The sequence below is a fragment of the Dermatophagoides pteronyssinus genome, unplaced genomic scaffold, assembly GCF_027571235.1.
Source record: "Dermatophagoides pteronyssinus isolate colony J.1.1.1.1 unplaced genomic scaffold, Derpt_VIB-CSIC_2022.12 sq0005, whole genome shotgun sequence".
Taxonomy (NCBI): domain Eukaryota; kingdom Metazoa; phylum Arthropoda; class Arachnida; order Sarcoptiformes; family Pyroglyphidae; genus Dermatophagoides; species Dermatophagoides pteronyssinus.
The window spans coordinates 2,882,784-3,026,962 of record NW_027461529.1 but is presented as its reverse complement, the minus strand read 5'-3'; the positions used below and the strand labels follow the sequence as shown (position 1 = coordinate 3,026,962).

Sequence of the window (144,179 nt, the reverse complement as noted above, 5' to 3'; positions counted from 1 at the left end):
ACAATGCACAAACACAACTAACTAACTTGCAACAAACAAACCAAATCAAACAAGCAAAAAACATGAAATAAAATCCAAAATAATAAAAAAGAAATTATTATTTGTTATATGTGGACAATGGAAAAAAACAACAACAACAACGAAAATCTAACAATAGAATTCAAATTCATTTCATTTCATTTAAACATGCTTGGTTTCATCAATGAATAAAATGAAAAAGAGGGCCTGAAAATTGAAATGAAAACTTGCGGAATGAAATAATAAGAGGAAATAAGTGTTAAAATTTCTAGGTTTTTTTTCCACTTCTTCTTCTTTCCATTTCATTTTTCTCTCACTTACTTTGATTTGATTTTCACATTCAAACTCTATCATCATCATCATCAACATCGATGATGTGTGCTGTGTTTTTTTTTGTTCGATCCATTTATTTTTCTATTTTTCATTCTCGGTGTTACACACTCATTTCATAGTCATGTTCCAGTAGGATCACTTACGCAACAATGATTATGATGAACTCTATTGATGATGATGATGATGATTGTTGATGATGATAAAATCCATGTAATAATGTTCAACAAATCTGTAGATCTGTAGATATTGGAAATGATTTTTTTTTCGTCAAACAATGAAATCTTTGTAGCGTATAATTTTCTTTTTTTTATTTCAAGCATTCAATAGTGGTGGTGGGCAAATGCAAAAAGCAAATAACCTGAAAATTTGAGAAAATGGAAAATGTTATTTTCATGTTTTCCATTCACAACCATCATCATCATCATCACATAATCAACCCAAATGAATATATTTAAATTTAATGATGTTTGAAAATTTGAATTTTTTCTTGTTGTTTTTGTTTTTGTTTTTGTTAACTGATTATCATTTAATGAAAATATCAATGTTTTTTTTTGATCAATAAAGATACAATTTTGCAACATTATCGAACTAATTTGTCAAATTAAATAATTACCAGAACCAAACAGGAGTTTGGTGTTTTTTTTCTACTTTCCTGGTAGCTAAAATTTCCAAATATACTGGATTCGAAACGAAACAAAACAAAACAAAACAACAAAAAAACCGTAAATAACCGTAAAAATTTGTCTTGTTTGACACATTTTATTCATAGTAGAGAAACAATGGATACAATTGTTTCGACTTACTCTGACTTATCCATAGAGTTTTGAAAATAGATTTCATTTCATTTCAAAGTTTTTTCATTCTATTCTTTTTTCCCTCTCCACAAAATTTCACTTCATCATTCACACAAAACACACAAACAAAAAAACGGCTACATTTGTCAAAACGACCTTAGATCGATCGATGACATTTTGTTTTCAACACCACCACCACCACCACCAAATCATCATTGTCACAATCTATTTGTGCAGTTTTTTTTCCTGTTGGATCAAATCTAGAAAAAAAAGATTTTTCTTTTATAAACACCAAACAATGAAAATTTCGAATTGAATTGAATGATTCGGTCGACCTTTTCTATTTTTGTCACCTTTTTATTTTGTCCAAAGTTACCCTGTTTCTTTTTTTTTGTACCCTGTAACAATTGTTGTTGTTGTTTTGGATGTTTATTTGTAAATTTTTATTAGTTATTTAGTTTCAGGAAAACAATGATGATTTTCTATTTCTCTATTTTCAAAAAAAAAAAAAAAAAATTATTTACAATTTGAACTTGGTAGCGCCATCTTTTTGTAATATGATTACATTATTCTCATTTTTTTTCAAACTTATCAAATTACCGATAGATGGCATTCAAGTTGATAATTTAAAATTTGGTTAACCATAATAATAATGATGATAACGGTAACAAAAAGGATAATGATTTTTTTTATTTCAACATTTATTTATTAAATCTTTTAAAATTTTCTGAAAAGAAAAAAAAACATTTGTTTATAATTCATAAGAATTCATAAAATTGACAAAAAAATTAACATTTGTAGCGTTAGACATTGCTGTTTTTGGCTATTGTAATTTGTAATTTGTGTAAATGCGAATGTGAATGGAAAAAAAATTAAATTTTCAAAATTAATAAATCACCAAGGATTTTGAATCAATCAATCAATTAATCATCCAATGATGGATCAGATGGACCACATTGTTTCAATTGTTCATTTGTTTTAGCCAATTTAGTTTTCAACGATTGATTTTCAGCTTCCAAAGCATTAATTCGTGCAACCAGAGTGTCTTCTTTAGCTTTATACATTTTATGCACACGATATCGTGTATAAGTTTGTGTATATTTATCACGTGCTCGTAAATTCATTCGTTGTTGTTGTTGTGGTTGTGATTCCGAAACATTTTGAGTAATTGTTGTTTCAATAGATTTACTAGCTGTAAGAACTGATGTGCTAGTTGGTTGTTGTCGTTGTTGTTCCAAATTTGTAGCATTTTCCAACGATGAAGATGTAGCAGTCGACATTGAAATTGAACGATTAATCGGTTGTTCACTGGTGGCCATTGTTGAATTTTCTTCATCATCAACACCAACAACATCAATATCAACATCATCATCATCATCATTGTGTTCAGATGATTCAGATTCCAAATTATCTTGTTGTTCATTCAACAATGGTTGATTTGGTACAATTAAATTTGAAGCCATCGATGTATTACCTGATGTAGCCGAAGTATTGAATAATGGATAATCAATGGAAGAAAATGTTGATGTCATTTGACCAGTTGAAGTATTACCAATTGATGTAGCCAAATTTGAATTTGTGTTTACAGTTGGATTAGTTTGTCCAGTTAACCATTGATTAGGATTAATATATGACATTGTTTGATAACCACCAATACCACCATTAATGATCAACGGTGTCGAATAAACTGTTGATTGAAATTGTTGTTGTTGTTGTTGTTGTTGAGGAGTAATGTAAAGCAAATTTTGATTTTGTTGTGGATAACCAATAAATGTATTTTGTGGCAATGTCAATGCTGAAGCCAATGTTGAAGAATAAGCCAAAGAATTTGTTGTTGTTTGAGGAGCGATTAAATAATACAATGGTCGATTTACTGTTTGCAAATTTGTATTTGGCTGATTTGTTTGAGCATTAGGATTCAACAAAATATTCTGATTTTTGTTTTTGTTGTTGTTCATATAAAGATCGATCAAATGTCTGCTTGATACATTATAAAAAAATTTGATACTTACCGATGCTAATGATGATGAAGATGATCCAGATGGAATTGCTACCATCGAAATGGAATTTGATCCCAATGAAAATTGATTGTTGGACATTTTTTTTCAGAAAAATTGGCTACTTTTAAACTAAATCAAGACAAATATTTGAGAGGAAAATTTTAAATTTTTATTATCATTATTATTTATGATTGTTAAAATTGATTACAATTTAAAAAAAATCAATAATAAAATTAATAAAAAGATAGATAGCCATAAATTTATCAAAAATGATGGCCATATCGGGAATAGCATCCGAAATCGATTGATGATCAAAAAGATAGAAAATTTTCAATACAATATCGGCTAAAAATTTTGCAAAATAATTAAATATTCGTAAACATATTGTTATAATCAATAACAATATTATGATGGCTAATATACGTAATAGCCAGGAAAATTTTGGAAAATTTCGGCCAAAAAATTTAATAAATTCATTCAAATAACGTATTGTTATTGCTAATTGATAACGTGGATCTAATTCATCAAAATTGGCTGGAATTATAAATCGAAATAATGGTCGATTTCTATTTGGTCGTTGCATCTTTGTGGATCGATTCAAAACTTTTGAAAATCGAAAAATAGATCAACAAAATCGATACCAAAACAAAACGAGGCTCAACAGACTGAACAATAACAAGTGAATGAATGAAACAATGCTCACTTGTGAATCTCTATATTGCATCAAATTTTGCTACTCTATACAATGATTGTGTGTGTATGCTTGGTTAATGCTCGTTGCGACATATACCACACACACAACGAATTATCAGTGAATTTCGATAAAAAAACAAACTTACCCGTATAGGAAGATATGGTTGATGATAATAATATCGTAAGATGTTACCCAATCGAGATGAGAAAAGCAATTGAATGAACCGATTAAGCCAAACCAAAACTGATCTTCGTCTTTTGGACAAAATTTCGAAAATTCGAATTGTCGAATTTTCATAGCTCAACAGATACAATTGATACATTTGAGCAGCAGAAGCAGCAGCAGCAACAGTTTTGTAGCCATTTGCTCATCATTTTTTTTGAACTAATAAAGGATACAATTCCAGACATGCGTGTAAATATTTCTGCTCTTATTCAACAGTAGGAATTGGATCTTTATGGATTTTGTATCGGTTTTTTTTTCAAAATAAATTTCCTTTTTCCACTATCCGTAAGCAACAAATTCTTAAGTTCTATCATCTTAATATTGATAGAACAAAGTTTATCTCTCAAGTTAATCAATTCCAAAAATATGCCAGAATCTGATCATCCAATTTCGATTTTACAAACACAAACCAGACGTGTAACCAAACGACGTCATCAACGTTTACATACACGAAATTATCAACATCCATTCAATCTATATGACCGAGATTTTAATCCCAAACGATTAATTTGTAATTCTTGTTGTTTAATCGGTATATTTATTCTTGTTTTCATATTGTTTCTGTTCATTTATTTTGCATTGAAAAATGCTGTATACTAAATGTAATCAAATTTTTCCAACAAAATCAAAAATAAATATGAATTAATGTAAAAAAAATATAAGTGTCCATTTTGTCTATAATTTATTCGTTTTATAATTATTTTGGCATATTGATCCCAGAAATTGTATCAATCAATCAATATTTTTGAAAAATATATTATTCAAATAATTCCTTGAATGTATATACAGATGGCGTTCATGTTTAGGATTTGAATTTTTTATTTCCAAACCAAACCAAACCAAAAAAAATTGATCATTTTAGTAAAATTTTCTTTGTCATTTCTTTGTCTTCACAATTTACTTATTTTGTCCGATGTTATCTTTGAATTTCAAGTTATCAATCGGATAATTTTTTTGTTGTTGATTACATCGCTAAATAATTCATTGGTAATAATAATTTACACAATTAGAGGGCGATACTTGTATCAAAAAAAAAAAAAAAAACAAATTTGAGCCACATTTTTATTGAATGTAAACACACTTGTGGTATATATTCGAAGAAAAAATAGTAGTAGCATTGATAAGTGAAGAAAAATTCAAGCAAAATCTACCAAGTTCTTTTTCTTCTATCCCTCTCCTCCCAAAAATGTATCGAATATTAATGCTGCTACCTCGATCAACAACAACAAAAAAAAAGTAGCAACTCATTTTATCCAATTTTTATTCGGTTTATACAATGTGAACTTTTTTTTTCTGTTTGTAGGGATGCACTCATCAAATTGAATAACAAAAAAAAAATTGTATCCGTGGATATTCTAATGGTAGTGGTTAACGATGATGGAGTTTGGTACCAAAATTGAAAAAAAAATAAAGATTTCTTCACATCATTTTCTTTGGTTATATGGTGTTTATGTGTGAGCCAGGCATAATAACAACAACAACAAATTAACGAGAAAAAAAGACATCTTTTTTTTTCTTTTGGTTCGGCATTTTGCTACACATACTAGTCATTTTAGTTTGTTTTTATCTTTTTTGGTTCCTATTGACTCGAAAGTTTTTTACCTGTTTCGTTTTTTTTAATTTGAATTTTCACCTGCTGTTGTTGTTGTTTTGTTCAATAAATTTTCTTTTTTTGTATCAAAATCTTTGTATCAAACTCTTTTCTTCTTTTTTTCGCTTCCCGATAATTGTCGATTTGAAAAATTATCAGCAAATTTTTTTCATTTTTTGGAAAATAAATTTATTCAAAATATTAATATGATGATGTTGATGATGATGGTGATATTATCATCATCACCATCATCATCATCATCACTGTTGACATTAACATCATCGGCATCATTAGCATCATTATTTTCATTATAAAAAAAAGAATTCCAAATGTCAATCAAATAGATTTTTTTTTGGTAACATTTTTCAAAAAAAAAAGAATGACATTTTAAAATTCTGATACTCATTCTATGATATTTTTCGTCTATTTTTTTCTGGTTCAATTACAAAGTAAGTCATATTTTTGCTGTCCTTTATTGATTCCCGATACAAATCAATCATTCATTTTCATGACTAATTTTCATCGATCGATCGATCGATCAATGAACAAACAAACAAGCAAAAATCAACAACATTGGTCATCATAATCAATTAAAATTAATTGATTGTGCAATCCATTTTTTTCTTGATTCTTATTTTAGAAATAAAATTCATTTCCTTTTTGCATTTCTTTCTCTCTGTGTGTGGTTAGTGTGTGCATATGCTAAATTGATTAGAATCAATCTTTTGTTGTTGTTGTTGTTGTTAGGATTAATTTCCGTTTTGCTAATTCTTTATTTAAATCAATTGAAGAACAAAATATACATTACATTACAGTACTTTCACCCTATTGAATATTTCACAATTTCATCATGATGATTTCCATATGGATCATTTTGGTTTGTCCCCCCTCCTCCCCTCTCTTTCATTCTGATACTTAAAACGCCTACAAATGTATCAAGAAATATCGATTATCGTTGATAATCAATAATGAATTGATTGATTAGTGTGTGTGTGTGTGTGTTTCATTTCATTTCTTTCGTGTTTGATGAGAAAAACACACACACATAATGTTAATGGTCCTGCAAAAAAAAATAATTTCGTTTTGTTTTTTTTCTTCGTCCTGGTTTTGTCAGCTGTCAAATTATTATTATTATTGTTGTTGTTGGATGAATTAGTAGCGATTAAAACAAAACAAAAAATATTCTATTTAAATCGCTCAAATTTAATGACAAAAATCATTTGCTTGGTTGCAGTTGTAGATTAGTTTCAACAACAACAGCAAATAATTTTCATGTTTTTTTTCTGGTATTTTTTGATTTGTCATTTTTTTTTGTTTCGGGTTTGATTCAATCATCATCATCATCATGGCCATTAGATTAATTTATATTCAAATTAGGATAGATAAAATATAGAGAGAATGATTATGATTGCCAGTTTTTCTCTCTCTCTCTCAGTTTCGTAATCATTTTACAATTTTTTTTCTGTTTGTTTGGCTTTTCAATTCAACGGAAAAACAAATATAATCCATATTGTTTCATGTTTTTTTTGCTGTTTTACTTTTTGTTTTGATTTCGAAATTGAATGAATTCAAAAAAAATGAATAATGACAAAAAAATGTATCATTATCTTGATCCAAAACGGATACATTTTTTTCGACATTATGCAATAGTATCAAATTAAAAAGTCATGAAACGATATTGGGCAACATTGTATCCAAAAAAAAAAAAAAAAAAAATTATTTGAATAAACATCTCAAACGATGATGATGATGATGATAATGTTTATAATCAAAATGAAAATTGTAAATGTAATAAATTATAATTAATTTTACAAGAAACAAAAATTTATTATTATTAATCTTGATCAAATCAGTTTAACATTTTTCAATTTCTCCCTCCATGTGTGTGTGTGTGTGTTAATGAAAAATAATTAAGTGAATAAAATTTTATAATCGAAAAAAAACAAAATTTGATAATTGTTAATGGCAACCTGACAATACTGATTTTTTTGATTTTTGATTTTTTTTCTGATTTTGGTTGTTATGTTTGTTATAATGGATTATTATTGTTGTGGTTGTTAACGTTGCCGTTGTATATCCAACGTGATTCATGGATTTTTTTTTTGGTAACGGATTTTATTTTTTTTGAAAATGTCATACACGTTACCTGTATTTAAAATGTTAAGCAAAAATTAGAGTGTTAGAAGTGACAACAAAACATTTTTTATTTTTTAAAAATGTTTTTTCTGATGAAAATTTGTTCCCGTGTTAAATTTTTTTGTTGTTGCTGTTGTTGATTAATTGATTTTTTTAAAAATATAAATTAAATTGTAAGTTTTTCTTGAAAACATTTTGTTTTTGATTGTTTTCTCTTCGTTTTGTTCACCTATATAGACTCAGGTGTACTTTTTTTTATTCTTATTTTCTTTTCGTCCTCACTATTCTCTTTTTCTTTCTTTTTTGAATTTATATCATTGATTGATTGATTGATTGTGAGAAAAAACATGCTGTGATAACCGGATGGATGATTTTTTTCAATATTCCAATAAAACCTGACAATAATGATATTTTTTCTTTTTCTTTGCAATAAATGAATTTAGATTTTTGTTTCTTGTTTGGTTCGAATGTGAAAAAAAATAATAATCGATTGGCAAAGTGAACAAAGTTTCATGTTCGGGGAAAATCCAATTATTAATCGATTGATAATCGATTATTAAATAAACAGCAAATAAAAAAAAGATTATGCCATGCGAAAAAAGAAAATTTTGCTTATGGGCACATTGCTGTTCATGGGCTGGTGTACAATACAGCTCTATTTATTTGTTCATAAACCACAATCACAACGATTAAAATCGGTTTGTTTACAAATCAATTTTTGAATAACTTTATTTTTTTTGTTTTTAAATAATTGATTAATTACATAACTTAGGCATTACCATGGTTTATACGTGGTAATAGTGATAATACTGAAATCGATAATTCCATTTCAAATACTGATCATTTATCCTCATCCTCCTCCTCATCATCATCATCTTCATCATCATCATCAACATTAAGTCATAAGAAATCCGGTGGTGAAATTGATAAAATAATTGATAATAATAATAATAAAAATAGTGCCAATAATAATAATAATAATAATAATGTTAAAAATGATAATAATTTTAAAGATAATAATGGCCGAATTGTAAAAAATACTAATAATAATAATAATAATAATACTGAAGAAAACGAAAAAATGAAAATGAAAACAATTGATTTTGATGATTTATCATTAAAAATTGAACATCTTGAATATGATCTCAGTCAACAAACCAAATCAACTGAAGTGATGTTACGTTTGCTCAAAAATATTGGTAAATTGGCCAATATGATGAACAAAACTGTTTATGAAGTGATTCATGATAAAAAATTAATAGAAAAAATTATTAATCCACCAGTGAATAAGGTAATATTTGTGTTTGGTTTTTTATAATGAACTTTTAATGATGTTTTTTTTTAAAAATTTAAAATAGAAACCCGTAATTTGTGTATTATTATTTGCGTGCAATAGAATAACAGTGAAAAGAAATTTAGAACAATTATTTAAATATCGTAATGATTCGGAAATATTTCCAATTGTTGTTAGTCAAGATTGTAATCATGAAGCAACCAGGCAAATAATTGAATCATATGGTGATAGATTGACATTCATTCAACAACCAGATCAATCCGATATACAATTGAAAGGAAAAAATCAGAAAAAATTTAAAGGTTATTATAAAATTAGTCGTCATTATGGTTGGGCATTAAATTATACATTCAATATATTGAATTATGAAACTGTATTGATTGTTGAAGATGATCTTGATATTGCACCAGATTTTTTTGAATATTTTCTTGCATTATATCCATTATTACGTTCTGATTCTAGTTTATATTGTATATCAGCTTGGAATGATAATGGTAAACAATCATTAATTGAAAAAGATCCAAGTATGTTTATAATTCAATTTCAATCACTTTATAATCAATTTAATGTAACTTTTGCTTTGTGTTCATTAAATTAGCCAAATTATTTCGTTCAGATTTTTTCCCAGGTCTTGGTTGGATGTTGACTAAAGATCTTTGGCTTGAATTTCAACATAAATGGCCTAAAGCGTAAGTTATTTTTTTCTTTTCGAATGAATTCTGAAATGAAATATATTTTACAAAATAGTTTTTGGGATGATTGGATACGTGAACCAGAACAGCGAAAAAATCGAGCCTGTATACGTCCGGAAATATCACGAACACGTACATTTGGTAAAAAAGGTGTTTCAAAGTAAGTTTTGATTCAGGTTTTTTAAATGCAAAACTAATCATCATTCTGTTTCATTGACAGCGGTTTATTTTTTGAAAAACATTTAAAATTTATTCATTTGAATGATGAATTTGTGCCTTTTACTAAAATGAATCTATCTTATCTTTTAAAGGTAAATTTTTTTTTCTTGTTTCTATCGATTTGACTTTAATCAATTTTTTTTACATAAATTTCTATATAGGAAAATTATGATGTTGAATTTATAAAACAAGTTTATAATAGTCGATTAATATCATTGTATGATTTAAGAAGTTTGCCTATTATTTCAAAAAATGATTTAAAACAACAACAACAACAACAATTATTGAATGACAATCAAACATCATCAATGTCAAAATTATCACCAATTGCATCAAAATATTCAGTTCGTATACAATATGAAACAAGGGATCAATTTAAAAAGGCTGCCAAAATGTTCGGCTTAATGGATGATTTTAAGGTTAGAATCTGAAATGATTGATTGATTGATTGAACTTTTTTTTCATTTAATTTTTCAAATTTCTCTTTTTTTTCTCTTTCAAAAAGTCGGGCGTACCACGTACCGGTTATCAGGGAACTGTAGGTTTTATCTATCATGGTTATCGTGTTTATTTAGCACCTAGTCCAATGTGGAATGGCTATAATGTTACATGGAAATAATGAATGAGACAACAACGATTTTTCATTTCATTTCATAAACTTTTTTTTCATCATCATCCATTTTTTTTCCTTTTTTTCTACCACTTTTTTCTTTCTGCTACTTTGTGACTATAGTGTTTTTATTTAATTTATTTTAACGTTTTTTTTTTCGTTTCAATGTTTCATTGATTTTGTTTTTTTGCTACTTTGTTTTTTTTTTTGGTTTTTTTTTTGAAAATCCAATCATTTTATCGGGATTTGCAAAAGTCAAGTTACTACCTACCAACCGCAACACCCTCTCTCTCTCTCTCTCCCCAATTCCATTTAAATTCACATCCAAATTAACCCACCTACCACATACACACATCAAATGACTGAATTTCACTCAAACAAAACAAAAAATCGTTTACCGGTAAAAAGAAATTTATATAGATAGATTGATTTATCGCATTCCATTTCTCCTTTCATTTTCATTTTCACTTTTACTCACTCAAACGTTCTCCTACTTTTTTTTTGGAATACCAAAATACTACACATACATCCAACCAATTATATTTATTCACCAAAATACAAATGAGACTGAAAAAAAATCCAAACTTTTCTCATTAAATAATATTTTATTATTAATAATAATTTGAAAGGATTAAATTTTATTATAAACCATCCACACACACACAAAAAAAAAATATTTATATTTCCAATTAAATAATAATGATAATAAAAAAAATATTAAATTTTTAATGTGATTTTCAAAAAAAAGAAAAGGAATATATAAATTTTGTTATTATAATGATGGCAATGATTATAATTGGATGATTGTGGTAGTTGGTTTGTTTTGGTCGGTTGGAGTATATGATATGATTGTATTTTCCCGTTTGATTTATTCATAAAATGATTATGGTAACCATTTTTCAAATTGATCACCAGTTATAATTCTTTTTTCATTCATATAGATTTGGCTATTTTCTTGATGACGTTCTAGAAAATATCTATAATTAACCATCATACCGCATGAATTTGAAAGGCCACGTGTTGATATATCAGCTAGCCAATTTAATCGCCACATAATGGCACCATTTTTCATATGAAAATTTGCTAATTTAAAAAAAAGGAAATTTGTGAAACAAAAAAAATTTGTTTGCAAACAAAAAATAAAAACTTACCAACTGGATTTAAAGCATAACCACGACGTTTTTCATGATATAAATAATGTGCACAAATACGCATTAATGGTTCACGAAATGATTCAACTAATGTTTGATCAGTTATCCAATTACCTGAACGTAATAATTGTATTAAACGATTCCAAAATGTTTGTTCATCTTTAACAGCTAATATACCACAAAGACGTTCATAATCTGAATAACGCATCCATATTTTACGAAAACCTTTTGAATCATCTTGTCGTTGTATTGCCTGTATTGCTGTTAATAAATATTCAGTAAAATTTGGTATCGGTGATAATGAACTAAATCTTGTCATTAATGGAAATTCGGCTTTCAATCCGCCAGCAACTTGTTTAATCAATTGATTACCCAAATCAATACCATTTAGACCTTTTTGTGTTGATGATATTGAATAAAATACAGCAGCATCGACAAGATTAGGATCTTCAAATTGTTGATGTAATTTTGGTGAACGTGAAAATGATTGTAATTTAAATGTTTTTCCATTAATCATTGTTGTTATTGTTGGTGATGTTGGATCATCTTTTGGTGAACTTAATGCATCATGTTTATTATCATCAGCGAATCCATTCAATAAATTTGATGTTTTTGATTGAATATCATTATCATTACCCTGTTGTATATTTGTTCGCCGAATTATTTCCTTTTGTTTTAATGAAAAGTAAACAAAAAAAAATGAATAAATAAAATCAAAAAAAAATTTCTTCATCAACAAACCTGAATAGATGATGAAATCGATGGCACTAATGCTACATGTAAAATAACCAATGGTTCACCTTGAAGACATGAATGTGAAAACATATAACAACGTCTATACAGTCCAAGACGATGTTTTAGATCTAACCAATTACGTATTGGATGTACGGCTTCATATTCAGTTATCTAATAAGAAGAATAAAAATTTTTAAAAAACAATGAATCGATCAAAACATTAATAACATACTTTTTGTAGAATCGATGTAGGTGAATCCCATGTAACACGTTCAAGACGAAGAAAACCGGCATTAAACCATAGCGAAAGTAAATCGGATAATTGTGATGATAATAATCTTAAATAAACTTTACTTGATGGTCCCATTTCCGATACTAATTGTGGATGTGATAGTACTGTAATAAGATCACTACGTAAATCGACTAAAAATTTAACACCAATCGGTAAACGTGATATTTGTCGAAATAGATCTAAATATTGTGGCCGTATTTGTTTCTGTAAACGATCAACCAATAATGCAGCATCATATGGTTCTTGTCGAGTTTGTGTTTGTAAAAAACTTGAACTTGCTTGTGATGCGACATCAATTGTTGTTGATAATTCATCCGATAAAAAACAAAGATAACGAAAACGTTCCAATGGATTTGAATCATAATAAACATTACATAATTCTAATGCTAATTCTGATTGTTTCTGTTTATGATAAAATGATAAAAAATTACAATTACAAACAACAAATAATTTTAATAAATATAATACCTGTGTAATATCACGAACAGTTGATAATTGTACAATTAATGTTGAAATATGTTGTAATTTTTCCAGATTACTATTCAAACCATTTATTGTTATTGAATTTGGATCATAAACATTTTGTCTAGCAAATTTTAAATCCCATGATGATGATGTTGTTGTTGTTGTTGTCGATGATGATGATGATCGAATAGATAATAATGATGATATAGGATTTTGTATTTTTCGATAAATATTTTCATTATTATTATAATGATGTTTGAAATGAATTAATCGTAAACATTTAAATAAAGAATTTATTATCGAATAATGATTGGCTATTATTGATTTACTAGCCATTATATGATGATTGAATAACATTTTTCTTTTTTGGTTTTCTCTCTGATGATGATGATAAAATTCAAAAATATCTTGGAGTTTTTATAATGTCCAGAAACAGACAAGCAGAAACAAAAACAAAAACAAAAAACAAAAATGGTTAATGATCGGCGTTATGTACAAACACACAAATGTATCTGTTTCATGAAATTTTTTTTTCCTATTTCATTTCATTTTTCTAATCAAACACAAAATTATTATTCAATAAATAAATAAAATTCAGCATTAAATTTATAACATTTACTTACTTACTTTACAACTTGGTATGCTACTAGAACCATATGTAATTAAAATAATAATAATTATCATGATTAATATTGAAACAACCGTCTTGATCAAGGCTATTTATCCATCATTTATCAACATTTTCAACCATAGTTATCGTTGTCGTCATTGATAAATTTCATTCGTTCGTTCGAACGAGAAAAGAAATGATCCGAAACCAATATGAACAATGTAATCAAATCAAATAAAATATTGTCAATGAAATTTGAAATGAGAAAAATAATGATAAAATCTTTTTCTTTGAAAATTTGTTTTCTTTTTTCTAAAATGCGTTTTGCTACATTTGATTCGGATAATTTCTTCTTTTTGTGTGTACTGTGATGATTTCGTCGCCGAGAGGTGATTAATTTTGGTCTGGTTCCAATGATTTCAACATTGAAATTTTGTTCATTTTTTTCTCTCTCTCTCTCTCTCTCTCTCTCTCTCTCTCTCTCTCTCTCTCTCTCTCTCTCTCTCTCTCTCTCTCTCTTTGATTGATTCAATGGAAAAGAAAAAATTTCACTTGAAAATTTTCAGTTTGGTTTTAGAAAGGCAAAATGTACCTTTTTCTCTCTCTCTCTCTCTCTCTCTCTCTCATTCGAATTCAATTATAATGATTTGATAAGCTAAGCATGCAGTTGATCAAATGTTTTCACACCAATTGTTGATTAGATAAATGAAATTATTTTCAAAAAAGCACTTTCAGCTCATCAAAAAAAAAAAAGAAAAAAGAAGTTCAATACAAACACACATAGCATCTATTCAGCTGAGTTTTTTCATTTTCATTATCATTGTCATCATTTTTACCATCGACCACTAGATGGCCGTACATTTTGTTTATGTCATCATTTTTTTTTGAAACACACATGTTTTTTGTTTTTCTCAATTTCATGATTTTGTCTGTAAATTTTTTTTTGGATTTTTCATCGTTCAACAAAAAACTAATTAATTGATTAGTGAAATGTCATATGGCTATTTTTATAATCATGGATTACCATCGATTATTAGACAAATTCGTCGAATTAAACGATTTCGTGAACCAAAATTTTATGCTGTAGCTGTTGGTCGTCGTATTGGTATTTATCGTTCATGGCCATCATGTAAAGTACAAATTGAAAATATTTCTAATGCAAAATTTCGTCGTTTCGATACACATCATGAAGCTATTTCTTATTTGGAACAAACACCAAATGAACTGCCATTACCATTACAAGATCAAATGAAACAAATAGATTCGATTAACAGTAATGATAATGATTTGGTTGATGATTCATCCATTGTTTATATTGATGGTGCTTGTTGGCGTAATGGATTACCAGATGCATGTGCTGGTATAGGTATTTATTGGCCTGGTGCACCTGAACGAAATCAAAGTCTTATAATTGATGGTCGACAAACAAGTATTCGTGCCGAAATTTGGGCAGCAATATTTGCCATACGACAAGCTAAACAAATTGGTTTAGATAAAATTACTATTTATACTGATTCACATTTTGTTATACAAACAGCAACTGTTTGGTTATATAAATGGAAACGTAATTGTTGGTTAACATCATCCGGTGTTGAAGTTAAAAATCGTTATGATATGATGGCATTAGATGAATCAATTAGACAAATGAAAAAAATTATATGGCGTCCTGTACGTGGTCATTCAGGTATCCCGGGTAATGAAGAAGCTGATCGTTTAGCTAATGCTGCTATTGCTAATTATGAACAACAACAATCCAAATCAATCAATAATAATAATAATAATGAAAATCTGTCTAAAGATTAAATAATTTCCAAAAAACAAAAAAAAATTCTCTAAATTCATTTTTTTTCATTATTTTCAAGTTTGCTTGCTTTTCAAATGTCAAATATCAAAAATCAATGAAATTGATTTTTTCGTTCTTTCCATCAATTCAGCGCATCGCCGTTGATTCTCCTTGACGATAGATAGATAACGAGAGAGAGAGAGAGAGAGAGAGAGAGAGAGAGAGAGAGAAATAGAAAACTTGCCATTCTACTTACTATTCTGTATACTCATGATGCTGATGATGACCTTGGATTTCTTTTTATATATGAATATTTGTAATGGAAATTGATGCCACAATAACAATCGAATGATACTGCGGAAAAAAAAATTTCCTTGGTATTTTATTATCATTCCATTCTTTTCTGGAACGATTACACATCATTTCACAATTTACAAACAACAAAAATTTTTAATGATCCATTCAAAAATTATATAGAACTTTTTACGTCATAATTCTGATTGGGTGATATTATTTCACTATATATTGAAGCAATTTTTCAAGAATTTCTGGCATTTTTCAAAATCAAAGAAAAAAAAGTCAAAAGTCAAAATGTTTATCAATGAAATTCTCAATAATAATAATAAACAATCGAATAATGATAATGATTATTATCGATTATTGGGCTGTGATCCAAGTTCAACGGTAATTGTTTTTTAAAAAAATCTTATTTCACTTACTTAATTAATTTTTCAATTAAACAAAGTTTAGACTGAACAAATAATTGCTGAATATCGTAATCGTGCATTACAATTACATCCGGATAAAGCAACCAATGAACAAGATCGTTTAGAACGTGAACAAAAATTTTGTCAATTATTACATGCAAAAGATATATTGATTGATGCGAATAAACGTAAACAATATGATCGTTGGTTAAATTCTGGTCTAGCAATTTCATTTGAAAAATTTTCATCATTATCAAATCATTGTCATACATCTATACATTGGCTTAATAATAATTATCATAATCAACAAACAAAAGCAATAACCAATAGCACCACTATAGCAGATAACAATAATGAATCCAAATCGAATATGATTTATAATCCTGATCCAATTGAATCATTTCGATTCAATCATTCATCATCATCATTCAATGATAATGATAAAATTCTTAAAATGTTTCGTAATTATCAAATTTAACTCTTTTTTTATTATTTAATAATAATTATTTAAAAACAAAAGAAAAAATAAAATCCTTAATGAACAATAAAATAATAATAATAATAAATAAGCTCTGTAGCAAATTAATGTTGTTGTTGTTGTTGTTGTTTTTGGAGAGAATAAAAATAAAATAAAATCATTCAAAGTTACAAAAAAAAATAATAATAATAATTATAAATCACAACATCCATATATCAATACGAAAACACACAGAATTCAAAATTACAAAATAGCTGCTATTTTATCTCTTCGCGTGTGTGTCAATCGATAATCATGCTGATGATTTTGATGATGATGATGATGATGATTATTGATGATGATGAGATCTTTTTTTTCAAAAAATAATATTGATTATGAAAATCACAAATATAAATAATCGAATAAAATGATTATGAATCAAAGACGATTTGTTGATGATAATGTATCATTATTATGATTATTACCAACACCAGATGAATAACCATTTCTAATAATCATTGTTTGTTTATGATCGGATTCTTTTTTCATTATTGATTTTGATTCATCATTCAATTGTTGTTGATCATCATCATCATCTTGATCTTCATCATTTTGTATTACTGTAATTGGTAATTTATTAATTTGTTCAGCAGCAAATATTGTTTCTTGTTGTTGTTTTGATTGAGGTACATCATAATCAATATTATTTGATTGATTAATCATCATCGATATTGATTCTGGTTCAAAATTGTTATTTGGTATTATTACTGCTGTAGGTGAATTCGGTGGTAATGATGTTGCCTCTAAATATGGTGGTGGACTTTGATCACTATCATTTGAAATAATTATCGATTGTATACGTGAATTTTCATCATCATTTGATTCATTATTTGCATTTGCACCAAATATTTTCTGATATAATGGATCATGAATTTGTTGTGATGGTTGTTGTTGTTGTCGTTGTGCTGGTTGATTATAATCATCAGATGATTGTTGTTGTTGCTGGTGTTGTTGATCATTATTATTAATAATAGATATTTGTTGTTGTTGTGATAATTGATGTTGACGTTTTTTATTTGATTGTAATGAATTTCTTGCACCATGATCATATTGTAGATTACGATTATCAAAACACATACGATAAAGATCATCATCAGTCAATTGTGGTCGTGATTGATATTCATTACGTAATGTTTCATATAATTTTGTCAAACGATTTGATGTTAAATGATCTTTAAAATTTAATGAAAATTTATTATTATCAAATGATGATGATGTTGTTGATGAATGACGATTAAAAATTTGTGATGATGGTGATGATAATGAATTATGATTATTATTATTCATTGATATTATTGGATTATTTGTTGAGATTGTTTCATTCAATAATGATGATGATGATAATGTATTATTCCAAGTTTTATTCATATTGGCAAGTTTTTTAATAAATAATTGTTTAATTTCATCTAATTTATGGACAATACCCTTGAATGTTGGACGTTCATCTGGATCCGGTAACCAACACCAACAATTAACAATAAATAATATATCCGGTATCATATGTGGTTTTGGCAATCTATAACCCATATTAAGAAATCTAATTAATGAATCAGAATGTACTTCTTCATATGGTATACGGCAACGTGTATATAATTCCCAAACCAATACACCATATGACCAAACATCAGATTTGGTTGTAAAACAGTGTTCAGTTAATGATTCTATTGCCATCCAACGTATTGGTAATTCTGTTGTTTGATTCTTTACTCTATAATAAAGTTTATTATCTTGATAAAAACGTGATAAACCAAAATCACTTATTTTAACAACACCATTTTTATCTAATAAACAATTTCTTGCTGCTAAATCACGATGTACAAAATTCTGTTGCGATAGATAATCCATTCCTAGATAGATAGATTGGATAATTAAAAAATTGTTAAATTTAAAAACAAACACCAACCTGATGCAATTTGTCTTGAATAATTAATTAGATCACATAATCTTGGTGAATTATTATTATCACGTACATAGCTACGCAAATCACCATAATGCATAAATGGTGTTACTAATGCTAATGATGGTTGTGGATTTGCTGGCGGTAATGGGCAAACAATTGTTATAAATTTTAATGACATAACATTTTCATGTGAAAAATTTTTCATTATAATCATTTCTTCTAATAGAAAACTATTCTGTGATTGATCTTTGATTGTTTTGACTGCAACCAAATTATTTTCATCATTATCTAATTGTCCACGAAATACATAACCATAATTTCCTTGACCACATAATTCAATTAATTTCAAACGATTTGAATCTTTTAATATTAAATTTTGATTTTTCATTTGTTTACGTATTTCTAATCCATTTTCAATTGCTTCAAATGTTTCATCTAGGAAAAATTTATTAAATTAAAATGATTTCCAAAAACAAAAACAAACAAAAAACATACCAAGTAAATGTTCAGTTTCACTGCTAGCAAGTTCAGTCATTGTAAATTGTCTATCAATCAGATTATATTGATTATTATTATTTGTTTTTTCATTTGATGGTATATGTCTTCGAATATATAACCATAATGCACCCAAACCAATTAATATTAATGTTAATAAAAATATAAAACCAAGCCAAATATAAGCAAGTTCAGATTTTTGTCTATATTTTGTTGGTTCGGAATGTTCAAATATCATTTCACCCAAACTAAAGTAAAAAAATAAAAAATAATTTTTATTTCAAAAATTTTTTTGCGAAATAAAACATACCGTGTTTTATTCGTTCCAATTTGAATCGTTACATTTTGCGTAATACCAATCAATTCTTTTAATTCCAAATCATTAATATCAACAATACAATCAATACGATTTAATGAACGAAATTTTTCCGTACAATTATAATTATTATCAATTTTTATATCGATTGGTATATTATCATAAAAATTTTCACCATATAATGATAATAAACGATTTGATTCGGAAACATTTATACGTTCGATTGGTGAAAATTTTGGATCCGGATAAAATATTATTCGACCTTCATGTCCAATTATACCATCTAAATGTAATTTATAATTAACATTCAATAATCTATTTAAATAATAATGATTATTATTATCATTATTAATATTTTTAGTCATTTCAGATGGCGGTATATAACAGGTTAAATATGATGATGTTGTTAATGTTGGATGTATATAATCACATTCAGTTAATAAGGATAAATTATTATTTGATTGTGATATTAATTCCAATTCAGGATATAATATTGAACGAAGATGATCACCAAAAAAATTTATGGTTGAATTGGATGAATAAAAACCAACAAAAATATTTTGTTTTGTTTTCATAGATGGATTTCTTCTATATTCAAATTGTCCAAGAAATTCAATTGGTTGATTTTTTCCAATTAATTTTTCAAAACGAAATATAAATTTTTTCTCTAATGAAAATGGTTTTTCAATAAATTTTTCCATTGATTGTTGATTATGTCGTCGTCGTCGTCGTTGTCGATGATGATTATTTGCTGAAAATTGTTGCAAATCATCACAAGATTCGAAATTAAATTCAAATTTATTATTAAAAATCATATCCGATGTTATTAATTGATAAGAATTTTGATGATTTAAATTTGCTGAATAATAATCAATTTCAAAACGAATGGTTTTATTTTTTGAATGTATTTGATTTGTACTATTCAGTTTCATTGTTTTACATATGACATAACGATGACCTTTAGTTAGCTATTTGAAACAAACAATTAGATTATATTTTTTAAATAAATAATTTTCAAAAAGTAAAGTAAACTTACAATTTGACAATTTTGTTCACCTAAATATAATGATGCATTTGTACCGATATTAAGATATTTACCAAATAATAAAATTTCAGTACCACCTGCAAATGGACCATATGTTGGATGTATACCACAAATCAATGGTGATAAATATTGAAATGTTTCATCCAATTCAATACTACCATCAATCATAAAACCACGTTCAGCAACATTCAATTTATCTGTTGCATTGAAATATATGATTGCATTATGTTCATAATTATTCAATGATTTTTCAATCTGACAACGAACAAATGTATCTTTACGTTCAATAATTATACATGGTATATGACCAATATTAATTTTCAGATCACTATTTGATGTGGAAGATTTTGATTCACCAAAATTATAACCATAAAACTTTAATTCACTACCACCTTGAATTGGTCCTTGTTTTGGTTCAAATTGTTGAACAACTGGTGGACATTTTGGTTGTAAATTTTCTAATGATATTGATTTTTTTATTACACATTGATTATTATGCCAAAAACAAGATTTATGTTTCAATTCTGAATGATGTTCACGTAATTGTATACATGATGAACATGTTGAATAAACTGAACAAGATATTATTGGATAACGTATTAAATGATTCGATGATAATAGATAAAATGTTGCTGTTTCAACATCGAATGGTATATTTTGTAATGATAATAATGGTTCTTGTAATTTTAAACGATAAATTGAATTTATTGATGAATATTGTGATTTTTTATAAAATTTATATAGATAACCATTGACAGTACCAACAAAAATATATTGATGATTATTAATAAATATTGATCCTAATGATGTTATGCGATCTATTTTGTTTCAAGAAAAAGATAAAATCAGTTTATAAAAAAACAAAATCAATATTAAACACAAACCATTTTTAATATTAATTATTGGTTGTACAATTAATGGTTCACCATATTCAATAAAACGATTATCAATCGAATAAGGACATTCATTTTCATTCATACTTGAACTGGTTTTTTTACATTGTCGTATCGTGGTTGTTAATTTTGGTATTAATTTTTCATTACCAGTCACTATACAACGATTAAAACCTTTTTGAAAATGTTGTGAAATTTGTTCCATTGAAAATTGACAAACGTTTGATTGATTTAGATCATCATCATCGTTGAAACCAATTAAAAGTTGACCATCTTGTAAAGTTGAATTCAAATGAAATCCATCATAATCATTACCATTTAATGTTTTTGATAAATATGCTGAATTTGCTTGATAAAATTGATTACATTTTAATTTTATTTCCATATATGTTAATAATGAATTTGAACGATTTTCACATAAACGACCTAAACGTAATTCAGTATTATTATTATTATCATATGATTGATGATGATGTTCCATGAATAAAAAATATGCAAAATTATTATAACTAAAACCGGTAATGAATTTAAATTGATAATTATCATTTGATTTTAATTTAATTCTTGAACAATCATTTATTTTATGTATAGCATAACGAAAACCATGTTCACCAATTTTACGTGCAGAAATGAATGGTAATTGTAAATTTTTATCACGATTATTATCATTCGAAAATGCCGTATAGAGGATGTCATTTGAACCGAAAAACATTAATGATGATTGATGACCATTTGAATGGGCAAGAAAATTTATCGGTTTTAGATATTCATCATAATCGGTTTGATTATCAATATTTTTTGACATTTCATTCAGTAATTTCTGTTTGAAGTGCAAAAACAAAAAATTATAAATATTTATTTATTAATTAAAACATTAATAATTAATACAAACTTACATTATCAACATGACAATCACCATAAAAATTTTTCAAACTAGTAGCAAAAATTTTTTCCTGAGAAAAATTTGTTGAAATTTTATTACACAAACCACAACGATTTGTACCACAAACAAACATTGATGAATGATGTTGAAATATTTGTACAATATTATTGTCGGTGGTGGTGGTGGTGTTTGAACATCGTCCATTCAGTTCATATGGTCCATTTGTAAAATTTTTTTCATATAAAATAAATTTCCAATCATTATCATTAGTAGTGTTTTTTATCAGATCAATACGATAAACAGTATTATTACTACCGATAAAAAATTCATTCGAATCGGTACGATAAACAGTGAAAAATTTATTATTCTGATTATTCAATGTAAAATTCACCAATCTTAAATGTTCATTTCGAATTAGTTTATTATCATTCCAATTAGAATCGATTGATAATATTTCATTCAATTTTGATTGTTGTTGTTGTTGTTGTTGTTTATCTGATGATGTTGTTGATGATGTTTCTTGAAATTTTAATAAATTTAAAAATGTTGATCGTCCTAATGATAAACAATCATTCGAATCGATCATCATAAACAAAAGAAAAAGAATGATGATAAAATTCATTTTTCTTAATCGATAATTATAATTTTCGATGGCCATTTTATAACGAATAATAATGATGATAATAATGATGATTAATATTGATTAATTATTGATCATTATAATTGATTGATTGATTGATTGCATTTTTTTTTTGTTACCGATGAACTTTTTTTTTTATCATATCTTGATATTTGATTGCAATCAAAAAAAAAAAAGAATTGATGATTAATTAATTTAATTTTTTATCATTGAATTCAAATTGGAAGCAATGAAAAAAACAAATAAACAAACTTTTGTAGGGTAAAATCGGGACGAAAAAAGAAAAGAAAAGAAAATTTCGATTAATAATCAAAATAAACAAAACGATTAATTATTGGGTTGATTATTGTCATGGAATTTTTCCTGCAAAATATTTACCTTAACCAGAAAAAACAAAAATTGCTCAGATTTTTCACTCAGATCATTTACATTGAAAGATATACATCATTATCCACATCACTATGGACAACAAATTTTACTAACTAACTAACGATTGGTTAACTAGGCAACCGGTTATTATTATTATTATTACAATTTTCCCTCACTTCTTTCACTTAAACATCCTCAAAGTTATTTTTTGCTGGTGATGATGATGAAAAAACACAGTGACAAATTGAGAAAAGAGAGAGAAAAAAAACGGAAATAAATTACGAAAATCCGGAATCAATTTTCTCTCTCCTCACTCATTCATTGATCATCATAAAGTACATAATTAATTTTAATGAATATCATAAACAAACAAACAAACAAGGGTGTTTTGTATTTTGATTGAGGTCAACTATTTGAATTTGAATGAATCATCGTCACCAACACAAAATAACTGATTGAAATATGATTGATTGATTGAAGAGAAGAAACCGGATGAATTTTATCTGATTTGGAACCAAAAAAATTGGAAAAGGAAATGGAATTTTCTTAGATTTTCAGAGAGCAAGAGAGAGGGTATCATATTTCACATTGATTGATTGAAATTTTTTCAATTTAAATAAACAAAAATGACACTGGAAAAAACAACAAAAAACAAAACATTGAACTTCAATAAATGATCAAATGATGATGATCATATGAAAAAGAATGAATGCTGAAAAGCAGAAGAAGAAAAAAAAATTCGTACAAAAAAATCAATGATAAGAATTGTCATAAGGTTTTTTTTATGAAATGATTTTTGTTTTTTGTTGAACTGAACTTTGCTCTAGTGTTTATTAACCATGAAAACCAAAACAAAAAAATTGATCGATATCAAAAGACGACAACAACAACTAAAATGGACAATCAAAAAAAAAACTTTCAAAATTCAAATAGATAATGATCAAACATTTGAAATGAAACGAAACGAAACGAAAAATTATTTGATCAAAATGAAATGATTATTCAAACCAAAAATCAAACAATTTTAACATTATAATAGCAAGTAACAGTAGAAATAGATTTGGATTTTTTTGCTTGCTTATCTGTGGTGTATAGAGTGACAACCATCAACCATCATCAACACCATTATCAAGCAAAATCCTGTACACATTGATAATGACATACCAGCCGAATATGAATATTTTCAATAACAACAACAAAAGGATTAACCACAACAACAACAACAACAAGGCAAACATGATCATTAATGAAAGATTGTAAATGGCGCCAAAAAAAAATCTCATTTTTCTTTCTTTCTATAGGAAGGAATAATGAAAGGATTGTTTTGTTTCACAATCACCACCACCAAACACACCCTTTTGTTTTTGCTTTTTGTTTGTTTGTAAAAAAGCATCTCATTATAATTATAATAATTATCATTATCATTGAAGATTCAACAGAATTCAACAAAAAAAAAAACAATCCGCATCATTATTTGCATTCAAAAAATTTGAGAATCCGATGATATTCAATCGATTGATTGATTGATTAAATTGATCGATTTTTGGTTGTCATTAAAACAAATATAAAGTGAAGATGACTATTACTTTAGTATTATGTCATTCAATAGGAATTAAATTTCTAAATTTATCCTTGAGATTTTTATGATTTGATTTCTCTTATTTTCTACTTTGATTTTGATGATTCATCCATCAATCATGGAAGGTAATCCACCACCATCAGTTGAAAAAACCATTAAACCAACGATGTTCTCGAATCTAGAAGATGGCAATGTTCGATAATCTTTGGATGCTCGTTTTTTTTTGGCTTTAAAACAAAAATTGTTTTCTATTTTAAAAAGCAAAACATGAGGGTCAAAGAATTTGTTGTTGAATACGTTGAATGGAATGGAAATGAATGAAATAAGGCGCACAATCAAGAACATTCATTCATACACACACCCTGTTTGTTTGAAGATATTTTTTAAATCTTGCATTTCTCGTTGTGTACGTGTATGTGTGATGTAATAAGATGTGATAAGATTTAAGAGAGGTGAAAAGAATCATCATTGAGATGCATTGAATATTTGTGAAAAATACCGGTTTTTTTCTTTTTTCATTTGAAATTGATTGGTCATCGACCAACTAAAGATAAGATTGTTTTTTTTTAATTTACAAATACAGATATATTCTCTATCTATGTAAGTGTAGGTGGATGGATGGTTGAAAATCTGGTTCAATTCAAATGGAAAAAAAATTTGATAATGATGACTAATTGTTTAAAGAGAAAAACTTCTTTAGTAAAGAAATCTGAATTTAAGCCAGGCAGAAAAAATGCAAAACTTTTCACGCTTTTTATTTATTTCCTTCCCCCTCTATCTTTCTTTGTTTTGATGAAAGAAAATGAAATCATAGCGATGAATCAATCAATCACAAAAAGAAATTAAAGAATTTTATAGAAAAGGATTATAATCCAATGAAAGTTTATAAATAGCTAAGAATAACATTCAAAATTGAAAGAAAGAAATTAAACAAATTTAAAACAAATAATCAAATTCAAATTCAAAATGTTTCGAATTGAAAACATTAAAAATCTTTTCAATTTGAATATAAACAAATGTAAATCTGTTGAATGCATATTGATTGTATAAACAAAATTACTTACCGAATTTAAAAAAAAAGGATTGAGAAATTGGACGATAAAATGATCACAAAATTTTTGTTGTTGTTGTTTCGGATTGATTTATTGATTTTTTTTTTGGTTTTGGCCACAATTTTTCTTTAATTATTAATTTTTTTGCTAAGAAATTTACCGGGAATTGATTTAAAAATGGTTGAAAAAATTGCACTTGAAAAAAATGAAAATTCTCTACATTTTTTTGAATTTTTTTTTTAAATGTCTCACTTTATCAATCAATCAATGAATGAATGAAAAAAAAGTGACAACGTGGAATCTTTTTCTGTTGTTGTTGTTGTTGTTGATAATCTTTTTTGTTGTTGACAATTGTTGTTGACTTTTTTTTCTTCTTCTTCTTCTTCTTTCAATCATTACACACATTCTTATATCAACAACAACAACAAAAACATAAAATTAATCAAATTAACAGGAATCCAAAAAAAAAAAATTAATCTCAACGTTGATTAAACATTAATCGAGTTTGATGAAATGAAAGAAGAGAGAAAGTCAAACAAACACAAAACAAGCATGGATTCTTTATTATTATGATTATGATTCTTTGTTGTTCAGAATCAGTTATGTGGAGAATTCATTTCACAAACATCATCCATACAAAAATGATGACCTAACCCAAACAAATTGAAGAAGAAGAAGAAAAAAACTATATACATCCACATTTCATACATAAAGAATGTTTATAAATATTGTTGATGGAAATTTAGCAGTGGTAGTGGTTTGTCAATGTGTTCGCTTGATATGTTCGTACATTATCCTATGTGTAATGTGACGTTGTAGATTTAAAAAACTCACACGCAAAACATCAGCAATGCATATTTGGAAAATACATTTTCCAAGAATGTTAAAAAAAGTGGATACTATTTTGAAAAAAACAGGCAATATTCATCAAACAACAATTTACACATGCCACAAACACGCCTTGAAAGTAGTGGTAAAATTCCAGAAAAAAAAATCAATAAAAATGCATGCTGTCGATCGATCTATCGATTTATCTCATTAATCGATCGATAATTGGCTACAATTTTTGAAAAAACAAAAAAAACGATACAAATATATCAATTGACATCATCAAACCAGACCAAAACCAAAACCAAAAAAAAAAAACATTGAGAAAAACCAAATTCAATCGAATCCAAGATTGTTATTACAGTTAAGTTTTGGGTTGGTTATTATCATTTCCGAAAAATCAATTAAAATTATCATTGCAATCGTAATATGAACATAGCAACAACAACAACAAACAAACAAACAAACAGTAGAAAGAAAAAATGAAAAGAGAAAGGAAAAAATATCACCACCAATATCTTATAATGTTCTCATGAAAAAAAGAAGTCTTTTCTTTCTTTTCACAGAAATAAAGAAAAATCCAAGGTTTCACCTTATAACCATGGTCGTATACATGTGTGGACATTTCATTTAATCGTGGATTGTTGTTTACAAACATTGATTATGCTGAGGGGTGGAAAGAAAGAGAGAGAGGAGGTGGATTTAATGTTTTTTTTTTCATTTGATATCAAACAATATCAGATCAGGAAAATTTTGAATTTTAAAAAACAAAAAAAAAATTATGGAAATAGTGGCGTTATCTAGTGGCAAAGAATCGAAAAAGCAATAACTTAAACAAAACAAAAGGAAAAAATGAAAATTGTTTTTCTTTTTTTTCAAAGACGAAAAACAAAAACAAAAAACAATTTTCATACATCAAACAAGTTAACGCGTTCGCTACCAGCGACGCATATATGCGTCGTTTATTTGCTGTAGTTCTATGTGTTTTTCTAAATCTCCGGTAGCGAACGTGTTAACAAAATTTCCGGCATAACAATTCATTTATCAAATAATATTAATTTTTCCCATTTAAATTTGACCAAAATACAACAACGAAAATGATGATCATCATCAAATAAACAATTAATCATTTGGGTCAAGTTAGTTGGTCAAAAAAAAAAAAAAAAAATATTTTCATAATTTTCGTTCGTTCGTTATTTACTTGATTAATGTAAATTATTGTAATAATTTTCTACAAACTGAAAATTAATGATGTTCAAAATAATAATAAAAATGATTTTTAATTATATTAAAAATGCCGTTCATCATCATCATCATTATAATCTCGGTGGTGGTTGTTGTCATGATGATCTATTTATTTATCTTTTAATTTTATCGTTTACCATATGATATTCTCAAAATGATTTTATAATAATCTTTTTTTATAATTTACATCTTTTTTTTTGTTGGTTGATTAAAATAATTTACAATTTTTCTGTTTACCGGTGCTATCCGGTGATAGGCGATCATGATAATGATGTGGTGGTGGATGATGATAATCAAGAAGCAAACTTGATTTGAGGAACGGGAAAAAAATACAAAAATATTTGCATATTTTTTGGGAAAAAGAAAATTATAGCAAAACAAAAACCAATTTAAATTTTTGAAAATTTTGAATAAAAATTAAAAATTTAATTCCGATTAAAATCGAAAGATGGCTCTGAACTAATTTTCTCTTCTTTTTTCTTCAATGGATGTTACGAGAAGTAACGAAAATTTTCACAAAAACACAAAAAAAAACAGACAAGTTAAGAGTCGATTCAAAGCAATGCAACAATGATGAGAGTAAGACAGGTAAAAAAGAGAGAAAGCGAAAGAGAGAAAGAAAGAAAAATCTTGAAAAAATCTTTGGCGCCATTAAAAAAATTGTTCATTCAATGTTTGCAAAGTGTTTATTTCATTTCATATCACATTCAAATGTCCTGTGTCCAATTATTATTATTGTTCGATCAGTGGTGAGATTGAAATATCAAACTAAAACTAAATGATTTTCCAATTACGTTCAATTTTGATTTGTTTTGAATTCATTTCCTATATATTTTGATATCGATTTTTCATCGATAACTTTTTTTCTCATTTACAAAACAAAACAACAAAAATGTACAACAGTAATTTTATTGAATATTTTACCTGAAATATTTTCATTCGTTTGAAACAAAAAAAAAAAAAAACAAAAAACAAACAAAACAAAAATGTTACAAATAAATTCTCAAATAATGACATTATCAAAATCATCATCTTTAAAACGGCCATCATCATATTCATCATCATCGATGATGGCCATAATCAATCAAACATTTCAAATTCGATTATTATCATCATTTATTTTTGTTGTTGTTGTTGTTGTTGGCAGTTTTTGTTTTGTGCCAATTGTATCATCGTCTGAATCATCTGAATCATCATCATCATTTATATTCAATAATGCACATCATTATCCTGATCATCGTTTACATCGTATACAACGACAATTACAACAACAACAATCATCCGATATTACAGAATCATCAATAAATCGATTAAATAATGATCAATCATCATCATCATCATTGTTGATGACAACACCATTAACATCAACAACAACAATTTCCAAATCATCAACATTATCATTACCAATTTTACAGGAAATGTTAACAGAAAAATTACAGAATACAAATGTAACAACAACAATTTCACCACCACCAGCAACAAATCATCAGGATTCCGGTAAGTTTTCATGTTTAAAAAACTTTTCGGAAAAATTTCTGCCGAAAAAAAATGGAAAATTATTATTATTATTTTCGATCAAAAATCGATCAACATTTTTTCTTTCTTTTCACACCTCATCAATAAGTGAAGTTTTCCATACGATGATGATAATTATGGCGTGAAAAAAAACGGAAATTTTCTATTTCCCCTTTTTTTTCAAAAACCAAGTTGTTGATGATCATTTTGCTTTAACTGTGTTGATTTGATTTGATTTGATCAATCAATTTTCGATTTATCAAATCAATATATAGAAAATTTTCACCCAATACTCGTGCAATCATCATCATCATCATTATTTTTCTGATTTGATTTTTGATTTTTGTTTTGGAGAAAATAGGAAAACACAGAAAAAGTTCAAACATGATTTACCTATCAATTCGATTGATATTTTACCTTTTTTTTCAAAGAAATTTTTGTTTTGTTTTGTTTTCCTTTCCATATTGGAATTGTTTGAAATTTTTTGTTTTTTTTTGTTTCTTTGGTAGAAAATTCAATTTGAAATAATAATAATAATAATCAAAAAAAAACTGTCATCACATCAAATGAAATTGAAAAAGTTTCAATTGTTTTCATTTTTTCCATTTTTTTCCATTTTCAATCAATTTTCTTTTCCAAAAATTCAATTTTATTGTTTGAATTTTCTGTTTGTTTGAACGGAAAATGAAAAATTCAGATGATCCGATCAATCGATTGATTGATTGATTGATTCATACAAAATAATAATAGAAAAAAATTTCATTCTTTTCCTATCGATAATAATCGCGTGAACATAATCAATTAATATCAAAATTGAAAAATATAAAAAAAAATTCACAAATTCTGTTCATCCATATAAAATCAATAATGTTTTTGTTTTCAAATTTGCAATTCAATTACACAAACAAAACATTAAAACATGGAAAGAAATTATTTAGCACATTAGCTCTCATCATCATCATCATCTTTCATTTTCATGGACAACCCATTGATAAATGAAGAGAAATTCAAGTACAGTGTCATCATCCAAATTATTGATTCAAATAAACAAACATCATCTTCAATCTATTTTCGTTTGAAAAAAAAGTTTGAATCCAAATTCAATTCAGTTTTTGTTTCACCCCTTTTTTTCTCCAACAAAATCAATCGATTTAATGATTGATACGCCAACGTCGTAATATGTGTGAACTTTGTGAATTTTTTTCAAAAATCCCACCCAAAATTTTGTCTGTAATTTTTGACTTTGAATTATCGATTATAAGTGTGTTTTGTCTTGTAATTATTTTGTTATTTAAACTTAAACTAAAATAAATTAAATCACCTTGATTTTTAAATGTTGCCAATAAACAAAACTCCCACACACACACACACGGGCGCCCACACTTGCCAGAAAAAAAATGGAAATTTTCTCAAATCACGATGCTACTGAAATTTTTAATTTAAAAAATTTGAAAATTTTTAAAAACGGACATTTAAATATCTTTTTTCTCACACACCAAATGACTTTTTTTTTGTTTCCAAATTCAAAAACTAATTTCAAACAATTTAATAATGAAAAGTTTTTGGAAAATTTCTTCTATCGACTAAATCAAGAAGAAAATTTTCCTGAAAATAAAGATGAGAAAAACTTTTTCTGTAATCATTAAGGCGTTATATATTTTTAGAATCATGCTAATCATCATCATAACTGATGTTATGTTATGTCATGTCATGTCATGTAATATTGTCCGATCATCATTATTTTAAATGATCGGTAGTAAGTTTTGTTTGTAAAATGGTGTATTTTTAAATACCTGTTTTTAAAAAGAAGAAATTTAATTTAATTTTACAAAAAAAAAAAAAAAAAAAAAATTTCTTCTCAATCACAACAAAGAAAGCAAGCAAAATTTCATGACTATATCATCATCAGCAAACAGCAAATTGGTTGGTTGTTATTAAATATTTAATAATGATAATAATAATACCAAATCAGTGCCATACAAAATATATATCGTGTGTCACGCGTTGTCTATCGACATATAAAAAAAAGTTTCTGGAGCTACCTGATTTCATTTTTCTTTGTAAAGGTGATCGACGTTTTTCAATAATAATAATGATTAATTAATTAGTTATCCTTGTTGTTGTTGTTGTTGTTTTGGTTGATTCATATTCAAATATTCAAAGAAAGTTTCTTTCTCTTATCTCTTTCTTTCTCCGGTTGATTGTCAGTTTTTTTTCTGGGGAAAAATGATGATAATGATCATTCATCGTTGTCATAATGGATCCGCGTTTGATGATGATGATGAAAAATTTAAATTTTTTTTTCTTAAAAATCCGTCATTAGGAAAAAAATGAAATTTTTTTTTCACTTAACGGTAGCTTAACAGTTAATCGGTTAACCCGAAGAAAAAAAAATCTTTTCAAAAATCTTTGAGAAATGAATAAAATGAATGAAAAAAAAACTTTGACTGACCAGTGGGATGATGATGATGATGATAATGGTGGGAAAATTACATATATGACAACATTGATATGATGTGATGTGAATGATGATGATCAGGACATGATAATTTTTGAAAAGATTTTTTTTTTTTTTTTGAAAATTCAATTTTCATTCAATTTTGGTCAAAAAAATCATGTATACCGGATAGATGTTTGTTTGATGATAAAGATGATAATTTTTTTTTTCGTTAAAAAAAATAATAATAATAGTCATCAACCTAACCTCACTCAACCATGAATTATAGTCATAGTCATAGTCATCAACCTAACCTCACTCAACCATGAATTATAGTCATAGTCATAGTCATCAACCTAACCTCACTCAACCATGAATCATAGTCATAGTCATAGTCATCAACCTAACCTCACTCAACCATGAATCATAGTCATAGTCATAGTCATCAACCTAACCTCACTCAACTATGAATCATAGTCATAGTTATCAACCTAACCTCACTCAACTATGAATCATAGTCATAGTCATCAACCTAACCTCACTCAACTATGAAAAAATGAATAATACCAGGATTTGGCCAAAACATAATAAATGTTAATAATCATCATCATTTAATTATATACCGATAATAATAATAATAATGATGATCAATTAAGATTTATCTAATTTTGATTTTTGATTAGCCAAAAAACAAAACAAAACAACAAAAATGAACAAAATTTCATATCATAATGATAATCATTTTCATTTTCATCCATGGTTTTTTGTTTGTTTGTTTCTATACATCAAGATTTATTTTAGTTTATGATCGGATTTTCATTTTTCAAAATCAAAAAACAACCAAAATCAAAAATCAAAAAGTAAAAATATGGGCAGAAAATCGATAATCATAATAATGATCAACGAATGATTTTTCCAAAACTAAAAAAGATCGATCGATCGATTGATCATCATCAGTCACAGTAGCAACATTGAATTGAATTTGAAAAAAAACTGAATTGACTGAGGACGGCAACAGTCGATGAAAAAAAAATATATATTTTTTTCTGCCCTAAAGGATTATTATCATTTTTTTTCCTGAACGTTTTCGATGATGATTGTTGTTGTTGTGGTGGTGGCTATATGGTGGGCTAAAATGATGTTTTTTTTTCTGCAACAAAAAAATCGATTGTATCGAATTCAAATTCAAATAATCGGCCATTTCCATTCGTTTTCATTTTTTTAATTAGGATTTTTTGTTCAACACCTCTATAGGTCAACAACAACAACAACAAATCACGAAATGAATTTTTTGATGCAAAATAAAATAGGTGTTCTCATTAAAGAAAATGATGTTAATGAAAAATGGTTGAATTCAATCTATAGAAATCTTTTGTTTTTTTCGTCTGTTTTGTGCGCATGTCTGTTTTGGATTTTGATATATTTGATTATCCAATAATTTTCTAAATAATTTAATTTAAATTTTAAAAGTTTTTTTAAACATTTTTTTAAAATTCAAATTTTCTTTTCAGCATCGAAAATCAACTTTTTCTTTGCTCAACGATTCAAACATGCAATCTTGAAGAAGAAGAAAAAAAATAAAGACTTTCACAATGTCAAATTGAATTGATGAATTTGAAAACTTTTTGAATCAATTTATTATACGCGATGAAAGATCGCGGAAAATGAAATGAATGAAAACGAAACGAATTACACACGAATGATGCTAATAATATTTACATTTTATTTTGTTTATTAACTTTGTTTAGATGTAAACTTACTTAGATTCAAGTTACAAATATAATCATTTAGCAAGTTCGTTGTTGTTTTCTTTATTTGTAATTCGTGATTAGAAAGTTTTTGTTTTTCGTTGTTTTGTGTTGTTGCGTGTAAATGTAAACGCGTGTAAATGTGTTTGTGTGTATGTGTGGCCATTGGCCAATGATCTTTGCACGTGCATTTTCGTTTTTTATAAAAATGTTAAAAAATTGAATGATAATTCTTCTTCTCCTGATTACAAGATGATCCTGATGAAAATGTTGTTTTTTTTTGTTGAAAAAAAAGTTTTTTTTTGCTTGAAATAAACTTGAAATCCTGAATAATGAATTTTTTTTTTTTTTTTGGCAATTCAATTCAAATTCTCTTTTGTTTTCTCTATGTTTATGTTTCTTTCGTGCGCATTACATCAAATCAATTTGTCATGTCAAATTTGATGATAATGATAATGAAGAAAAAGAAAAACACAATGACTGAACGAAAATGTTATCTAAAAAAACTAACTACAACAAACAAAATAAAAAAATTGATTCCATCACATCAGTAAATAAATAAAGAGAGATGGACAGCCAAAAATGAATTATGTCATAATGTTTTTTTTTGCTGTTGTTTTTTTCGTTGTTGTGATCAAATTTCATAGAAATTTCAACACTTTATTGAATGTATCCAAAACAACATTATTAATCGGATTTTAACATTTTCATTTTAGCATTTTGCTTTGCTTTGCTTTGTTGTTGACGGGAAATATCCTTTTATAAACAAAAAAAAAATTTCTGTGAAAAAACAACAAACTGAGATCAAAGGATTAAAGGAAGAAAAATTATTTTTATTTTGTTTTGCACACATTTTGTGTGAAAAAAAACATCAATTGAACAAAAACAAAACTGAAAAGAACCCAAAGGATTTATGCAGTATTTCAAATTCGTAGGCGTCATTCATTAATGTAATAATGTAATAATGTTTTTCTGGTACGGTAGGTGTGTTTGTAATTAAAAATTCAAACACCCACCCTAGTAATTATAATGATGCTTATGCTTTCTCCCTCTTAATTTTATTGATGTTTTTTTTGTTTTCATTTTAAATGCAACCGATATTAATCATAATGATAATAATAATAATAAGGTTTTTTTTGGCAAACCAACCAACCAACCAAACAAAAGTAAGAAAAGATTAATTGAGATAAGTAATAATTTTGTTTTTTGGCGTTTGGCGTTTTGTTGTTGTTGTTGTTGTTTTGATATATGATATAAATCAAATTAACTTTGAAAAAAAAACGATTATGCGATTATGCGATTAAGATGAAATTATGGTAGAAATTAGATCAAATTACACAAGTGTCCAATGTTTTTTCTTCATCTCTCTTTCGCTCTCTCTCTCTCTCTATTTTCACACCACCTTCACTATATCAAAAAGGTAGAGAGAGAAATTAAATTTTGACCATTTTTTTTCCGGTGTGTGTGTAATTTTCCAATGAAAATGATATTTAATTTAATTTAAAGAAAATTAAAAATGAAAATTAAAGTTTTCTAATGGTGGTGGTGTTGTTATTTATTTGACACCTTACTCCTAAACTCTTTTTTTTCACTAAAAAAATCCACAAGTAATCCTCGTTGTCGTCTTGAAAACTTGAAAACTTTTCAAATAAAATTTTAAAATATTTATGCAAAATGTTAAATTTTTTTCGAAAAAAAATTGAAAAAAATTGAAATTCAAATCATACAAATAATGATGATGATTATGGTGATCATCATCATCATCATCATGATGGATGAATGGATTGAAAAATAAAAAATAAAACCTGAAAATAACTTTTTTTTTTCTACCTTTGAAATCCAAATAACCAAAAAAAAAAAAACAACCACCATAAAAACCGTCACAGTGTTGAAAAAAAACCTTATCATAAATAAACAACATTTTGACATGATTGTTGATTGAAAAGCATTTTTCTTTTCTTTTCTTTGGTGTTGGTTTGGTTTGGTTGAATAAAAAATGAAAATAAAAATTATATAATCTCTGCGTTCGAGAGAACCTGATAATCATAATATCATAATATATTATCCAGATTGACATATTTTTTTTTGCTTCAAAATAAATAAACAAACAAACAAAATAACCAGGTAAACACATTGAAAGAATTTCTTCATTTTTTTACAAAAATTTAAATTTTTATTGGATTTTTTTTTTTTGAGCCAAAAAAAATGCCAAATTTTTTTTGTTTGTTTGTTTTGACTTGAAACTTGTCATTTTTTAAAATCATCAATCATCATCATCAGATGATTCAGATGTTTGGCCGGATTGTCGTTGTTCATTTGGTTCATGGTTTTGATTATCTGATCATATGACAGACTGAAAGATAAACAAACAAACAGAGAAAAATGTTTATTTAGTATTTCATCATCATCACTCCCACACACACACAAAAAACATACCACTATTTATATCCACATCAATCATTTTTTTGTTGTTGAAGACTTTTATGGTTGATTTGCGAAGAAAGCCGGGGGAGGAGGAAATTGTCATCGATTCCAACATTCAGAACTGATGAACTTTTGTTTTTTGTCCTTTTCATAGATAACGTATGAGAAAAAAAAGAGATTGCAGTAACTGATTGATTATCATCAGAAAAAAAACTGGGAAAATTTTGTTGTTTTCATTGCTGTTGCTTATGTTTTATTCATTTGATCTAAATCTATTTTGTTGTTGTTGTTGTGTTTGTGATTACTTATTTTGGATCGTGCGAATTGAACAACAACAACAACAGAACAAGATAAAGACATCATCATCTGATTAGAGTGATTTGAAAGTTTTGAAATTTTGTTTTTCTATAGAATTGATATTATCGGCTTGTTTTGGGGTTAAAAAAAACAAAATCTGTTTTTGGCTACATGTTTTTTTTTTTTGTTCAAACTGAAAATCATCATCATTTTTGTATCAATTTCATTTTGCTTATTGTCAGTTTGTCTAATGGATTTTGTTGTCAGCTTGAATATCCTGGTCTGGTATTGTCTCGTTTTTGTGTTTGTGTTTGTTGTGAATGTTTGATGTTTCCAGCAAATAATGTTTTTTTCAAGAAACAAAACAAAGCAAACAAACAATGTAAATAATAATCAGTTTTTTTTCGGGAATGGAAAAATTGATGGAATGAAAAGGAAATGTATGTGTGTTTGAAATGGCGAAGAAAATGTCGACCATTTTTGTCCATTTTTCATATCAAGGATTGTTTGTCTTTCGTTCGTTTGTATTTGTCATTTTCGTTTTTTCATTTTCATTTCATTTCGTTTCGGTTTCAAATGAAAAAAAAACAAAATTACAAATCATCATGGACAATGAAAACAAAAAAAAAAATGAAAGCAGAAAAAAAACTGTTGAAACAAAAACGAAAAATAAAAAAGATTTTATCAAGTTCAATTGAAGAAACTGAAGAAATACTGCGAAAAAAAAAAATTGTAGGCTGATTCATCTTGATATAATTACATTACATTTCCTTCAAGTTTTGATTTCCTTTTCGAAAAAAAACACCTTTTCATATGATTGATACCAAAAAAAAAGTTGATTTTCTCAATCAAAATCGTCAATTTTGATTCGTTTTCATTTTTCATTTTTTTCGATTGTTTTAGAAAGATTTTATCTTCGTCATCCGGCATTGTAATCAAATTTTGGAAGAAAAAAAAAATGAAAATCATGAAATGGATAATGATGATACTTGATGTGAATATATAGAGAGATCATATCAAACTCAGAAGAAAAAATCAAAAGGATTATAAGTAGTAATTGTGTTATATGGAGATGTTAAAATGATGATGATCGAGTATGAAGAAGAAATCATTTTATGAAATGATATATGTGTGTGTTTGAAAAAAAAATTTGATCCAATTATGATTATCAAGTGAAAAAATCTGAAAAAAAAATTTCGCTTTTTTCTTGGTGAAAGATAATCTCTTTCATTGAATCCTGGTTCTTTAACTGAATTCAACGAAACTCAACGAGAAAAACGACAAAGATTTTATCATCATCATCGTGATCAGAGAAATGAAAAAAATGATAAGGGCATATGTATAATTTTCGTTTGGTTTTTTTCTTGTTCTGGAAATTCGTGAATCATTTTCGAAATTTTTTTAAGGGTTTTTTTTCAGGAGAAAAAAAAATCAAACTGAATGCTCGAAACAACCATTTTTTTCTTGCATCCCGAATAAAATCCCACAAGCTGTGATCATGATGATGATGATGATGATCATATTTAAAGTAAGGCAAGAAAATTATATAGTAAAAAACCTTAATAATAATAATATAAAAAACAATAGTAAAATTTTTTTTTTTTTTGGTCACATGATGTAATCAATGGATTTAGATTATGATGATGATGACCGATGATGGTCATCGGTCATCATCATCAACACAGTCGGATATTTGAAATGAAATTGGATCCATTCAGATAAAAAAAAATCTATCCGGTTGATGATCATCATGATCATCATCATTCGCACGCACATTCAACACCAAAGAGAGAGAGAGAGAAGAGATGAATTTGAAATGAATCAGTGAGCAACAACAACGAAACGAATAATGATTTTAAAGTTGAATGAGATTTTTTCTATTTTTTCTGGTTTAAACTTTGAAAAAAAATCTGAATAGATCTTTTTTTCTCAATGATTTTTTTTTTGAGTTTTCATTTCTTCGATATTCAATTTGACTTGACCTTAAACCAGAAGAAAAGAAAAAAATTCAAATTACCTTGATGATGATGATGGTTAAGTTCACTAGTAGTGAAAAGTGAATCAAGAACAAATTGGTTTTTTATTGGATTCAACAAAAAAAAAAAGAATTACAATAATTTTTTTTGGGACATTTCATGTTGTTGTTGTTGTTACTATTTTTAACAACAACAACAACAACATATCAAATAACAACAACAACAAATGATTTTCAATCATTATGATGGTGATATTCAATTCAACAACAACAACAACAAAGAAAAACCCGAAAAGAAGAAAACATTTTTTACATTTTTCATTGTAAAAAAAGAGATAAATGTCAAAAACATTTTTGGATAATTTTTTTTTATTTTCGGTTAATTTTCTCACAATCGTCATCATTATCAAAAATCCGTTTTTTATTAATCTCGAAATTTTTACTTTTTCTGTTTGGGGCAATCTGTTTATAGCAGGAATTTTTAAATATTTTTTTACTAAAAAAAAATTTAAAATTTAAATTTTTTTAAAAATTTTAAAAATTATCATTTTAAAAATGAAAATTTCCAACATATAATTAACACCTTTATCTCTCTGTGTTTTGTTTCACGCATAAATTTTTTTAAATTTTATTTTTCGCTAAAAAAAACATTTATCTCAGCTGAATGAATGAATGATGATCAAATAGATCAGGAGGAGAAAACAAAAATGAAAAATTGAAATTCAATTTGAAATTGAACTTAATAAAACAAAACAAAACAAAACAAAAATCAAATCATTCTTGCAAACAAACGAATGAAAGAAATCCAAGAGAAAGTATTGTTGTTGTTGTTGTTGTTGTATAAATAAAAACAACAACAACAACAAAACAAACAACCTTGACCACAATGATGATGATGATGATGATGATCAGGAGGAGGATACACGAGACCAAAACGAAACGACATTTCATTTCATCATCATCATCAATAATGGTCATTCTGCTCTAGAAACATTGAAAAAAATGAAATGGTAAAATGAAATTATGAAAATAGAAACAAACAAACAAACAAACACAGACAACCGACAGTTATTCAATCAATGAATGATAATAATAATTCAATGATAATCGGTTTTTCTTTCGAGATTTCTTTCTTTTCTGTAAACAAACAGAAAAAATTTCGAAAACAAAACAAAAAAATTTCGAAAACAAAAAACAAAATAGACAAAATAGACTTGAAGATATTATAATCCATAATTCACGAATGAATGAAATGAATGAATGTCAAAAATGAAAATGTGAATTTTTTTGATTTTGTTCGTTGATTGCGTTACCAAAAAATTGCAACTGGTTTTACAAATTCAGCAAAAATCCTATAGATCATCATTATCATGGTCATTTTGTTTTTCGTTTGATAAACTTGAAAATTCCAATTGCTAATTAAACAATGTAACATCATTTTTATTTTGATTGATAATGATAATGATTATGATTATGATGGATGCAACACGTGCAACACGTACAACAGGAATTTTACTGGTTTTTAAAACGATGATGATGAATAATAATGAAAAAAAAAGAAAATTACAAGTTATTATTATTTTCGTTTTATTGTGATTCAAATTAAATTGATGTACAATACTAATAATTATCATTCATTCATCATCATTATTCATAAATGATGTGATGATTTTCTTTTTTGCAGGATTCTCGTTTAAAATTCAATTTTTTTTGTCCATTTTTTTAAAGAATTTTTTCTTTTTCTTACAAATTACTTTTCAGAAAAACAAAACACGTGCAAAAAACAACAAAATCAAATACACAAAACACGTGCATAATGAAAAATTGAACAGAAATAAAAAACCAGAATAGAATTGAACAAAAAAAAACAATTGAATTTTCAACTGACAGCTGAATTTGAATCAAAATTTATCATCATTATCATAATGATGATGATGATGATAAAAAGTTGATGTCAAGAATAATAAAAAACAATACTGGGCGTCTGTATAAGTTACATTTTTTTAAAAAAGCTTTTTTAACAAGATAATCTGGTTTTTTTCCTGGTAAACAAAGGCAATGACAAAAAAAAACTATTACAAACTTCAAGGTTAACTTTATATTATATATATGGGTTATAAACAACAACAACAAAATCAGATTATAACATTTTGATAATTCTTCTTTGTAAACAAACAAACTGTAGAAGAAAAAAACAAAAGGAAATAACTTTTTATGTAAATTTGTAATTTGTAATCAAACAAAAAACAAAACAATGTAATAATTTGCCATTGAAAATCTTTAATGATGATAATGATTATGATTTATTTCGGTTGTCGTTTGGCTGATGATTATAATGATAATGATATTTAATAAAGACAAAACAAAAAAATTAATAAAATTCTCATTCTTAATCACCATCATTATTTATTAAAAGATTTTCCAATGATAATCATCATTTTGTTGTTGTTTTAAGCAGACTTGATTCGTAAAAAAAAACAAAAACAAAAATCAAAAGAGTTTCAAGGTTTTCTCTCATTATCACTGTTGTTGTTGTTGTTGTTGTAAATGATGAAAGACATTGAATTAATCTTAGCTTCTTGTTTTTGTTTTTTTTTCGTTACAAATGTCTGTCAAGCGAAAAATGTCATCATTTTCATTGAATATTCAATTAAAAATTTGAATAAACATTTTTTTTTGTGATAAAGGTGTGTTTGTAAATCCAAAAAAAAACAACAACAAAAACATGAAAAATTTCCAATAAGTTTATTGGAAAACTTTATTGGAAATTTCATTGAATTCACTGAAAGGACTATAAGAAATATAACCCGATCCAATAGAAAATTTGCGAAATTTTTTGTCGAAACATTCCATTTCGACTCAATCAGTCAAACAGTGGCCAAACAAAACTAACTAACTGAATAAAAACTGCTGAAAATGATGATGATGATGATGATGGAATCATCTTGAAATATTTTATTTTTTCTCCACTCACTATTATCCATCATAAACATTGTATAATAATAAAAAAAATTATCACTTCTTAATGGGTTTTTTTTCTTCATTCACTTGCAACAATTATTCTTAACAACAACAACAATGATAATTCAGAACTAAAGAAAGAAAATATGTATTTTTTTTTCTTAATGTGAATTAAGAAATTTCTTTTGAAAAATGGTGATGAAAAAGAAAAAATGTCGCCATCAACACACGTGGTATGCGCGCGTGTGTGTGTTCAAGGGTTCACAACATTGTCACAATTTTTTTTTGTGTGATGGGAAAAAAATCACTTTTTTTTGCATCATCAATTTGATGCAAGAAAAAAAAATGGGGAGCAAAATGAAATAAAATGCGAAAATTCTCAAAACTGAAATCATTTGAATATAACATTTGAGCCAAACAAAAAATATATTGAGCAAACTTCAAGAGACAAACAAATGAATTAAAAATAAATAAACAAACAGGCTATTTTAACATCATCAGATGCTAATAAAAATGTATTTAGATGAGATTCAGAAAGCGAAAAAACAACAAATTCTAGAAACAAAATTAATTGGTGTCATCATCATCATCAACGTTATGAATATTTTCATTTATTAAAATATTTGATAAAATCTATGATAATAAATAAATAAATTGAACAAAAAAGTTACATAATTTTTTTTGCATATAATTAATAGAAAATTCATCATCATCATCATGATGGTTTTTTCCTGTGTGATTGATCAATCATCATTATTATTATTATTATAAGGATTTTTTTATAATTATTTTGTCCACATGATTATGATTATTATGTCATTTGTGAATTGTGAATTAACATTTTTAATATTTAGTAATGGATATTATCATTTTGTTGTTAAAGCAGCACATCTAATTATCTGGATTTTTGTTGTTGTTGTTGTATTTTTCCAGAAAAATAATTATAAATAATGATGATGATTTGTATTCATACATTACATTTTCTCCCCTCTCCTTACGTTAAACATAAATAATTTTTTTTATGAATTAAAATTGCGTAAAATGTGTAGGTGGTGGTCGAATAATTGAAACAGAAACTTCAAACAACAAAAAGGATTCAGGCAAAAAAAAGTAGCAAAAAAAAGTTTACGGAAATCTTTAAGAAAGAAAAAAATTTCCAAAATACTTACCAAATAATATCATCATCCATTATATATATAGTGTAATTGAACATCCTTGTTGTTGTTGTTCACAAGTTTTCACTTTTGTTTTTTTTTTCAATTTTTCAAAAAATTTCAATTTACATTTAGTTCACATATTTTTTTATTATCATTTTTTTCAAGAAAAAAAAATATTGTGCACTTAATGAAGCCTTGAGCATTTGTCTGTCTGTTCTGTTGGCTACACTTGTTTGAAAGTTTCACAGCAGTGGATGATGATTTTTAAAATTGAAAATTATGTTTAAATTTAAATATATATTTTTTTTGTTAACTGGAAAAAAATTGTTCCATTTTATCATCATCATCGTTATAAATCAATAAAATCATCATCAAAAGGTGTTTGGTCATACTTGAATTTTTTTCGTTTGTTTGACTTCCTTACAATCTCATCACGTGTGTTTATTGAACCGAAAATTCAATTTTATTATCATCATCAACAAGTCAAGTCAAGTCATTCTCGTAGGTTTCAAGAGAATGTTGTTGATTGAATTTGATGATGATGATGATGAGTCGAATAATAAAAATATTTTTGAACTTGTTTAAATAAATTTCAAGTTTATGGAAAAATTTTTTTTATTGAAAAACAAACTTTTCAATAAAGTTTCTCTCCCCTGTCAGTTTTTTTCCCTCACCTTAATGATTGAGATCAATCAAAAATTTGTTTAATTTGAATTTTGATCTCGATTTTTTTTGTTGCTTCGATAAACTCCTTTAAAATGGATTGAATGAATGTCATTTGATGAAAGCAAACAGGAATAATTTCGAATTGAAATTCTCAAGCAAGAAAGTAAAAATGAAAAACCATGTAGACCTTTTTTTTCAGTTGAGAAAATCATTAATGTTATGTGTGAAAAAATGCAAATCAAAAACATTATATAGATAACAAAATTTTGATGTGAAATAATACAAATGAATCGATAATTGAAAAAACAAAACAAACAAAAAAAATCCAATGAAAAAATTAATTAGAAAGAATGGCGCGCCATAAACAGCAAGAAAATAAGGGAAAATTTCGAAACACAGATAATCAACAACAAGTAGTTTTTTTTTGCTCAACAAAAATAACATCCATAAAAAAACAATAAAAAGAAAGTTTTTGCTGCTTTTTTATTATTATCGAAAAAAAATAATTAATTATCGATCAATAAATCGAAAAAAAACAGATCATTTTATTTATTTACAAACAAAGAGTTTTTCAATATTGAACTAGAATTATTCGTTTCATTTGAAAAAAAAGAAATGATCTGAAATGAACTCCAATTAATTAACACTTTTTTTTAAACATCTTGATTTATAATGTTTGATTTATTTTCAGTTCAGGTTAGTTTAGTTAAGTTTTATTTATCTTTTAACGTCGTAAATTTAACGATAATTAATATGCAATAACAAATAAAGATAAACAAACAAGTGAACAGGATTATTGCTGAGAAATTAAAAATGATAATGATAATGATGAGAAAAATCATTAAAAACAAAATGAAATTATCAAGGAGATTAATGAAATTAAAATTTTTGAAAAAAATTTACAATGATAGACACACAGCGACATCTATCGAGGGAAAAATTTTTTCGAATGAAATATTGAACAGGTAAAAAATCATTTTTTCTCGTACTTGACCTTTACACGCCATGCATAACCAAAAAATTATCATTAGTCACCTGATGATTTTTTTTCTTTACTAATGATGATGATGATCATAACCTGTAAACTAATAAAAAAAAACACCAATAAAATTCCAATAATCAAAAATTTTTTTCTCATTTATGGATTGACTCAATTTGAAATTCTTCAGAATGTCCTAGATTTGATGAAAATCAAACAAAATGATCGAGAAATCCAACGATAAAAATCTCATCAATTTTTGTTGCTGAAAATCATCGCCAATCATTGACCATTATCATCATCAAATATCAATGAATGACTGATTGCCTTTTTGTTCGTCTAAAAAAATTAAAATGATACTTTCAACTTGTAAATTGATCATTATAGATAAAAATATCATTACATTTTTTTTTCTTTTTGAATTATTCGGGCGTTTTCTACATTGTATTTATCTTTTTTGTTGTTGTTTGTTGTTGGTCATCATCTTGATCATCATCATTATTTGAACTAATTTTTTCTTTTTCATTTTCTTTCTGATTAAAATGGGTGCTGGCTGAATTTCTTTTGTTTTCTTTTGGCGCGAAAAAATAAAGTTATCATTACAAACATAAATCATGAATATCCGATTGTTTTGCTTTGTTTTCTGCTTCAGCTTTAAATCGATGAACTGATGATGATAATTTTCATGTTATTTTTCGAGAAAATTTCCAGCATTTTTCCCTTACTTTTCCTTTCGATATTTCTTTGGAAAATGACCAAAAAAAGAAAAACTAAATAATAATTTCATGGTCAAAATCATGTGACAAACAACATGTTCAAAATTCTTATTATGTAACATGATAATATGATGGTCATATGATTCAAACCCTCCATTGCAACATTCTTGGAATTTTTTGTTTGTTTTGCTAAGTTTTACTTTCTCTTGCTCGATCAAGGTCTAGGTTTGTTTGTTTGTTACCAATTTTGACTGTTAATGATGCAAAGATAGTTTTCTGTTTTTTTTTCTGGTTTTGGGTAATTTTTTTTTATTCGGTTGGTTTGTTTTTTATTGGTTAGATCATTTTTTGTTTGGTTGTTGTCAAGAAATGGTCAAGAATTTTCTTAAAATTTTTGTTAAATAAAATAAAATGGAAAATCATCCATTTCCAAATCGTCATCATGCTGAAATTCGTCGTCATCGTTTTGATCAATCAAATCATTATTGTTGTGAATGTCATAGTTATGATTGTCAATGTGATGAACGTAATAAAGTAAGCGATAAATTAAAAATGATAAAATAAAATCAAAATGAATGAATTTTTCTTTGTTTTTTTAAAGAAATATTTATTATCAAGAAGATTTAGTGCCGGTTCAGTATATTTGTGGACAAATAATAATAATAAAACTGATAATAATCACATTACAAGACGAAAAAATTCCGTTAAAAAAGAATTTGAGAAAAAAATATCAAATTCAAATGAAAATTTTGATAATAAACAAAATGATAATTATCTTCAACAACAACAAAATCATCATAAACTTTCGATAACATCATCGTCTGGATCATCAACAACATCAGCGACAATGAAAATTGTTGAAACCGAATCTGATAAGCAACCAAATTCGGAACAACAACAGAATAATAATTCAGGAGAATTTCCCGAAAATTCTATTAACACTACAGCAACCACCAAGGCCAACATTATTTTGGATAATCATAAAAAAATGATAAAAAAATCAAGAAAAAATGTTTCTTTTTTTTCTGACAAAAAAAAGAATTTATTGATTTTTTTTTTCCAAATCAAATCAACATAATAAAACCTATAATGATCAATCGATTGATCAAATTGAAAAATCAATGAAGAAACAATCAGACAAAAATTATTATTATTATTTCCAATGTCATTTCGTTTCAATAATAATAATTGGGCGAAAAAAAGTGACCATTCTGAACGAAAAAATTTGAAAATGAAATGAAAGGCGTTGATTAGCGTTTTCAATACGATTTTCACCATCATCGATATATAATCAAACGATTATAATTTCATCATTTTTTTAAAAAAATTCTCAACATTGTTACAATCGATTGTTATAATCGATTGTTTGTTTTCAAAAAAACATTTATGATTTTTACAACAATATATTAATTACCTGACATAAACACACAAATATCAATTAGCAAACGAAAAATTTTCTTCACTTTTCTTCACTAAATTGATCATTGTTTGACTTTACATTCAACTAATCAACTAATTTAGTGTTGTTGTTTTTTTTTCTATTTCGATCCAAAATGGATTAAATTTCGTATGATGTAGAATATCGCACACACACAAACAAAAACACAAATTCACATCCCAATCATTATCAATGTGAAGAAAAATGTGTAAAAAATAACACAATGGACATTGTCCAAAAAAAAATGTAATGTTTTTTCTCAATGATAAAATATATATTTTGATTTCGATTTTTCGATTTCGATTCAGTTTGTTTTTTTCACATTTTCAACACTAAATAAATCAAATAAAAGGATTGATAATTGTTATCCTTTTTCAAATATTTTATTGAATAATAATAATAATGAAGAAAAAAACTACGAAAAAAATGCAAATCTAAATAATGATGATTATTACAGCAGATTTTTGTTTTCTGTTGCTGGAAAACAATATTGAATTTTCAAATTTCTTTAAAAAAAAAATAGAAAATTCAATGCAAGGTTTTATTTCTGTTCACAATGCCAATTTGGCAACAACAACAGAAAAAAAATTGTTGAAAATTGCAATTGGTAATTGATGATTATGATTTAATCATGCTTTTCCATTTTTTCCTGTTTTGTTTTCATTTTCTTCATGTTTTTCTTGTTGGTTTCATTAACATTAATTTCAATGTTAATCAAAAAAAATCTAAATACAATGAATGAATTGAATTGAATTCAATGACCAATTATCATTATGAATTGATCATCATCATAATCATAATCACAATTTTTTTGGGTAACTGAAATGAAAAAATTCCAAGGTCAAAGGTATTCCGTTAATCGGTGTGTGTGTGTGTGTGTCATGCTAACGATTGATTGATTGATTGATTGATTGATTGATTGATCTGATTCTGATTGATCTTCTTCGATTTTTTATGGGGGAAAAAAAGAAATGAAAACGAAAATTTCCAGAAAACTAACACACACGCACCTACTCTTACTGCTATTAGTTTCAATTGTCTAAATTCAAATTGATCTATTTTTTTGATCAATCAGCAAATAAGGGGGATTAAGATTTCATTTTAAGATTTTGGATTACATTCCTATACAACAACGCCTTGATTTTCGTTGTTCGTCAGTTTCATTTCTAATGTTGGTGATAAAATATTCATAGATTTTTTTTTTGGCCAAAAAAAAATCCAATCAGCTTGCTTTATATCAATCAGGAATTGTCCAATTGGATTTTTTATACAAATGTCGAAATGATTCGAATAAAAAGATCAAATGTGGGAAAATCAGGGAAGAGAGAAAAAAAATGTCAATTCTGTGTGTTTGTGTGTAATTAATTTGTTTATTTATAATTTTTTTTTCGATTATAACATTTTTTTTTATTTCATGATTTAATCATGAATGTAGGACGAAAACATCAGACAATTTTTTTGCTTCTGTTTCAATTTCTATTGAAGGTCACACACAAATGTCGTGAATGTTGTTGATAAATTTGGATCAATTATTCATTTATATAGCCATTTTAACTTACAACGAAGAAAAAATAAGGAAAAAAAACTTTAGACATTTAAAAATCAAATAAACACTAATCAATCAAATGAATAATCATGAATTTCTAACTAACTATAGTGGTGATGATGGTAGTTTTTTTGTGGAATCAAACGATATTCGATTGACATTTTGATTTGTGTAATTAGAACACAAGACAGACAGAAAGAAAACAATTTTCAAATAAGAAAAAATTCAGTAAAAAAAATCAGTTAAAGCTGTCATTCTATCAAAAAAAATTTTTTGCTTTTGTTGTTGAGAATTGATGGATTGTAATTGGATTGATTTTTGTTTTTTTTGCTGTTGTTTTTTGTTTTTTATTTGCATTTTTCTGTGAAATTGATTTGGCAATGTTGAAAGTTGTAAAAGCAAAAAGATTGATTTATTGAAAGAGTTTTCTTTCGATATCGATGATGTTATGATGTAATTCTTGTTTTGTGTTTTAATTGAAAAAAAATGATGAAGAATTTTCACACGATATAATCTCCCAATATAGATTTCTTTGATTGATTTGGAAACCAAAAATTTTTGATATTTTTGCAAAGAAAAACAACAGAAGAACAAGAGATTAATGTCGTTTAAGTGCGACAATTTTTTGATAAAAAAAAATGTCAATGAACGAATAATTATTGAATGCAGTTAAAAGATTTTATCATATCGTATGTGCAACGAGGAAAAAAAATAAACAACAACAAAAACAAAAACTACAAGTTTGTTTACTTTATAATTGATAATTTTGAGGTCAAAAAAGATTTTCATCAAGTCAAATCAAACAAACCGTTAGATTCATCATAATCAGAGTAAATTATGATATTTTTTACTAATTGCAAATCAGAAACAAAACACCTGTCTATATATATCGAACGAGCGTACCACATTATCACAAAAAAAATTATCGATAATTAATCAATCGATTGATTTTCGTTTTCTTCTCAAATTCTCAATTTTCAATCCATTTGATAATTGGTTTTTGTTGAAAATTTTGAAAATCGATCGATTGATTTCGTTTCCAAAACAACAATAATATCACGAACACGTGCTACGTGTTGTTTTTTATGATTAATGATTTTCATTTTCATAAACAATCAACAACAACAATCATTACCATTATCATTATCAATCGACAATTTTGTTAACAACAACAACAACAAAGTTTCATTGGAAAAAGGTAACATTTCAATAATTCTTGACCATAATAATCCATGAAAGTAATCCATTTATAAATGATCATCCAAAATAATCATCCAAAACATAATGATGAAACAGTGTGAAAACAAGGTGAAAAGAAAGGATTTACAAACGAAAATAACACTAAACTGAAAATATTATTTCTGAAACTAATTATTCATCACCAAACACACACACACTTGATACTTGTTAATCAAGTAAAATTTATAATCACTGGAAAAATATATTATTAAGTGAGAAAATTTTATTGGAGAAGTGAATTAATTTTGTTGTTTTATTGAAATCGTCGAAATTGAAGGATTTATTTTCAATTTGATTTTTTTTTGATTTTTTGAATTTTTTTGAATTTGCAAAAACTGAAACAGAAAAAAAAGTAAGATGTTACAATGACTGATGACGACGACGACGATAAAAATCTTGATGGTAATTTACAAAGATAATCTATTAATGCTAATGATGATGATGATGATAATAGACATGGGTCAAAAACAATGTTTCCGTTGAAAACAAAGAAGCCAATTTGTCTTTTTCAATCAATCAAAATTCAAAGAAATTTTGATTTAATTTGATTTCTAATCAAATCAAATCGAATTCAAATCAATCAAATCAAATCAATCAATCAATCAATCAATGTTTTATTGATTGGATTTCCTTTTCGATTTGTTTTTTGTTTGTTGCTTTAAGCTTGATTTTTGATCTTTATAATTATAATTATAATCATCATCATTATTATTATCGTAAAACAAACTAACATTTCGATGATAATAATTATCGATTTGATTTGATTTGATTGAAAAAACAAAACAAATTGCCTGCAAATAATTGATTAAATAACCATCAAGAAAAAGTAAAACTTGAAAAGGAAATTCTCTTTTGTCTCAAACTTGTGCGAAAATGTCTTTTCGTTGAAATTTGATATCATCATTTCAAGTGGGAATTTTTCACTGTCAATAAATTACAGTGTCCATGTTTGACCACACACAAAAATGTCAAATGATGAGAATTTATGTTTGTTTTTTTTTTTTTTTTTTTTTTGGTAAACCATCCATGAAATTCAAAAACATTTTCAAAATGAATAATTTTGTTTTTCGTTGTTTTTTTTCATGAATTTAGCAAAACAATCAATTATTTCGAATGATAATGGCGATAATAAAAGTACAACACCTATGATAATTGAGGAAAATTCTAACCAACAACAACAAGGTATGCTTATTGATGTTTTCATTGATGATTAATATTGATTTTTGCTTTCAAAATAGATTCTGGTGATTTACCACCGCAACAACAACGTGCACGTATTATACGACGACAACATCGTATGACAAAAGTACGAAGATCAAATGAATTTGATGTACTAACATCAACCGATTTAGCAATGTTACGTTTAAATAATAAACGAAAATTATTGAAAAAAGTAATAAAATTACGTAAAAAACAATCATTATTCATGAATAATGAAAATTTCGATAATAATAATAACCATAATTCATCAATGGATGATATAATAACGATTGGAACATTTCCATCACAATCGCAACAACAACTTTTAGATTCATATCAAACGCAATCATTTTTACCATCATCAACAACGGATACAGCAGCAGCAACAGCTGCTGCCGTTGATCAAATATTACAGCCAGCAACACAAACAATGATGATGACTACACAGTTACCAAAACGTGAAAAAATTATCTGTTTATCAATAATACGTTCGATTAATAAAACTGATAACGAAGATAATAATAATAATGATGATTCTATAATATCGCCCAAATGTTTTTATACAATCGATGATAATGATAATACATCTGGCCACAATTTAAATAATAATAATAATAATAATAATAATGGATTATTTAATGAACAAAATGATAATAATAGTATTCAACAACAACAACAACAACAACAATTAACAACAACAACAACAAGTGAAACTGGATTATCACCACCATCATCATCATCATCAAATGAATTATTACATACAGAAGAATCAACAAGTAGTCAATCATATCGTCATTATATTCCGCCATTATTTTTACCAACAACAACAGCAACAAAAACAACAAAATCATTTTTTAAACGTATCGGTTTGTTTACAAATCCAGATAATAAAAAACAAGAATCAATGACAACACCAATGATAACTACGACAACAGAACCGCCACAATTGATTAATATCGATGATCAAAATGATAATTCAATTGATTCATCAAACAATAATACAGCGAATATCGATAATAATGATCGATCATATTCAATGGAAATGTTGACAAATGATAATAATCATTCAATGGATGAACCATTTGTTAATGTTTATGAATATCCACAACAACCAATTACAATTGTAAATCCAGATGATGATATAATTATCGATAATAATAATCAAACAATCGATAATAATAATGTTGATATAAAATCATCACCTGAATATTATCAACTTGTTGATAGTGATGTTGATGTTGTTTCATTGATTACACCTGATAAAGAATCTAAAGAATCCAATCAACAATTGAATCAACCAAATGATTCTTCATCCATATCATCAGCTAATGTTGAACAAATTGATTCATTTATATTACTTGATGGTAGTAATAATAAATCAGATAATATGGATAAAAATGAATATCGATCATCATCATTACAATCAACAACAACAACAATATCACCAACAACAACAACAACAACAATGGATGATTTGGATGAAATTAAAATCAAAAATCCAGAAGAATCAATGTTGATTAAAGGTTTTGGTTTTTGTAAATTGAAAAAATTGTTTTTGTAAAATTTAAATAATTTTCTTTTCTTTGTTTCGCAATGAAATATAGATTTATGGCAGGTAAATCGACGAAATCGTAATAAACCAAAATCGAATGGATCGTTATCGATATCATCATCAGTATCGGATGATAATAATTCAACAACAACAACAACAACAACAATACCAACAACATTATTATTATTTGAACGTTATGCAAATCAACAACAACAACAAACAATTAATAAACGACCATTACGTATACCGAAATTATTATTACCAAAAGTAAATCGTCCGGCAATGTATAGCCTAAATGGTTATGTACCAAAACCTTCGATTCAACGAACACAGATGGCGCCATCAGAATCATTAACTAATTTACGTAAAGTAAGTTTCACATTGATTTTTGATTTTCAATTTTCAAAAAAAAAAAAGACGTTTTGCCATTTCGTTTGGTTGAATGATTTTCTTTTTTCTTTGTCGTACAAAAAAAATTCTGTTAGTCTGAAATTTTTCCAAAATATAGATCGATGGTGTATCGATATAAAAAACGATCAAAAATCATCATCGGATTGTCCAAGTAACGAAGTGAAAAAATTAAAATTCAAAATGCGTTCATCACTCGATCATCGTTCGATCATTATTTTGTTTCATCCAACGAACGAATTGCACTTGATTTCATTTTTTTATTGTTAAATTCGGGTGCAAAGTTTCAAAAATATTGATTTAATTTAGTTTGAAAAATTTCCCATTTTTTTATTTCTTTCACACATTATATCCATCCATTCGTTCGGTTGTTGTTGCGTTTCGTTCCGTACAATTTTAGCCTTTAGGCATTGAAAGAAAATTTTTCCATTTAATTTTCAATTTATCATTCGACGACAACATCATCATCGATGAAAACAAAAAACAAAAAACAAAACGAAAAAACACACCGTTTTTCGATCCGTAGAACACACATATTGTATAGGAGAATCCATTGACAGACTGCCCTATGGCATTGTCGATCATCATCATCATCATTATTTTTTTTCTTCAGATGTTTTTTTTCTGTTGGCCAAACATTACCACACAATTGTAATCAATTCACACAAATGAAATTCTTCTTTTTTTCTGGTCTATGGTTTTTCTGGTTATTCCGGTTTGATGAATATTCTTGATGATGATGATGATGATGAAAATGTTCTATATGGTAGAACAAAAATACATAACCAGAAGGCTTGTTGGTTTGTTGTTGTTTCACTTAATATCTTTATTTTAGTGAATAAAGTGTGTGTTTTTTGTTGGTTGTAATCGATATCTGAATGAATATATCGGTTGATTGAATAAGTGGTAAATAAAATGTAACCATCATCAACAACATTATCGATTCAAGCGAATAAAAATAATAATAATAATCTTTGTTTTTCTTCTGAAACAATGTTTCTCAAATGATGATGATGATGTTTTCGTTTTTTGTTGAAAGGTTTGTGCGATCAAAAGGATTAAGGAAGGCCAGAAAAGTAAAAAAAAGATGTTTTTTGATGAAGTCCAACAGAATGACCCAAAGCAAATGACAAATTTTTTCTGCTTTTCATCATCATCATCATCATTATTATTATTAATTGCATTTGTTTGATGGATCCAATTTTGTTTTTTCTTGTTTTTCGTTGTTGTCGCCCAACACAAACTTATTTGTTTGATTAGTTTAATTTTCTATTGTTGTTGTTCGTTCGTTCGTTCAAACAACAAATTAAAATGAACCAGAAAAAAAATCAGTTTAAATTGAGTTTTTTTGCAGCCAGAAAAATAATGATGATGGTCAGTTTATGGCGCCATATTTTCAACAAAAAAAAAATTTTTCTTGCTTGTGTTCATTTCATCCCTATAGGCTAGATCAAGATTTTATCAAACAAAACAAAACGAACGGAAAAATTCTTTGTTTGATATAAACAGAGAATTTGTATGTTTCTTTCGTCTGTCGGAAAGGCAAGACAAGACAAGACAAGACAAAAAGCAAAAAAGAAACCGATGATAATAATGATGACGCCGAGGTTGTTGATGATGATGAAAAATCTATAAATCTTTGTTGTTTTTGAAACAAAAAAAACAAAAAAAATTTGACAATGTCGAAAACAAGAAAATATGGACCAAATCTTTTTCCTTCTTCTTCTTCATCATGTTCAATTTCAATTTCATCGATAAGACAGACAGACAGACAGAGAAAAAGCAAAAAAAAAAAAGTAGAAATTCCATTAATTTCAAATTGCCCGGTTGAACAAAAAAAAAAAGTTTTGTTCTTTTCGATTCTTTTGATTCAGTTGTTTCAATTCGATAAAGACAAAAGAAAAAAACTGAAACAAACCAGTCAAATATTGTGATGATGATGTGAATGTTTATTATCATTGTTATTCTAGCTGAATCATCAATTCTTTAAGTTTTTTTGTTTTCGTTTTCGTTACCCCATTCAATTCTTTTTTTTTAGTTCGACGAAAAACAGAAAACAGAAGAAAATTTGTTTACGAAATGAAAAAAAAACGATTGAAAATTCAGTTCAATCGAATTTACACTAAGCTTGAATATATTAATCCTCTGTTATCGAACTTTTTTGTTTCCCTTCCCCCCATCACCACCACCACCATCATCATCACTTTTTATTATCTTGACCAAAACAATAACGAGAGGGGAGGGGGAGAGAAAATTGAAGAAAAAAATCCAGTTGAGTGATATTTGGTGATTTGGAAATTTTCTAATTTTTTTCTCTGTTTCTGACACTTTTTCTACATTTTACTCACTACATTAAAGTTATTCTATTCGGATAATAAACCAGGAAAATATATATTTTTTCTGTTTCCATACGATTTTCTGGCCAAACAAAAAAATGAAAAGATGATTATTACTTGGGTGACCATCAAATAAAGCAAACGGCATTTGTTTTTTCATGTTGGGCTGATCTTATGATTCTGGCTTTTTTGTTTCACCAGAAAAAAGCAGGGAGTTTCAGAAACAAATTCCAGAATGATCCAAAAAAACGAGAAAAGAGAAAAATGAGAGAAAATCAATTGAGAATAATCCAGCAACAGCGGAGAACAAAAAAGAAAGGACAATCAAAAATATGGCTATATATCATTATTATTATCATCATCATTGGAAATTATTATTATTACTATTATTATGAAGGGGACAGCTTAGACGAAACAAAAAAATTGATGCTAAATTGATCATCATCATGATGAAAGGAAAAAAAATCATCATTTTTATTGTTATTTCTTTTTTAAAAAAATTAACTAACTAACTTGAGTAGTTAATTATATGGAACATTTAAAAAAAATTCGCATTTTTCAAATGATAAATTGAAGACAAATACGGAAACAATGCAAGATTTTTTGGGACTTTTCTTGGGGTTAACAAAGAATTCTTTTTGAAGAAAGAATTAGCTTCAATAAAAAAATGAAACTAATTTGAAAACTTTTATTGTATGAAAATGTCAAAAGAATAGAAAAGAAACTAGGCACTACAGAATCATGAATGAATGAATTTTTTAGGCAAAATGACAAATTGGATGAACAAAAAGAATAATGTTTCCAAAAAAAGGAAAATGATATGGAGATTGGAAAATCACCATCATCATCATCAACCAACACCCAAAAGAAAAGAAAGGAAAAAGAATGACGCCCAAAAATGAATATTCAATTAGCTTTTTTGGCTGATCATCATCTTTGATCATAGTCATTGATTTTTCTATTGGAACCAGAAAAAAAATTTTCTGGTTTTCTTTCTGGTTCGATTTTTTCACGTAGAAAAGAGAAAGTGAGAGGAATAGAGATCCATTATCAATCGAGAAAATCCAATGGCGAAAAAAAATTTTCAATGTTTATAATGATGATGATGAAAATGGAAAAAAATCGACTTATTCTTAGCCAAAAAAAGAAAAGAATATTCTTTCTTCTTTTTTTTTGAATCACTTTCAGTGTATGATGATGACGGTGGTGGTGGTGGTGTTTGCCGCCACCAATCGATGATTGATTGTGGTGAAAAGCCAACCAAAAAAACGAAAAAAACGAAAAAAAAGAAACATTTTTTTTGTTCACATAGTGAAAATTATTAGTGAAACATTATTGGAAAGCACGAACCAACCAAACACTGAATCTACAGAATCCATAGAATCCATGGAGTATGTATTAACATCTTTGTTTTTCAAATATCTGGCCAGGCTGGCTGGTTGGCTGGCAGTGTGAATTATGATGGATCACACAATATGATGAAAATGAAAATCTTCGAAATAGAAGAAAAAAGAAGAATGGGAAAATCTTTCTTTCATTTTCTTTTTTTTTGAATTTTTGTTTTTGTTTTTTCGGTTCTTATATTGTTTATAATGTCCATGCTTATGATGATGATGATGATAATGGTCAAAACATTAATTCAATGATGATAAGATGGATGTCATATGTCCTTGTTTCTCATTCTCATTCTTCTTCTTCTTCTGTTATTCTCAATATATTTGTCATCCGGCTCGAATCAAAAAAAAAAAAAAACAAACAAAGATAACAACAACAAAACGGAAATTAAACTTTCGTTGATATCAAACCAAACAAACAAACAAGCAAAAAATACATAAATAACATTACCAGATAAAAAAAATGAAAGTTTCAACAACAAGCAAACATTGATCTCTTTAGAAAAAGACAGGAAAGAAAGAAAGAAAAATCAAAAAGAATTAAAGATTGGCAAATAAGGTTTTCTGTTGTTCGTTTATCTTGACAACTAGCCAAGAAAAAAAACCAAAAAACAAATGGCATTTTCGTTTATCATCATCATCATCATCGTTAAAGTCAAGATTTTTTCCTTTTCCTTTCCTTTTCCTCAGTTTACACAATGATGATGATCGTTTGGCGTCTTTTTTTTAAAAAAAACGTATCCAGAGAAGAAATTTCAAATCAAAAATTTTTTTTTTTTTGAAACTTTCTTTTTGGATTCTTTAAGACATAGGAAACCTACCAATTAACGATGATAACATTTAAAAAAAATTGTAACAACCGAAAAAAAGGAAAAAAGAAAAATTACCATCTTTAAAATAATAATGATGATTCATTTCGATAATTGTAAGAAAGTTTTACGAAAAAAAGAAAAGAAAAGATTGTCTTTAAGGTTCTTGGATTCTTTCACTGTCTTTTTGCCAATTTCAATTCATTCATTTTCATTCAGCGTTTGATGTGATAACAGAAAGATAATAAGATTGTTTGGCTGGTTTGTTTGAGTGGGTGTAATGAATGAATCGTTTTTGTTCCACCATCATCATCATCATCATTGCCTTTGTATGTCGTTTATGAATGGAATGTGTGTATGTGTATGTTTGTTATTAATCGATTTGATTTGATAATTGATGGTTTTTTTTTCTCTGCTGCTGTTGTCCTTATTATCATTCTTGGTTGCAATTTTTATTTGATTCAAGTTTTGCACTAATTTCTTTGGTTGCTGTTAAGATTCTTATTGTCTGTCTGAGTGTGTTCAAGAATCATTCATTTATTTCTTCGACCAATTTTTTTATGTTATAATAGTGGAAATAGTTTTTTTTTGTTGGCACACTATTTCCACCCACCCATCCTTTTTTTTCCTCAATCCAGAACCAAAGAAAAAAAAATCTTAAGCCTAGAATCTTAGACAATTATTATTATTATTATTACAAACAACGACTGTCATCATCATCATCATCATTATAATCATCATTATTATTATTATCATCATAATCATTGTCGTTGGTGATGATGATGATTATTATCATTTACTAATAATAATTTAAGTTTTTTTTTTTACACAGTCAAAAAAAAAATAAAAATAAAATCATTTTTACAAAAAGATATTGTCATTTGGGATTTTGTTGTTGTTGTTGTTATCAGAACATCATCAATATTAGTAGGAAACAGAAAAAAAGAAATGGGGTCCATTCTTGTTGTTGTTCATCATCATCATCCACTACTAAGCTAGAGAATTTTAAACTCTTTTTTGTTCTTTTCATTCGTTTTTTTTTCGAAATTCGTTCAAGTTTTGATTTTTTCTGGATTTTTTCATTTTGTTTGGTCGAAACAAACAACAACAAAAGAAGAATGAACGAAACAATTAATCAGCGAAAATCATGATCATCATCAGTTTAATGAAAAGCTGAAAAAATTTTCTTTTCTTTTCTTTGTATTATTATTGTTATAGGTTCTTTTTGTTATATTTTTTTTCTTTTTAAAAAAATTTTCCGGAAAATTTCCCAAAATTTTATTTTACTAATCATTTTATTTTTTTCTTTCTATTTTCCCACTCCCACAAACTCCCACAAACTACCACTACTACTTTTTTTTGCAAAGAATAAAACAAAACGACAAAGAAATCGTCATCGTTATAATTCGAATCAAAATTATTCAATGAGAAAAAGAAAAACAAAAAAATCAAGACGTCGCCATTATCAATCGAATGGTCATTCAGAACCATCATCACTAAATCAACAAAAATTACGTAATAAAAAATTAACCGATAAAAATCATTCAAATAATGATAATGATAATGGCAGTAATAACGATGATTATGAGGATGATGATGATTATTATGCGGATGAAAATGATAATGGTCAACAACATCGACATTATGATGATATGATTGAAACATCCGAAACAATTAGCCATCATAATCATAATCATAATTCATTGATACCATCTAATCATCATCAATCAGATAATAACGGTAATAGCAAGAAGAAAAAATCATCATCATCATCATTGAAACAACGTAAACCAATTGCTGGTATTGGTAGTGGTTCACCAAAAGCATCATTAAATACAATACCAAAAACATCATTCGAATGTAATGATAAAAAATCTGATGGTGTTTATCCAGATGAAGAAACTGGCTGTCAGGTATGGCATATTTGTCAAAATGGTCAAATGCATTCATTTCTTTGTCCAATCGGTACGGTTTTTAATTCAAAGAATGGTGTTTGTGATTGGTGGTATAATGTTGCTTGTTAAACGAATAACAAACCGGCGAAAATCATCAGCAATTCATCAAACAAACAAACAGAAAAAACCATCAATTTTCATCGGTTTTAAGGCCATTTCATTTCATTTTGTTTAGCATCTTGTTTTTTTTCTCCATCATAATTAATATAAAGAAAAATATTCAAAAAAAAAAAAAATCAATCATTAACGTTATTTTGTGAAATTCAATCAATCGATTCGTCCATCACTTTTTTTTTGTTAACATACATTTTTTCATATCAAATAATTACATTATCATCATCAGCATTTTTAATAAAATTAATTTTTTTTACAAATCTTCTCCCCATGATCAATAATTAATAAAGAAATAATTTTTTATTTTATTTACTTATTTTATTCTTCACATTTAATAATAATAATAATAATTTTTACTTAAAATATTACAAATTACAATTTTTTTTTCAAAGAATAAATTTTCTGGCTGTAGCGAGAGTGAGAGAAAGAAGAAGAAAAAAATTGTTATCAGAATTACAGAATTTTTATAATATAAAGGTAAGTGTAATAAAATAATTACAAAGATGACAAGTAATGATGATGATAAAATACAGAAATTACAAAAAAAAGGCCAATATATAAAATTGATGAGAAAAATTGATCATCAATACATGGTGTGTGTGTAGAAAATGAAAATTCATATTTACAAAATAAAACAAAACAAAAACAGATAGAAAAAAATTATAATGGCGCCCTTGTACGTTGTTGTTGTTGTGTTAAATAATAAGATGATTGTTGTGGACGTCTACCATGTAAATTTAACATTGTTTGTTGTTGATTTGTACAATCTGGATTTGATTCAATAATCATTTGTTGTTGTTGATTTGTATATTCTACATATGGAGGTGGTGCCTGTTGTTGTTGTTGTTGTTGATGATGATTTGAATGAAGTAATGGACTTTGTATAACAGAATTATTATTATTATTAATCAATGATGATGGCAATGGCGGTAATGGTTGATTTGGTGGCGGTGGTAATGGTTTTGTTTGAAATGTATTATTATTATTATTATTTTTACCTAATTTATGTAATGACATTGTTGATTGATTAATTGTTGATCGATCTGATTGATTTGTTGTTGTTGTTGATGGTAATTGTGCATAATGATAATGATGTTGATAGATTTGTTGTTGTTGTTGTTGATGATGATTGTTCAATGTTGTTGTATCATAAAGAATTGAACTTCTTGCCAATGATGATGATGAACTTAATGATGATGGTTGTAATGTTGGATAACCACAATTATTTGTTGTAACAACAACTGTCGATGTACGTCCTTTTAAATTATCAACAACAACTGGTCCATGATGTTGATGATGATGATGATGATTTCTACCAATATTACTGATCATGGTATTATTATTATTACCAAATGTTAATGATCCAAGTGCACCACTCATTGATCCAATAACACCTAATGATGATGATAATCCACCACTAGTAGTATTGTTAACATTACCAGTATGATTAATACCAACTGTAGAATTAGCTGGCATTGCAAAACGTAATTTTTCCCAAAAACGACGTTCTTGCCATGTTAATATTGTTACACCACGTATACAAGTTTTTGTTTCCGTATCTAAACGTTGTAATAATGATTCGGCTTGTTTAGCTGGTGTATTATTATTGTTATTGTTATTCATTTGAATTTGTGTTGATAATGTAGGAGATGTCATTGGCGAACTAACTAATGGTTGTTGTTGTTGTTGTTGTTGCTGTGTCGGTACAACAACAACAATTAATCGATGTGTTTTACAACTGGTCAATGTTTCTTGATGTGCTGCTTTTAATTCAAATTTACACCATTCTGATTGTAAAAATTGTTCCGATATAACAACTAATGTACGACGTGAACATTCAATTGCTTGTGTAACAGCATCAAATGCATAACCATGATCTTTTGTTGACATTATACCATTGGATATTGGTGATGATGATGATGTTGTTGTTAATGAATCTAAATTTGTTGCTGTTGTCGTTGGTGGTGGTGGTGCAGGTAAATCACGATAACGTAAACATAAACGATATGGTGGATAACCACATTCTAATTCAGCTGCTAATTGTTGAGCAACAAATGATTCATCTTGCCGAGCATAAATAACAAATGCATCAAATAATTTTTCACTATCTCGAACATAATTATCATTAAAACCACTACCATTATTACCATTACGACCATTACGTTTACGTGATCTTGATGTAGATCCAATTGATCCGGATCCAGAACCAGAATTTGATGATGAATTATCATTGGAACCAAAACAAAATCCCGATTCAAATAAACGTATACCATAATGACCATAAAACCATAATTGTATATCTTGTTTAAAACGTATTGTTAAAAATAATGTCATTGATAATATCAGAAGAATGGATGGTATGAATATCATCCAAAACCATGATGATGAATTAAATGTCATCGATGTCGTCGTTGATGATGATGATGGTATTGAAAAATGTGAACCTGATGGCCAATATGATTGATTTTGTATCGATGGTGGTAATTGTGGGGGTGATGGTGGTAATAATTTTGGTCTTAAACCACCTAATAGATCAATTGGTTGATAAGTAAGATCAGGATCATTATCATCATCATCATCATTATTATTATTTTGATTGTTATTGTTTATTGGTCTTGATTGATGATGATAAATTGAATCAAAATTATTTGCATTCTGTGGATATGATGATGATGATGTTGATTGATGTAATGATGGTGATGGTGCTGGTGTTGGTGGTCTTACTGTTGCTGGATAATAATCTTGATGTTGTATCGGCGATGATGATGATGATGATTGTTCGATCAATGGATTCAATAACCCACCGTTTGTTGTCGTCGATGTTGGTGTATTTAACATTAGATAATATTGTCGGGTCAGATTACATTTATCAATTAAATGATTTGCCGAACTACCACCAACAAATAATGTTGAACCATTTGGTTGACAACGTATTTGTTGATAATCAATAACCGATATATGTTGCCGTAATTGCCATAATATTTCATACATTATTGATAATGATTGACATTGACATGACCATGGATTATCACCTAAACGTAATGATAATATATTTTGATGATGAGGATGATTATGATGATGAATATGATGATTTTGATTGACAGATGATTGAATTGTCAATGATGTCGGTTCAATAGCAAACCATTGACCAAATGTTTGTAAATGATTATGATCAATACGTAATGATTGTAATGAACGTAATTGATAAAATGTTTTATCATTTATAAATGATAGACGATTATTTTGCAAATTCAATATGGTCAGATAATGTAAACTTTCAAATTCATAACCATATAATGCTGTTAATAAATTATTTTCTAAATATAATTCTTCTAAATAAACTAAACCATTAAAACTACGATTCGATATTTGTTCAATTGATGAATGATTTAAATGTAATATGCGTAGATTTTTCCTGCCAATAAATGTATGTGGATTTAATATTTGTAAATGATTACCATCCAAATATAATGATGTAACATCCATCGGTATACGTAATGGTACTTGTTGATAATGACCACCACTACAATCAACAATATTTGTATTCCATGTTTGATCATAATAACAGGTACAATTTTCCGGACACATCATTTCACAATCACAAGCATCAAATTCACAACAATGACATAAAGCAAAACAATGTGAACGATAACGACATAGAAAATTGGATGAATTTGCTAATAATAATGGTATTCGATGGTTATTTGGTGATTTAGATTTTGCAGTCGCTGTTGTTGATTCATTCGAAATAGTCGCAACAGAAGTAGAAATAGATCGATTATTAGCTAATGATTGACGAGAAAATGCTAATTCACATTCAACATGATCAAGATCACCAATTTTTGGATATGTTGATATTTGACCAGAACCGGTTACACCACCAACTAATTGATTAACACGTTGCAGCCATTCCATTGTACAATCACAAAAATATGGATTTCCAGATATTAAAAATATTGGTGCGGGCAGATTTTTTCCATTATCATTATCTTCTATCTGTTCCAAATCAATGGATGATATTGATAATGCTGATCGATAATCTGCTGATTGATGATAACCAGTTGTTGGTCGTTGGACACCCAAACGAAATGCATTATTATCAATACGACGTAATGAATTATTACGTAAATCAACAAACGTTATATTATGTTTGGCAACAAATGCAAATTGATCAATTTTTTCCAAACGATTTTGTCGTATATTCAATATTCGTATTGAATTCGGTATCGATATTGCTGTAATTTCTTTCAATTGATTTTCATTAACATTCAATTGTTCTAAACGTAATTGTTGTTGTTCATAATCTTGATTGGATAATTTATCCAAACGATTACCCGATATATCCAATATAATCAAATTGTTCGGTATGATTGAATAATCAAAATGTTTGATTTTATTATAACTAATATTAAATATTTGTAATCGATCTAATTGTTTGATTGTTGGAAATGTTGTTGATGTCGATGTCGATGTTGATGATATTATATCAGTAAATTCATTACGTTCTAATCGTAATAAACGTAATGTTTTTTGTAGATCAATAAATATATCTTTATCTAATGAACGTAAACGATTACCACCCAAATATAATTGTTGTAATGTTTTTGATAATGGTCGTAATGCATTACGTGATATATTCACTAAATAATTATCACTTAGATCGAATTTTTTAATCTTTGTATTGATCAATGCTGTTGAATCGGTCCATGTTGTAAATTTATTTCCACCTAAATTTAATTGATACAATTTGTTCAATGAACGTATAGCCATGGGAATTGTTGTCAAACGATTTGATGATAAATCCAGATTCTATATATATGTATCGAATGAGGAGAAAAAACGAAGAAAAACGAAGAAGAAAATTAATAAAATGCACATATTGTGAATATATAAATGAAAAAGAAAAGCGAAAGATTTTATCAAATTATTCTCTCTGTGTATAAGACATGCAAGTTTCTATTTTGCTTTCGACACATTTTTTTTCTGGTGCCATTTGGTTGGTGATAGGAAAAATGACAGTGAAAAAAAACTAATTAATTATAATTGAGATTAATTAATTAATTAGAAGCAAAAAAAAGAAAAACGAAAAAAATCATCAATTAAGATTCACTGTTGAGAATTTTTTTTCTATGATCATATTACACCACCAGTGCGTTTCATTATTGGAAAATTATTATTTTTTATATAAAGGAAGAAAACAGAATAAAGAAAAAAAAATTGCTACAAACCTGTAAATTGCTACAATTTTTAAATGCATCTTCATGTATATGTTCTAATTGATTATTTGATAATGAAAGATGTTGTAAAACAAATAATCCGGATAAAATTGATTCCGGTAGATGACGAAAACGATTACCCGATAAAATTAATTGTTGTAAATTATATAATGTTGAAAATGAACCTTCATCAATAATTTCCAATTGATTATTTTCCAATGATAATATTTGTAATGAATATTGATTTTGAAATATTGATGCTGGTAAACGATGTAAATTATTACCAGATAAATTTAATTTTATAACACGTATTAGATCGGCAAATGTTTCCGGTGTTAATGTATCGGATGTTATTTGATTATCGGCAATATTTAATATTTGTAATTTAGATAAACCTTGAAATAGGCCAACAGGTAATTCAATAAGACCATTATTAGCCAAATGTAATTCACGTAGTTCATCGGAATCACGAAACATACGACCAGGTAATGTACGTAAACGATTACCAGATAAATCAAGTACATGCAAACGTCGTAATGCTGAAAATGCTAATTCAGTAATTTCGGTTATATGATTGGATGAAAGATTTAAATATTGTAAATTTTTCAATGCAGCAACACCACTTGTTTCAGGTACAAATTCTAAATGATTATTTGATAAATCTAAATGATATAATTCTTGTAAACAAAGACGACCAGTTGCCGGATCGATTAGACCAAAACTAACCAAATTATTTAGAAAATTATTTGATAAATTTAATGTATGTAATGTTAAAAATGGACAAAATAAATCATTTGGTAATGATTTAATACCATTTTTACTTAAATCTAAATGTTCAACAGTTGATTCAATATGACGAAATGAATATTGTTCAATAATAAGATCATCATCAATGTTCAATGTTGATTGATCACCATTATTATCATTTTTCTGAATAATATTTGTTGATGAACGACGTATTGTTAAATTTTTTAATGATAATAAGCCACGAAATATATCGGATGGTATACGATCAAATAAACAATCATCAATTTGTAATGATTGTAATGAATGTAAATGTTCAAATGGTTGATTGATTGATTGTTGTTGGCTACCAATACCAATACCATTGTTATTACGTAATGTTGAACGTTGATATGATGATTGTCTATTATTGATTGTTGTCGATGAATGTTGATGATCATCAAATTGAAATAATGTTTGATGATGATGATGATGATAATTACCATCAAAACTACCACCACCAAAATTATCATTATCATTATTATTTGTACCAAAACATTGTATCAATAAACGTATTGTATGTATTGGATCAATAAGTGATATATTTAATGTATAAGGCGTTAATATTGGTATTGAACAACGTAATGATACATCAAAATCATTTGTTGATGATGCGGATGATGATAATGTATCAGATGATGAATGGTGATGATGATGATTATTATGACTCAGCTCATTTGTTGTCGATGTTGTTAATGATGATGGTAATGGTAACGATGATGATGATGACTTGAAACGATTATCACGAACTAATTGTTGTTGTTGATTATTGGACATAATATGTGTCCATGTACATGGACCTGGTGCTATATAATGACGACAATAACCAATTGTTACCATCATTAATATTATTGATGATATTATCATCATCATAAAGATCATTGATGATGAAGATTTTGAAGATGTTAATAATGATAATGATGATGAACGACTATGATAAAATCTTTTACGAAGACAACAATATTGATCACCATTGTTGCTGTAATTAGGCCTTTGTATTTTGATCTCACTATCATCATCATAATCATAGAGATCATCAATATTATCACCATTTTTGAAAAATTTGTCATCATCATGTTGTTGCTGTTGTTTTTTCATATTTGTTGTTTGATGATAATCATCATCATTTGTAAAAGAATCGTTAATTATCACAGAATTAATTACTAAAATATCTTGATTATCAGTAGTAGTAGTAGTAGCTGTCATTTTATTGATTTTGGCAATAATTTTGGTTGATTCAGAATTTTTCTTAAATTTTCTACGCCAACGATCAAAATGTTTTGGTTGTTTATGATGATAATCATCATCATCATCATTGATAGTGATGATGGATTTGAAATTTATATTTCTTGTCATCATTACCCCAGCACCAATTTGATGCTGTTTGTTTGTTGATATTTGTGAAAAAAAAAGTGTTAAAAAAGTGATGATCTGATGAAGAAGAAGAAGAATGGCACCTTGTTTGAAGAAAAAATTTCAAAGTTTTTCTGTTTGTTGTTATTAAATGAATGAAGAAAAAAAATCAATTGATTGATTGATTGGTCGATTGTCGTCAATTTCTACTACATTTCATTTTTGATTTTTGATTCAATTTTTTTCTTCCTGATTGATTCATTGATTCATTGCTTTTTCGGTTTAATATTTCTTTGTTGTTTCACGTTTTCACCAAATTGTCACAATGAAATTGTGATTCCGGAAACCAAAATGCGAATAGAAAATCTAAAACAAGATAGAGAAAAACGAGAGAAAAAGAGATTGATTATTTCATTTTTCCAGAATCATAATGATGATGATTATAGTTATGGAATTTTTTTCTTATAAAATTCGACAACAACAACAAAAAAAAAAGAAAAGAAAAAAAGATGCTTGGATGGAGCAAATGAAAAAGGAAATAAATCCATTTTAATTGGTATCGATAATGATGATGATCATTCTTTCTTGGATTGCGAAAAAATTTGTCATAATTTATGTCAACAAAACAAGAAATTTTAGACTTTTCTTCGTTGTCAATTTCTTGTTGTTGTTTTTACCATTGTGTTTTCAATGATAATCCTCGAATGACAAGCAAAAAAAGAATTTTTAATCATCATCATTTTGAAATGGAAAAAGAAATTTACGAAAAATCAATTGATCTTTTCAGGGAAAATTGCTGGAAATGTTGATGATGAAAATTGTTGTTTGTTTGTTTGTGTGCAATGTTACCAAAAAATTAAAGTAAGATTAATCATTTTATATTGATCATCATCATCATCATCATTAATCATTATTACAACAGTTTTTTTAGGACAGAAAGTAAACGTAATTCAAAAAGTAATTTTTTTTTACTTTTTTTCGAAAGTAAAGTAAAAAACATCCTGGATTCACATTTCCTATTTTTTTACTTTTGCTTTTTTTTGGAAAAAAAATGAAATTTTTTTTTGCTCGATTTCAACACTAGATGGCATCGTCATTATCAAGTTTTTTTTTAAAATTTTTCGAAGAAAAACAACAACCATTTTGCAAGTTAGTTTCAGCAACAACAAAAACAACCATTTCGGACTAAAAATAAAATTTATTGAGCGATAAAAAAAACAGCCAATTTTATCAATCAACACAAAAAACCAAGAGATTATCATTATTTGCCACAAAATAATGATGGTTTGATCCATTTTCACATACACACACACACAGAATTGTAATGTTTTTGAACTTTGTACCGTACATACTCTAAAGTGTTTCAGTGTGTTTGATTCGGTTATATGATATGATCAAGAAGAAAAGTCAAAATGGACCACATTTTAACCATTCATTGATCGTATTTTCTTTTGGAAAATAAAATACCCCCCAAAAAAAAAAAAGATTGTAATAATTGCCTGTCGAATGTGGTAATAATCATCATCATCATCATTGAACTTGATGCTTGATGTTTTTTTTTTTGTTTTTGTTTTTTCGTTGATGATTTTTAATGTTGTCAACGTCAATGATTAATGATTATACTTTTCGGTTTTTGGTTTTTTTGGTTGTCCACATAAAAGTAAAACTAGAAAAAATTTTTTTTGGTTGGATTCAGTGGATTGAATCCCATTTAACCACCCATCATCCATTGTGAAACCGAACAGAGAAAGAAAAAGAAAAAAAATCCTAAAATGACTCAATATTTTTGATCCAGAAACGGAAAAAAATCAAGCTTTCATGTGTGACACACACACAGAAAATGAACGAAAAAATAATGGCGAAAAACTGAACAAAGTGCAGCATACACACACACACACACACACACACACACACACAGTCGAAGTGGACGGTCGTCTGAAATTGTGTTCTCTTTTGTTTTTCTTTTTGTGTTTTTTTTCTTTAAATCCATTGTTCTTCTCTTTCAACCTCTGTTTGAATCGCTTCTTTTTCTTTTCTCTCGACTTTTATCCTCCTAATCCGTCATCCTCCTAATCGAAACCCGTTATCCACCCAATCGAAATCCATTATCCTCCTAATCGAAACCCATTATCCTCCTTTATCGTTACCCTCGACCATATACGGGATGAAAAGAGGATCAACCAACACTGTAACAGCAACGGAAAAACGGGCCAAAATGGCTCAGCAAAAAATAGACGATCAGCATCAAGCCTCAGACAAAAGTCACAACGAAGGCGATTTACGCAAGATATTGGAAAATATCTGCAGAGAATTAACAAACACTACTCAAAATTCCAAGAATAAGATGTCGATCGTCAAACAATCTATCGACCGTGCAACAAGTTTAATCAACAATAAGGTATTGCCCCAACTGGAAATCATCATGGCGAACAATTCTCATGCTTTGGAAAAAGATAAAGAGAATCAAAGTCGCATTAGTGCATTGGAACAACAATTAATCGAAGAAAGATCCGCAATGGATAAATTAATAAAAATAGAAAAAATGGTCCTCGAAAACAAAGAGACCCTAATAACACTCAGCAAACAAAATGGCGACCTCAACTTAACTACACCCTACAAACAAAATGGCGACCTCAACATAAACACACCAAACAAACAAAATGGCAACGCGAACGAAACGACATTATATAAACAAAACGAAAAGGTCAAAGTTGTATCGTATGCTCAAGCAACAGCAAAACAAGCGAGAAGCAACACCACCGCACCGAAGAATAGTTATGCATCGGTGCTGTATTTCAAAAATAACAAAGAAAAAACCTCAACCGAAACATTACAAACCGCCAAGAATATAGTCTGCTCAAACTCAGCAGGCACGGCTGTAATTTCAAACAAATTGATGACGAACGGGAAAATAATAGTCTTCTCCAAAGACCAAAAATCAAAAGAGAGGCTCGACAATCTTATAAACTCTTCCAACGACTTGGTATCGGAAGAACCAAGACGAAACAACCCCATTATACTCTTGAAAGGGGTTCCGAAAGAGATAGACCGATCCCAAATACCAACCGTTATAAGAAATTATAACAAAGACATAGAAAGCGCCTACGACAGCGAAGATGCCATCACGGTGCTTTACCTCAAAAACAATAGAAAACAGCATCTTGTCAATGTTGGCATCAAAGTTAGCCCGGCGATTCGGAAAATCATTTTGGGAACTTACAACGGCAGCATCTCGCTTGGTTTCAGTTTAGTACACGCGGAAGATGCTTTACCGATCGTCCAATGTACCCATTGCCTAGGCTTCGGTCATACCAAAGCTAAATGTCCAAAAAAAGAAGAGGACCCTCAATGCTTGCATTGTCCGGGCCAACACCTAAAGGAAAACTGCCCAGTGAAAGATAGAAAGGTAGAATGCTGTAATTGTGCACACCGACCTGGAACATCGAGCAAACAACCGGATGACATTGGTCACTCGCCAACCAGCAAAAAATGCCCGATCTATAAAGCAACATTGACAAAAACAATTAATAAAACCAACTATGGATACTAGAATAAATAACAATCATAATCATAGCCGCCCAACAATATCAATAAAATGCCTACAAATAAACTGTCGGAGAGCATATGCTCCGTTCAAAGAAACTATGAACTACATACTACAGAATAACATAGACATCGCTTTTGTGTCTGAGCCATATCTTATAAACGACCACAGACCGGCGACAATAAATCCAATCACCTGCTTTCATCACCATACATCAAACAACCGCATATTGGCGACAATATACATAAACAACAATACAATTAATCCAATATTGATCCAACAACACAGCGACAGCAATTTCTGCGTCATAGACATCCTATTAAATGATAGGAAATTAAGGCTGATAAGTGTCTATCGACCTCCTAACGACGTTAACAGCACAGAAGAACTAATTGACAAAATAGAACAAGCTTTACCAACATCAACAAATCACAAAATTATAATAGCTGGTGACTTCAACGCACATCATAATGCATGGGGATGCCCTAATAACGATGACAATGGCGTACTACTATATGATCTATTCATGACAAATGACTTAAATCTACACAATATCGGCTCAACCCCGACATTTATCCATTCATCAAACAATGCCTCATCGATCATTGACTTAACATTGGCATCACCTCAAGCAATCATCGAGCAATGGAAAGTCAATCCTGATGCAATAATAACCAGCGATCACCAAGCTATTGAATTCAATATACTAGAAACATGTGAACAACCAACAAATCGCAACATTAGGCAATCAACATACCGATACAGAACTGATCAAGCAAACTGGGACTCAATATCGCACCAATTTAAAACAGAAATGGAAAGCAATAATATCAATGAGCAAACAATCAACAAAATTCATAAACCAAAAGAGATCGATGAACTAATACATCAAATCACAAGAATAATCATATCTGTATGCGATAATAACTTAAAGAAAAGAGGACTAATCTCATCAAAAAAATGCCCGTGGTGGGACAACGAACTAGTACAATTGAAGAGAGCAACAACTAAAGCTAAACATGCATTTCAAAATGCTAAAAAAAAACAACGATGGCTGGACAGCTCAACAAAAATTGCAAATTCTTATCGATACCAAACGCAAATATACTAAAAAAATCAGACAAAAAAAGCAACGAAAGTTTTACAAAATACCTAAAATCGCTCGAAGGAATGTCAGATATCAAGAAAGTAAACAAGTTACTCGCTGATACGACAAGAAAAATCCCCAGCACCTTGATAGTTAACGGCACATCGACCGTCGACCACAAATCAAACACAATAGCTTTGCTGGACCGGTTCTTCCCAATTCATCCAGAACCAGACCTACAACAACCAAATTATATATCAATATTCGGTAATGACGAAATCCCCATCACAAACCATGAAATATTAATGGCCACCAAATGTATGAATCCAAACAAAGCACCAGGGGCAGACGGCCTCACAGCCGACATCATACATCAATTTATATTAGCAAATACGTCGACCATCAGAACGCTACTCAACAAATGCTTATCGCTTGGACACTTTCCCAGTCCTTGGAAAGACGCAACAATAAGGTTCCTCCCAAAACCTGGAAAATCCGACTATAAATCAATAGACAACTATCGGCCAATTGGACTACTACCTGTGTTTGGCAAAGTCTTCGAAAAAATCATCATCGATCGAATCACATACGATCTCCGTCAAAGAGGTCAATTATCACCAAAACAATACGGCTTCACGCCACAAAAATCCACGATTAATGCAGTATCAGATGCTGTTGACTGGATCAAGAGTAAAAAGAAGAAAAAAAGAACATACTGTGGCAGTATTCATGGATATAAAAAATGCGTTTCCATCAGCAAACCATAATATCTTGTCACAGACGCTCATGTCAAAACAAATCAGGACTAACCTTTACTCGATCATCACCAACTTTCTCACTGGACGCAACGTCAAAATCGACAACTATACAAGATCAAACAACATTGGATGCATACAGGGCTCGATCTCAGGGCCTACCTTATGGAATATCCTTATGGACTCGATCTTCGAAATAGACCTTCCACAGGGATGCCAAATCATCGCGTTTGCTGACGATCTACTACTGCTGGCTCATGACAAAGAACCATCAAACCTAGCTAGCCGCACGCAACAAGCTATAGACAGCATTATTGAATGGGGAAATGAAAAACAACTAACCTTTTCAGCGACAAAAACGTATATCATGGGATTCTCAGAATTAGCAAGAACCATCAACGTAAAAATCAACAACCAGCCACTGGCGATGAAAAACCAAGTCAAATATCTCGGCATCGTCTTAGATCAACAGCTAAATTTTAAAAGTCATGCTGAGTATGTCATCAAGAAGCTGACTAACCTATACAACATGCTCTCGAGACTAGTACGACCTAACTGGGGCCTAAACCCTGACATATCGAGATTGATATATCGCATGATAGCCGAACCAATAGCTCTATATGGAGCTTCAATCTGGCACAAAGCCTTCGGAAACCAAAAAAAATGGCCAAAAGAATATTAAGCATTCAAAGAAGAATATTGGTCAAAGCCTGCAGAGGCAACAACACTATGTCATACACATCGACCTTCCTAATAAGCAACATTGCGCCAATCGACATCAAAATCAAAGAACGAGCAGCGATGGAAAGTACCAAGATACTCGGGAGAAGACCCGAAAACATTGACAGAACCATTGAACTGGAAAGCCCAGTTGCAGTGACAAATCTTCCCCATCCGGGGAAACGTATCATAACCAATTACTTAATGATCACCGACCACAACGACGCTGACAGAAGAATAACTAACAATAAAATATCGATATTCACCGACGGCAGCAAAATGGATGGCCAAACCGGTGCTGCATATATCATCACAAAAAACCAGCAACCTATCGATCAACGGAAGTGGAGACTTGCGGATCACTGCTCGGTCTTCCAGGCTGAGCTATTTGCAATCAAAATGGCACTTCTGCATCAGCCAGAAACGACAAGCGAAATCCAAATATTCTCTGATTCAAAGTCCTCGCTGGACGCGATCAAAGATCGGACCAACTGCCACCCGCTAGTGGTAGACATCAACAATCGAATCGATGAGCTAAGGGAAACGGGCACCCACGTTCAGCTATTTTGGATTAAAGCTCATACTGACTATATCTGGAACGAGACTGCAGACCGTTTGGCCAAGGAGGCAACTCTGGAAGCCATAACGCCAGAATCGTACAACAAAATGCCTATGGTGTCATACAAATTAAAGTGCAGAAATCAGACTAATTCAGAATGGACCGACAGGACCACTGAAGCATCAACAGGACGGTGGACGACCCGACTCATCCCGGATCTGACAACGGCAGCGAAATGGCAGAGCAGAGTCGGGATAGACAGATATCTAACACAGGTGTTGTCTAATCATGGAGCGACTAGGCACTACCTATGGCGATTCAAATCCCGCGTTGACAACGCCTGCCCATGTAACGATCAACAACCACAAACAATGGAACATCTCATGCTGGATTGCCCAATCTGGGCTGATCTTCGACATCGTATAACGACTAAGCATAACATCCAGACGGACGACCTGGCGAATTTGGAAACAGTCCTCAGGAATAAAGACTTGGTGGAGGACTGGACAAGTTATGTTAGGCTTATCATGGATGGTCTGGCCCACATCAACCGTGAACCATGATCACACACACACACTTATGTACCCCATTCCTATCCTAGTTCATTTCAACCAACATTAATCATATTGACTTAATTGTCTTTGTTTATTTCATCTCTTATTTTCACTTACCTAATTATCTAATTGCATACACAACGCCCTACCTGCTATAATGTTTCCCTTGCATTGGCGAGTAGCGGATTATAAGGACACACACACACACACACACGTGATTTTGATGATAATGATATGGTATATTTCTCCATTCATTCATTCAACTTACTCGACTTACTTTTTCATTTTACTTTTTTTTTTTTTGATATAGATCAAGTGCGTGTGTGTGTGTGTAGATCAAATTTTATGACAAAGTCAAAGTTTCTATTTCTTCCCCTTGCAAAGTTATATCAAAAGGATGTATGAGAAGTGTGTGTGTGATCAGTAGATCATCGTCACATAAAGGAAACGTTTCAATAGTGTTTGCCTATTTTTCGGTTTTTTCAGTTTCTGGGGTAAAAAGTTTTTCGCTATTTTTCTAATCCTATTTGATATGCTCAGGACATCACACACAATGTATCCATTTTTGCTTTTTGGAACTGTGTGTTTCACCATCATCATCACTTGATGGTGCACTTTAAAAACTACACGCACAACTTTTTTTTGGGTTTTGGGTTTTTCATCTTGATTTTGTTTGACTATTGCACACGCTATATTCTAATGATGATGATGATGATGAATATTATGGGAGTTTTTGTTTTGTTTTTTTTCTGGTGAATCTTGAATATTCATTCAACCATTCATTTTTTTTTTTTTTTTTTGAAATGGAAATAAAATGAATGATCCATAAACACTAATGCATCATGTTTTTTTTTTTTTGCTTTGTTTTGTTTTGTAATCATCATTATTCTGTGGTCTGATTTTCTGGCAAAGATAAACGAGTGAAAATGAATGAATGAATGAAATGATGGTTAAGTCATTTTTATTAATCGTTAAAAATTTCAAAAAACTTTTTTTTTCAATTTTTATCATCGTTTTCAAAAAAAAAATGTTTTTTCCATCTGATAACGATGAATTTCGTCTGGATTCATCATTGAAAAAACGACAAGAAAAATCTAGACATTTTAGATGAATGAATCAAGATTATTATCATTATCATTACTTGGGTAATATACATGCGTCCGTCAGACATCAATCAATCAATCAGAAAATTATGTTTTTTTTTTGATGATAAAAAATGGATTAATTTTAATGTATCATCATCGTCATCATTAACCAGGATCTTTGTATCATCATTGAATGACAAACAAGACTTTTGATCATTTTTTGGGGTTATATTGATTTTTTGTTTACACGAGGTTAAACAAACCAGTCACTCAGTTTTTTCATTCAGTCAAATTAACCTAACCTAATACCAATTAAATACCAAAAAAAAACATCTCATCCATCTTAGTTTAGTTTAGTTTGAAATTTTTATTTTTAATTTTTTTTTTAAACTCATCAACTTTGTAAATGTGTGTTTCTTTTTAAAGTGAATATCGTTGTCATGTGTCATTTTCAAATTCTTTTCGATTCATATTAATTCAGTTGTTGTTGTTTTTCAGAAAATGTTCTGTAAAATTCTTCATATACATTTAATGAATAAATGAAGAAGAAGAAGGTGGTGATAAGAGAAACACAGAACAAACGAAGAAAAATGACATGACATTACATTACATTAAATAACATAACATGACGTTTGACCTGACACATACACTGATGATGTTAATGATGTATTAACACATTTATCATACCAACAACATTATCATCCATCTTTGTATGTCGTGTGTGTATTTTTGTTTCGGTTGTTGAATGTCATGATGACGTAATTTTTTTCGATTTTGGTATCAAAAAGAACGAACGGTGTATGAAATCATCACTATAGTGAGATCGATCGATTGATCGATTTGAATCGATCAAATTCAAATCCAATAAGGAATTTGATTGAAATTTTTCGACAAATTCGTTTAGAAAATTATTCAAAATTGATAAAATCTATCGATGGTGGTGATTCGCATATGACGATAATGTTTTTGATTTCTGTCATACACATATATATCCTGGTATACCTAAATGTATCAATTAGAAGAAACCACAGTGATTTTTTTTTCACTGAAAATATGACAAGAAAGATAAAAACCTGAATATTAAAAAAATATGAATTTTCAAGTCAAAAAAAAAACGAAAAACTTTTCAGATAAACATTTCGGGATAGTCGTATGGTATGTATGTTTTATCGAAGAAAATAGTAAAAAACATTTGTCAACATAAATGAAATTGATGATGATAATAATGTCCATGTAATAATCATCATCATCATATATAAATAAATGTGTGTGTGCGGTATACTATTTATCTTGTCAAACACACTGATATATCTGATATCACTGAGTTTAGTTTAGTTTTGGCTGGTATTTTCCAGGCCCAGAAAAACAAAAAAACGAAAAAATTTATAGTGAAATGTGTATTTAGAGTAGCGAAAAAAATAAAATATTTGTGACTTTTTTCGTTTTGGTTTTTTGGTTGTTGTAAAATTTATTTCATTTTACTCGGGATGAAACAAATTCACTTTTTTTTTGTTTCAATGTTTGTCCCAATAGATTAACATCATACAGAGACAGTGTTTCAGTGAAACAAAAAAAAATTACAGGTGATTAATGTATTTTAATTAATTGTAATTGATTAAAAATTACATAATAAAATGACAGGTAAAATGTTGAAAAAAACAGCAACATTCATTTTGAACCTTTAAGGTGTTTGTCAAAGCAAAAAGAAAATATTTTTTTTTTCGGTCAGTAGAATGGATGTGTAACAAATCACTGTGAATGAATGAAAACAATGTTTCTGTTGCTGTTGTTCCAGGAACATGGTCATCATTATTTTATAGTTATGACAACAACAAAAAAAATATATAATGACAATCGGCTATTTCAACATCACCATCATTGAATACACACAGGTGATGTAGTGAACATGAATTTTCACTTTGAAAAAAATTTTTTATTTTTCAACAAAAAGAAAAAACTTTTAGTTGTCATCAGTGGTTGTTTATCATGTTATTTTTTTTTTTTTTTTTTTTTGAAAAATTCTGTCATTTTTTCTCTCTCTCTCTCTCTCTCTCTCTCTCTCTCTCTCTCTCTCTCTCTCTATATATATATCATTACCTATGAAAAGTATCAAGTTTTCTGTCTCCCTGTCTCTCTCTCTCTCTCTCGCATTCATATCTTTAAAATATTTTAAAATCATCACCAACGACAACCACATTAACATTAATATCATCATCATCGAATATGTGTTGCAGGTTTTACATTACTTTACATCTTTTTGAAAGGTTCTATATAGGTATCATCATTTTTTCGTTACTCTGGACATGGATGGATGGAAGGAATTTTTTTTTTTTGTAAATTCTGAAAAAAAATATTCATTTATTCAGCATTGAAAACATGACTAAAATAAGTAATAAACAAAAAAAAAAAATCTTAAAAGTTTTCTTTCTTAAACCGATTCTTACGAAAAAAGAATGGAAAATTCTGGATTCAATTTAAACCATCACCATCAGATTCTGATCTGGTTCTGGTTCTTTGTTGTTTGAATCAAACAACATTTACTATACAATGGTTATGGTTGGTTGAATTTAATTCACTTGATTTTTTTTCTTTGCTTTGCTTTGCTTTTCATTACTTTTTTTTATTTGTTTTTTGGTTAGTTTATTTTCCTGGCCAATATCTGGATTCTTGGATTCTTGAAACATTTTTTGTTGTTGTTGTTGTTTCGGTTTCATTTGAAACAAGTAATGGAAAATTCTTTTGTTGTTTTTTTTGTTTTTGTTGGATATCATCACTTCAGCTAACCATCCATTCATCCATCAACCACCCACACACTGGATTCTTGATTCTGAATTCTGGATTCAGTGATGATGATATTTCGAAGAATTCATTCATTCATTTTTTCCATTAAGTTTGTTATTTTATTTCTCGAAAAAAAAACAAAAATTCTGTTGTCATCATCATCATCATTGCTGTTGTTTTTGCGACAACAAATTGATTTGGACAAAACATCATCATAAAACAAAAAAATATTACATTTTTATCATCATCATCATCATCGTGATATTTGATTTGATTTTCAAGAAGAATCAAAGAAGAAGAATCAAAGAAGAGGCTAGAAAGAACAGATTCTTAATACACACAGAATCCAGAATATTTTTTGTTGATGATTGATTTGGATGATGAACAGGCAGACAAACACACAAACAAACAATAAAGTTGCACGCAATATTTTTATCATTATTAAATTTTGATGATGATGGCCAAAAAGAAGGAGAAGAAAAAATGTTATGAAATTTAATTAATACATTCAGTTTACAAACACTGCAAACAAAAAAAAAATGACAAAACAAAGATCAAAAATCAAATGATGATGCTCAGGTAAGCAAAATGAGAATGGAAAAAAACAATTTACTTAAAGGCAAACAATTGGTGTTGAAATAGATCAAAAAAGAAAAATCGTTTTCATTCCTGATTGTTTTTGATTTTGATTGTTTTCGACTTTTTATATAAACAACAACAACAACAAAACTAAGCTAATAATATTAACGAATTTTGATGAAACAAAGAATTTCATTTTTTTCCTACTGAAACAAAGTTTGACATTTTTTGTTTTCAATCGAAAAAAAAATTCCTTTTATTATTGATGGAAACTTATTGAAACAAAATTTCAAAGTTTTTTTTCTGCTGACATATGATTTGCCTTTGAGCAATCGAGAGAAAGAAATGAAAATGAAAATATTGATCATTATTGGATAACAATGGTTGATAATTTGATTTTACAAAAAAATACAAAAATTGAAATGTCGATTGTCGAATGTCGAATGTCGAAAATGGTTTGAACAAAAAGAAGAAGAAGAATTAAGAATTCAATTTGATTGGTAAGATCAAACAGACACACAGGTCATCAAGATTTATTCGTATGAAAGATTTGAAAAAAAAGCAAAGAGGATTAACTATTTTGATGATCAATGCGGATCCTGTTTTGTTTTGTTTTTGAAAATATTTGAATATTCATATCATTTAGAAAAGAAACTTTACCGGTATAAATTAGGAAAACAAAAATTTTTTTTTTCAATTATCGATTGTACGATGTATGTTTTTGAAAAGTTTTTTTCTGTCTTGAACAGGTCATCAAGTTAATGGAGATGAAAAAAAATACGTTAACCCTATAGATAAAATCCATATAGGTAAAAACTGATTAACTAAAACTTGAATTTGTCACGTATAAACAAATCAAACAGCAAACAAAAAAATCCAAAAAAAAATCATTGTATAAACAAGGCAATGTAATTTAATTATGAAAAAGACAATCGATTTTTCAACGAAAAAAAAATCAGATAAGATAAGACAAGACAAACGAAGAAGAAAGAATTCAATCTAAATCAATAAGATTTTCAGAGATTGTTCATGTTTTTACAAAGATAAAAATCTAAATAAATAACAACAACAAATCAAAATCTTTTTTTAAAAAACAAATCTGATCACCATCAGCATCATTGAAATCTTTCTGATTTGATTTGATTTTTACATCTTTAATTTCTTTCAATGTTGTTGTTGTTTTTTATTTCGATTTTTTATTTACCAAAAAAACAAAAATCAAAAACTATCACGGGCGGTCTTCGAATGCCAATGATGATGTTGTTGTTTGGTAATCGAAAAGAGGGACGCGACTCTGCTGAATGCAATGAACTTGCGCAGCATCAAAAATTTTTATTGTTTTTTTTCTAAGTTTGATGCTGTTGTTGTTGTTGGGTGAATGGACATTGATGTGCAATAAATAAAACGAAAGAACGAAGATTTTTTTTTCCTCGCCATCTTAACATTCCAGATGTTAAAAGTAAATTATTTCTTTTTTTTTCGTCGTTTTCTTCTTCTTTTTAGTACAAAATCAAGACGAGACCAGGACAAGAAAATAAATAAAAAACGAAGAAATCAACCGAGATGAAAATCAAGATGATGAACACACACACACACAGAGAGAGAGAGAGAGAGAGAGAGAAATGGAGAAAATCAAGATCAAAATCGGACAAACAAACAAAACAAAAAAAAAGATTGAATGAACGAATCAATATTGGTGCAGAAGATCGATTAGGAAAAATACTAAGTTTCTTGTTTTTTAGGTTCTGTAATTCTTTTCTTCTGTTTTTTTTTCGATTCATTGATCACTGATATGGTTTCTATAAAGATTTTTTTTTGTTTTGTTTTTCTTGAAAAAAAACATCTTTTTTTCAAACCGATTTTATTTAACACTAAATTTCTATCGACTATTTCTACCCAAGTGTCAAAAGTCCAGAAAAAATTTCGACTTTTTTTTGGGGTCGATTATTAAAATAATGATAACAAACATTCAAAGAAATGATGTTCGCCCACCAAAAACCATCACTGTCAAACTTAATTTGATTGACAAGCTGTCATTTATGAAACAAACAAACATCAGCATTAAAAAAAACCAATAATGATAACAGCGATGATGATGATTTTGTCATTAACAAAAATCTCAGGTATTCAATCAATCTCAGGTAAAAAAAACGACAAAATGTTTTTTCAAATCAAAAAAAAATGTCATTTTATTATGATGGACAACCAACAAATCAACAAACAACATGCATTTAATGACTAATTTGAATTTGTTTTTTAGTTGTTTTTTTCTGATGATGGTGATGATAATATTAAGCCAATATTAATGTTTGCATCAATTTTTGAAATGCAAAAACGAAATTCCGCATCCAAGCAAGCAAGCAATCAAAAAAAAAGTGTTTGACAGACTGACTGGCCAGTCAGTCAGCTAGACAGACAGACAGATGGCTGATGATCTTTGGAGGATTCGATTTGTCAAACATTCATTTTTTTTCATTGGCAAAGATGTTTATCATTAACCATCCCCACCATCACAAGGAAACACAACAATAAAAAAAGAAAAGAAATGATTTTTTAAAAAACTTGCAAACTTAAAAACTTTTGAGAATCTGAATGGCAAACAAACAAACAAACAGCAAAATGATGATGATTAGTGCTTGTTGCTCGTTCGTTGTTCATCATCAAAAATCAGAAGAAAAATTTATTTTCTAGTCTAGATTCTAGTTTGGTTGTTTGGCTGTTTGATGGTCGTCGTTGGTTATAATATTCACTTGAATAAAAGATTAGCTCTCCTTATGTCATATGTGTGCTATGTTTAAAGATTTTATTTCTCAAAGTTTTCGTTTGCTTTGATTTTCTTTGATTTTTGGTCTTTTTTCAAGTTGAAATTTAATCCGAAAATTAAACATAGACTAAATACATGTGAATTTCTTTCGTCGTCGTCATCGTCGTTTACCAAAAATGAACAAACTACTTGACTTTGCCAAGATTTGGATTTTTTATTTCACAATTTGTTCGAGGGGTAGAAAATGAGGACTACAGGGTGATCGAAAAAATAAGTAATGTTTCCTGGAAAATTTTGCTTTTCCGGGAACTTTTTTTACATCATCATTATTATTGATCAAATCATATCGAAAAATAAACTTCTAATTCACAAATTTAGATCGTAAATTTGGATTCAAAAATCGAAAAAAAACGATTCTGACATTTTCAATTTTCGTCCCTTCAATCTTTTTTTTTGAAAAGAAAAACCATATAAATATAACATGTCAAAGGTAAAAACTTACCGTTTTTTCACTCGATGTGATGCTGAGATGTGATGATGATGAAATATTATTATTACGTTTCCGTTGTCGTATGTTCTTTTTTGGCTGGAAAGAAACGATGTTTTTTTTTCTTTTTTGTTTACTTTTCTTTGAAGTTTTTTAGTTTTTACCCAAACTGACCAACCTAACCTTTCAGTTGACCTTGCTTGTTGATTTGTTGTTGTTGTTGTCGGAAAGTTTTTTTTTCTTCTTAGTTTATGTCCAATAAATTATATGATTCTTGAGAATATTTTTTCCTGCAATATCAATGAAGAAAAAAAAGAGATAAAGATAAAATTAAAAATTTGAAAATTTATTTATAAAATATGATAATTAATAATGATAATTTGAAGCTTGAAGAATCTCCAAATGTTTGTCCGCCAAGGAAACAACAGCAAAAATCGTCATAAATTTAACAAAAAAAACTGTCATTCTATTGTTTCGATTCAAATGAGGAAAGAATTTCTTTTTTCAAAAAAAGTGGTCATTTACAACCACAATACATAAGAAAAAATGGTCATTTGTAACCAAAAAATATTTGTGATTGTAATTCATTCATTCTCTCTCTTTCTCTCTCCAAATATATCATTATCATCATCTTTTGTGATAAAGGAATGATAATAGCGATGGTCATCGAACCGGGGTTATAATAATAAAATATTTTTTTTTCGTTCGAAAAATTCTTTTTAAAAGAAAAGAAAAAATAAAGAAAATAATGTGATTGCACCATACACAGAAAAAAAGAAATAGAAAAAAATGGATTCAAAGTCAATCATTATTATCCACCGATGGACGATGGTAAAGACGAACCTCAAAAACCGAAAAAATTCAACAATAGAAATGATTATCATTATGAATTTTTTTTATTATCATCATTTGGATTCGTTTGTTTGAAATATCGTAAATTTCTGTTTTTGTAAAATTTATTCTTGGTTATGATGATGATGATTTTGATCTTTTTTGGTTTAAAATCATTTAATGAAATGTATTGAAAAAACAACAACAACAACAACAGGTTTAATTCTTCAGGTAAAGGCGTTTTTGTTGTTGTTGTTGAATCAACAACAACAACAAATAAAGGAAGAAGGAAAATTATCATTTTTCAAATGATGTGTTGTTTTATCATCACTTTATCATCATCATCATCAATTTTTTTTTGCCCACTATTGTTAAAATAGCCAACTAATAGTTATCATCATTATCATCAATTGACATTGGTTTTCAGACACAGAGAGAAAGAGCGAAAATTCGTGAATTTCATTTGTTGTTATGGGGTGTTTATCATTTATTATCAATAATTTTTTGTTTTGTTTGTTTGTTTGGGTGTGTTGACAAGTACAAGCGTAGGTGCACATATATAAAACATACATCAAACATCAACAACAATAGATCAATATCATTACATGGATGAGTTGAAATAGCGTGTTTTTGTTTCAAAAATCCATTTCATTTGTGGATCAAATTAAATACGTTATGGTCAATTTTTCATTACTGGTTATGACCTTGTTTTTTTTGTTGTTTCAGAAAAATGAATTCATTCAATGAATTTTTTTTGTAAATCACCAAAACCAGGAACCACATTTTTTTTCTTGTTTTTTGTTTTTTAAATTAACCATATTCAATCATTTACACACACGAAACACACAAAGGTAAAATCTGAAAAACATAAACAGAAGAAAATATATATTGAAAATCACGAATTTGACCTCCATTGATAACAACAAACAAACAAACCAACCAACCAATCACTCCACCTAATAATAACCTTTTTTCTGGAAAAAAAAACTTGTATTTTCTTTGTTGTTGTTTTTTTGGCCAAATTTTTGCTGATTGATATCTATTTGTGTGTATGTGTGTGTGTGTGTTTACTACGTCATTCTAATTATCATTGTTTTTGAACCGAGAAAAAATAAAAACAAATAATCAATGATGATGATAATGTGAGAAAAGCATCATCATCAAAACATAAGCAAAGAAAAACACCCAAAAATCAGGAAATAAAACCAAAAATCAAAAAAAAAAAAATCATAAATAAAGAAAGATAAGCCGCCATTATCAAACAAACAATCATTTTTACCTGTATTTTCACCTGAATTGAGAAAAAATTGTCAATAAAAAAAATCTATTTCAACACAAATTGGTTAGAATTGAATTCATTTTGTTCAATTTTCTCTCTCTTTCTTCTCTCTCTCTCTCTCTCTCTCTCTCTCTCTCTCTCTCTCTCTCTCTCTCTCTCTCTCTCTCTCTCTCTCTCTCTCTCTCTCAACTAGCGATTGTTTGATTCGTTGATTAAATTTTGTTTTTTTTATTTCTGCATTTTTAAAATGAAATTTTTGCATTTTTTTCAAGAATTTTCAAAAGTTAACAAACCAAACCAGAGGAAAAAAGTACCACTACAGAATCGAAATCAAACATACAACCAACCAACTGACTGACTGACTGAACTAATTAGAATTTTAAATTTTTTTCATTTTCATTTTCCCTACTTTACATTCATTCAACGTAATGGATCCCAAGAAATAAATTTTTCATTTTCATTCAATTTATGGAAAAAATCAAACATTGAGCTATCGACACACACACACACCCAACCTAACCCAATTACCCCCACAGAAAATTTGAAAATTAAAACCAACAATGATGATGATCATTACACAGGCGAAAATTCAAATTCAAATCAATTATTTGGACAATCAGAAAGGAACCAGGAAAATAATGTCCATTAAACTTTCAATTTTCGATTTTCATTTTCACCCAAACCAACCAAGAAAATCAAATAAAAAAAGAAAATTTATTCATAATATTCAGTGTGGTGTTTTGGTGCTCTAATTTCATAATTTTCATATATGAAAAATTCAATATTTGAAAGAAAAAAAAATATTTGATGAGTGTGTATACACATTATATGAATGGATGGCCTGATAATTTTTTTGTCAACTTTGATGATAATAATAATAATAACTATTGTGTGTTTTTTTTTTTGAATGGTGTATGTTTGTTTGAACACACCAGAAAATGAAAAAAATGAAAAGAATATTCTTGAAGAATATTCTGTGTGTGTGTGTGGGTGGGTGTTGTTTGTTTTTCTTCACTTCTCTCTTGCTCTCTCATAATTTATAATTCAACAACAGAAGAAACAAAAAACGGGCGTTTTCAAGAATATTCTTTGCATTCATTTTTTGTTCTTCAAATCAGATATCCTCGATGACAGAATGATTTTTTTCTGCTGCAATGAATGAATGAATGGAAGGCGAAAAAAAATGTGTCAATATTTGACAAATAATAATAATAATAACCATAATAATGCCTGAATAAATAATAGCAGGCAGGCAAAAATGAAAATTTCATTTGAATTTATTTTTGGAAAATTTTATTTGATGAATTCAATTTTCTTTCTTCGTTGTTTTTCTCTAGTTTCCAAATGATAATAATTTGAAAATTTGTTGAAAATTGGTTTCTCTCTTGGTTATTTTTCCATTGTTTTATTCGTTTGTTGGTGATCAATAAAGAAGATTCGTCGTTTTTGTTTTTTACTTTTTTCTTTCGAAATTATTCACAAGAGTTTTTTTTTGCTTGCCAAAGCTCATTAACATTGATTTGATTCTTGATTCTTTGATGAGTTTCAACCGAAAGAAAGAGAAAGAAAACCGACAGCAAAAAGAAAAAACTAAACGTTTCCCCAAATGAAATCGAAAATAATGATTATAATGATGATGATTATTCCAGAAAAAAAAGAAGAAAAAGAAGAAAATTGCTAATCAAATTCAGTTAGCCAAATCAAACAATCTTCTTCCAGTTTAAAGATTAATGCATTTTGCCAAACGAAACGAACGAACGAACAAACGAAAAGAATTTGAAAATTTTAAATGAATTTCGTTTTTTTTTGTTCATTTGCAAACCGTAAAGAATTTTGATTTGATTTTTGATTCTATCTATTTCTACTTTTTGTGCTAATCTTTCACTTTCGCTTTTGCTCTCTCTTCAATTGTATTCTCTCTTCATTTTCTTTGTTGGAATTCTGTTTAGTTTTTCATGCCGAAAATTAAATTCAAAAATTCACTAATGAATTGAATTTAGAAAAAAAGTTTAAAAAAAGAAATTATTCCGGTGTGTGTGTGTGGGAAGAATTTCAGAATTAAATGGGAAAAATTGTCGGGCGCGCAAGCGCGTAACAAAAATTGAAATGTTTGACCGATATATAAATGTGTGTGTGATTCTGTCGTCATTTCGATTGGGTAGAAATAGCCTAGATTTTTTTTTGCACATTTTTTCCGAATGATGATGATGATGATATTCACAATCGATTTCGATTTTCCTTATCGTATTCTTAACTTTTGTCAAATTTTGTTTTGTTTAGATTGATTGCGTACAAGAAAAACGAAAACCAACTTGAACGAAATTGAAACAACGAAGAATTCGCAATAAACTTTTTTTGTTTCTTTCTCTCATTGAAAATGAAAACTCATTTTTGCTGTTGTTGTTGTTGTTACGATTTAGTTTGCAGAAAAGTTTATTTATTTATGTTTTCCATTTACTTCCGAGTTTTTTCCAAACGTCTTTCAGTTTCAGAATCCCGAGAATACCCGAAATGAAATTGATTATTTTTATTCTTTTTTCTTTGGGTATATCCTGTCATTGTTGTTGTTGTTGTCATCATTCATTACAACAAGTTTACGACAACAACAAAAAACAACATTTCGACCATAAGAATTATCAATTTTTTTCGAAAAAAAAGGTCGAATGTAGGTGATTGTTGTTGTTGATGGAAATGTCCATATGACAACAACAACAAAAATTTACAAATTCATTGCTTCAACCAAAAAAAAAAAAAAAATCATTTCTCATCAGACTTTTGAAAACAGCAGCAGAAATAATTTTACTTTCAAGTTCATTTGTTTCCCTTACTCCATTATTCTACTTATTCTGTTGGATGGAAAGAAAGCAAAAAAAAAAAAGTTTCAAACTTGTCACGCAATTGACATTATGTGTTTTGTTTTTTACCCTGTTGTTTCAGTTTTTTTATGATCATCAAAGATGATGGCAATTGAAAAAATTGAATGAATCCAATTTGTAACAAGGACAAAGTTTCAAGTTGTTATTGTTTTTTTCATTTATTATTTTGCTTACATCATTTTGTTTTTCACTTGTTTCAAGAATTCAATACTTGAAACTAACTAACTTGGTCATTTTGTTGGTTTGACCAAAAAACACAACAAACAGAATGAATGTCATGTTTGTTAAAAATTTCATTTTTTTTTAAACATAAAAATCGAGCAACAAAAGAGAATATTCTTTTTTAATCCATCGTAGTGATGGTAGAAAGGGATTAGTTCAAGAATCGTTTAGTTGATAATAACCATTATCAATTGAGAAGAGTAAAAGAAAAAAAAACAATAAAAAAAAAGTTTTTCAAGTCAATTTTTGTTTCAAATGATGATGATGATATAGCTGGGTCAATGTTTTTTTTTAAAAAAAAACATTGAAAACTTTGAAAATAATCCAAACAAAAAACGACATAAAAATAATCGATTAACAAGTGACAATGATAAAGTGTGTGACAAACGAGTATCCATTTGTTGTCTATTTGTTGTTGTTGTTGTTGTTTTTTATTCATTTATTCTCGAACAACAACAACAACAACAAATTCAAGTTTTTCTGCTTCTAGATTTTTCTATTTTGATATAATTCCCTTTTTTTCGTTCGTTCGGTTATTTACCGTTCAATTCTTTCATTCAGTAGCGAAAAACAACAGGAAAAAAACTGTGCATCACTTTGGTGAACAACAAACAGAAAAAAAAATATTCTGGACACACCATAACAGGAAAAGAATTAACCAAAGAATAATGTTTGTTGTTTGTGTTTGGTCGATTCTTTTTCATTCATTCATTCCCTATATAATAATGAATGGATATCTTCTTTTTGTTTTTTCTTGTGTTTGATCTTGTTTCGTTTGTTTGTTTCAAAATTTTCTCCCTTTTCTTCTTTCTAATTTGTGATGATAAAGCATTGTTGTCTGAATAATGATGATGATTACGATGATGATGATGACAAATAAAGAATTCAACAAACACAAGGGTCGAGAGATAACGAAAAAAAAAGGTGCCAAATGAAACGTCAAAAACACACAAAACAGAAACAGAAACAAACAAACACAAACACAAACAAACATTAAACAACATTAACCGAAAGAGAAAAATAGAAAAATAAAAAAAAATAAATGTATCAAAGTTTTGAAAAGAATATTCTCTCTTTTTTTCATTTATTTATATCTATGGTTCGTTGATTCAGTAGGCGATTCTTTCTCTATGCTTGTGTTTGGATTCGGTTTGTTTTCAATTCTGCTGTTTGTTTGTTTGTTTGTTATGTCAATGATGATAAAAAACTAAAACAAATAATAATAATTGACACTCACACACACCAAATACATCGACAGTGTGACCAAAATGAAAAAGAAAAAGAAAGAAAAAAAATACAAATAATAACCGGTCGGTTTGGACTGATTCTGGTCGATTCTTTTAATTTTTCGGTTTCATTGTTTCAAGCAAGAAAAAAAAGTGTATCCATTTTACAAGAATATTCTTTATGTGCAGTTTTTGTTGTAGTTTGCAATGATGCAATGACAAAAGGAACAATCAACGTTGAAAATGTCATCAGTCTGGTTTGATTTTGTTCGTTTCTTTTTTTCATTATTTCGGTTTTTTCTCATTTAAAAAACAAAAAAATAGATTTTTTTGTGATTGAAAAAAATTGTTCAAGTCTATCATCATCTCAACAGGAAAAACAAAGCAAAACATCGAAACTTTGTGAAAAAAACAAAGAAAATCTCCATATATAAAATGAAAATGAATGTGAAAAATTGTCACTAGGGACATTTGTCACAATGGTTTTCATTTTTATTTTCTTGCCTATCAATTGTTGTTGTTGTTGAATTCCAACTTCAACAACAACAACAACAACAACAAAAGTGAAAAGTTAATATACTTATAACATTATCAAACGAACAAATAACACACACTGCATACATACATAGAGAGAGAGAGTTGACATTTTGAGATGTTTTTTCGTAAAACAAAGGGTTAATGAAAAAAAAGAAATTTAACTAGCTTTTTTTTGCTGTTTTAAACAACAACATTGACAACATCATTATCAAAAAGATCATTAACACATTTTTCCTCCTGTTTGTTTTTCGGTTGTCAGTCAGTTATTTTGTTTAGTTATTTGGTTGGTTGATTGTCAAAATGGGTTATATCAGAAAAGAAGATTATATTTAAAAAAAATAATGATAATGATGATGACAGTGATTGGAAATTTGGGATTTTTTTTCATTCCAAAAAAAAAGATGTTTAAATTTTAAATTAAACTTTTTTTTCAAAAAAGACAAAAAACAACAAAACAAAGAGAGAAATATCATCAATTTATCATTAAGTAAACGAAAATTTATAAAAATCCTAAAAAGATTTTGTCTTTAGGCTACATATTTTTCTTGCTTTTCGCAAAATTGATCGATTTTTTCCATTTTGCAATTTGTTTGTTTGTTTGTTTCAGCTATATGGACATTGCAAAGTTACACTATTTTTCTCATGAATGAATATCATCATTTATGAATGGTCACACTGTAACAACAAAAGGCAAAGAATATTCGTGATAATAGAGAAAAAAATGAATGAATGAATGAAACAAGCAAGGCAAAATTCTGAAACGAGCAAAAAAAAGGCAATTGAGCGAAAAGAATAATGGACTAAACTGAAACTGAAAAATGTAATGCAATGTTGGAATGTCGAGAAAATCGATCCTGAAATGATATGCGGCCTCCCATTTTTTTTTGACTGAAACTAAACATCATCATCATCATCTATATTAGCATCACTAAACACACCATAAACAAACGAAACGAACAAACAAATATAAAGAAAAGAATAAACTAATGTACCATGAATACGAGAAAAAAAAAATATAAATCGATAAACAGTAAATGTGCGAAGAAAGAAAGAATGATGCGATATGAATTTCATATTTTTTCGCTATTTTTTTCGGTTGCTAAAACACTGATAATAAAACTAATCATAAATGATGATAATAATAATGATGGTAATAATCAAACAAAACAAAACCGGGTTTTATTTTATTCAAAAAAAATGTTAAATTTTAGAAGAAGAAAAATAATGTTTGTCCTTTGAAGCCAAATTTAACGGAGAAGGGAATAAACAGAATTAAGCGAAAATATTCATAACACATCTTGGTTTCTTCTTCTTTTTTTCAAATAGAAAAATGTTTAATTGAAATTAAAATTAATGAAAAAAAATTTTTCACTTTGCTCATCATCATTATCATTGGGAAAAACATAACAAAACAAAACAAAGATATGAAAACTTATGAACCAAAAATATCATCATCATCATTATCAACCCGAACCACCATTGTCTATTTCTATTGTTTTTTTTCCCTCATCATCATTGAGTGCCAAAATGGAAAGAAACTTTCCATAATTTTCCAACCAAACAATGATAATAAAAACAACCAGAAAATAAAAGTTTTTCATTTTCCATTTTTTTCTTGGGTCCTAATTCTCATTATTATTATTATTTGAGAGAAAATGATGATTACCATCATCATCATCATCATCAAAACGATGATGTATATCGTGTGACCATTGATGATGATGATGATGATAGTTATCATTCTCATCATTATCACGAAATAAAGAAAATGAAAAAAAAACTTTTTTTTTTCGTTTTGTTCCGTGATTTTCATTCATTCACATTCACAAATAAAGTGACCAGAAATAGATAAAAAAAACTCTCTCTCTCTCTCTCTCTCTAGTGTCATCAATGAGATGTTCATAAAGATTATTACATCGTCATCATCATCATCATCATCATCTTTAATCTCAACAACATTCACTAGAGATGATGATGATGATCTATCCAATCTATACATCAAATGATGATGATGATGATGGATTGGAATCAAACAAACATTTTTTTTTTCCATTTCGTGATTTTCTTTTGTCTCATCATCATCATCATCAATATATCATTTTTTTTGTTACCTACATTTTTTTCCAGATTTAATTGATGTTATTGTATATGTGAATGGGACCAACAAAATGTATTTCATTTTTTGATATATGGAACAACGATGATGATGATGATGACAAAAAAAAATCTTTTCATTCTGATATAACCTAATTGATGTTGTTGATGTAAAAATAGCTTTTTTTTCTTTCTTTTCTTTTATCGTTTTTTATTTTCATTTCGTGATCTATTCAACAAATTCAGAATTATTGAATTTACTGATAAAGAATATTGATTGATTGATTGATTGATTGAGATAAATTGGATAAATTTGGCTTTCATTTTTTTTGTTTCATTTTTCTCGTTGTTTCTGGATCATCGATCAACGATGAAATCGAATCAAATCAATCAAAAATCAATAAATAAAAAATCTTTTTTTTTCCGGGGATTTATATAGAACAGCTAAATCAATAAACAAACATTTAGCTGTCAATATTGTTTTTCGTTCATTCATTCATTCATAATCCAATAGATCTTTCAAGAATCTTTACAGAAATGTTGAAATATATTTTTTTTTGTGAACAAACAAACAAACAAAATAACGAGAATCTTTATTGGAAACAAAGATGTGAAAATTTTTCCTCTTTTTGGCTGGCTGGCCTGTGAGAAAATTCACATTTCTTTGTCGTCGTCGTTGATGATTATAATGAGTTTTTTCTTCTTCTTCTTCTGAATTATCATCATTTTCTTTAAGAGAAACGAAAAAAACCTTGTAAGTTTTATTATTATTTGTCTGTCTGTCGGTCGGTCGTTCGGTATTGATGATGATGACATACCATATATGAATGAGAGAGAGGGAAAAATTGGGAAAAAGAATTTTTCATTCATTTTGTTTCCATTGTTCTTTTCCAATTTGACTTTACTTTTTTTTTAATTCTCATTTAATGAAACTTCTTGTTTTGTTTCACAAACAGTGAATGGGTTGAGAAAAAAAGGAAAAGTTTTTTCCAGCGAATCAAAGAAGAAGAAATTGGTGAACAGAAATGATTTTTATATCCAAAAATCAAATTATAATCAATTTCAGAATTTCAGAATATCTCCCTTGCCAAAACGAAAACGAAAACCAAGTTTATCGAACGAAAAGAACACGCACAGAACAAATTCAATCTTTTGACCGAAAACAATTTGTTGTTGTTGTTGTTGTTAATTTTGTTGTTCAGAAAAAATTGGTTCCAAAATAACAACAACAACAATAGAAAATTTAATTTTCTTCAACAACAACAACAACAATGAAAAAAAAGTGAAAATATGAAAACAACAACAACAGAAAAAATTAAATTAAATTGATAAAATGAAGACGTGATGCAGGAAAACAACAACAACAACAGACTTTGAACAGCTTGGAAAAAAATTTTCCGGAAAAAAAAATGTTGTTTGTTCACCAAGTCGAATGAAAGAAAGAGAAAAAAGTTCCCGAAAAACCTAAAAAAAAGTTGGCAATTTTCTTTCGTTTTTTGGTCATTTAAAAAAAAGTGAAAAAAAACTTTTTACCAAAAAACAACCATAATTGCTATGTTCGTGTGATGCGAGTGTGTTAATCACATTATTCAATTAAAAAAAATACAAAACACAAAATTTCACCTTTCCAAACTAACCAAATCTACCTGTCAACCAAATAACCAATTACAAAATGGATCTGATCCAACAACAACAACAACAACAACAACAGCAAAAATCAATCAAATCTGATCATTACATTAGAAATACACACATTTGAAACAATCAGGTAGACCAGGTAAAAAAATAAAAATACAGGTAACACACACACACATAACCAATCTCCACCTTTTTCTTCAATTCTGTGTGTTACATAAGGTGTAAATCACCTTTTTTTTTCTTTTGACAAAATGCAGAAAACAAAACAAAGGTCTTTGACACTTGTGAAGCGAGTGTGTGTGTTCTGGATTTAACCAAAATGAAATTCATTTTTGCAACATTGTAAACAAAGTTTTTTTTTGGTCAACAAAAAAATTTTTCTTTATCTTTCTTTTGGGTTTCTTAATTTTTTTTCATTTTTTTCGTCATGATGATTGTAAACTAGATCTAAATATAACAAGCCAACACACACACACAATCAACTCATAATGATGATGAAAGAAATCCTTTTTTCTTTACGGAAAAAACGGCTAATGGCGAGAAAAATGAAAATGAAAATGAAAATGAAAATGAAAATGAAAATGAAAATGAAAATGAAAATGATCTTTTGTTTTCATCATCATCATTTTCCTGGATATGGCAACAGTTTTTCTGTTGTCAAACAAAACTTATCATTATCTTTTTTTCTGTTTTGTCTGTTTCTGTTGTTCATCTTTTTTCCGAACACGTTTTATTTTTCGTCGGTTGTTCAGTGTAAAAACTAAGAAAATCCTATGAAAATGATAATGTGACATTGAAAGAAACTTATCATTATTTAAACAAAACAAACAAATAATGATAATCATAATGAGAAAAACATTAAGTTTTTTTAAAAAGTTAGATAAGGAAATCCTATTTAATTTGTTTGTTTGTTTGGTGTGTGTGTGTGTGTGAGAGAGTGAAACTATTTTTAGTCTGAAAAAACAATAACTTTTGATAATTTTGACTAAGAAAATTTAAATTAAACGTTTTAAAATGACAACAGGTAACAGGTAACCGGGTAGCCCCTATCATGATGATGATGATGTCAATTTTCAACAACAACAACAAGGATGTTGTGAATAGGAAACAAACAAACAACAACAACTGTCTAGCCTCCTTTCTTCTCCCCCCTCATATCGATAATCAATAAGTTTTTTTCGTTTGCATTGGCCATTCGTTTAACCTGGATGGTCAAACACGAATCGACCTTTATATATGCCTTTCGACCTTTTTGACCTTTTTTTCGTTCGCTTTTTTTTATACTAATTTAATTTCAACGAAAAATGAACATTCATATTGTACGTGTGTGGATAAGGCCAAAGTTGAAGCGAGAAGAAAATTTTTTTTTTAAAGAAATTCCATTGTGAAAAAAGTTTTTTACTTCAAAAAATCATCATCATCAAATGATGGTAGTAAATTAACCTTAAAAATCTAAACAACAAACATTTTCTGGCCACCAGATATATCATCAAATGAGGATTTGTTGTTGTTGTTGTTTTTTTCGTGAAAAATCAAATATGGTTGGTTGGTCGTTCGGTTCGATCGAGGCCATCATCATAATCATTTACGAGAATCGTGATCAAACATTTTTTTTTTGGTCGACAATCAACCAACCAGCCAAACGAGACCAAGAAAGCAAATGTTGAGGAAAATTTATGTTCAAAAGACGAAGAAATTGGCAGAATTTCTTTGAAAAAATTTTTTTTTCTTGGTTTGAAAATTAAATTACAAAACGAAACAAAAAAATTTTTGCTTCAAGATTCGAGAAATGTTTAAAAGTTTTTTCAAAATTGTACCTTCTTTTTTTCTGCAAATAACAATAGTGATTTTTTTTCCATTTTGATTTGATAAAATTTTTTTTGTAAAATTAAAATTGAAATTTTCAATTAGATTCGCCTGAACGAATCTGAATATGAAATGAAATTGAGAATTTGAATTTTTTTGGTCAAAAGTCACTGTTAACATAAATCAGAAACAAGATTGATTGATTGATTTGCATCAATAGATTTTCTACTGGGTTCCATGTTTTCTGTTTCTGTATTTGTTTGTATTTGTTTGACTGTAAAAAGATTACGCCGGGCGTCATTATGTTTATCAGGAAACTTCCTTAAAAAAAATTGGAAAATTTCTCAATCATCATCATTATTATTGATTTTTGATTGATTTGATTGTAATCAGAAAATTAAACAAACAAAAACAAATTGAACAAACAAGCCATCATCATGGTCCATGACCTATGAATTTTCCATCTTTTTCTTCTTCTTCTTCTTCTGAAGAAAATGGTGGCCAAGATGATGATCATAAAATTGATTTGATCATGGCCATTATCATCATCATTATCATTTTTGTAAATAATAATAAAAAAGAAAATCTATACGGGACATCATTATCTTTGTTGAAAGATGTTTTTTGCTTTGTTTGTTTGTTTGATTTGGATTCAACAAAAAACAAATCGATCGAATCGGATTAATACATTGAAAGTAGTCAATCAGAATCGTCGGACTAGACTTTGACTGCAACAAAAATGATCAAGTGTTATTTGCGAACAGAAAAGTTCAATAAATTTTCCAACAAGAAGAAGAAGAAGAAAAATGTTATGATAGTGAGAGTCATCGAAACAAGCAACAACAACAAATATGACATGAGATTAACTTTACTTCTATTTTTCATTTCACAAAAGAAAGAAAAAAAAGATTAGTTTTTTTTCTCTCCTTGTGCAACAGTGTGTTAAAGTTCAATGACAAATCATTCAAGTCAGGTACAAGAAAAAGGTAAGTCAAACATAGAGAAAAAGAAAAAATCAAACAAACCAATAATGGACATAATCTTTAAGACGAAAAAAAGCAGCAGAAAAAAAACTATTAACATTATTATCACGTTAAGCCGAATCTTAAAAGCATCATCATTTTGTTTGTTTGTTTGTTTGTTTCAGGTAATAATATCAGTTATTGGTTGTTGTCAATGTTGTTTTTTTTGTTTGTTGAAAAAACAGCAGGTTAATTATGTTATTTCAGAGTTTTTTTTCTCCCTATAGAACACGTGTAATTTGCCGTCAGTTTGTGATGCAACGAAGAGAGATGGGCGATATTAAAAATATCGACTATCGATAATAATCACGATTATTATCATCGAAATGACAACAACAACAGCAAATTCCAACGAAATACCGAAAAATCATTGTAATGTCAATCAAATGGAATGTTGTGTTATTGTTTTCTGTTGATGTTTTCTTTGGAAAATTCAATCAAAAATTGCCCGAAAAACAAGAAAAAAAAACCAATTTTTCAATCAAAAAAAAGTAGCCCAAATGAAATGAATGTTTGACTAGTAAAAAAAAAGAAAAGAAATTATCATCAAATCAAAATCAAAAAGATTCTAATTGTTTTTCTTGTTGTTGTTGTTTTGTGATTTGTGATTTGCCAACAACAACAACAACGAACAACAACAAAAATGTCCATCAAACATTTGGATGTTTTTTTTTCTTTCTTCAAACGATGATTATATGATGATGATGATCAATGGTGGTAGTTATCTTCGTCGTGAATGATGATGATGTTCTTTGCTCTCTTTTCTTTACCTGCTTGATCGTTAAACTTACTTGCTTACATAGAATTGCCCCAATGACCGCTAAAAAGTTAAGTTTTTCTTAGTTTCATCATAGATTTGTCGTTTTTTTCAATTTCAATTCTAATGATGACCTTGCTATGTTGCACTCTGACACCTGTCAATTTTTTTTCAAAGAAATATGGACAAGGTAGAAATGGACAATTGAATTCAAAAAATCAGAAAATCAAAAATCCTGAGGACATATTTCTCCATCCCTCTCTCTCTCTCTCTCTCTCCACTCAAACTTGTGATATTCTCAATGATGATTATTGATTCAAGCAACAAACAAACAAGCATCGAAAGTGAATAAACGAACGAATGAAGAATTATTATTAATAAAACAAAATGTGATAAACAACAACAGCAACAACAAACCAATAACCTTTGCAAAGATGCGGATGATGATGATAGAATAGAATGGAATAAGTCAGAAAAAAAAAGACTTAAAGACTTGTAGGCAAATGAATAAATATTGAACGAAGAACAAAATCGAAGAAAATCAATCATTTGGAATTATAATTTTTCGATTGGTTGATTGGTTGATTGGTTGGATGTATAAAAACATCCGTGTGTTTAGTTTAGTTTCTTTCTTTCACAAAAAGAAAAGCATATTCTTCTAAATGTCAATAAGATTTTCTCACTCAGATTTTTCTCTCTGAATTTGTTGTTGTCATTTCAGATGAATATTTTGTTTGTTTGATTGAAAACAAAACAAAAAAAAAATCAAATCAATCAATGGCGACTGATGATGATGATTTTTTCTTAGAAAAAAAACTTTAATGGTTTTTTATTTCATTGAAGCAAAAAATAAGATGTGAATATTTTTAGAGAGAGACGAAATCAAGAATCAAGGACAAAAACCTGAATGAATAAACAATAGGTAATGAAAAGAAAATTTTCTAAAAAAAAGTCAATTTTGTTGGAAAATTTCTACCGAAAAAAAGACAATTGAAAATGATAATGATCAACTGACAATGATAATGACATTTTTGGGAAGAAAAATCTCCAAATGATGATTATCATTGAAGAGAAAAAAAAGCAATTTTCCAATTGACAAATTAATTGATCAAACCTGAATCAACATCATCGACAACAAAAAGTCAATATGGACAAACCAGGTAAACAAAAAACATTGCTGCTGTTTGATGCAACCATTTTTTCTGGTTTATTGGTGTATCCATCATTATCATCATCATCAAAATTGATTACAAATCTACTGTATATAGAGAGGAGATGATGATGATGATGAAAAAACAAAACAAGACAGGTGTTAAAAAACAACAACAACAACTTGCACCTTTAATAAGAGAAAAAACAAAGGTAAATTCTGAAACAAACAACAGAAAAAAAGGTTTCTCCATTTCTTTTCTTCATAGGGTTGCCAGATACGGGGAGGACGGGAGGACATGTCCTCCTTTCAGAAATTTTGTCCTCCTGTCCTCCTTGAGCATGAAAATGTCCTCCTTTCATATAATTTTTAAAAAAATTTTGAAAATTATTCAATTTTAATAGACCTTCATGTAATAACTTTTTAAAACTGTCGTGTATAAAATTGGTAAATGCTTTCGCATAACTATTGGTGCACTAAACAAGCTGAATAATGAGTATAAATCTTTTTCATACACTGGAAACATAAAGAAAATCCGCAACTAACCAATCCAACCTAAGGCCGCGGTCACATTAGAACAGAATAACAGACAGACAAAACCAAAATTTATTTTCCGCCAAAATTTATTTTGTGTCATGATTTGATTGAAAATACGAATGATTAGATTGATTTTCATTTTACATTTTATCGAACCTTACTTGCGACAAAATGATTGATGTTTTTCTTATTCATTGGATCATAAGCCGAATTGTTTACCTAAGAATTTTGTTTTTAATTAATTGAAATGTTGAATTTCGAATTTGTGAATCGAACTAAAAACATATTTAAATCAAAACTGGAAAATTCCAAAGGTTTCAAGGTATGAGTGTTTTTTCTTTAATTTCATTAATTATTAAACAATTTAGAGAATGAATGAAATTCCGTCACATTCATTGTCTATGTTAATGTGAAAACGTGGTTTTTTCTCGAAATGATATATAAGTCGTGATATCTCATAATATCGAACTTCAGCAATCGAAATTATGTAATTTACTATTGCTATTCACGATTCACAATCAACTATTGGAAAAGAAGAAGATTCTCAGCTATCATCAAAATCTTTCTTTATTCTTTCCGTTTTTGCTCAATCAATCAGCTGAACGAGATGAACAATTATATTCTTCTTAATAATATAGTCGAAGATGAGACAAAACAAGCCTAAGTTTTGAGGCATATGCTGTATGAAACAAAATTTTTCTCGGCAAAGAATTTATAAGGATCAAATTCAATACCAAAACAATAAAGCAATTGTGACTAAAATTTACAAAACGAAGGAATTGGATTTTAAAGACGCAGATCAAATTGATTTCCTTCTGTGGCTTGATTATGTTCAAAACGAGAACCTTAATAACGACAACTTTTCAGATTACCAATTTATATTTGTTATAAAAAGATATTCTTCACCTTAGATTGGAAATTTGTATTTGTTATAAAAAGATATTCTTCACCTTAGATTGGAAATTTGTATTTGTTATAAAAAGATATTCTTCACCTTAGATTGGAAATTTGTATTTGTTATAAAAAGATATTCTTCACCTTAGATTGGAAATTTGTATTTGTTATAAAAAGATATTCTTCACCTTAGATTGGAAATTTGTATTTGTTGAATGAAGATATTCTTCATGTTAGATTTGAAATTTGTATTTGTTGATTGAAGATTCTCTTCATGTTAGATTACCAATTTGGATTTGTTAAATGAAGATATTCTTCATGTTAGATTGGAAATTTGTATTTGTTATAAAAAGATATTCTTCATGTTAGATTTGAAATTTGTATTTGTTGAATGAAGATTCTCTTCATGTTAGATTTGAAATTTGTATTTGTTGAATGAAGATATTCTTCATGTTAGATTGGAAATTTGTATTTGTTATAAAAAGATATTCTTCATGTTAGATTTGAAATTTGTATTTGTTGAATGAAGATATTCTTCATGTTAGATTGGAAATTTGTATTTGTTATAAAAAGATATTCTTCATGTTAGATTGGAAATTTGTATTTGTTATAAAAAGATATTCTTCACCTTAGATTGGAAATTTGTATTTGTTATAAAAAGATATTCTTCACCTTAGATTGGAAATTTGTATTTGTTAATTGAAGATATTCTTCATTATAGATTCCCAATTTATATTTGTTATGAGAAGATTTGAAATTTGGATCAAATGAACCATTTTGAATTAAAAATTAAAAATTTTCATTTCTTGTTTGAGCTGCAATGCTAATGGGACAGTTGAAAATATGAAAGTGAAATTGGAACTTTTCCAAAACATCGAAAACTGTTTAAACTACGAATACATGGAGTTTGGGCCGTATAATTTCCCTGGTTTGCGCACAAGAGCGATTTAATTGAGCCTGGGATACATTTGCAAAAAAAAAAAAAAATGTCCTCCTCTGGCCCTCCGCCGATCTGGTAACCCTATTTTCTTCAAAATAAACATCATCATCGATAGAATGGACGAAGGAAAATAAATTAATCTTTTTTTCAAAATGACTGACAGAAAACAGAAACGATGGATGTTCATTCAACAACAACAACAAAATGATAATTAATTAATTCATTTTAATTAACAAATTTATGCTTGTTTTCTTCTTGATTAAAATCACATTGATAATGATTATGATGATGACCAACAAACAACAAACAGCAACCAACAATAAGCAATAATTCATATTTGAATTTGTTGTTTTTTCTATGTTTTTTCTAATTGCTTAATTTCATTTTTCATTTTAGTTTAGTTATTTATTTCTTGGAAATTTATAGGATTTTTGTTTTTCTTCAAAATGAAAAATGAATTCAAGAATTGCAATAAGAAGATTTTCGTTTATTTTGTTCTTTTTTTCGTTTGTCGTTGTTCGGGTTAATTAAAAATTGATTTCATTTTCTCTCTTTCTCTCTCTTTAGTCTTACTATGAATGCTATGTTTTCACTGAATGATTTGATTGACCATGTGTGTGTCCAATGTGTGTGTGTACATTTTTCGGGTTTACGAAATATCAGAACCAACGAAAAAAAAAGTTAATTTAATTTCAAATGATGTTCGAAAACAGAAAAAAAGACAGAAAATTTATCTTTCTTTCCTTTCCTTTCATGATGATAATCAAAAACGATTCGATTAATGATGATCATCATCAATGATGATCATCAAATATAAACTTGATAATCAAAGATAGATAGATAGAAAATACTAATATATAGAAGTTACGATAATAAATCATATCGTGTATCGCGTATATGATAATGTTTCAAATTTCACAAAAAAAAATAAAGAAAGAAAGAATAATGAATGTTTGAATGAAAATACTATATGTGTGTGTGTTTACTTAACGAAGAAGAAGAATGTTTTTTACTTCTTCGTTAAGAAGATGCAATCATTTTATAACAACAACAAGAAAAATAAAAATAAATATTATATTTCGACCACAGAAAACAAAAAAAATCGATGAGTCATTCATAAAAATAATGATTGGCAAGTTAAGTTAAGTTAAGTTAAGTAAACGTGATTGTCATATTATTATTATTATTATTCAAAAACAAACAACGAAAAGAAAGAAAAATCTGATACGAAAGATTAAATAACATCAAGTTAATTTGTATGAAATACTGGAAGAAATGAAATTTTGTGTTTTTTTGTTTTTTAGGTTCAATCAAAGGTCAAATTTCAAGATAATTTTTCATTCAATTCAATGATGATGATCTGTAAGACAAAAATATCGATAGTATCGCGATTGTGATTAAAGAATTTCATTTTTTTTCTACTCATCATTTCCTCATTGTCAAATTGTAAATTTCAAATTCGAGAAAAGAGGAAAAAATGTGAAAATAAAAAAAAACGAAACAAAACACAAAATTGGTTAGCCATATGAAAATGGAAATGAAAATGATTATACAATAATAATGGATAATGAACAAAAGGAGAAAAAATACATTAAAGGTGTCAATATATAACCAATGTTGATAATAATAATGATGGTGATGAACGAATGAATGAATGAATGAAACACAAACGACAATGATGATAACAAAAACATTGAAAATAAAAAAAAAAACCATTGAAATGGAAACGAAAATGAAAATGAAAAAAAAATAATAAAAAATTTTTAGCTAGTAAGGAACAAGGGTTGTTTCGTTTTTGGCAATGATGTTTGGCCATCATTATCATCATCGTTGGAAGCATTTTTTCCATCAAATGGTGGATGGGATTTTTGTGTGTGATGTGTGTGGACGTCGTAGTCCATTCACAGACAAAATGAAAAATTTACGAGAAAAAAAAAACACAGAGAAATTTTACGATCTTTGTATCCTTTTTTGCTGCTTTGTTTTGTATACAAAATTTTCAATTCAAAATTTTTCTTTTGAAAATTGAAATTTTCATTATCATTTTTTGCCATTCATTTTCATTTCATTAAAATGTGTAAAATGTGAAACATGATTTCTGCTTTCGTTTGGCCAAAATACGAAGAAATCTTTCCGGAAAATTGGGAAATTTCCCCGAAAAAAAACAATTGTAGTGAACATGACTGAACTTACTCATGTTCAACTGTTCATATGTTCAATTGTAATTTCTTGTCTCTATATAAACTAATTCAGTTGTCAATAAAGCTCAGTCGAGTCTATGTTACTACATTGGTGACCCGGTTTTCACCAACTTCTGAATTGTGTTTCTTTTTTTTTTTCTTGTTTTTCCTTCTCTTCTCTTCGTAAATTTAACGATGTCAGATTTGAAACAATCAACATCTCAACCTTCGTTGCAACCACCTTCTCAGTCTCTTGGTGACACCTTACAGCAACTTGTTGTTGCCGGTTCAACTCCCAAGATACCACAGTTCCGTCCAACATGTGCGAAGTCTTGGTTGATTCATTGTCAACGGCAATTCGAGCTCTCAAAAATCACCAGAGAATCAACGAAGGTCGCTTACATTGATGCTGCTCTTGTGGAAGCCGATCGGTTGAATCTGCGGGATATTCTTGATAAAGATTCCTATCCAGGCCAGTTTAACGATCTTAAAGCTGCCATTTTAGCTCGCTATTCTCGAACGGATGCTGAAAAATTTCAACAATTTCTAATGGATTATTCAGTATTTCCAGATTCTGAAAAACCATCAGCTAGTTTGCGTACTATTCAAGCTGAATTATCGGAATTTACGATGGAATCGGTAATCAAATATGCATGGTTCTTCCGCCTGCCTCAGGAAAAACAAGATCTCATTCGTCAGAACTTGAATTCATCCTCGTTGGAGACATTGGCTCAAACTTTGGATCATTGTGAAGGTACACGGAAAACGACTACCAAAATTGCCGCTTTTAAAAAACCAAATCGAGAAGCAAAGATTTGTTATTTTCATAGACGTTTTGGTGAAAAAGCAGAAAAATGCTCGAAACCATGCTCTTTCTCTTCTCCCGCTTCGCAATCCAAATCAAGTTCAAAATCGTTCAAACCGACGAATGTTAAAGCGCCATCTGTGAATAATGCTAAAAAAACCAAAACCATCGACTTTTTCAACAATCGCTTGTGTCAACGTGCTCAGTTCAGAACCACGCCGTTTGATGATTAAGTGCGCCCTCACTGGCTTAATGTTTCAAGTTGATACTGGTGCTGAAATCTCTACTATCCCTGTTTCTTGTGTACATGATCCTGTACGCACTTCTTTGACAGTTACTACTGCCAATGGTTCGTGTGTCGCTACTTATGGTTTTCGTACTCTATGTATTGACATTGGACTGCAGAAACAATACAGTTGGAAATTTCTTGTTACTGATCTTCCACAGCCCTATCTTGGTTTCGATTTCCTTGCTCATTTCGATTTGAGCGTGCATCCGAAAAGCGGAAAAATTTTTGATTCTTCACGAGAAATCGCTGCATTTTGCATCATGGCCTCTGCCGATAATAACAACGTGTTCGCTTTGGCTGCCAACGATCCTGTGATCACAATTTTACGTGAATTTCCATCCCTTCTCCTAGATTTTTCGGAGAAGCCAATCAAACATTCGACTCGGCATGTCATTGAAACATCCGGTCCACCGGTCGTTCAAAAGTTTCGTCGGTTACATCCTGATACATTGACCAAAGTTAAGCAAGAATTTGCTAAATTATTGGATTCTGGTATCATTCGACCATCAAAATCAAATTGGTCTTCACCGCTACATGTCGTCAATAAAAAGAATAATGAAATTCGCCCGGTCGGTGATTATCGTTTACTCAATATGGTTACGAAGTCGGATCGCTATCCACTTCCTCATATCCACGATTTCGTTGCTAATCTTCACAATTGTATCATTTTCTCTACAATTGATCTGAAGAAAGCCTACCATCAAATTCCTATTGCGGAAGTGGATATCCCTAAAACGGCAATCATTACCCCGTTCGGTTTATTTGAATACATTCGCATGCCTTTTGGCCTCAAGAATGCTCCGTCTACGTTTCAACGGTTCATGGCGGAGGTCCTTTTTGGGCTGGAATATGTTTTCTGCTATATCGATGATATCTTGGTAGCCTCGTCGTCACGAGAGTTACATCATAATCATCTTCGTTCGGTTTTTCAACGTCTTTCCGATTATGGCATCACCATCAACGCAGAAAAATGCAATTTCTATCAAGAGAAAGTCAATTTTCTTGGTCATTTGATCTCAAAAGATGGTATTTCACCACAATCTGAACGAATTTCCGAAATTTCGCATTTTCCTCTGCCTAAAACAACAACCGAATTACGCCGTTTTCTAGGTCTCATCAATTTTTATCGCCGTATGATACCGAATGCTGCATCATTATTGGCTCCTTTGCATGCGATGTTGATCCGTGACGAGTTTTCTTGGCATGATGATCGCATTAAAGCATTTGAGTCGGCTAAATCTGTTTTACAACGACTTCCATCTTTGGCTTTTCCTGATCCACTCGCTAAATTATCATTAGCTGTGGATGCTTCTGAAGTGGCTGTTGGAGCTGTCCTTCAACAGTGGTCGTCAACTTTAGAATTATGGACGCCAATATCATTTTTCAGTCAAAAATTGTCGCCAGCTCAGCAAAAGTATTCAACATTCGAGAGAGAACTTCTGGCAGCTTATTCGGCTGTAAAATATTTTGAATATATGCTCGCTGGTCGAGATTTTACTATCTTTACCGATCATAAGCCGTTAACATTTGCTCTATCAACACGCACTCAAAAGTCTCCTCGAGAATCCCGACAACTGGATTATTTATCACAATTTACCAGTGATATCCAATACATTGCTGGATCGACAAATATTGTCGCTGATACTCTTTCACGAGTAGCTGCTTTTTCGTTTTTATCGATCGAAGAATTACGTACGGCGCAATTGGAGGAACAAAATCTTACATTGGTCCAACAACAACCAAACATTTTCAAATCTATTGAACTGGCACCTAATCAACGAATTGTTTGTCATGTTGGTCCAACAGCTATTCGGCCGGTGGTTCCTAAAGATTATCGGAAACGTGTATTTGATTCGTATCACAATTTGGCACATCCTGGTTTTAAAGCCACCAAAAAGATGATCGGTGCTAAATTTTTCTGGAACAACATGGGTAAGGATATTAAAAATTGGTGTTCAGCTTGTCCTACGTGCCAAGTCACGAAGGTACACACTCATACACGTGTTCCACCGGTCAATATACCGGTGCCATCAAAATGCTACAATAATAAAATTTAATTAAACCAAAAAAGGGAGAGAGAAAATCAATTATCATATAAATCGATGTCATTTTTTTCTGATCTATTTAAATTTCATCACTTTCTTTTTCACCATTATGATCATCATCATGAATAAATTAACTCTTCAGCATCCTATTCCGTTTTAAAATTTGTAAATCATTATTGTAATTTTGTAAAAAAAAAATTTTTCTTCTTCGTTCATTTGAATTTAAATGATAAGATAAATGCAACATTCATATGTAAATTGAATGACCAAAATAAAAAAAAAAAAAAGCTGCTGTGTTTCTGTTGTTGGTTGTCGGCAATATAATGATGATGATAATGGGGTGATTATTATGATAATGATCATCATGTTGATCATCGTCATTAGGACTATAGTGATGATGATAATGATTGCATCATTTGAATAATTTAAGTGGCCAGTAGCAAATTTCTAACAAGTTTTTTCTTTTCTCGTTTTTTCGTTTCACTATAATTATTCAATTAGATTGATTGATTGATTCGATTTTGTACTTTTCATTTTTGAAATTTGAATATTTTCAAATGGAAATTTTTTTGTGTAAAAAGTTTTTCCAAACAACAGCAACAACAACCGATTGAACAAACAAACCAAACAGTGATGATGATAATCGACAAAAAAATTATCAACAACAACAACAAAAATCGATCAATCGATCGATCGATTTATCTTCCTTTCCTTCTACCACTATTCAAACTGAATGAATGAATTTTTTTTTTTTTGAATTTATTTTTCACTCTCGGTTTTCACTGGTTGTTGTTGTTAAATTGTATTTTTGGTTTGTATCTTTTTTATTCGATTGGTACATTTTCATTTTCATTAGATTTGCTTGTTGTCATCCAAATGATTGTGTTTTTTTTGACATTAATTTTTATCAAATTCTATTCGAAAATCAAACGAAATCAGAAATCAAACGAAAATGATTCTGATTTTGTGAACATTAAGGGTTTTTTTTGTTGTTGAATTCAATTCAATGAGAAGCAGAATAGAAAATGAAAATGAAAAAGAAAAGCTTTTTAGTTAATTAAAGTTTTGACTGGAAAAAAAAATTTGAGAAATCTTTTCGGGAATGTTTCACACACACACACACACTAAACAAAACATTTCCCAAAATGAGTCTTATCGATTTCAGTTTTTTTTTCTTCTTTCAAAATTTCAATCACTAAGTGTGTATGTGTTTCTTTTCTTATTTTTTAAGGAAAGAAAGAAAACAAAAGCAAACTTTAAAAAGTTTGATTGAAGCCAAAGTTTTTTTCAAAATTCAAATTCTCGATCATCATCATCGTGTTTTGGGTTTTAAATAATTTCTTGCCTTGCATAAATCAAAAAAAAAAAAAATGAATTTTTTTTCTTAAGAAAATCGCTTTTTAATTCATTTGACCAATGAAGGGAAAACTTTATGTAAAAGAAAAAAAAATATTCCATTAGAAGATACCATATAAGTCAAGGGGTTAATCAATAAAAAAAATGAACCAAAAATGAATGAAATGATCCATCAAAAAAAAAAATGGGAGAAACAGAAGAAGCCTAACAGCCATCGTGTTAATAAAAATTCTAGTTTTTTTCCGGTGTTAAAAATTTTTGTTGCCAAAATCGATTTTAAATATAGCTAAAAATGAAACAGAAAATTTTTCATTTTCATTTCGTTTGATGATAATGCATTTTTTTCCAATCAGTTTAACACTTCGTTCGTTCGTTCGTTCATTCATTCGTTTCACTGTGTGTTCATGGAACCATGGAATCATTTTTTTTCCATCAGAATTTTTTTTCCTAACCAAAAAAAAAAAAAATCCATCATTTGGACAACTAAAAAAAACGAAACGAAACGTTTTTTTGCCCCGAAGGATTTATTATTTTTTCCATTCCATTCATCCATTGATGATGATTTGGAAAACATCATCATCATTATCAACGATAATAAACCTAAGGCTTGGTTCACCCTTTTTCCTCCCTCTCTTTTCTTTTTAAAAAAATTTACATAGGGAGAGAGTAGAAGAGAAGAAAAATTAGCAAAATTCAACCATGAATACTGTGGTGCGTGTCGACAAAGAATACGCGTATTTTTGGTAATGGATGGTACACGTGTCTTTTGAAATTTTTTTAAACAGAAAAAACTACAAGACAAAAGAATGTGGAAATGTTTTCGAGAAAAAAACATATAAACATAAACATTGAAATACCGGGAATATTTTTCTATTTTGGGGTAAATGCTCGATTCATATGAATAACGGTATTTATTTCGAATTGAATTGAACAAAAGCAAAAAGCGAATAGTGAAAAAAATGATGAAATTCTTTTCCAGTAACAAAAATGAAAGAATTGACAATGAAAAAACGAAAATGAAATGAATTTTTTTTTACAGACCCAGGGGGTTTATGTCTGAAATGGATCTCTATACACACACACATCACATGGATTCTTGATTCTGGATTCTTTGGATTCTCTTTCCATCTCGGTGTGTGTCATTGTCTGTCTGTTTTTTTTTGAAAGATGTTTGGTTGATTGGTTTGGTTTGAATGTTACAGGAATTCATTCGAGAAAAAGAATCACGTGAGCTTTCATCACCGCCCAACAAAAAAAAAGAAAATTGGAAAAAAGAGAGAGGGAAAAGTTTCAATTTGATTTGAAATTCAATTTCGATTTTTTTCTTAAACTTGTGTTTTGCCTTGAAAAAAAACTATGGATATTATGGCTGGAACAATCGACGATCGATAGTCGATCAGCCATCATCATTCATGATGATCAAACAATGACAAATGAGCGTGTGCCTAGGATAAAACAGAAGTAGTAAAAGAACAAAGAAGAATCCCTGACGAGATGATGCGGATGATAGAAAAATCTCAAAACATCATTTCAGTATCATCTTACAACGAAAAAAGATTCAATTTTCGAAAAAAAGTTTTATCCGGTACACACGTCGTCCGATTTGAATAATTTTTTCAAGGCAGCAGAAAAAGTTTTTTCATAGAAAATTAATCGAAAAAAAAACTGAGAAATTTTCCAATTTTGATTGATGAAAAGTTTCTTTGCAAAAGAGACTTACATTTTTGCATTTGATGACAATGATGATGAGGATCCAATTAAGAATAATAACTGTATGAAAGAGACAAAGAAAGAAAATGGAAAAAAAATTAGAAATTTTTTCTGAAAAGAATTTTTAAAAAATAAAATTTCCGGAAACTTTCTTGGAAAATTTCTCAAAATTGAATGATGACTGACAAATTGAATTATATTGGCTATTTGTTTTTTTGATTTGAAAATTTGATTTCGTAATAATAAAACGTAACAATTTGATTTTATAGTAATAAAAATGTAAGTAAATGTTCATTTTTTTCTCAAAAAATTTTTCAAAATTGAGTTGAAAATCAATCAATGATGATGATGATGATGATAATGACTGTTAAGAGAGAGAGAGAGAGAGAGAGAGAGAGAGAGAGAGAGAGAGAGAGAGAGAATATTATTCTGGGGACCAATGCGAATTGATTTCAACGATCCGGAAATATATTTTTTTTTATAAAAAAATAATAAAAATTCTGTTGTTTGTTTCTGATTCTGGAACTACAGTCTTTCATATTTGAAATTCTGGAATTGAATCTTTGCACTCAATAAGTACTTCAACGCAAACCAACCAACTAAACACATCACATTGATAATGATAATGATGATCATCATCATTTGTTATCCAATTTTTTTTGTTACCATTCTCTACCATTCTCTACCAAACGAAACAACATTTGTTTGCCGTCAAATATTATTATTATATTTTGTTTGTTTGTTTGTTAGTTATTGAAAGCTATCATCGAATGTCATCATCATCATCATTCAATGGAATTTCTTTTTTGAAAAAAAATTTCTTTAAAAAATTGGCAATTTCGAATGGTGAAAAGTAAGAAAAACCGAAAATTTGTTGGATGCTTTCACTACGAAATAAATTCTGATAAAAAAGTCTTTTCTTCTGGTTACTGTTCTTATCGAAAGCGAAAAATAAAAATCAAGTAAAAAGTAAAAAAGTAAAGCGAAAAGTAGTCAGAAAAACGAAAAATTACAGCCAATTTAAGTTGATTTTATTCGATTTGATTTTTGGAAATTTTTCTTTAAGTGCAACAAAACTGTGTTTCAGAAATTGTGACAATTCTTGCTCAGTAAGTGTTTTTTCTCAGTTCTTTTTTTCCTCTTTCGTTCAATTTTTTGTTATTCAAACAAACCTGAATTTGTTGGAGAAAAAAGCGAACGAATGGAAAATTGAACAACGTAATTTACAACATAATTTTTTTTTTTTGTTGTAAGAAATGAAGAGAAAAAACTTTTCGATTCTTGTCATTTAAAAAAAATGCTTGTTTTTTTTCTCTTGCATCATCATTGATGACATCAAAGAAGATTTTTTTCTTCTTCGTTTTTTCGTTTTTTAATGATAAAAATTTTCTAAACTTTTTTTGCATTTACACACAAACACAGCAAATTACTAAATGTTGTAATCAAATTTGAATATATTTTTTTCTGTGTGTGATAAACCGGCAAAAATGCAATGGAAAAACAATCGTTGTTGTTTGGAAAATGCTGTTTTTTCTGAAAAAAATATCCCCAAAAAAAAAAACATTACATTTCCATTTGGAACCAGAAAAAAACACGTTTCATTCGTTAGAAAAGCTTAGCAAAAAAAAAAATGATGTTAACCATTTCGATAAAAATCTAAATCTGAACAACAACAGAAAAAAAGTTGTTTCGAAATTGCCAACCGAAATTCTTGCTATAGAATTTGGCTTGCTTGTTATATATTCGGCCAACAAAAATAAAAAGTCCATTTTCTCAGTATATCCAAATCATTTACAGTTGAATGAAATGAATGATTGAAATTGAATTGTGCATAAAAACTTTTTTTTTCCTTTCTTTCTTTCTTTCCTGTTTTCCCTCTGGTTCGACCAAAATCGATCCAAAATAGCCCTAAAAATGTATGGATGATGATAGATGTGTAACCAATTTCCAAAAACAGAAAAACAGAAAAATGAAATGAAAACATTTTTGGTATTTTTGTAACCAATTCTCTCAATGTTTGGTTGGTAGGCACTTGAAACATTCAAAAACAAAAAATTTCGACTTTCAATTTCCTTTCTAATTAGTACAGAAAAAGTCCAAAAGCCCAGAAGAGAATCAAAAACAAAAAAAAAGTAGCAAATTTTCTTTAGAGGGGGGTGAATGTGAGAAGAATGTCAGGGAGGAAAATGATGATTTGGCATGGATGGTTTTTTTCTTCGTTGTTATTGTCGTTGTTGTTGTTGTTGATTGTCCATCGACTTTTAATTTAATAATGAAAATTCAATATCGATGATGTCGCTGATGATGATGATGACAATGTACAGAGAGAAAAAAAATGTAATAAAATTTTGAAATGAAATGAAAGAAAAAATTTCCTATGTTTCCAAATCAACAAAGATGATTGAAAGGAATTTCATTTCATTTCATTTATGGCATTGTTTTTTCCCCTTGAAAATCGAAAATTCAATCCTGAAAAAATATTTCATTTTTTTAATCAATGACCAAACAAACCAATAATGTTTGTCTGTTTTAAACATAATGTCCAGATAGTTGATATTCATCATCATAATAATTTTGGTTCAATTTTTTTTTCTCTTTCCTTTTGAATCCGATTTTCCAAATGATAATGATGATGATGATGAAACCCATAAAGTGGTTCTTCTCTTCCCCACCAAACAAACTATGAAAACTATACGCTATTTCTACTTTCGCGGTTGTCGTTTCAATGGAAAAAAAATAATGGATGAGCCCAAACGAACCAAATTGATGACCAATTTTATGGGTAAATCCATTTTTTTTTATTATCGTAGTCATCGCTGTCATTGTCGTTTGTTAAAGTTAAGTCAATTTCGTTTGTCAAAGCTTTTTTTCCATCTCTCTCGCTTCATATACGATACAAGTGTTTCGCTGCTGTAATAATAGTCGTTTTTTTCATGTTTTCATCAAGCAAGCCAATCAAAAAATTTTCAATTGTTTCGTTATTTATGGAACGTTGTTGAAAACTTGAAAAAATTGTCCAAAAAGGTTTTTTCTTTTTCCTTTTTGATTTATGTTTCGATCATTTCGATCATCAAAAGTCCAATTCAGTCAGTCAGTCAATCATTCAGTCAGCCAAGTCAGTTCAAATTCATCCAATAATAATCAAATCAAATCAATTTGATTATTGGCGGAACAAACGAAAAAAAAATTCAATTAAAAATTAATCGAGAAATTTTCCGGAAATTTTTTTACTAATTTTTTTTTATTCAACCAGGAAAAATTCAAAAAAAAAAAAAACAGAAAAATTCATCATTTTTTGAATTGAATGAATTCAAAAAAACATACACTGATGATGACAACAAACGCAAACAGAAACAGAAACAGAAAAGCAAAATTCAAATTGAATTTTAGAAGAAAAAAATTCAGTAAATAAATAAAATAAGTAAATGGAAATTGAAATGGATCTTTTTCTCTCTCTCTCTCAGTTGTTTATCACATTCAATTTACATTAATGTAATGGATTTTCCTTTTTTTCATGTTTATTTCATCATTCTCTTTCAATACCCACATATAAATTTAAATTTTTTTCTAAAATTTAGAAGAAAAATAAAATCAATCAAATACACAACATACTTTGGTGGAAATAGATCAATAAACTGGCCATTTACCAATTTTTTTTTTGTTTTGCTACCGATTAGGTTAAAATAGAAATTCTGGCTTATTCTTGTTTGTTGTTTCCAAAAAATCGAAAAAAAACATGAAAATTTGAATTTAAATTTGAAAATTCTCTTGTTTTTCCGTCGGCATTTGTTTTTTCCAATTTTCTTTTTTTTTGAAATTCATAGAAAAACTTTTCGTTTATTTATTTATCGTCACAGAGAAAAATAATGCTGGAAATTTTCGTTATTTTTGGGTGAGATTAAGTCGATGGAGCAAGCAAAAATTGGAAAAGAATTTTGATCTTTACGACGAAGACGAAGAAAATTGACAAACACACACACAATAAGAATCTATGATAATAAGCTAGCTGTCTGTCAAAAATCATTGTATATCAAGGCAGCCAGTCAGTCAGTAGAAAAAAAAGTTGCCAGAAAAAAAAAGAAATTGGAAAAAACAAAATTCTTGAATCTGGAACACCAACTTGAGAAAACTAGTAAAAACAAGTTTGCACGCACAACAAGAAAGAGAGAGAGAGAGAGAGAGAAAATGTCAATTCAAATTCTGTATGAACACACAAATACAGGAATCTTAAAGAATCCAATTCCAATTCGAAAATAACAACAACAACATTGAGTTTATTTGATTTCGTTTTTTTGTTCATTTTCTTGGGATTTTCATTGATATTATTCGTTGTCGTCGTTGTTTTTGTTGTTGTTGTTTCAATTCCAACAACAACAACAAGAGATTTAAAATAAGAACGAAAAAAAAAGGAATTAAGTTTGATAAAGCCGGAATTTCTTTGCAGAATATTTCGGACAAAACAGTGTATGAATTTACTGTTGTTTCATTTTGAATTACTTTTTACGTATGAAATTTTTGTTACCATTGTTTTTTGTTGGTAACTTAATGAACATATATAAAACAACAATGAACAACAAAAAGTTTTTTTTTTGGTCCAAAACACAACTTTATCATCATCACATCATGTAAATAATTCAATTGGAAATGTGAAAAAAAAACGAAAAACATTTTTTTTTGTTTGAAAAACTCTCGAGAATTCAAGTTTTACTGAAAACAAAAATGATAACATTATTCACACAAAAAACATGAGAAAATATTACGAACAAATGCCCAAAAAACGGAAATTATTCCAGCAACGAAGTTTAGTTTCCGAAAAAATTTTCCCGAAAAAAAAAAATTTCCTGGATAAACTTTCCAAACTTTTACAACATAAACAACAATTGATCGAAAACACCGGTGGTATAATAACACCGACCGACGAAGGTTGTAAGAGGTACACGTGTGTGTGTGCTTGACAACCAAAAAATAAGTATAGAATTATAATTGATAATTACAACTTTTTCTTTCTACAACAAAATCAGGAAACTCAAACCTAAATTAATCATAATAATAATGATTTTTTTCTGGTTAGATTTTCCAAAATCGGAAATTCCGGAAATAATGGATTAAATTTCCAATGATGGAAACATGGAAATCAAGTTTCGATTCGAAAGAATATAAAAACCGGATTCCGGAATCTGCGTTCGTTCGTTCGGTTGGTCGAATTGCTTGATGAATTTAGATTTTTTTTTCGGTTGTTAAAACCAGTAACAAAACGATAGAAAAAAAGGTTAATGAAACCAAAAAAAAGGTTCATTATAAAGATGAATATATTCAGAATAATGATTATCATTTTGAAAGAAGGAAATGAATTGGAAAAGTTTTTGTTCATTTTTCCATATTTGCTGATGATGATGATGATGTTTGATGATGGATAATTGGACACAAGGGATCATCATCCAATGATGATGAAGATAACTAAACACTTTTTCACCTCCCATAAATGTTCCAATTTTCTAACCATCAAAAAATCATGATTATAATAATCATTAACAGCAAAATAACAAAATAGATTCATCAATTTCAAAACTATAGATCAAATAAGGATATTCAAAGTGGTAAAAGTATTCATTTATAATGATGATATTTAGGGTAGATACAAGAAAAGAGTAGCCAAATAGGTTAAAAAAGTAATCATTTTTTTCCATTTGAAATGACATTAAGGGTTGATTATTGTTGTTGTTTGAAATTGAAACATTTGGTTGCGAAATATATACACACGAATATCATATTACCACACTCTGGAATTGAAAAAAAATTGAATGAATTAATTCATTTTTCACTGGGGTTTAAACAACCATAATGAAGAAAAAAACAGAGTGTTTTTTGCATTTGCTTACCCATATAATCATAATGATTTTTTTACGATACGGAAATGGACAACAAACAACGATAAAACGAAAAACACGAGAATCACAAAATGAAATTCATTACAAACACAGAAATGAAAATGAATTAATTTTTTGGTCGTTTGCTGATGATTGTTTGGTTGGTTTGGTTGATGAAAATCAAAATGAAATAAAAAAAATAAAAATGAAAATGTTTTTTTCATTCATTCACACAAAATGGATGAATGAAAAAAGCAGTGTGTTAAACAGCTCTTTTAACTAACAAACTAACTAAACTAAACATTTTTTATTGACGTAAATCGTTAAATCAAGAATCGAGAATATTCTTGCTGTTGTTGTTGTTGATAATGGATTGTACTAGTTGGAAAGAGAGAGAGAACGAAAAAAGATTATGTTCCAATTGGAACTTGAGCTTTTTTTTTGCTTTGTTTTGTTATTCACTTTCTCTCTTCCCATTTTCACACACACAAACGACAACAACAATCGTCAATAATCGTCAAAAGCCCGTCATCATTATAATCATCATCATCATCACTATGGATCAACCATTTACCATCATCATCAACAACATTGGCAACATTATTATCCTCCCATCCCTACTGTTTTTCCCTCATTTTTCCTCATCCCCCCACCACAATGTACTCTGTAAAATGATTCCAAATATATCCATATCATTTTGAAAGTTTTCTTCTTTTTTTTTATTTTTGGTTTCTGCATTTGGCATTTTTCTTTTTGGTTGTTGTTTCTATTTTTGGGATTTTTTTTTATTCTCGCTAAGTTTCATTTCTCACTCAAAACACACTTGGAATTCAATAGAATTCAAGTTTTTTCTTCCCCCCGATTCTGTGGTGATGATTGTGAAAGAATATATATGATATTCTTGAGTTTTTTTTTCTTTTGGTCGAGAGGGGGGAGGAAATTCAAGAATGTACAATTGTGGTGGTTAATCGGTTTTTTTTCATGGATCCATTCTGGTCATCATCACTGACAACAACAATCATTACTTTTTTTAGAAGAATCGGGGGGAGGAAAACCAAAAAAAAATGTACCAGTAGAAAATAAGAAAATCCAAAAGAATATTCTTGGTTTTGATTTTTTTTTTTTAGTATCCAAGGAAAATGGAGAATGATTTTCAATTTCCTTTTCAAAATGCGAATGATTATGATGAAATGATGGTTTCTGATGAAAGAAAAAAAACACACACACAGTCATCGTAAATCTGATTTCTTCTTTATCTTCTATGGAATTTAAGTTTCCATTTCTTTTCGTTTCATTTTGTTGATTTCCTTTTTCCTGTTTCCTGATTTAACTTTCAGAAAATTCTTTGTTGTTGTTGTTGAAAAGATACGGATATTTTTTCTCTGTTGATGTGTGTTTGATGATGTTTGGACAAGTTTAGTAGTAGTTAAGATGATGATGATGATGATGGGTTAATTGATGAAAAAAAAACATCAACAGTATTATTGATCAATGAAAATGAAAATGGAAATTCAACAACAACAAAAACAAAAAAGTTTTGACTATTTAGAAAAAAAGATTCTTTTCTCCTTTGAAGCCAAATTTAAGGGAACAGAATTTTTTTTTTGGTTATGGAAAAATCCACAGATAACAACAATTTAAATGCCTGCTTATCAAACAAACAAACGAAAAACATCCCAAAATAAAATTTACAAAACTAAAAATGCAACGAACCAGAAACAAACAAACAACAAAACCTTGAACAAATCAATGGATCAATAACATGAAAAATATTACACATATGTAGGGGTAGGTGATATGTTTCGAAAAACGGTATTCGCAAACTAAAAAAAAAAAAACAAACTTATCGATCAGATTTTGAACCGAAACTGAAAAAAATAGAAAAATGGCCACGTGTTTGAAACACTATAGTGATTTTTTTTTGGTGTGTTTCTCCTGCTTGCTTGTTTTCTTTTTTGTTCGTTCAGTTTGAAATGAAATAACAAGATTCTAATTCGGTGATAACAATAATGGTTGAAAGAAGAAAAAAATTGAACAAACAAAAAGCGTGAATGTGAAACCATAGATAACCCATAGAATGGAATTTTTTTTTTGAACAAATTTTCATTCTGGATGAACAGAAAAACATAAGAATCAATGTTCGATACAAACAACCAGCGAAAACTGAAAATTCTTGTTTTTGTTTGTTTGTTTTTCGAAACACTCATAGAACATGATGATGATGATCATAAAGGTCATCGAAAATCGATTACCCTGTTTTCACACCTATATTTGCCCGGGCATATATACATCACTGCCATCACTGTATAGTCATCAACCTAACCTAACTCAAATAACATAGTGTCGGTCACTTTCTATGGCTGCCTTCTCTATTGAACATGACATATACACGCATGAAATTATGGTAGTTTGGCTATTTGTTTGTTTGTTAGTCTGATTAACAATCAAAAAAACAAAAAAAAAATCTTTTTTTTTATTTGTTTCATTTTGATTATATAACACCAAGCAAGCAAAAAGAAAAAAAAAACATATTAAATACACTTGCCGAATGGCTCCATGGGATTACTGATAATTTTTTTTTCTTGTCCTGCTTTTGTTTTTTATTTACCGAATTTCTGTTGTTGTTGTTGTTTTGGGCATTGTTTTTTTCTGATTCTTTCGATTTTGCTGGGCTAATTTTTTATCATTGATTTTTTTTTTTTGCTTGGTTGTTTCTGTTGTTCTGTTTTGATATTTCCTATGGGGATAATCTCGATCATCATTGAAAGCGACAGTAAATGTGTGTCCCTTGATTTTTTTCTTGGCTATAATTTTTTGATTGTCATCAGAACATCACAACAAATCAAATCAATGAAATTTTCCAAATCTAAATGGGAAAAATTCTTTCCATTTCTCTCTCCCGGTAATGATGATGATGATAATGAGCAATGTACGTTCAGATCAAACCAAACCAAACCAAACCGAAAAAAATCGTTTATATTCAAAACGTATTTGAAAATAATTACCGAATCAGGTTTTTTTTGGTTGTTACCCGCGTTTTGCACTTACCAACGAAAATCGAAAATAGACCCATATAACAACAATAAAAAAAGAAAATTTTTCCAAATGAAATTATCGATAAATCACAGAATGGAATGAAATGAGTGAGATTCAAAAAAGGAATTTAGAAATTCTTTCGCTCTCTCTCTCTTTTGGTCTCTCTCTATCTTTGCTGTTTGGTGTTGTCGGTAACTCGGGAAACGAATAAAAAAACCCCAAAAAAAAGAAAAAGAAAATTACACTGATTATGATGATGATGATGATGATGAAACCAGATTGATATTGTTTTGATGGAAACCATAACTGTGGTATTTGTCGTTGTCGGTGATGATGATTAGTTCGAATGGAATTGGCTTAAAGGCGTCAACATACACACACAGAATATTTAACTGTGATTTAAATAAAAAAGAATATTCCATTCAGGGGAGAAAAAAAGGTCATGAACTTTGGTTGATGGTGAGGAAAGATTTAACTATTTCTACCTATATCATCAACTATCAGGAACAACAAAAAAAAACTAATGAAAACTTTTTTTCACCATCAAAATCATCATCATCATTATCATTATCATTTAGTTGAAACAAACAACGACAAACAACAAAAAACAGTAATGTTATTTGTGAATGAATGTAAAACAGATTTTCAAATGATCCATATGTGTGTGTTTGCGAGTGTTAAATGTGTATGTTAACATCGTCGTCGGTTGATATACGGGGTGAAAATTGACTTGAGGAAATTAAAACTAATTGTTGGTTATTTTTTTCCGCTATTTTGCTGTTGTTGTTAATGTTTTACATTTGGAAAATTTTTCAGTAAAAAAAAATTTCATTGAGATAAACTTTTCTATTATGGTCGATTTGAAATCAATTCAAGCACAAAAAACAAAAAACAAAACAAAAAACTATATAAACTCTGCTTCAGTCATTTCAGTCAGTCAGCAAATCAGTCACTATATTTACAAAAAAAAAAATTCACATAAAACTAGAGTAAAAGTTCTTCTTGTTTAGTTCGGGTGAGAAAGAATCCATTATCAAATACGAAAAATACGAAATAAAATAAATAAACAGTGTTTGTGAAAAAAAAACTAAAAAACTAGAAAAAATTTTTTATTGATGATCATGATGATGATGGTTTGTTTGTTTGTTTGTTTGGATGGTAATCGATAGTTTGGATTTTCTTTTTGAATTTTTAAAATCCGGAAAATGCCAAATACACACACACACAGATAGACAAAACACACATAGGATATTTTGAAATGATTTTTTGACAGAATTTTTGATTTGAAAATTGTTGTTTAGTTGTTTTTCTTAGTCATTCAAAAACGTAAGAAAAAATCTGTTTGGAACACGATGATAATCATCATCCGACAAGAAAGTTTTATGGATTAAAAAAATTGAAAAAGCAGAAAAAAATTTTTTATTATCATCGTTTTTGGTTTTTGAAAAGAAAAACTCATTCGAGGGGAAAAGAAAATGAAAACGAAAAAAACCTAAAATGAAATGAAATGAATTTGTTTGTTTGTTTGTTTAGATATTCATTCATTCATCTTTTGTTGCATCATTTCATTTCATTTTCATTTTCGTCATTTCATTTGTTTGTTTGGTTTGGTTTGATCATAATTCAACCGGAAAAAAATCCATTAGTTACATAACACAAACACACGGATCATATACAGAGAAAAAAGAGTTTTTTCTTCTGATTTCAAACACAGAAATCCTTTCTGCTTTTCAACACCACCACCATTATCATCATTGCCGGTGAAAATTTTTTCATTTCTCTCCACTAGCGAATCATATCAAATGACACTTTTATCATCATAATGTTGATGATGATCATCATCATCAACATTCATGGAAAAATTTTCAGTTTTTTTTAACACATTACATCAATAAAATGAATGACACATTCATAAACGACATAACAACATTGGCGATTTATTTCTTGTTGGATCAATATTTTTTTTTTTGCTTTGTTTTGTTCTTTGTTGTCATTGTTGTTGTTGTTGTTGTTGGCATTGAATCCAAACAACAACAACAACAACAACAAAACAACAACAACAACAACAACAAAACAACAACAACAACGGGAAATATTTTAATAAAATTCTCTCATTTTTTTGCCAAAAAAAATGAAAATAAAAAACATAATCATCATCATCATCAACATAACCAGAAATGATGGATGATTGGTGTCAAATACACACACTGTATACACTGAATGTGAACCCTGAAATTTTTTTTTGAACATTTTTTCTGTTGTTGTTCCCAAAAAAATTCTTATCAGTAACATTTACGCTAAACGCATTTCATCATCATCATCAACGACAACGACAACGACATAATCAGCGATATGAAGATTCAAAAAAAAAATTCAATTTTCTTCAGGGCTTTTCACATATATCATCCACCACCATCAACATTTTAAATAGGAAAAACAACAACGATGACGACCTATGACACTTTTTCATTATAATAAAAAATTCTGTTTGACAATTTTTGTTTTTTTTTACAAATTTCAATGCGTAATATTCATCATGATGATGATGATGATAATAATCTTTCGGAAAATAATTTCTCTCTCTCTCTCTCTCTTGTGCACTATATTTTGTCACTTACAAATGATGCTGCTGTTTGTTTTTTTTTATTTATTTTCGTTTGTTTGGTTGGTTGTCACCTACACATTGTATTTTGTTGGTTGTCATCATTTTCAGTTATTTTTTAACATCCACCCTCCCACACACACAGAGAGAGAGAGAGAGAGAGAGAGAGAGAGACTGGGGAAGAAATTGAAATGAAAAGCCGAATGACAATGAATAAAAGGGCCGCATCATCATCTTGATGACAATATGATGTGTGCAAATAATGATGATGATGAGTGAAGTGAAGTAAAGTAAAATCAAGTTAAATTAGTTGAAAAAAGAAAATGTTTTCTTAACAACATAAGCCACACACATACACACAGTGATTTCTGTTTTCTTTTTACCTTCCAGATGTGAAAGAAACATATTTTGTTGTTGTTGGGCGCCAATGTCAAAAAAATGACAATGTTCTTCTTGCCAATTAAAAATGACATTCTTTGCAACAAGCATCCATTTTTTTCCTAAAATGACCCAAATGACTTTGTATATTTAGGTAGATATAGAAAAAAAATTTTTGAAACTTGGAATATTTTTTTTTTTGCAAATGGATTTTTCAAATTTTAAATTGAAAAATGAATTGAAAAAAATGGAATAGCCCAATGCATTTTTCAAACTTACGATGATAATCATTCAACCATTTATATGTTTGTTTATTGAGCTAGTTATCTATCTTTCTCTCTCTCTCTCTTCGATTATCCAACCAACCATTCATAAATTCAATGATGTTTTTTAAGAATTCAATTCAACATTCAACATTCGAAGCACCCAGAAAATGGGAAAAAACATTGATTTTTTTTTGCTTTTTTTGTCTCCATTTTACATCAACTTGTGAAACAAACGAAACGAAAAAGCGAAAAAATTCCAATGAAATTGAATTCTACTTTTACATTCTATAACTGTGTCTGTGTGTTTTTTCTGGGTAGATAAATTGATGGATGGATGAATGAATTGTTAAAATGCAAACTTTTTTTTCCCGTTCTCTCAATGTTAATGCAATTTTCAAAACTATCTATGAATTCGACCAATTGAGATTTACCAATTTAAGGTAATTTCCCGAGCAATCATCAATAAAATAGAAAAAAAAATTCCCGAGAAATTTTCTTTATTGAAAACAATTCAATTCATTTTTCCATCATCATCAATATTGTTCATACATTTTGTTGATAATGATAATGATGATTGGTGTTTAGTTTTACGATTTTTCCAATAAAAAAACTTAATACTACTACCACCACCACTATATACACCCTGTATGGTAGTTTTTTTTCATTCAATTCAATGGCCTAATGTATTACATATGGCCATGATGATAATGCCGATGAAACCAGTGAATCCAATGAACAACCAGGAAAAGACGACAGCCAAATGATGAAAATTTATAATAATAAAAATGAAAACAAATGGGTCTGTTCACATTTGTTATTGTTTGTTTGTTTGTTTTCATCATCATCATTTGTGTTCCACTTGGAACTTTTTTTGTTTTTTTTTTTTTGGATATTTATTTCACTTACTCACTTTTCATTTCATTTCTTTTTTCAACCAGTATTATTTGATTTTAACCATTTTTCGTTTTGTTTTTTGCCATGACTGTTCTTTTTTTGGAACGAAAAATAAAGGTGGCAGAGACGAGTGGAGAAGGAGGGGGAAATTTTTTGTTTTCAGTTTCGGGTAATGGTTTTTTGTTTTTTCTTGAGAAAAATAACAAAATTTCAAGATAAAAAAGTAGGCGACAATCAGTCAACCCAAACTTGAAAAAAAATGAAACAAAATAAAAAAAACTAAAAAAAACAAAATAGAATGTGTATGCTTGTTCCAATTGGAACAGGACAAAAATGATAAAAATGAATGATTATGATGATGATGATGTTTTATTCAAGTATCAATTTTTTCAATTTTCAAGTTTTTTTTTGTGTGTGGGTGTCCATCATTATCTGCTTGAAATCGATATTTGACAGAATTTGCCGGCTGTTTTTTAAAAAATGAAATTTGCAAGCAGAAATAGTGAAAATGAATTTTTTACTTTGAAAAAGCAGAATATCCGAGAAAAAAAACCCTAACCAAATCTAAACCTGAACAAAACTTCAGGTATACCTGATGACAGAAAAGGCGTCATTATTATCTTTTTTTTTTTTGTTATTCAAAGAATAATTTTTGTTGTTGTTTTGGATTCCAGGAAAAGAAAAAAATTCTGTCATCATTAACCCAATAGGTAATTTACATAATAAAACCTCGACGACGATGATGAAAATTCTATGACAAAAAAAACCAAAAAACCAAGAAAGGAATATTGTTTCCGCACCCTTAGTTTATGGTTTTATTTTGGGAAATTGCATTCAGTCAAACAAAACAAAAAAAATGAAAATGAAAATCACTGAAATTAACCTGAAAAAAACCACCACAGAAAAATGGATCAAATGATTATGTTCTGTGTGTGTCTGTGTACCTTATTATTATTATTCAAATTCATTATATTTTTCAATGTTTGACAATGATGATTATGATAATGGTGATGATGATGACAATGCTAAACACGCATAAAGAGAATAAAGAGAAAACACAGAAAGAAAGAAAGAAAAAAATATTCAAATTAAGATTCAAATTAAAAAAAAATTGACAAACAAACAAATAAAAAACGCCTTTTGAACATATTGTTAATGTTTTTTTTCGGGATTTTTTTTATTGATTAAGAATTTTCTTCTTTTTCAAAAATGACCTAAATTTTACTCAATTTTCGCTCAAAATATTTTTGATTCGCTCAAATTTTCTGTGACTATTATCATCTGTGTGGTAAAGAATTCAATCATAATGAAAATAATGATGATAATAAGGTTAATGATGTAAAGATTTTCTTCATGTTGAAGAACGAAACGTGCTTTTTTTTCGAAACAAACGAACAAATCACGTGTTGGCGTTACAATGAATGAATGAATTGAAAAACAACAACAACAACATTATCATTATTATTGTTGTTGTTGTTATTTGTTGTTCAAAAGTGTTGAATGATAATGGATTCATTAATTTAATTTTAATTTTTTTTCATTATAAAAAAAACATTATAATTAGATTAAAAAATATTCAAAATAACAACAACAACAACAGAAAAAATGTCGAAAGAATTTTTAAAAATTGAATATTCAAAAAATCCTACATTATATCATCATCATCATCATCATATCATCATTATTGAAATTGAATCCAGGATATGGTTATTAGATATATGTTTATAACAAACAAAACAAAACGAAAAAAAAATTCATCATCAATGGATGACCTATGACAATATCCATTGTTGTTATTGTTGTTGTATGGAATGGAACATTCAATTTCTATGCATACAATATTAGCCAAAACAAGTTCAGACAACAACAGAAAATTTTGTTCCAAAAAGGATTCATTCATGCCTCGTGTATATGTTTTTTTTTCATTTTCATTTTCATTTTCATTTGCTTGTTGTTGTTGTTATTGAATATTATGACCATATGTGTTTCAAATAATCAAATAATAATCAAATAATAATGGTGAAAAAATTTGAATATAAACGAATGAATGAATGAATGAATAAACTATAGTGCATTAGGGCCCTATTTGCAAAAAATACATGCAGAGAAACATTTCATTTCATTTCATTCCATTCATTGATTGAATGAAAATATTCAATCAATAAATAATTTGTGTATTGAAACATTTTTTCTCTTGTATAATAATAATTGACAAAATGACCATGTCCATATCATTTGTTGTTGTATCAAATGATGGATGTCATTTCTCTCTCTCTCTCTCCCTCTCTCGTTTGTCATTTGTTAGTTCATTAGTGTTAGTTATTTGTTAGTTAAGTGAAGTGAATGTTATTTTCATTCATTCATTCATTCTAAATGTGAACATTGATCGTTTTTTGGATGTATGTGTGTTTTTTTGTTGGTATGAATTGATTTTTGTAAGATAGCTTTTTCCCTTTCACAAATCTTATTCACCCATTCATAAAAGCCGTTACAAAAAATTAAATTAAATTAAATTAATGATGATCATTAACATTAACGACAACTACAACAACGACAAAGAAACAATTTTTGTAATCAGTTAGCTAACCATTATCATCGTCATTATAAAAATGTTATTCATTTTTTTCACTTTCATTGACAATCAATGATGATCGTTAATCATTTTGAAGACGAAGAAGAAAAGAAGAAGAAATTTTAAAAAAAATCCTAATCAAATAAATGATAATGACATAGAGATACTGTAAAAATGATGATGGAAAGTTGAGAAGAAAGAAAGGATAAAATTTCCTGTAAATTTTCCCTATTTTTCCTGTTCATCTTTTTTTTTCTACTTCAACAAAATAACTGATAATTAGATTTGATTTGATAATTAGTTCCGTTATTTATGAATGAATGAATGAATGACGATTATCATTATTTAAATTCAAAAGAAAAAAGCCTTAACAAACGAATTGAATATCAATCGATATTCGATATCAATCATGCCTACGCATCATTTTTTTGTATGATTTGAAAAAAGAAAAGTTTTGAAAATAAACGGTTTTACATTACCTTGATGCCGCTGTAATCATTATTATACGAGATGAATGAATGGAAATATGTGATGTGAAGAGCAAACACAGAGAATCACTGTAGAAAAAAAATAGAAAAAAATTTAAAATTAAAAAAAATTGATACATTTTTTTAACCAGAAAAAAGTCGATTCAAATTTCTTTTCGTCGATTTCGACAAAAAAGAATTCATTCCAAAAAAGTAAATGACCCTTCAGAGCTTCCAGATCTTATCGATCATTTTATTGATTCGAGCAACAACAACAACAACAACAATCTTTTTTCTTTCCTAACAATCAAGCCAATCAATATTGAATTGTAAATAACGACCAATTCGAAATAATAATGATGATGATGATGATCGAGAGAGAGATAGAGAGAGAGAAACGAAACTAACAACAAAAGCAAAAAAGCCAACATAATCGATCAATCAATCAATCAATCATTGATCAATAGCCAAAGCAAAAATGGAAATAAAGAAATTCAAGTAGCTTCTTATTTTTCATTCGTTTATTATTTTGGCCTTTCAAAATCAACAATGATTTTAACGTCATCATCATCATCCTGAATCATTATCCGATATTCAATGTTGATTGAAATTGATGGCTGAAATGAAAAAAAATTGAAAATTTCTTTTTCAATTTTCCACAAACCTTTCATCTTCAAATTGACCATTTTTTGAAAGTGACCATTTGCCAAAAGTGATAATAGAAAATTTGAAATTAAAAATTTTTTGACAAATTTGCTTCCGTTTTGTCAACTGTTTAATGAGAAAAAATTGTCAAAAAATCTCTTGGCTTTCATTCATTTGTTTTCCCATTCGCTTCCAATCATTTGCATCGGTTATCATCCATCATCATAATGATGACGATGATAATGATGGCAGCCAAACGATGACGAAGAAAAACTATTTACATTATCATCATCATCATCATTGATTGAAAATTATTATTATTATTTTAGAAACTAAATAAAAAAATGAATTTATTTTTTCCCCTTTTTTAATATTTCGCTACTATTTCCACCCACCACTCTTTTTTTCTTATTTTCATGTATCTTTGTGTGTGTGATTGAACCATGTTATCATCATCATAATAATCATTACTTGTTTGGGTAGTGGTAATGTGGTGGTCAGAGTGATGATCAAGATGGAAATTTAACGATTTTTTCGTGACTTCTGGGGCCAGTTTTTGTTCATGTCCAAAATGATGATGGCTATCGATTTTTTCAATGATTCAATGACGTAAATGTAAACTTTATTTTTTCAACAAAAAAATGAATTGAAACTAACCAAAAAAACCACCACTGTAAAAAAAATTGCCAAGATAGATAGATAGAGTGATGCGGCAACAACATGGATGTCTAGATTGTTTCCATCATCATCATCATCATCATGAACATTATTATCAACAACAACAACAACAATCGTGCAATGTGTAGTGCCATTGTCAGGAGAAAAAAACCAAATTCACCATTATCATCATCATCATCATTGATTGAATAGAATGAATGAATGAATAGAGAGAGTTCGATTGGTCAAAATAGTCGAATGTTGTTGTTTGTTGTTTGAATTGATAACATAGGAAAGAAAAAAAAATATGGCCAATAACGGCCATATAACCGTATCGATGACGACGACGACTATTGATTACTTGAACGATCAAACTTGAATGAATGAAAAGAAAAGAAAAGAAAAGAAGCAGCAGTATCATCATCATAATAATAAAAATAAGAAAAGATATCATATCTATGGCTATATGGTTATGATGATGATGATGATGATGATGATTCGATACATTAAGTATTTGTGAAAATTACAATAAGATTTTTTTTTCTTCTTCAATCTTTCATTGTCCTTCTTTTGTCTGTTGAGTAATGTTGGAAATTCAGTTGTTTCTTCGTTCAGTTTTGTTTTTGTCTTTTGTTCTATCATCATCATCATCATCATCTTTATTATCATCATTTTAGCATCTTTGATTGTCGTTATTTCGTTAGATAGATAGATTGGTTATTTTATGTTATGAAAATTTTTATTGATTCTTCGAATCGAATCAAATCAATCAAATCAATCGATTTCTTTTTGGCTATAAATAATCTAAAATCTTCTATTTGGAAATATCCAGGAAATTAGAAACCAACAAGAAAACAATGAGCAAGAAAATGAGAAAACGTGGTTTTAAATTTCATATTTGCTAATGATATGCAGCCACAGAAAAAACACAAAAAACACGCGCAGGTATTAAGAGAAACAAAACACGTACAAAAATCATCCATTGAAACATCTCAATAATACAAAAACAGAAAAACTAAATAAATGAATAAATGAATAAATGAAAAACCTGATGATGATTTACATCATTATCATCATCATCATTATCAATTTCATAATTAGCGAAAGGTTTTTCTTTCTTTTTTGTAGCATAACATTAACATCATCATCATCATTCGTATTGGATTTTTGTTTTTCAAAAATTCGGAAATGAACAAAATCCTGAACTAAAAGAATGGTAAAAAGATTGGAAAAATACAAATGCAAAATCTCTTAATAAACTTGTAAAAATGTATTTGTTGTTTATGAATGGCTCCTAAACTGTGATGATTACGAGAACAAAAAAAAAGTAAAGAAAATTAGTGCAAAAAAAAGTAAAAGTTTTCATCATCAACATTTCTGGAAACTTGTCGAGAAAAACAAAAAAAATATGAATATGAAATGTGTTGAATGAATGAATGAATAGGGAAAATTATGGAATTCAATGATGATGATGAAAACATTTCACAGAAGTGTTTTGTTGTTGTTGTTGTTTTTTGCGTTATACAACATAGGTGTGGTACCTGTTGTTAATATCAGATATTTTTTTGTTTTCCCGTTCATCATCACATCATTTTGTACAATGTGGTCATCACATCATCGTCATTTTAGCTACATTTTTTTTGTTCGAAAATTATCAATTTTTTTCCTTTAAAAATTTTGTTTCTGGAAACTTTCTTGGCTACTAAGATTTGTTGTTGTTTTTTTCGGGAAAAAAAATCCTGTTAAGGAAATGTTTCCAGCAAACAAACAAAAAACGATTTCTTATTACGATGATTATTGGTTTTGATATTTGGCTTTTTTCTGTTTGAATTATGTATATTTTTTTTCATTTTCATTGTTCTTTTTTTTCATTGTTGTTGTTTGGCAAAATTTCAATTTCGTAACCAATATTTTTATTATAACAACAACAACAGCAACAGAAAACGGTACACATTTTATGAACGATTATAATCATCGACAAAATTCATATTTCCAATAATGTGAATAAATCAAAGAAAGGAGAAAGGAGAAAATGAATATCATCATAATCATAATAATTATGATTATCATGTTATGTTGGTCAATTTGTATGCAAAACTACAAAAAAAAATGAAATATATAGATATTTTGAGCCAAATGAACAAAATCCAGATGAACAAAAAAAGAATTGAACATTTGATGATCATTATGAACAGAAAAAAAATCATGAATGTTGAATGTTGAATGTTGGAGAAGAAAATTTCACAATCTTAGACGAACAATGATGATTTGTGCACGATTTTTTTTCTGTTTGAAAAATTTCTACTAAAAAATTCATTTGAAAATTTACATTATCGATTGGTCTGTCTGTGTGTTTCGTGTGTGTGTGTGTGTGACACAATTGCTTCAATTTGCTTATTTATTTGACCATTTTGTCCAATCCAACAATTTTTTTTTTTGATAATGAGATTTTTAAGAAATGAAAAATCTCTCTCTCAATATGGTTACCTACGGAACCATCATCATTTATCATTGTCGTTATGTTCAAGAAAATCAATTGAAAAACGAAAAAAAAAAATATGATGGATGCTATGTAAGCTGTTGGTGGTGGGCCATTCACATAAGTTTTTTTTTTGTTTCATCTTTCATTCAGTGTCGTTGAGATTTGTTGTTGATCATCATTTCACTTGTCATCAACCAAATAACTAACTTTGTTTTTCGTTAAGAAAACAAAAACCAGAGAAAAACAAAAAAAACATGATCAGGCTGAAAATTTTGTAATCAAAGAAAACGAATGAAGAAACGAACAAATTGGATTCATGTTGTGTGTGTGCATCCTTTTCTTTTTTTCATTTTCAAATTGGAACTGTAATTTTGTTCATTTCATTTCGATTTTTCAATTTTTTTTTACAAAAATGAAATTGAATTTTTCGTTTGTTTTGACAAACAAACAAATCGGCTAAACAATGAAAACAACAATATGCAAATGTTTTTTCAACAGCCAAAAAAAAAAATTAAAATTTTTTCTTTATTATCAACCAAACAGACATGGAAATGGATGAGGCAAATGGAAAGGATTTTTTCCAATTTGAAACATTTTTAGTTTCAAAGTTTTTTTTGTTCATTTCGATTCATTCATTCATTATCTTTTTTGTTTCAATGAAAAAACAAAATCTACAAGTAATGAATATGAATATTTTCATCATCAAAAATGTATTGTCTTTTTTTTTGTTGTTAAAGCAAAATGAATGATCACATGATTAAAACAAAACAATATGGATCCAACAACAAACAATGATAGATGGATGGATGGATCATTCATATATTCAATATGTAAATTGTATACAATGTTTTTTTCATCATAATCATCATCACATGATGAATTATGATCATCATCATTTTGTTTGTGTGCGAATATCATTTTAGTTTTTAGTTTTTTTAGAGGGATTATATTACAATTTCGCAGATAATTGTTAAACAAAAACAACGATATGTAACAAAATTTGTGAAATTTTTCTTCTTCTTTTTTTGGAAATATTATAGAAAAAAATTTGCATATTTCACATGGAAACAAATCAAATTTCTCGATTGACCTTCAAAAGCATCCTAGTCCCCACGCAATGAACAAAAAAAAATTATTGATGTGATGAGTGAAAGTAGACAACAGTAACAACCATAAATTCGGAAAGTAGAAATTTTCCCCCAAAAAAAAATTAACCTTAATTCGCTTGGCCAAAACGAACGAACGAAAAAAATCATGATAAATCCCGGCCGGCTTACGAAACGAAAAAAAAAATTCTTCCTTTCGTTCCCCTGTTAACACCGATAATAATTTATTCTTCGAAAGAAAATTTATCCCCGATCAAAAAATGAATGAATGAATGGATGAGCCTGAATGATGAATTAGCCGTATCATCATCATCATCATAATTAACATCAAATTCGTTTCGTCTTCTTCTTCTTTCAAAAACATCATTCTCTTGCTTTGTTTTTTATAAAAAATATTTCATTTGTATTCAAACTTATTATCATTATAAATAGTAAAGATAAACCACCACCACCACCACCACTAACCTAGTCTGTCTGTGTGTCAAAAATGATTATCATCATCATCATTATCATTATGAATATTTTAATGTTATTCAATCGCAAAGTAATGATTAAATGTACATTGATGATTCGATCGATAACCCAAATTGGCTTGTTTTTTTTTGCTTTGTTTTGTTTTTGTGGTTGATTAGTTGAATGAAGGGAATCGAAAACCAAAAATTTACATTTTTTCACCAAAAGACAATAAGTAATATATGTTTTGGTCGGATTTTCAAGTTCAAAATTGTTCAGGTCGAATTACTTATTGATTTTTGATTTATCGGATTTGATTATCGCCAAATAAATGAATAAATATCCTTGATAACCTAGAAACCCTAAAACTACAACAAGCCCAAACCCATTTTCATCTATCTGGTTTTTATCGAATCAATCAATCAATCAATCACTTAATCGATCGATCGATCGATTGATTTGCTAGAAAACATGGCTTTAATATTATTAATTTCATATTCAATTTTTTTTTTGAAAAAATTATTCAGAACAAAAACAAAAATTGATTATAATTCAATGATTTTCAAATCAAAGATTTTGAATTTTTAAAATTTTAAAAAATTCAAAGTTTCAATAAATCAAACAAACAAACATAATAATCACTGTAATCAATTTAATTTGATTCAAATTTTTCTTCTTCCTGTTTCTTCGACCATTATTATCGAAATTATTGTCTAGAAAAGGAAGAAAGAAAGAAAATTTCAACAAAGAACTGACTGACAACAAATCATAAAGTTCGTTTCAATTTCGTCAATTTTTTTCCCCTTTCATTCTCTTGTTTCCGATTCAAAAAAAAAAATCCATCGATTGTTTTGTTGTTGTTCGATTGACAATTGAATTCAAATGAAAACAACAAAAAAAAAAATTATATGGTGGCCATCATCATCATCATCATCGTAATCAAATCATAAGAAAAGTAATCAAGAGAGAGAGAGAGAGAGAGAGAGAGAGAGAGAGAGAGAGAGAATTTGTGTCAATATGATTTTTTCAGTGAAAAAAACAAACAAAACAAAATGACATTGAAATGATACAAATGAATGAATGAAAAAATGGCAAGTTTTTCCATTTCATTTTTTCATTATAATCAAACAAACAAATCAAGGAAGAAAAAAACCTTGACATCAATGAAATTCAATCGATTCGATTCGATTTTTTTTTTTTGATTTGATTAATATGATGCGGAACAGAGCAAAGCGAAACAAAACAAACAAAGATTGAAATTAAATTAAATTACTTTCATTTTGACTTGATAAAAATGAATTTATTTCAACAGTAACAATGACAAACAATGTGAATAGGCCCTACAAAAATCAAATCATATTGTACACGCAACGTTATTCAATAAAACTAAGTTATCCTAAATGTACAACAACGTGTTAATATTAATGGCTATTTTTTTTTGTTGTTGCCATCATCATCATTATCATTCATTCATTTTTCTCTGTTTTGTTTAGTCTTTTTTCAATATTGCATTCCATTCTTGATTAAATTCAATCTCATCATCATCATCACTTCCAAGTTCAACACACACTATATACACACCATATACATACACAGACACACAGACGAACCATTTATGTGATAATAGAAAAAAACAAAAATTTACAAGATTTTTTTCCTGTTTATTTCCAAAATGTTTTCATTTTCCTTTCGTTCGTTGCTTTCAATACAAATTTATATGGATATCCGACGCACAAACAAACACACTACACACACACACATAGATAAAACGTACGTACATCTCATTATGTATGATGATCAGGTATGATGATGATGATCATTGTGAAACAAAATAATTTGTTGTTGCTGTTGTTGTTATAAAACTAATGAAAAAAAATCAAGGGAATTTTGTGAATGTAAAGTAAAACGAAACAAACGAACTAGACATATTAATGATGAAAAATGTTAACTTTTTTTTTGTCTTTTTCTACTTGATCATCAAAAATCTCTAGAATTTTCAATGATGAACAACCAATGGGAAAAAACGGATGGAAAATTTTTTGAATTCTAGTGAAAAAAAAAACCAAAAACAATAAATTATTCATTCAGTTTTTTAAAAATAGAAAAAAATGATCATAATTCAAGTCGATTGATTCTTGAAGATAAAATAAACAAAAGTTCTGGGTAAATATTTTTCATCCAGAATTTTGCTGACCAAGCTTTTGTGAATGAATTTAAATGTTTTTTTGCAAAAGAGAGAAAAAACTTACATTTTAATAATAAAAAAAATGATTACAAAGAATCATCTTCAATGTTGACCTAAATTCCATATTCTGTCCATTTTTTTCAAAAAAAAATTGATAAATTTTCATTCATTTTAATGGAAATTCTCTTTCGGAGAGGGAAAGCAATGTCAGCAAAAACATTGAAATAATTTTTCAATTTCATTTTTTTCATTCTATAGAAAAATTCTGTTACTTTATGATAAGAATTGATTTGAAACAAAACCAAAAATATGAAACACTATATCTACACAAATATGAATTTAAAATTCCACAAATAAAACACAGAGAATAATAAACAGAATTTTACAAACAAAAAAAAAAACGATAAAGTCTGTTTATTTCTAAAACGAAAATTATTATTTATTACATTTGAAAATTACAAATTGAATTTGGTTGTAAAAATTCAATTTTCACAGTGAAAATAAATCTGAAAAAATCTTGAAAATTGAACGTTTAATCAAATAAGCAGACACACAGACAGACACAGACACGGATAACAAAATCAAATCATAACCGAATCATTTCATTGCTTCAAAATGGTCATTTTTTTTCCTTCTTTTCCTGGGTTTTCAAATCTCGACGAACAACGAACAACAAAAATTAGATTAGATTAACCTGGTCGATCGACTGGCCAAAAAATAAACGATCCAAATGGAACGCTTGAAAATGAGTGATAACAATAGCAAAATGTACAATTCATAAACGACGTAATAATTATGATATTCATTACAAACAATGAATTATTTTTTTTTGTTTTGTTACGAAACATTATTATTATTATTATTATATGTAATAATAAATAACGAAATAAATAACGATAACGAAAATCTAAGGTGTTCATTCATTCATGTCGTACAATAATAATAATAATAATATCATTTTAATATTGCTAATTTGCATAAATTCATAAATATTATCGTCATATATGTGTGTTGTGTGTGAGTGAGTTTGGTTGGTTGGTTGGTCGGTTATTTTCTTGGTTTTTTCGCTTTTCGGGATTTGACAAAAAAAAAGAAAGCCAGCGAATGCAGTGTAAAGCGATTCCGAAAAGTCAAAAAAAGTCGAAAAACATTCATTTGGCTGGCTATAAACACAGAAAATTTCATTGAAACTTTTATTGGCGAACCAAACAGAGAAAAATCATTGAATTTCTTTTGGAACCTAGTAATCATAACGATAACGATGATAATCATAATAATAATCATAATCGAAACTGAAACTGAAACGAGAAATTATTATTATTATGAAACACGGAAACTGCAAAAAAGCAGAAAAATATTACATTTTTTTTCTTGGCTGGTTCTATTAGCTTTTTGTTTTTTCCAATAATATTTTTCTGGCTGCTGTTGTTGTATATGGCCATCCTAGACAACAGCGAGAAAATGAATGTATGTTCCAAATGGAACAGGCGAAAATGTTGTTGTTGTTGTTGTTGTTATATGACGCCTAGAAGATAATTAATTTGTCACATTTACACAGCATACAGCACTGTGTACTGTGTAATGTAATGTTGTAAATGTAAAAATTGTAGTAGGAATTTCTTCGTATTCATTATGGAACGACATACATATAAATAAATAAATTTATCACTGATTTACAACCGAAACAACAACAACAACAACAAGAGAAACAACAACAACAACAACAAATCAAACAACAACAACAATCAAAATGAAAATTTGCTACCTACATTCTAAAACAACAACAACAACAACAAAATTATTGGCCTGATCATCATCTTTATTGTTTTTTCGATTTTAATAATTATCGTATATCTTCGTATATTGATTGTAATGTTTTCGTCTATTTTTTTCTGTTTTTTGGAATGTAATGTATTGGTGGGCGCCATCATCATCATCATCGGCAGCCAGCCAGCAGCACACGATTTTGTCCTCGAAAATGAAAATGAAAACTCCCAAGAAACATGCTCACGAAGATTATAAAATGAAAAAAAATTATCAATTTTCTTTGGAAATCTTTTTTACTTTATTGAAATTAAATTTTTTTGATTTTTTTGTTTGCAACGAAAATCAAAATCAAAATCAAAAAACCTGATTGACCATCATCATCATCATCGAAATGATGAAATTTTTTTTTCGAGAAAAAAACAAACAAACAAAACATCTGCAAAATGATGATGGAATTCGATGATTTTTTTGATCGAAAAAAAAATCTTGACAATCAAAACAACAACAACAACAGCAGAAGAAGATCAACAATCATCTTCTGACGATCATCATGATAATGATGATGATGATGATCATGAAAGTAGAAATAGTGGAAAAATGATTGACCAACCGAGTGACCGATGCAAAAATATCTTCTTCTTTTCATTTGTTCTGATTTAAATTTTTCAGAAAAAAAATTGATAAAAATTTTTCATTTGACACACACACACACAGACAATCGATCATGATTTTTTTCAAATTGACATTACATTTATGAATGGGATTTACTTTGCTTTGATTATTATTATGTGATTGAAATTATAATTACGTAAAAATAAGAAGAAATTTGCATAATCTTTATCATCATCATCATCATCATTGTTATATCATTGTGAAACCACAATTCATAAAATACGTGACAAAATAAAATATTGATTAAGATAATCCTTTTTTTTCACCTTTTACCTGCTGCTTTATATAAGTTACATAATAAAATTAAATATTCAAACATTATGGTGATGAGCATCTTTTTTCTGTTCATCTTCATCATATTGGATTTATGTTTCTGTTTTGAGGATTTTAAATTTTTCATTATTCAATTTTTTCTGAAAGATAGATAATACACCTGTCAAATATATGTAAATTATCCATTCATAATCATAATGATGATGATGATGATGATGATTATGATAATCATCGAAATGATTTTTTCTAGATTGACCATGACCTCAACTTTTGTTTATCACACAAGAGATAGTGAGAGATAGAGAGTGAGAGAGAAAATTATTCTTAGAAAAAATCATCATAATCGATTTAAGGAAATTTTTCTACTTTAGTTTTTTGTTTCAAGGTGTCAACAAATGATGCTGTTGTTGTTGAATAATCGTTAAATGAAAGAGGAGGGTGTTTTCAACAACAACAACAACAAAAAACGACAACAACAATCGTGTTGTTGTTGTTGTTGTTGAAACTACCACACCTATTTTGGCCAATTTTTTCCTATTATTTACACAACTTTTTTTTGCATCGTTTTTACCGTGATTCATGGTTTATAATCAATCAATTTTCTTCTTCTTCAATCCGTTTCAACTGAATTAACTGAATGACGAATAAGAAAAACAAAAGTAAATCAAAATCGAGAGAAAATAAGCGAAAATTTTCGAAGCAAAAAAATCAATTTTCAACAAAGTCAAATCATCAATGGATAATCATCATTAACCATGGATGATGATCATGATTTTATTTAATTTCCAAAATAAATAAAAAAAACTCGTGATGACCAACAGTGAACACACACACAGAGAGGAAGATTGTAAATCAAATTGTCAAATTTGATTTTTTTTTCTCTCTTTTTTCAAATACAAGTTATATAAAGAACCGAAACATCTATCCATCCATGTCATTATCATCATTATCATCAGTTAGGTTAGGTTAGTTAACCGAAGAAAATCAACGATGATGATGATGATCATAAACATTCTTAAGCAATGGATGTTAAAGGCGAACATTTTTTTCACCCATAAAAATTTGCGTTTTTTTTCCAGTTAATTTTTCAATTAAAAAAATAAAAAATTCCACAATTTTAGACACCCTGTAAATGAAATGAATTTTCATTTAACCCTCATCAATTTTGTTTCGTTTCGTTCGTTTTTTGATTATCAAAATATTTTGTCAAATCAATCTACCTACACAATGCGAGAGAAAAAAGAAAGAAAGATTGTTTGGGCGCAACAACAACATCAACGTTAACCCTAAGAATGTGAAAAACGAAACGTTAAAAAAACGAAACCTGATCCACCTACGATCCTGCTTTTTTGCGAAGAAAATGAAGAAAGAACCCACCAATTAATCGGGAAAAGAATGGGTGAACAAAAAATTGAATCTTGCACAAAAAGAAAACAACACTTACCGGATATTAACACTTATTTGTTGATGAAACTTTACCACAAATATTTTTTTAACACTTAAACACACACACACACAAACACTATTGGATAAAGATGAAAAAAAAACACTATTGATGATGGATCAAACAATCAGTCAATCATATTACAGTAAGTCGTCAACACATATATTAATAGAATCATCTAGATTTGGATAAAAAGAGTAAAAATACATTAGATGATGTATTCAACAGAGAAAAAACACAAGCAAAACAAGAATCTAGGATAATAATGTTAGCCAAACCAGAACCAGAAAAAAAAATACATTTCTGACATTTCAAACACAAACACAACAAAAAAAATCATTATCATTTGCCAAGGAAAAAGAATGACTTCTTTCTTTTTTTTAATTTTATTTGGATCACTGATCATATAGATCATCCATTATCATCATCAACCATTTGTTTTGGTAAAGATCCGATTTTGATTTGATCATCATCGAAATCAGGATCAGGTTTTGTTTTTTTTGTTTGTTAAGTTTCTGTTTGATAATTATTCCATTAGATTTTGTGATCGTTGAGGTTCAATAATTGTTGATTTTTTAGGATTTTCAACTTTTTTTTTTGACATTTACAATAATTGAGACATTTTTTTTCAAATGTCACCTGTAACCAAGGATAACAACGGGTTATTTTTTTTGTTGTTGTCTTTAATCTATATATGAATGCATGCGTATCGCGGAGAGAGAGAGAGAGAGATTGATTGAATCTCAGGTCAGAAATTGAACAATTTTGTTACCTGTTACCTGTATGTTTTTCAAATGGATGATTTAAGAAAAAAAAATTCATAAATGACATGACATTATGATAAATGAAAACAACAGAACAGAAATGAAAATATCTAGGCTGTTGTTGTTGTTTGCAAAAAAAACTGTCAACCTAACCTAACCGGTTACACACACACATAGAGAGATTTTTCTGGTTGACAATCATCATCATTCAAACGTAACCAAAATGAATATTTTTTTTCAACAAAAAACCGGACCAAAACCGTAATTTAAAGAAAAAAAAAAATGTTGGCTTAGATTCAAAAAACATTTTTTCAAATTTGCTTCGTCTCTGTGTATATGTCTTATATACCAATCAATTATTCGATTCATTCAATCGAATCCAAACAAAAAGTCTTCGAGAAAATAAAATGATGGCCAAAAGAAAATATTCAAAGATGTAATCATCATCATTGTGTGTGTGTGAATGTGAATCGATCGAGAAAAAGAAAATTTCTTTGATTTTTTTTTTTCATTGTTGAAGTTTTAAAGTTTCAAAGTTTGTTGTTGTAAATCCGGTTCTTCGTCAATTCAAATGTCAATGTGGAAATGTTATTTTTTTTCACTTGGATCATATCGTATGTTTTGTTGTTTCGAAATGTTTTTCGAAAAATTTGATTGAAATTATCTCTTGTTGTTGTTGTTGTTCAACAAAGATTATGGCGCCCGATTGATTATCGAAACATCATGATGATGATGAAACAGAGAGGAAAAAAAACAGGTGAAAATCATCAAACAAATAATGCTGATGATGATGAACAGATGATGATGATAATGGTTTGTGGTTTTTTGATGAAAAAAAACAAACAAAAATCATCATCGTTATTATCCCCTCTTCAGTTGAAAATCGATCCATCAATCACCATCAACAACAACAACTAAACGAAACGAAAATCCTTAAATAATAATAAGCAGATGTTTGAATAAATCTATAACATCAACAAAATCGTGTTAATAATTTAAAAGAAAGCTATTTTCTTTCTTGCTTGTTGTTGTTGTTGTTGATAATTTACACGTGTCATACATAGATAGATTCTTTGATTATCAATCAGGATATCGATATCGATTTTTTTTTTGAAACCCAAAATTAATTAAATCGAAAAAAAAGATAATTTAATTATGATACCGGAGTATAGAGTTGGAATCAGATGTGTGCAATAATGAAGCAGAAGACAGGTATATTAAAAATCCAATATCCTTTTCGATGAAAAATCGATTTTTTTTCGTCTTCTTAATATTCGAATTATAAACACTAATTACATTTGATAATAAGGGGAAGGTTAGGTTGGGTGATTATGCCTGTGATTATTCAGATTTCAATTAGGTTAGGTTTGAATAATTTGACCCAAAATTATGGGGACAATATTTTTTTTCTTCCAAACAAACATCCAAACACACATTTCACATCGATAGAATTTCATTACATTCACAAGTCAAGCCAGACCAAGCCAGGCAGAAGAAAAACTATGAAATTTCAATGAAAAAATGCCAAAATATCTTCTTCAATTCAATTTTTTTGGTTTTTCTTGTCGTGACATACACACACCAACCGACCGACCGACCGACCGATCAACCATTCAGCCAGCCAGCCAACAATAGATTTTACCATCAACCAAAAAAAAAAAAAAAAAAAAAAAAAACGATCAACAACAACAAAAGCAAGATTGGGAGAAAATCTTTGATGATGATGATGATTTTTGGCTAATAAAATTTTCATTTTAAATGGAAATAAATCTTTTTTTTTCTTCTTTGCAAAAAAACAAAATCGTGGAATGCAATATATGGATGGTTAGTTTGGTTACTTTTTTTTTCGTTGCTGAAAGAAGATAATATCCCCAGTCAATCAATCTAAAATATCCTTTTTTTTCTGGTTGTCTATTTAAACACAACAAGTGGTGGTAGTGGCAATAGTGGTGGTGGTGGTGGTAGTAATTCAACTTTTCCGTCCAAGTTTTATTTTCTTAGTTCGTTGATCATTAAGAAACGCGTGAAAGTCACGATCAAACAAAAAAGAAAAAAAAAGAAGCCTAAGGCCAAATCTCACGACGAAATGAATATAGATTGAGAGAGTGAGGGAGAAATATTGGCCAACCAAAATGGATGTTGATGATGGAAAATAATGATGGCGACCCGACTACAACATCAAAACTTTTAAAAAACAATAAAGATGACCAAAGTTAAGGGAAGAAAAAATCTTTTGAAGAAGATTTTCCATTCGAACAATAATAATAAAAAAAATGAGAACGAAAACAATTAAGATTTTCTGTTTTGTTTTGTTTTGGGAATTGCTGACCTAATGAATCTGATTGACTGATCTGCGCACACTGACATCAATATTTGACAAATAATTTTCTGTTCAGTATGCGCAGATCGAATATGATGTGAATTTTTTTTTCTCATATCGTAACATCGTAGTAGCAGTGGGCGTAATTTTTTCTAGCTACCAGAGAAATTTTTTGGAAAAACAAAAACAAAATTTGGTCATCCAAATCATCATCATCATCGTTATTGTTTGTGACATCCGGATAGCCGGAAAATTTAATTTATTTTAATAATATGATACCATCAACTAGCCGAAATTTTTGAATTACAGCTTGCGCGATAGTTGCTGTTGATACGCAAGGTGTGCGTGGCAATGTTTTCCTGGTGAATTAGAATGACACTTTTTTTCTCTCTGTATGTGTGAAGATAATAACATAGTCTGCAATCGATCCGTAGCAAGTGCTATTTTCTTGGTTAGTTTCATTTGATTTTTGAATTTTTTTTTTTTTTTTTTTGATTGACAAAATCAATTTCAATTCTACTACCAACACTACCACCATCAACTAATCATTAAAAAATGATTAGTTTCGCTGTTTGTGAATGACTCATCTAAATTCATTCGTTTTTCTTTCTCGTCAAAATAATGATAAAAACGGTATTAACAACGCCTATCGGTTTTATCGGTTTGTTTGGCTGGTCATGTGATTTTTTTTAACGATAGGGTGATATTATTTTCTCATTTAGCAGAAGAAGAAGAAGAAGAAAAACTCTCGCTCTTTTCTTTTTTTTCCTAACGATAATGATCATTATCATTAACATTGAAAGTTGATGATTATGATGATGATATCAACTTTGATGAAATGGACATTGAAAGAGGGGAAAAATGAACGATGAAAAAGAATTGTGATTGAATTCAAATTGAAATTTTTTCGAAACAAACAAACGATACAGAAAAAAATGATGTGAAAAAAACATACTGAGGATGCAAAGGATGAAAAAAAATATTAATAATAACCTAGGTTTGAAAAACTGAAAAACATTGACTTGTGGAAAGAAGAATTTCTCGATTTCGTTTCGTTTGTCATCATCATCATCATTATTATGATTTTCAACATTTCTTGTTTGGTTGGTCGTTCAGTTTCGTTTGTTTCATCATTTCAGGAGGATTTTTTTTTTTTTTGCGTATTCCGATAATAAAACATAGAATTAGTGGGGTGGAGTATGCCGAATAACAATAACAACAACAACAACAGAAAAAAATCATTTTACAAATCAAAAAAAACGAAACGAAATCGACATTCAAAATGATGATGATGATGATAATGTGGAAGAGAAACAACCAAACAACCAAACATTTGGATGACATTATAATATAATTTACCTGTAGTTTTTATTTTTTTTCTCATTCAATTTTCATCAGAAAATTCTTCCTTATTTTTTTTTTTTTTGATTTAATAAAAAAAAATTTCACTTGCTTGGCTAGGCTAGGTAGTTTTTTTTCTCATCATCATCATCATTTTTTTGGTTATTGTTGCGCAAGCTATACATGAAATGAAACGAGAATAAAATAGATTTTTTTCTGTTCTGTATCTTCAAGTTCATTTCAAGATGATAATGATGATGATGATTCGATTTTCATAGTCGTCGTCGTCGTCGCTATTATTATATTCGCATGACTGAATTTGCGAGAAAAAACATTTTTTTTTACTCTAAATATTCACATTTCTTCTGCATTGCTACGCAAGCTGTTGTTGTTGTTTATTGAAGATCGAATTGTCTCCAGATGATGATGATGACCAAGAAAATTTACAAAAACATTTTTTTTTTTTTTTTTTTGGAAATGAAATTAAAATGATCAATCAATCGGAAACATTCCTGGAAAGTAGCAAGAAATGAAAAAAAAATTTCAGGTCAATCAAAAAAAAATGGTTGATTGTAAATTGGTTTTTTTTTTCTTCAAAAAGTTTTTTTTTGAAAATTCCAGTAACGGATAATGTTTTTTTTTTGTTTTGAATTCAAGAAAATTGAATAGAAACTTTTTTTTCTGTTTTCATTGATGGTCAGAATAAGTTTTTTTTTCTTTTCTTGATTTTCTTTGATTTGATTTGGTTGAATGGTCATGTTGAAAAAAGAATGTTCTTCAAAACAAAACAAAAAAAAACATCCAAAAACGAAACTGGTTATCGAAAATTGATGAAAATGATGATTGTTTTTGAATTCATTTGCTTGCTCTATTCATATATATGGTATATGTTTGATAAGAAAATGAAAAAAAACATTAACCGGATACACAATGCATGTATGCATGTGATCATTACCGGGTTTGTTTAATGTGTTAATGATTTGTGTGTAACGTACTTTGTGAATTATTTTTTTCTATTCAAGAAGTCGATTATCGATTTCGATACAGTTCAGTTCATTTTAAATAATAATCATTATCATTATGATGATAATGATAATGTTAATGAGTATTGTAATTATCATCATCATCATCATCATTTGTTTCAACGATAAAAAAAAATCAAAAACAAAACAATTTTCAAGTCAAAAATCAATGAAAAAAAATCAATGATGGTTTGGTTAACCGATTCCTGGAAAATTCAGGAAAATTGTGAAATTCCAAAATGCAAATAAAACCAAACCAAATCAATCAATGGTGATGAAATCGAATAAAATCAATTTAAATTCATCAAAACTAAGCTAAACTGTAAACTGAACTGAATGAATGAAAATTGGTTGATTTTGATGATGATGATGCCTTGAAGCAAATATCACTCTCTCTCTTGGTTTTTTATTATCAAAATGTTGATTTTTTTATATATCGTATGGCGCCCAACTAACTCTAACTGACAAACAAACAAACAAACAAACAAATGATGATGCTGCCAGAAAGAATTGAAATAAATGAAAAAAGTAAAGTAAAGTAAACGAACCATCATCATTGCTAATTTTTCATTGAATTGATTGGGAATTTTTTTTTCGATTTTCATTTTGGGTTTTCAAAATCAAAATGAGAGTGAATTTGATTAATGAAAAAAAAACTTTGCATAACTGAAAACATAGAGACAGAGAGAGAGAAGGAAAATCTGTTTATTTTGACTTTCTGTGATATTAAATCAACATTTGTGGATTAGATTAATGTTTGATGTTTGATTTTGTTTCCCATCACCACCATCATCATCATCATTTATCATCAAAAAAATAGGCCTAACAATGATGATGATGATGATTAATAATGATAATTACTTTGGTTTTTTATAAACAAAAAAACACTATATAATAATGATTGTATTGATTGATCTGATTGAAATTTAATCAAGGAAATACTGTTGCTGCTTGTTGTTGTTGTTTTGGATAATTAAAAATCAATCAAACAACAACAACAACAAATTATCATCTTTAAAAGGGTGATTGCAATTTGCTTTTTTCTGCAAAGAAGACTTCTTCTTATCCTTCCTTTTAACTGAAAAAAATGTCGCCATCAGAAAATTTTTTCTTGCTAAATTTCAATGATGATGATGATGACCTAAAGATTATCGTCGTCAATCAGGATCATCATCTTTGAACAGGAATGACACACACACACACACACAGCAAATGTCAAACATGGATAAATTATAAGGGGGAAAAAAAGGTAAGAAAACATTTTTTTTGGTGACATTTTAAGGTTTTTTTTTCTGCTTGAATTTATTTTTACATTAACATTTCATTCAGTTTTTCATTCATTCATTAAGTTTCTCCACTGAGGAAAGAATCAGGAAAATCAAAAATCAAAAACCGATATGATTTTTTCCATTAACTTAAAAAAAACATATGTCATGGGTGTCATATATTTTAACCCAAGAAAAAATTTCTTAAAGAAAATTTTTTTTCAAATTTCTACAATTCCTGGATATCTATCCACACTGAGAGAAGAAGAAAAACATGACATAACATCATCATATGACATTGATTTTGCTGTTGTTGTTGCTATTATTCGTTTTTTTTGTTTTGTTTCACATCCTTCAAATATCTCATTTGGCGATTTGTTTTTGCTTTTTTTCACAGAAAAATATTCCCGAAACAACAAGCTTGTCATTTTGTAAAAAAAGGATTTACCTAATCATCATCATCATTATTTTAAATGAAAAAATGTCTTAATGTTGTTGTTGTTTGCTGTTTGTTGTTGTTGTCATCTTTTTTTTCAATTTTCAAAACAACCCTTAATTATACAGTTTTGGTTAAAAAAACAACAACAACCAGACAGATTGGACAATAACCCTTCCGTATATATTGTCAAATAATAATGATGATTATGAATTCAAAATTATTCACACCATTATCATCAAAGAAAATAAAGAAATCAACAAAGAAAATTCCCCAGAAATTCACCAGAAAAAAATTTTCCGGAAAATTTCCAAAAATTATATTTTTTTTCAAGTGTGTTACGTTAATATTATTTAAAAAAAAAAAATATTGAAAAATGAAATTTAAAAAACATGATTTAAATTGAATCATTAATGACGAAAATGACGAAAAAAAAGTTTATTTTCTATATGAAATAACCAGAAAAAAACAAGGCAAAATAATTAATTTTAATGATGATCAGGAACAAAAAAAACATTATCCCTTTTTTTCATTATTAATTACCATCATCATTATAATAATGGTCATCATCATCATCAAGACGGTAATCAAAAAAATGACGACCGAAAATGATAAGGACAGTTTGGCTTTTTTGTTGGTCATAAAAAATTCGAGAACCAAAAAAAAAAGTGACACTTTTGATTTTTGATTTGATTCGAGTCCGAAAAAACAAAATTCTTTGCTTACCTGAAAATTGTTTTCGAAGAAGATGAAAAAAAATCAAAAAAATTGAGAAACACACCGGAGAAACAACAAAGAAACAACAACACTTGTTGATTGACAAAAAAAAACAGAAACAAAAATCAATTAATCCAGGTAAACAAACAAACACAAACAGACGAACAGAGAAACACATTCATTGAAACAAAAAAACGTAATTTTCTTTTTTAATTATGGATGCAAATTGTTGTTGTTGTTGTTGTTGCTGTTTACAAATTGATTTTTTCGTGAAACAAATTAATCAAACAAAAACAAACAAAACAAACAAACATTCACACACACACACACACACACAAGTGATGGATGAATAATTTTTGGACACATAAAAATCCAAATTCAGTCAAATCAATTATTCATTTGACATGACAGATTTGAATAATAATTATTATTATTACTTTTTGATTGTTGTTGTTGTTGATTGTTGATGATGATTTTTGATTGATAAATCAATTAGAAAAGATTTACATAACCATTGACAACTTGCAAACTTTCAATCAATCAATCAGAATTGATTGACACAAACACAAAGAAAAACACAAACATCAATCAAGAGACAGACAAAATTTTTTACACGTGTCTGAATTCCAATTAAGGATTTTCTTCTTTAATTAATTAATATTGACAAAATGACAAGGATGATGGACGAAATTTTTTAGCTTTAACTTAGTTGAAAATAAAATTCACCGGCCATTGGTCATTATGTTGTTGTTGAATTTTCGAAACAAAAAAAATCTTACAGTAACATATATAGATGTGATCAGTATGGAAGACAAAATCACACTGAATCCTATTTGATAATGATGATGATGATGATGATTGAACAAAGAAATAGAGAGGAAATCCTCAAACTTGTCCAAGGTAGTAGTATAGAATTATGTAGGAAACAAAATTTTTTTTATTCGAAAAAAAAGAGAGCTAGCAGTAAATATTTTCTATTTCTTCTTCTGTTTCTTCTTCTGTTTCTTTTGGATATAAACAAGGAAATTCGACCGAATTGTGAATCCTTCAAAGATCCCTAACCACTACCACCGTTATTCTTACCACTACTACCAAAAGAAAAAGAAAATA

General features: G+C 28.3%; 10 protein-coding genes and 1 long non-coding RNA gene across 16 annotated transcripts; 7 read left to right on the top strand and 4 right to left on the bottom strand.

Moving 5' to 3' along the window:
• Positions 1 to 1,951: 1,951 nt before the first annotated feature.
• Positions 1,952 to 4,159, bottom strand: LOC113794701 (uncharacterized). Its single transcript, XM_027344827.2, has 3 exons — positions 3,985 to 4,159; positions 3,158 to 3,274; positions 1,952 to 3,076 (listed from the first exon to the last, which is right to left on the bottom strand). The coding sequence occupies exons 2-3, from the start codon at positions 3,242 to 3,244 to the stop codon at positions 2,069 to 2,071; spliced, it is 1,095 nt and encodes a 364-aa protein (XP_027200628.2). The 5' UTR covers positions 3,245 to 3,274; positions 3,985 to 4,159; the 3' UTR covers positions 1,952 to 2,068.
• Positions 4,160 to 5,423: 1,264 nt separating this feature from the next.
• On the top strand, positions 5,424 to 11,029 carry LOC113794712 (alpha-1,3-mannosyl-glycoprotein 2-beta-N-acetylglucosaminyltransferase-like). 2 transcript variants are annotated; one of them, XM_075820112.1, is made up of 9 exons: positions 5,424 to 6,104; positions 8,235 to 8,489; positions 8,564 to 9,082; positions 9,150 to 9,609; positions 9,684 to 9,774; positions 9,833 to 9,937; positions 9,998 to 10,088; positions 10,158 to 10,415; positions 10,502 to 11,029. In XM_075820112.1, the coding sequence occupies exons 2-9, from the start codon at positions 8,382 to 8,384 to the stop codon at positions 10,613 to 10,615; spliced, it is 1,746 nt and encodes a 581-aa protein (XP_075676227.1). In that variant the 5' UTR covers positions 5,424 to 6,104; positions 8,235 to 8,381; the 3' UTR covers positions 10,616 to 11,029. The 2 variants fall into 2 exon arrangements, with proteins under 2 accessions (XP_075676227.1, XP_075676228.1); XM_075820113.1 differs by lacking the exon at positions 5,424 to 6,104 and adding an exon at positions 7,758 to 7,964.
• A 280-nt stretch (positions 11,030 to 11,309) lies between these two features.
• On the bottom strand, positions 11,310 to 14,631 carry LOC113794722 (malonyl-CoA decarboxylase, mitochondrial-like). Of its 4 annotated transcripts, none has more exons than XM_075820109.1 (6): positions 13,873 to 14,631; positions 13,253 to 13,802; positions 12,725 to 13,186; positions 12,499 to 12,663; positions 11,758 to 12,424; positions 11,310 to 11,689 (listed from the first exon to the last, which is right to left on the bottom strand). In XM_075820109.1, the coding sequence occupies exons 2-6, from the start codon at positions 13,604 to 13,606 to the stop codon at positions 11,490 to 11,492; spliced, it is 1,848 nt and encodes a 615-aa protein (XP_075676224.1). In that variant the 5' UTR covers positions 13,607 to 13,802; positions 13,873 to 14,631; the 3' UTR covers positions 11,310 to 11,489. The 4 variants fall into 4 exon arrangements, with proteins under 4 accessions (XP_075676224.1, XP_075676223.1, XP_075676225.1 ...); XM_075820108.1 differs by having other exon boundaries at positions 13,253 to 13,656; XM_075820110.1 differs by having other exon boundaries at positions 13,877 to 14,631.
• Positions 14,632 to 14,732: 101 nt separating this feature from the next.
• Positions 14,733 to 16,528, top strand: LOC113794724 (ribonuclease H1-like). The gene is made up of 2 exons (XM_075820114.1): positions 14,733 to 16,326; positions 16,388 to 16,528. Exon 1 carries the CDS (start codon positions 14,850 to 14,852, stop codon positions 15,660 to 15,662), a length of 813 nt encoding a protein of 270 aa, XP_075676229.1. The 5' UTR covers positions 14,733 to 14,849; the 3' UTR covers positions 15,663 to 16,326; positions 16,388 to 16,528.
• Positions 16,529 to 16,806: 278 nt separating this feature from the next.
• Positions 16,807 to 23,285, bottom strand: LOC113794711 (hepatocyte growth factor receptor-like). Its single transcript, XM_027344841.2, has 7 exons — positions 22,412 to 23,285; positions 21,507 to 22,335; positions 20,614 to 21,440; positions 19,572 to 20,545; positions 19,262 to 19,509; positions 18,770 to 19,201; positions 16,807 to 18,713 (listed from the first exon to the last, which is right to left on the bottom strand). Exons 1-7 carry the CDS (start codon positions 23,054 to 23,056, stop codon positions 17,245 to 17,247), a joined length of 5,424 nt encoding a protein of 1,807 aa, XP_027200642.2. The 5' UTR covers positions 23,057 to 23,285; the 3' UTR covers positions 16,807 to 17,244.
• Positions 23,286 to 29,030: 5,745 nt separating this feature from the next.
• Positions 29,031 to 59,237, top strand: LOC113794669 (uncharacterized). Its single transcript, XM_075820125.1, has 5 exons — positions 29,031 to 29,608; positions 50,302 to 50,391; positions 50,448 to 51,932; positions 52,014 to 52,330; positions 58,276 to 59,237. Exons 1-5 carry the CDS (start codon positions 29,098 to 29,100, stop codon positions 58,930 to 58,932), a joined length of 3,060 nt encoding a protein of 1,019 aa, XP_075676240.1. The 5' UTR covers positions 29,031 to 29,097; the 3' UTR covers positions 58,933 to 59,237.
• Positions 45,320 to 46,064, top strand: LOC142645002 (uncharacterized). The gene is made up of 2 exons (XM_075819981.1): positions 45,320 to 45,520; positions 45,588 to 46,064. The coding sequence occupies exons 1-2, from the start codon at positions 45,398 to 45,400 to the stop codon at positions 46,062 to 46,064; spliced, it is 600 nt and encodes a 199-aa protein (XP_075676096.1). The 5' UTR covers positions 45,320 to 45,397.
• A 129-nt stretch (positions 59,238 to 59,366) lies between the features above and the next one.
• LOC113794668 (uncharacterized) lies at positions 59,367 to 143,510 on the bottom strand. Of its 2 annotated transcripts, none has more exons than XM_075820124.1 (6): positions 143,079 to 143,510; positions 123,533 to 123,610; positions 107,449 to 107,498; positions 81,260 to 81,534; positions 64,206 to 66,695; positions 59,367 to 63,786 (listed from the first exon to the last, which is right to left on the bottom strand). In XM_075820124.1, the coding sequence occupies exons 5-6, from the start codon at positions 66,333 to 66,335 to the stop codon at positions 59,638 to 59,640; spliced, it is 6,279 nt and encodes a 2,092-aa protein (XP_075676239.1). In that variant the 5' UTR covers positions 66,336 to 66,695; positions 81,260 to 81,534; positions 107,449 to 107,498; positions 123,533 to 123,610; positions 143,079 to 143,510; the 3' UTR covers positions 59,367 to 59,637. The 2 variants fall into 2 exon arrangements, with proteins under 2 accessions (XP_075676239.1, XP_075676238.1); XM_075820123.1 differs by lacking the exon at positions 143,079 to 143,510 and adding an exon at positions 135,205 to 135,355.
• LOC142645033 (uncharacterized) lies at positions 69,869 to 71,133 on the top strand. The gene has a single exon (XM_075820127.1). It carries the CDS (start codon positions 69,869 to 69,871, stop codon positions 70,982 to 70,984), a length of 1,116 nt encoding a protein of 371 aa, XP_075676242.1. The 3' UTR covers positions 70,985 to 71,133.
• Positions 71,737 to 73,642, top strand: LOC142645032 (uncharacterized). Its single transcript, XM_075820126.1, is given in 2 exon segments — positions 71,737 to 72,361; positions 72,364 to 73,642. Coding segments are annotated over 2 exon segments (1,809 nt in total). The 5' UTR covers positions 71,737 to 71,746; the 3' UTR covers positions 73,558 to 73,642.
• LOC142644979 (uncharacterized) lies at positions 94,683 to 95,560 on the top strand. Its single transcript, XR_012846186.1, has 3 exons — positions 94,683 to 94,739; positions 94,802 to 94,900; positions 94,983 to 95,560. It is a non-coding gene; the product is annotated as an uncharacterized LOC142644979 (long non-coding RNA).
• Positions 143,511 to 144,179: the final 669 nt, after the last annotated feature.

Coding starts and splice junctions, on each gene's coding strand:
- LOC113794701 (XM_027344827.2), bottom strand. CDS start 3,244: ATGTCCAACAATCAATTTTCATTGGGATCAAATTCCATTTCGATGGTA. Junction 3,077..3,157: donor CTTCATCATCATTAGCATCG/GTAAGTATCAAA, acceptor AACAAAAATCAG/AATATTTTGTTGAATCCTAA.
- LOC113794712 (XM_075820112.1), top strand. CDS start 8,382: ATGCGAAAAAAGAAAATTTTGCTTATGGGCACATTGCTGTTCATGGGC. Junction 9,083..9,149: donor TTAATCCACCAGTGAATAAG/GTAATATTTGTG, acceptor AATTTAAAATAG/AAACCCGTAATTTGTGTATT. Junction 10,089..10,157: donor ATCTATCTTATCTTTTAAAG/GTAAATTTTTTT, acceptor ATTTCTATATAG/GAAAATTATGATGTTGAATT.
- LOC113794722 (XM_075820108.1), bottom strand. CDS start 13,933: ATGATAATTATTATTATTTTAATTACATATGGTTCTAGTAGCATACCA. Junction 13,657..13,872: donor CATACCAAGTTGTAAAGTAA/GTAAGTAAATGT, acceptor AAAAACTCCAAG/ATATTTTTGAATTTTATCAT. Junction 12,664..12,724: donor CTACATCGATTCTACAAAAA/GTATGTTATTAA, acceptor TCTTCTTATTAG/ATAACTGAATATGAAGCCGT.
- LOC113794724 (XM_075820114.1), top strand. CDS start 14,850: ATGTCATATGGCTATTTTTATAATCATGGATTACCATCGATTATTAGA.
- LOC113794711 (XM_027344841.2), bottom strand. CDS start 23,056: ATGGCCATCGAAAATTATAATTATCGATTAAGAAAAATGAATTTTATC. Junction 22,336..22,411: donor GTGATTGTCATGTTGATAAT/GTAAGTTTGTAT, acceptor CACTTCAAACAG/AAATTACTGAATGAAATGTC. Junction 21,441..21,506: donor AATAATTAATATTAAAAATG/GTTTGTGTTTAA, acceptor GAAACAAAATAG/ATCGCATAACATCATTAGGA.
- LOC113794669 (XM_075820125.1), top strand. CDS start 29,098: ATGTTACAAATAAATTCTCAAATAATGACATTATCAAAATCATCATCT. Junction 50,392..50,447: donor TTCTAACCAACAACAACAAG/GTATGCTTATTG, acceptor CTTTCAAAATAG/ATTCTGGTGATTTACCACCG. Junction 52,331..58,275: donor CATTAACTAATTTACGTAAA/GTAAGTTTCACA, acceptor TTTTTTGCAAAG/AATAAAACAAAACGACAAAG.
- LOC142645002 (XM_075819981.1), top strand. CDS start 45,398: ATGGAAAATCATCCATTTCCAAATCGTCATCATGCTGAAATTCGTCGT. Junction 45,521..45,587: donor AATGTGATGAACGTAATAAA/GTAAGCGATAAA, acceptor GTTTTTTTAAAG/AAATATTTATTATCAAGAAG.
- LOC113794668 (XM_075820124.1), bottom strand. CDS start 66,335: ATGATGACAAGAAATATAAATTTCAAATCCATCATCACTATCAATGAT. Junction 63,787..64,205: donor AAAATTGTAGCAATTTACAG/GTTTGTAGCAAT, acceptor ACATATATATAG/AATCTGGATTTATCATCAAA.
- LOC142645033 (XM_075820127.1), top strand. CDS start 69,869: ATGGATACTAGAATAAATAACAATCATAATCATAGCCGCCCAACAATA.